The sequence below is a fragment of the Lepidochelys kempii genome, chromosome 7 (assembly GCF_965140285.1).
Source record: "Lepidochelys kempii isolate rLepKem1 chromosome 7, rLepKem1.hap1, whole genome shotgun sequence".
Taxonomy (NCBI): domain Eukaryota; kingdom Metazoa; phylum Chordata; order Testudines; family Cheloniidae; genus Lepidochelys; species Lepidochelys kempii.
In genome coordinates, this window is record NC_136386.1 from 91985345 (window position 1) to 92129523 (window position 144179).

General features: G+C 41.5%; 3 protein-coding genes across 8 annotated transcripts; 1 reads left to right on the forward strand and 2 right to left on the reverse strand.

Moving 5' to 3' along the window:
• Positions 1-18720: 18720 nt before the first annotated feature.
• On the reverse strand, positions 18721-60597 carry HTR7 (5-hydroxytryptamine receptor 7). Of its 3 annotated transcripts, none has more exons than XM_073353815.2 (3): positions 59610-60597; positions 32848-33597; positions 18721-20477 (listed from the first exon to the last, which is right to left on the reverse strand). In XM_073353815.2, the coding sequence occupies exons 1-3, from the start codon at positions 60131-60133 to the stop codon at positions 20435-20437; spliced, it is 1317 nt and encodes a 438-aa protein (XP_073209916.1). In that variant the 5' UTR covers positions 60134-60597; the 3' UTR covers positions 18721-20434. The 3 variants fall into 3 exon arrangements, with proteins under 3 accessions (XP_073209916.1, XP_073209914.1, XP_073209915.1); XM_073353813.1 differs by lacking the exon at positions 18721-20477 and adding an exon at positions 27564-27694; XM_073353814.1 differs by lacking the exon at positions 18721-20477 and adding an exon at positions 31325-31561.
• A 12024-nt stretch (positions 60598-72621) lies between these two features.
• RPP30 (ribonuclease P/MRP subunit p30) lies at positions 72622-103274 on the forward strand. 4 transcript variants are annotated; one of them, XM_073353818.2, is made up of 11 exons: positions 72622-72730; positions 74979-75034; positions 75289-75345; positions 78211-78285; positions 79074-79145; positions 87304-87393; positions 90508-90624; positions 93381-93410; positions 93773-93810; positions 95116-95195; positions 101411-101651. In XM_073353818.2, exons 1-11 carry the CDS (start codon positions 72646-72648, stop codon positions 101515-101517), a joined length of 807 nt encoding a protein of 268 aa, XP_073209919.1. In that variant the 5' UTR covers positions 72622-72645; the 3' UTR covers positions 101518-101651. The 4 variants fall into 4 exon arrangements, with proteins under 4 accessions (XP_073209919.1, XP_073209921.1, XP_073209922.1 ...); XM_073353820.2 differs by lacking the exon at positions 101411-101651 and adding an exon at positions 100098-101404; XM_073353821.2 differs by lacking the exon at positions 101411-101651 and adding an exon at positions 100375-101404.
• Positions 103275-105067: 1793 nt separating this feature from the next.
• On the reverse strand, positions 105068-114095 carry ANKRD1 (ankyrin repeat domain 1). Its single transcript, XM_073354933.1, has 9 exons — positions 114014-114095; positions 111797-111976; positions 109730-109867; positions 109513-109620; positions 108660-108758; positions 107233-107331; positions 106969-107067; positions 106683-106781; positions 105068-105319 (listed from the first exon to the last, which is right to left on the reverse strand). The coding sequence occupies exons 1-9, from the start codon at positions 114038-114040 to the stop codon at positions 105209-105211; spliced, it is 960 nt and encodes a 319-aa protein (XP_073211034.1). The 5' UTR covers positions 114041-114095; the 3' UTR covers positions 105068-105208.
• Between the last annotated feature and the right edge of the window lie 30084 nt (positions 114096-144179).

Sequence of the window (144179 nt, forward strand, 5' to 3'; positions counted from 1 at the left end):
AGAGGTGTCAATGTCTTGAAAGTGGCATGGGTAAACAGTGATTCCATGTGGCCTGGAAGAGAATAGTGGGTAAGAAATTCACCAAGTAGACATAATCTCATGGCTGCAGTAACTGCAGTTACATAGAAAGGTACATTTGCTTTCTCAGTTTTATATATTCAATATGTCTAACGAATTACAACACTTGTGTCCAACAGGTTCTATTCTATATATGTGTATCTAATAGAATTGTGGCATTCCTAGGAAGCTTAGAGATCACAGAATAATTGAAGTATAAGAGATGAACACAGATTTAATGACTTTAAGGCAAATGAATAAAACAAGAATCTGTTATTTACCACCCTAAAGAAGTTTGCTATCTATATGCACATATCCTTAGCTTTGGGAATTTTTGTCCTTAAGTGTATCTCCAAAATATCACAAAAGATTAACCAGCACTCTAATACAAATTTATGCCTTCAAAGATACAAATGGAAAATTTGCAATCTAAGCTTTTGTCTCCTTTCTTTAAATTATATTCACATATATAATAAGAATTAGATGTAAAAATTAGCATTTTTACCTTGTGCTGAGTATACAATGGTACTACAGAAGTATTAATTTGCACATGACTTAGAGCCCTTAGAAATAACACCTACAAAGTTTTAACCAGTTAATTTTAGTAATTTACACATGTGGCAAGATGGCCAATTTAGTCTGGTGTTTCCTGCGATTCTCTTGGCAGGGAGCTAAGATGCCACCCTTTGCCCCTGCTCTTGAGTGCCAAGGGCCCCGCTACTAGGCCCCACCGGGAAGGTGGTAGAGGAGGGAAGCGGAGGAGGGGTCTGGGTTTGCTCCTTGCTCTTAGTCCCAGCCCCTCTCAACTCCTGTGGGTTTCTTACCCTCGTCCCCCTAAGGTGGGGTTGCCCTCGGTCCTTAGATGCTGGGGGGAAGGGAGTCTCCCTGTCCTCCTGGGGCAGGGTCTCCCTTACTTCAATTCTCAGGTCTTCCAAATCTCTCAACACACCTCTAAGTTCCAGTCCTTTTTTTTTTTTTTTTTTCCCTTTCTTTCTTTCTTTTTCTTCCTCTGTCTGCCTGACGCAGGGGGTTTTATTAGGTTCCTAACAGGGCCTTAATTGACTGCAGGTGCTCCAGTTAACCTGCAGGGAACCACGCCTTAATTAGCCTTGAGCTTATATATTTCCCCCCAGCACTCTCCCACTGCTCCCTGGTCCTCCTGTATCACAATATGTAAAGTGACAACCGGTGTGAGAGAGATTATTGCTGTTCCTTATTTTAAGTACAAGTCCTAATTCAACCTGATGGAAGAAACCTATAAAGAGCAACAACTGTGTTTGTAATATCATAAAAAATTGAAATAAATTAGCCAGAGCTTAATATTCTTGATCTTGTTTAAATAATGTTTAATATGTGCCTAGTCCTGTGTGAGTGCATGAGGGACTGAGAGCAGGAGAAGGATGTTCTGATGTGCACAGGCAATTATAGTAGACTCGCCAAAGGAATTGGGGGCTTATAGGGTGAGGTTGGGACTATGTTTCTGTCCCACTTGCTCCAACTATAGCACAGCCAGAGTCTTGCCCTGAGGCTTCAACTAATAACTCTTATGCCAGTCTATGGGAGCTGGATCAGACCCTTAGTGAACGACACACCATTTAAAGTAATACATGGCGATTATGACCCAAATTCATCCTTGGAAGGAGTTCAGTGACTTACTCCTTGTTGGGTCAATCCAGGGACCACACTGAAGAATTAGTGTTCCTTTTAAACTATTTTTTTCTGGTGATATAGCTTAATACAGTGGTTCCCAAACTTGTTCCGCCGCTTGTGCGGGGAAAGCCCCTGGTGGGCCGCGCCAGTTTGTTTACATACCGTGTCCGCAGGTTCAGCCAATCGCAGCTCCCAGAGGCCTCGGTTCGCTGCTCCAGGCCAATGGGAGCTGCTGGAAGTGGCGACTAGTACATCCCTTGGCCTGCACCACTTCGAGCAATTCCCATTGGCCTGGAGCAGCGAATTGCAGCCACTGGGAGCCACGATTGGCCGAACCTGCAGACGCAGCAGGTAAACAAACCATCACGGCCCGCCAGGGACTTTCCCCGCACAAGAGGCAGAACAAGTTTGGGAACCACTGCCTTAATTAATGTAAAGTTACTTGTTCAAAGACTTCTTCCACTGACTTTTCTGTGACCTGATTCCCCTAATGTTTTTGTGTTGCTGTGTCATAAATATAAAGGGAAGGGTAACCATATTTCTGTATACAGTGCTATAAAATCCTCCTGGCCAGAGGCAAAAACCTTTCAACCTGTAAAGGGTTAAGAAGTTAAGGTAACCTCGCTGGCACCTGACCCAAAATGACCAATGAGGGGACAAGATACTTTCAAATCTGGATCGGGGTGGCGGGGACACAGGGTTTTTGTCTGTCTGTGTGATACGTTTTGCCAGGAACAGATCAAGGATGCAAGTTCTCCAATTCCTGTAAAGTTAGTAAGTAATCTCGCTAGAAAATGCATTAGGTTTTCTTTGTTTAATGGCTTGTAAAATTCGCTGTGCTGGAGGGAATGTATATTCCTGTTTTTGTGTCTTTTTGTAACTTAAGGTTTTGCCTAGAGGGATTCTTTATGTTTTGAATCTGATTACCCTGTAAGGTATTTACCATCCTGATTTTACAGAGGTGATTCTTTTACTTTTTCTTTAAATAAAATTCTTCTTTTAAGAACCTGATTGATTTTTCATTGTTCTTAAGATCCAAGGGTTTGGGTCTGTGTTCACCTGTACCAATTGGTGAGGATTCTTATCAAGCCTTCCCCAGGAAAGGGGGTGTAGGGCTTGGGGGAATATTTTGTGGGAAGAGGACTCCAGGTGGTCCTTTCCCTGTTCTTTATCTAAAACACTTGGTGGTGGCAGCATTTTACCTAATCCAAGAGCAAAGACTTTGTGCCTTGGGGAAGTTTTAACCTCAGCTGGTAGAAATAAGCTTAGGGGGTCTTTCATGCAGGTCCCCACATCTGTACCCTAGAGTTCAGAGTTGGGAAGGAACCTTGACATGCTGTCTCTACATTTCTTCTCTCTGGCTGGTAATTGTAAACCTATGAGGGATGCATCTTTGCTCACAAGAATTCTAATGACTCTCCATAGGACTGTTTGTTTTTTAAGAGCAGGTTCAAAATGTTCCTTCATGTATATTACTGTTTCCTGCTGCAATAAGTGACCAAAGACAATACATGTGGCTGTATTGTTTAGAAGTCAAATAGTGGCTAGAACAATAATTTTGCCTCAGCTAAATAACATTTCCACTTATTTCAATGAATACTAAATTTATATATTTGGTACACCCCTAATAAAAGGCTTCAGGTATGTGGTCCACAAATGCAGAGAGGGTATCAGACCAATGAAACACTTATTGCTGTGCCAGGGGAAATAAGAAGAACAAATAATTGATCTGACAAGATTAACACTATAGGAGATCTAATTACTGATCCCTGTGGATATTATAAGATGAACTCAGTATGTGAAGTGGCATATAAATGTGTCCTTTTCTATTTGGTTGTGCCCTAAAAGATCCCTTATACTCTTGTTAGGAATTAAAGGTAGAAATATGTAAAGGCAGCAAGAAAAATAGGAATCTAGAAGAAGAAAAATAAGAGTGGGGCAGTGAGTATAAAAATACTGTCAATTTTTAATTGTGTATTGGAGGCTTTTACTCTAATGAATTCCCCACTTCATCTCTCCTAAAGTCAAGTGACTGACATAAATCAAATGGGCCACCTAAAATAATATACAAATGTGTTTTACCTCATCCAATAGCCAGATTTTGGTGCCAATAACCTAGATGATATAAACAGTTGGAAGAAATAACAAGTTTTGAGTTTCAGGCAGAGGGCTCCTCCTTCCATTCCAGTCCACATACACATGCTTATCGAGGTCACTATCAAATTCTTCTTTGCCATAACCTGGCAAGAAGATTTAAAAAGTTGTATGTCTGGAATTAGATGGGTAAATACTACTGTAGAACTCTTAATCTTTTGTAATATCAGCCGAAAGCTCTTCACTTACAGCCAGTCTTGCTATTCCTGTTGTTCAGATGAAGCACAGAAAAGGGAAGACAGTAGCCTTTCTGTTCTGTAATATTACTAGTTTTCATGGGCAGGCATTTAGCACTGATACCATGTACTTCAGGAGGAATCATTTGCTGGACAGATCTATAGAAATGGTACCACCAAAAGGAAGTCTCAATAATGCCTTCTGTCACTAACTGAGCTTTGGTTGATGTTGCCAAACATCTACAAATGATTGCAGCAGGAAATGTAGGGTTTGCCATGGTCATTAATTTGTCTTTATTTTTATTTCCTTACTTTTTGTTGTTCTTGATTCTCTATTAAACTTAGTGCCTGATTAATAACTAGGCTTACATAGCTATGGGACCAAGAAAGAAAATTGCACCACTGGGGTTCTTCGTTTGTAGTGCTTGGTGCAATACTATAAACCGGTGACCAACATGCATAGAGTATCTAATGTTATAACAAGAAAAATCATGACTTACAAGTGGGTTTATGCACCAAATTGTCAAACAGTTTTCAGAACAATGTGTAAAATTAGGAAGATATACAATACTTTTATATTATGTGGCTGGTGGTGAAGGATGGGTTAGGGTTGGAAAAAATTGCACCAAAATGGAAGCAGGGTGTGAACTGGCAGGAATGTAGCAAGGAAGGGAACTGGTAAGTAGGAGAGGAAAGAATTTCACTTCTTTAATCTTCCTCATTTAAGGCCTGATCATTAGAGGTTTTTAGTACCTGCAACTTTGGAGTGTGAATCATATTGTTAGCACTCTTCATGATCAGCAGTATACTGAGCCCTTGGGTCCTGATTCTGCATTTCTGTGTATGTACCCACACACTGAGTCAGTACTATTTTTATATGCCAAAGGGATTCATTAAAACTTCCTAATTCTTATTCTTTCAGAGTTATTCAACACTATCCAGTCAATTTAAGTAGCTTTCTGTATCTTGGGTTTTATTATAGTGAAAGCTTTAATCAAACAAGTGAAGTTGAATCTGACTTACTTTTCTTTTATTAATCTAAATTAAAATTGCCTCAGACAATGTATTCACTATCTCTATAGTATGTAAGTTCAAAGAGGCCACATGGCATAGAGGTTACCATTCAGTGAGTTTTGTAGTATAATGTATAAAAGTAATTTCCTTTTACATACTCCCTAAATTAACATTTAATCTCTCTCTATATTTGAATATTGTAAGTAAGAACAGAATACAGCTTAGTACCAAGTACATCAGAAATCCATTAACATTTTTGTCACAGGCATCTGAAATCTGAAGTGTTTGGGAATTAATTTCCTTGCATACCTGATTTTCTTTAAGCTATTTTTGATAAATAGGTTCTCTAATTATGTCAACAGTCTAAAGGTTCATTTTGGTCTCATCAAGGAAATTTTTTTGTGAATTTCAAAAATATACAGAGCGCCTGTTGAATTCTATTTGAGTTATTTGCATATTGAACACTCAGTTCACTGAAATGATGAATAAAATATCTCATCATATCTGATTGACTTGTGTTATGTCACATATGGATATGGCTTTTCATGCTTTGACGCAACTATGTTGTGCAATGTGAATCAATGCCTCAGATCTGAAGTAAATCAATCAAAATGTCCTTTGGGTAGATGTTGATATAGTATCTCTGGATATGCTGAGCATGTGGTAGCATGCAGCTCACTGATGTCACTGGTTCTCATTAAAATGAAGTTCCGACATTAGGTCGGGTGGGCAAACTACAGCCCAGGGGACATATCCGGCCCTTCAGACATTTTAATCCGGCCCTTGAGCTTCCGCTGGGGAGTGGGGTCCAGGGCTTACCCTGCTCCATGTGTGCTGTGGCTCCGCATGGCTCCTGGAAGCAGAGGCATGTCTCCACTCCAGCTCCTACAGGTAAGGGTAGCCAGAGGGCTTTGCATGTTGGCCCCACCCCAAGTGCCACCCCCACAGCTCCCATTGGCTGGGAACTGCGGCCAATGGGAGCTGCAGGGACAGCACCTGTGGACAGGGCCGCGCTTCCATGTAGGAGCCAGAGGGGGGACATGCTGCTGCTTCCGAGAGCTGCTTGAGGTAAGTGCCACCCGGAGCCTGCACCCCTGACTCCCTCCCATGCCCTAACCCTGATCCCCCTCTTACCCTCTGAACCCCTCGGTCTCAGCACAGAGCACCCTCCTACACCTGCTCCCCCAGCTGGAGCTCCCACCCTCCCCACATACCCCAGCCCAGAGCCCCCTCCTGTACCCTGAACTCCTCATTTCTGGCCCCGCCCCAGAGCCCGCTCCCCTACTGGAGCCCTCACCCCTCCCATACCCTAACCCCCAATTTCGTGAGCATTTATGGCCCACCATACAATTTCCATACCCAGATGTGGCCCTCAGGCCAAAAAGTTTGCCCACCCCTGCATTAGATGGCTACAATAGGTGCTGTGGTGACTGCTGCGTGAGTTGCTGTGGAATGTGTGAGAGGACCAGCAGTGGTCTCTTACACTTTCTGCAACTTTCTTCACTTTCCTCCCAGCTGGTCTGACTCCTCATGAAATTAGGAGCACAGCAAGATGACATATTGATATTTAGGTTTGAGGAAAGGGAGGTGAAAGAGGCAGAAAGAGGAGGAAAAAAGCCTCCCTTAAGTGAAACTGAGAAAGTGTTTATGGGATAAGTCTCTCTCTGCCTGTGTCCCTCAGCCATCCCCAAATCACACACAACTGTTAGTTCCTGTGGCCTGTGTTTTGGCACACTTTATCAGTTAGACTGGTATTCTGAACAGCATCAGTATGTATCCCCTGTGTTACTCAGGGCTGTTTGCTAAGTCACTCTGTGAGCACTTCTGCCAGTATTCTTCCCATGGGGATGAATCCCATCTCCTCATGTGTTCTGCAGACTGCTGCTTGGCAATAGAAGTGAGGTGATTCTGCTGGGCAAGGGAAAAGAGCTGTGCAGAGGAGCTCCATGCAAGGAGACCTGAGTGGGCCCAGGGGCCGAATGAGGCCCCACCCCCTGTAGGAGGCACCCTGTGGTGGAGATGCCAACCCTGCATTGAACGGTCTCTGAGGCTGCTGCAAGTTATACCAGGGCTGAACTTGTCCCCAACTGCTCTCAGGATTGGGAAGGGCACAAAGGTGACCTTTGCCCTCTTGCCCCAAGCTATGCTGAGTGCAGCTTATGCACTACAGAGAATTCAGCCCTATATATTGTGGACATTTTCCCTTTACACCTGTTCTCTGCCCACTAATTAATCTCTGCTGAGTCTTCTTTAGCATCCCAAACCACTGAGCAACTTTCAAGCAGTCACCATTTAATGATTTATCTTTTAAAACCCTGCCACAAATGTTTCCTTCCAACTATAGTTCCCTCCCCACTACCACCACCTTACCATAATCTATAAAGTCCAGGTGTGAAATTCTGGCTCATTTGAAGTCAGTGGGAATTTTGCCATTGCCTTCAGTGAGGCCAGGATTTCATCCCAGGTCTAACATATTTCAAACTTGGACTATTAATGTTGTAAGGTTTGATATCTGACCAGGGGAATAACTGTGTGGCTGGTAGTACTGCTAAAAAGGATCTGGGGGTTATAGTGGACCACAAACTGAATATGAGCCATCAATGTGATGCAGCTGCAAAAACAAACCAAAAAAACCACTATGATTCTGGGGTGTATTACCAAGACCGTTTAATGTAAAACACAGGAGGTAATTGTCCCACTCTACTCAGCCCTGGTGAGGCCCCAGCTGGAGTATCATGTCCAATTTGATGGGGTGGGATCTGAGTTACTACAGAGAATTCTCTTCCGAGTATCTGGCTGGTGAATCTTGCCCATATGCTCAGGGTTCAGCTGATCGCCATATTTGGGGTTGGGAAGGAATTTTCCTCCAGGGCAGATTGGCAGAGGCTCTGGGGATTTTTCGCCTTCCTCTGAAGCATGGGGCACGGGTCACTTGCTGGAGGATTCTCTGCTCCTTGAAGTCTTTAAGCCACGATTTGAGGACTTCAGTAGCTCACACATAGGTGAGAGGTTTTTCGCAGGAGTGGGTGGGTGAGATTCTGCGGCCTGCGTTGTGCAGGAGGTCAGACTAGATGATCATAATGGTCCCTTCTGACCTTAGTGTCTGTCAATCTATGAATTCTGGGCACCACTCTTTAGGAAGGATATAGACAAATTGGAGAGAGTCCAGAGGAGAGCAACAAAAATGATAAAAGGTTTAGAAAACCTGAGCTATGAGGAAAGGTTGAAAAAAATTGGGCATGTTTAATCTTGTGAAAAGAAGACTGAGGGGCAAGCTGCTAACAGTCTTCCAGTATGTTAAGGGCTGTTATAAAGAGAATGGTGATCAGTTTTTCTCCATGTCCACTGAAGTAATGAGCTTAGTCTGCAGCAAGGGAGATTTACATTAAATATTAAGAAAAACTTTCTAACTATAAGATAAGCTTTGGAATTCTATTCAAGGTCATGGAGACCCCATCATTGGAACTATTCTAAAACAAAGTTGGACAAATACATGTCAGGGATGGTCTAGGTTTATTTGGTCCTGTCTCAGTGCAGGGGGCTGGACTCGATGACTTCTTGAGGTTCCTGCCTGCTCTGTGTTTCCATATAGAAACATCTCAACTAGCAACAGATCCTTTATCCCATTAAAGCATTGGGACGCTCCCCTTCTCAGTGGTATAAAGCATTTGGTTGTAGTTTTAGAGCACTGCAAAATGTGTGACTTTACATTTGTGACTACCTGTTGGATAGAAAAGGTATATTAGAAGTTTTAAAAATAGAATTTATTGTTCTGTCTCCCACAACTTCTACAGTATGATCCATCATACTAAAAGAAGCCAACATTACAGAGGATGAATACAAAAATAATCCCAATAAAAAAAGCCATAAACCTTACTCTATAAAATGGTTTAACAAACATGACAGTGCTTTAATGTTTTCTGGAACAGAGGTTTTATTGGCATAGAGTTTGGGATCGCCTAGATACCTTGAATGTGGCTTTAACTTCTCTGAATAATGAAGCAGTCCCACATTCCCAGGAATCAGGGCCAGCTCCAGGCACCATCGAAGGAAGCAGGTGCCTGGGGCGGCCAATAGAAAGGGACGGCACTCTGTGCATCATCGGGGCAGCACGTCTGGGTCTTTGGTGGCAATTCGGCAGCGGGCCCTGCAGTCCCTCTCTTCCTCTTTGGCGGCAGCTCAGCCAGGCTTCATTTTTTTATTTTTTTTTTCCCTTTGCCGCTTGGGGCAGCAAAAAAGCTAGAGCCGGCCCTGCCAGGAACAAGCCTCTATAGTATCAAGTATGCACATCATTTATTTATATACATACACACACTCAAACATAAAAGCTTAGATTCTGTTCTTTCAGAAAACTGACAAAGTTTAACAGGATCAAACTCCACAGGAGATTTATTCAGAACGTCATTTGATGTTGATAGATTTTTCTAGGGCAGAAGGGATCATTATCATCTAGTCTGATCTCCTGCCATAGACCTTCCCCAACTAATTTCTGCATAAAGCCCATAATGTTCTTTTCAACTTATAAACTCTGAGTGATAAAGAATCCATCATTGCCGGAGGTAAGTTGTTCCCGTGGTTAATTATGCTTACTGTTTTTAAAAAATTGTGACTTAGTTGTAGCCCAAATTTGTTCAGCTTCCAACCATTGCTATGCTGCCTTCTGCAAGATTAAAGATGTGTGTACTGAAAAAAATCCTTTCAGACCATGATCAAGTAATCTCTTAACCTTCTCTTGGATAAACTAAATAGATTGAGTTTTTAAGTGTCTCACTGTAATGCAGATTTTCCAGACCTTAAATCATTTTTATAGCTCTTGTCTGAATCCTTTCCAAATTTTCAAAATCCTTTTAAAAGTGTGTACCCCAGAACTGGACATAGTATTCCAATAATGGTCTCACCAATGCCATATGCAGAGGCAAAACCACCCCTCTCCTCCTACGTAATATTCCCCTGGGTATACATCTAAGGATCACATTCACCCTTTTAGCTACAGCATTACACATGAGGTCATGCTCAGGGGTCTGTGATGGATCATCAGCGAAGTCTTTTTCAATATCACTGCATTTCAGGATACAGTCCCCCCTCTTGTAAATGTGATTGTCACAGGGTGGGCTGGCTCTTTTAGGGAGTTGAGCTCAGCCTTGTCTGTGTCTAGTTATCTGTCCCCAGGTGATGGGCTTGAGCCAACATTTCACTTGAGCAAGAGGACCAATATCACCAGTTATTAACCTGGTGTGAGACTTATAAGAGGGAACCTTCTTCATCAGTGAAGGGAGACCAGCTTGAGCTATAGACTCAAAGACAACTGGGGTGGCAGTTCTCCACCCTATGCAGATGCAAAGGCCAGGCTGGAGCTACCTTCAGGGAAGGGCAGGAGCAGAATCCTTAAGAAAAATTGGCCAGAGGAAACACAGAGCAGCTGCAGCTGGTTTTTTTGGGACTGAACGTTTATAATTATATAAAGTGTATATATAATTCACTACATATATACATTCTCTCACTCACACACACACTCTCTCACTCTCTCTCTCTTATTCTGATTTAAATTGACGTTTGAACTGAGATGCTGTTTTAATAAACCACATCCCAAGAAGGGATATTATTTGACAAATATGAGAACCTGGGTGCAGTGCCCAAGAAAGGGAATATGAGGTTCTTGTGCCAGATCCAGAAATACCCTGCTACAGTGACCTTTGTTCCTAGATATATGACCTTGCATTTGACTGTATTAAAATATAAATTATTCAAATGAGCCCACCTTACCAAGTGATCCAGATAGGTCTATATAACTGACCTGTCACCATTATTTACTTCTCCATCAATTTCTGTATCTGCAAGTTTTACAAGCAATTTTATATTTTCTCCTAGATAATTGATTAAAATATTTAATAGCATTGGGCTGAGAACAGATCCCTGAAAGAACCCACTAAGAACCCACTAACCCTTAAGAGGATGAGGACTTCGAGATCAGTTCATTTTTTAATTAATTTAATATGGGCTACATTGATTTTTTGCATAGTGCTGATTATTTTATCAGAATCTCATGCAGGACTAAGTCATTTGACTTATAGAAGTCTATATTATGTCAACACAATTGTCTTCATCAATCAAACTTGCAATCTCCAAGGTCTTGTCAAACAAACTTGATATATATCTCTATCTTCCATGTCATTACGTTGAATGGCATTACCTTTGGAACCACCCTTTAATTCTTTACTGATTTCATCCTATGATTTTACTTTGGATCTCAATGTCAGACTAACCAACCTAGAGTCAACCAGGCCATCCTGTTTAACCCTTTTAAATATTGGGGGGAATGCTAAGGTTGTGCCAGTCTTCTGGAACTTCCAACTGCCAGAAGCTGGGACTGGATGATAGGGGATGGATCACTCGATAATGGTCCTGTTCAGTTCGTTCTCTCTGACGCTTCTGACAGTGGTTGCTGCCAGATGCAGGGTACTGGACTACATGGACCATTAGTCTAACCCAGGCGGCCATTCTTATGTTTCCCAGTATTCTGAGATTTGTTTAAAAACATGATTTTCCATGGCTGAACATTACATCTTAGTCCTCATCTGATGACTTCCTCTCTAGTATTAAAGCATTGCAAGGATCACTTCTTTCCAATGCTACAATACTGAAAAATGTCTGATTTTGATAACTAATCATGGATTTGACAGCACTAAATTATACTGGTGCATGGCAGCTAGTTTAGTATTATGCAGTTTCAGTTAGTTATGTCATGCAGTGTTGAAGTCTTACTGCTCCTATCAACAGAAAATTTAAAAATTCTTTTCTCCCCTTCTATCCAAACTACCAAGACTGTTGTTGAGACCCTTATCACATGCCTTGACTATTGTAATCTCCTCTCTGGCCTCGATGCCAGGCAACCACATTACCTCCATCAAGTTCACTCAAAATGCTGCTGCTGGAATCATTTTCCTGGTTTGTCACTCCAATCATATAATCCCTCTTTCTTTGAATCTCCCCTCCCCACCTGGCTTCCCCATTCAAATACAAACTCTTTTTGTCTTTACTTTTAAGGCCCTTTATCATTTATCCCTGCCCTACTTTATCGGATCGATGAGCTTATCAAGCCATCAACCCTTGCCAACTCTATCAGGGATGCCAGCCTAAATTGCCTATCTGTCGTCTTCTCCCACAAGCACCTACATACTTATAAATAACCTTTTTTAGAAAAGATATTGTGTTTCAGACATTGCTGTTTTTCTAGTTCAATATACTTTTGCTTTTAAATATTTTTAATTTCATCTTTGGTTTTAACAAATAAAAGTACATTCTCCTGTGAATGTGTTTATAATTAACATAGAGAGGAAGACTAGAACTCAGGATTAGCAAAATTCACAGGAGAAATCCTAGTCCAGGGATCAGCAACCTTTGGTACGCGGCCTGCCAGGGCAAGCCCCCTGGTGGGCCGGGCTGGTTCTCCAGGCCAATGGGGGCTGCAGGAAGCAGCCCGGGCCGAGGGATGTGCTGCCTGCTGCTTCCCGCAGCCCCCATTGGCCTGGAATGGCGAACCATGGCCAGTGGGAGCTGCGATCAGCCAAACCTGCAGTCGCGGCAAATAAACAAACCAGCCTGGCCCACCAGGGGGCTTGCCCTGGCGGGCCATGGGCCAAAGGTTGCCGATCCCTGTCCTAGTCCCACTGCAGTTAAAAAAATCTCTCACTGTTTTCAGTAGGGCTAGGATTTCATCATATATGTCCTTGATCATCAGTTTATCAGCCAATTTACATTCTAGCTGAGCTAAAGTCTCTTTGGACAGGGATAGGTTTTCTTTACCTTTCACGTCTGATCCATTTGAAACTTTTGGACCACTTCAGAGGTGTGTGCCAATATAATTAACTTTGACTTTATCGTAGGCCATAATCTTTGTTCAATTAGATGGTATTGCTGGGCTGACACTGGGAATGAATCATTATTTGAAATGATTGAGATAACCCAGGTCATGTACAAAAACAAGGCCATGAGAGAGGCCTCCTGCAACTAAGAAGCCTGCCAGAATGCCTTATTTTTGCCAAGACAATTTCATATTTTTAGGTTTTCCTCTTGTCCTTTCCATTTTCTCTCATGCAAGAAAGATCATTCTCCTCACCTTGAGAATTCAGTTGTAATAATTCTCTAAATAAAATGTGGCCAGAGTAGTGATAAGCAGGATTTGGTTTCCAAAACTGCCATGTCCTTTTTGCTTATGAGCTTAGTTTCATCCCGAATTTGCTTTCCAATCAATGCTATTCTGTTTCATCTTAAATATTTTCACAACTGTCTTATTACTTTATATCTACTTGATTCTGATCTTCATTTTGACACACGCATCCTGTTTTTCTCCTGTCATTACATTCTAAATTCTGAATTCTCTCTTAGTTTGTGTGTCAATACAACTGGGGTCAATCACTTGAATAACATTTTGTCCTGTTAATCTGTGATATGTCAAGATGTAGAATCAACTCAGTGGAACACCACTTATTTGGCTCAGTGGTGTATAGAATAAATTAGATTTCTAGAACTAGTAACCAGCAAGATGTATTTATCAATTCTAATAGTATTTCCTGTTTATTTCCTTCCTTCTAGTGGTTTTATTGGATGAATGAAAACAAAAATTATATAGAACTTCCTCTCTATTTCTGGAGATCAGAATGTGTCATTACTATTAGTTACTTTTCATTTGGCAAACCACATTGACTTCAGCAGAACTTTAGTGATGTATTAGTATCAGGGTGCTTCTGTGATGGATATTCTTATATTTATAGCTGGTGTCAGCAGCAACATGATCCAGCAAGTAAGCACTATTACCAAAGCAGCCTGCTTGTCCTCCTGAGAACACTTTGGGCCTGATACTGAGTTACACTTAGCCCCCCTGTGGTGGTCTCACCCATCCTTGGAACATGCTTTTGCCTCAGTGTGGGATGTTGCTGCTATCTTTGACTTCAGTGCCTCCTGTTAGCTACCTGCCTCTGGCTCCAGATCTTCTGTGGCTCAGCCCTTCGGCCAAGTCACAACGTTCAAACCACTTCCAGGGTATCCCGAACAAGTCCAAATGAATCTGGATAACTCCCTGCCCCCGGGGCTACTGAAATCCTCTCCTTGAACTGGCACAAACCCTATCTCAGCAATTCCCTCACAGGAGTGTATGCTGCCCCCATAACCCTGGACTTCTCTCAGCCACAGCAGCCTGTCTCCTCTACAGCGTCTCCCTCAACAAAGCTGCTTCAGTCTATTTAGTATGGCCTGGCTCTGCTCGTGTCTCCCTCCACAGCTACTCACGTCTCCAGGTGCAGACATGACTAATTGGGTGTATTCACTAGCCTTGCAGGTGATGGGGTTAAGCCCCATCACACTCCCATATACTCCTCTGATAAGAGTAAAAGGGCCTTAAAATGGATCTTAAAAATCCGATTCAGATAGCTTATTCACAGCTGCTACCCAAATAGAACAGGGGAAAAATGATGCCTTCCACATTTGACTAGCCAGCAGATCATGTCACATCCTGTCAGTTGCAGTCTTGGCCACTGTAATCTAGGCATTTATAACCTTCAAACTAGATTAGATTACTGCAACACTCTGCATTCATTATAGAAACTTAACTAGTGGAGGATGCAGCATCCTGCCGCCTGACACATTCAGGTCAATAACAGTACTGGTGTACTCATTCCAATCACTTAACTGGCTACCCATTGAATGCTGGATCAAGATTAAAGTCCTGGCTTTGATCTTCAGTGCGCTTAATGGGCTGGTTCTGGGGCATCTCAAAGGTTACCTCTCCCTCTGTGATCACCAGACCATCCTGGACAGCAATGATCTTCAGGAACAATGGAACCCACAATCGTACCTAGAAGGCACTTAGTGACAGATAAGTCTTAGTAGCTAGCCAACTTCTGTTAAACTCCCTTCCACCAGTGCCTTCCACAAGAATGACCACAAACCTAACGGTTTTCAAGACAAAATGCAAGATGCTCCTCTTTACCATAGATTTTCCATCCTAATATTAAAAACATGATAATTATATTAATAAATATTAAAAACCTTTTGTTTTTCCTTTTCTTTGACAGAAGGAAAAGAGAGTGAATTCTAGGTCAGTTTGTATGCCACTTGTCTGGATTTATGTAATTTTGAAAAGTGCTTAGATGCAACCGTGAAGAGTGCAATATAATTATCTAGGTAGAAAGATGAAAGAAAATCATACTCTCTTTTCTGAGGGGGAAAAGTAAGTTAAATGTAAAATAGCATGGTGAAAAATATCCTGTAAACTCAAAGACAGGTGTGGGCAGTTCAGGAAGCGTGGTGTTGGTGGGTCTCCATAGACTTATTAAAAAAAACAACAAATGTTTAAAAAACTGGAATTCTTTGCTGCAAAATGGACATGATCCTCATCTAATTTAGCAACCAGAAAAGAAAGTATTGTACAAATTGTAGTTTGAGGAAATATGGGTTCAGTCACTTATTCAAGCAGAATGGAGAAGAGCTATAAGTGTAAAGGTTTTTGGTTTTTTAGGATGGGAAAGAAATTGAAAGAGGCATGAGCCTAACATTGCATCTTCTACTTTTTGTATGTACTTAAACTGGGATTTCTCCCAGGAGTCTAAGGAAACTAGGCACTATAAGCAAATTAATATTTAAGGGCATTTGGTTACCTAACTCCCGTAGGTGCCTTTTGAAATCCCCAACCTTATTTGTTGGTCCATTTGTATTTTTGGCATATCAAAAAGTGACAACTGACCATGAGTCCCTCCCATTTTTGTGTGTGTGCCCAACTTCAGACATCTAAAAGGAACCTAATTTTCATAGTGCAAGTGCGCAGCATTTTTGAAAAGCAGGCCCCATTAAGGCATCTTAAGTTCACCCACACATCCGTGTAACCCACAGAATTAAAATTCAGACCATTACTCCCCAAATCATCCATGACCAGAAAAACTAACACAATAATTATACTCTACACTAAACTTCAGGTATTTTACAAGTTATCTAGAGCTGATGTTAAAAGGTGAAACACTAATATGAGAAAGGAAAAGTAGCAAAGACTCCTTTTTTGTTAAGGCACAGATGTTGGAGCCAGGAACCCTGAGTTCTATTTCTGGCCCTGTTACAGCCTTGGACAGATCACTTAAACCCTTACTCATGTGGCAAATGAGGATAATGCCAGCCCACCTTACATGAGGCTTAATTTAATGCTTGTAAAGCACTTGGAGATCTGCAGACGGAAGGCATCAGAGAAGTGCCAAGTATCATTTTATGCAGCTGTTCAAATTACCCATTGGCATTTTTTGCACACTCCTTTTCTTACCCTGTGGCATGTTGTACACATGATTTGCTTAATGTATTCTGGATGTGTAGGTATTTAAGGGAAGCCTTTATCGCTCATTAGCAAAGTAAGCTTTGCCATCTACTGCTCAGTATCGCAGGAGATGGGATTGCAGGAAGGCCACAGGCAGAATAATGTGTTCTGCATTGCATGACAAAATATCAGTATATTATGATTTCCAGTATTCTTTGTAAGCCAGATGTATTGTTTAGTTCATTGACTGTTGTTGGATGGTGATGATAAAAAGGTGTGAAACTGTAACCTATTATGAAGCAACACTTTCCACCAGCTCTCCCATGCTGGGGATAGGGAAATACCAAACTTGGCTCACGGTACATACTCTATTTGATTCATAGATATTTAGGTCAGAAGGGACCATTATGCTCATCTAGTCTGACCTACTGCACAACACAGGCCACAGAATTTCACCCACCACTCCTGCGAAAAACCTCTCACCTATGTCTGAGCTATTGAAGTCCTCAAATCGTGGTTTAAAGACTTCAAGGAGTAGCGAATCCTCCAGCAAGTGACCCGTGCCCCATGCTACAGAGGAAGATCGAAAAACCTCCAGGGCCTCTTCCAATTTGCCCTGGAGGAAAATTCCTTCCCAACCCCAAATATGGCGATCAGCTAAACCCTGAGCATATGGGCAAGATTCACCAGCCAGATACTACAGAAAATTCTTTCCTGGGTAACTCAGATCCCACCTCATCTAATATCCCATCACAGGCCATTGGGCCTATTTACCATGAATATTTAATTACCAAAACCATGTTATCCCATCATACCATCTCCTCCATAAACTTATCGAGTTTAATCTTAAAGCCAGATAGATCTTTTGCCCCCACTGCTTCCCTTGGAAGGCTATTCCAAAACTTCACTCCTCTGATGGTTAGAAACCTTCGTCTAATTTCAAGTCTAAACTTCCTGGTGGCCAGTTTATATCCATTTGTTCTTGTGTCCACATTGGTACTGAGCTTAAATAATTCCTCTCCCTCTCTGGTATTTATCCCTCTGATATATTTATAGAGAGCAATCATATCTCCCCTCAACCTTCTTTTAGTTAGGCTAAACAAGCCAAGCTCCTTGAGTCTCCTTTCATAAGACAAGTTTTCCATTCCTCGGATCATCCTAGTAGCCCTTCTCTGTACCTGTTCCAGTTTGAATTCATCCTTCTTAAACATGGGAGACCAGAACTGCACACAGTATTCCAGGTGAGGTCTCACCAGTGCCTTGTATAACGGTACTAAAACCTCCTTATCCCTACTGGAAATACCTCTCCTGATGCATCCCAAGACCGCATTAGCTTTTTTCACAGCCATATCACATTGGCAGCTCATAGTCATCCTATGATCAACCAATACTACAAGGTCCTTTTCCTCCTCCATTACTTCTAATTGATGCGTCCCCAGCTTATAACTAAAATTCTTGTTATTAATCCCTAAATGCATGACCTTACACTTCTCACTATTAAATTTCATCCTATTACTATTACTCCAGTTTACAAGGTCATGCAGATCCTCCTGTAGGATATCCCTGTCCTTCTCTAAATTGGCAATACCTCCCAGCTTTGTATCATCCGCAAACTTTATTAGCACACTCCCACTTTTTGTGCCGAGGTCAGTAATAAAAAGATTAGTCCCAAAACCGATCCTTGAGGAACTCCACTGGTAACCTCCCTCCAGCCTGACAGTTCACCTTTCAGTAGGACCCGTTGTAGTCTCCTCTTTAACCAATTCCTTATCCACCTTTCAATTTTCCTATTGATCCCCATCTTATCCAATGTAACTAATAATTCCCCATGTTGCACGGTATCAAATGCCTTACTGAAATCTAGGTAAATTAGATCCACTGCGTTTCTTCTTCTTAGAAAAAATAATGGAGGTCGTGCTACTGGTATTTATTCCCAGGGATTATTGTTCTAATTTAACAAAGAGATGGAAATTCAGGGTGGATTTTTAAAGGCACTAATGGCTGCTAGGCAGGTGCCTGTCATTTCAGCCTCTTAAAATCTGTTAGACAAAATGAAAACAAAATCATTGGCCTAAGCAACACAGTGATGTTATAGATTTGCTACTGCTTGTGTTTTCAAAGGCAATGTTGGTCCAAAAGCATTTAGCACCTATTTCCTCATTGTAGATCCCCATCCACCAGTTTGTTGAAGCATTCCTTGCTTCTTAACCCTCATAACATTTCTCTTACAACATTTACAAATAGAATATATTTTTGATTAAATTTAAAGTCACAATATTTACAGTGAATTTCACAGAAAATTTTAATACTAGTACATATTACAAAAATTCATTTAAATAATGGATCTAATAATGTACAATTAGTCTATTAAATCTGAAGTTAAGGTTTTGGTTATCTAAAAGGAAAGCATGACATTCCACTTTGTTCTGAATACAGGTGCTTCAGTGTCTGTGAAGTAGCTAAGCACGTCAGAGTCAAAAACTAGCTTTAGAATATTAAAAGATGTCCTTTTGCTTTCTGTTATGCATTTACTGAAGAAAAAATAATCTTCAGGCTTTTGCTTTTACTGTCACTCATGAGTACCTCTTCTCCCTTAAATCTTCCATCCTTCGTTTTATATGTTGCACCCTGTTCTGATCTGACTTTGTTCAGAGTAATTCCACTGAAATCGTATACCATTGTAACTGATCAGAACTTGGTCCACTGAGTACTTACAATAAACTTTCTCACATTAAATATTTAAGGATTATCAAAACTTTTATCACTGACATGCTTGAATTTTGTACAGCTCTATTTGTTCTCACTATGTACCTCTTGGAAAATCCAAGTGAATTACCAAAGGCACTTATTTCATTTAAAATGTGGAGTTCACAGTGACTAATCCTATTGATGAGGTACTGAACGGGAGTCCTAATGACTTTTAATACTGTGACAATGGCTACTCTTGTACTTGATTATCATCAGTACAACAGCATACACCCCCATGAAATTCAACTGAACAGATGAGATATGAATCTAGAAAGGGTGCTTTTATATATATATTCTTCAGAAACAGCACACAAGAGACCGTTGAAAACCCCCCACCTTTTATGCAGTTACTTGAACAAAGAGAGATCCTAGTTTCTCTATATATTCTGATACATCAAAAATCACCACTTAGAAAGAACATAAATTAACCTTTTGTTGTGTAAAATATATACATCTTGCTCTTGTCTCTTGGATTTTGTCATAATAAAATCCATGAGACGCATTTTTACTGAAAGGTCAGAGACAACCGACAAATTATGCTCCATTTTTATCTTAAACACCAACCACCACCTGTGTCAAAGATGTATAATTAGACAGGACTTTTGCCATTGAATACCAAAGGGCCACTTTTAACAAAAATCAGCCTTTTATTGTTGTCTTTCTGGATTTTAGCTCGGACATACAGAACATTTTCAACACAAGGCTTGAAAGCATCTACATTGCCACCATTTGCTCGAAAAATATCTTTTTGTAGTAAAACAAAATACATTCTGTATCATGGGTGATCCCTGAATAATAATAGCATTGTTAAAAGAAAAGGAGTACTTGTGGCACCTTAGAGACTAACAAATCTATTAGAGCATTATCTTTCGTGAGCTACAGCTCACTTCATCGGATGCATACAGTGGAAAATATAGTGGGGAGATTGTTGTAAGCCACAAGCATGAGAAACATATATGAATGGTCTCTTCTGTTTACATTGATAAAGGTGCAGATCTGTACAATATCTTGTCTTTCTGGATTTCAGTTGATTTCTTTCCCCTCAAGTGTCAAACTGCTTATTGCTAAAATGATTTGGCTTTCTCAAACAGAAAATTCTTTTCATTTGTACACAATAGCAATTATCCCACAAAGAAATGAGAGGTGTCACCACTTCCATGAGAAATTCATTTAATACAATGCATCAAGCTCATGGATTTTTATTTAATTTTTTAAACATTCCCATTCAAAGAAGATTAAGTGCATTTCATATTCCCCTTTATTTCTTCTCAGGCTAAATCTTCATTACTTTTCCTTCCCAAGTCGTGCCTTGGCATATCTGACTACTTCGCTGTGTATTTGGTCATAAGTCATGACTCTTTTTTCTTGAGTAATCAGAGTTTCTCCTGTTTTAAGAAAAAATACACAACCCACAATGAATTAGATAGGAAAATGTAACAGCATCCCCTACAGGGCCTGATCCAACTCTCATTGAAATCAACGGAAAGCCTCCTGTTGACCTTGATGAGAACTGGATTAGGCTTATAAAGAATTAGAGCTCTTTCCCAGAAGTTCAGCACAAAACTTGAGGCCCAAGGAAGTGGGTGGCTAAGGGTCACCTTTGTGTTTACCCAATTCTGGGCTTCTATGAGGGCTAAAAAGGTCCTAAGCACAATTTGGACAACCCTAAAGTACAGCAGCCCAAAAACTGCTGAAGCAGCATCTGCTAAAGCCCTCCCCCTGGCCTGCCCCTCTACTCTCTGGTCTTACACTAAGCCCCACTGCCTAGCTTAGGGCTTGTGCAGGGGGCCTCATAAGATAACCTGTGGTTGTCCTGTTCAGTTCTTATGAGAGGAGAATTTCCCAGGCACAAAAACTGAGTAAAGGGGCCATAGCAGGATGGAGAATCCATCCCTTGATTTTGCAAAGTGACCTTTATCCACATAACTTCTGCAAAAATAACTTCACACCCAATATTTGTTGACAAAATAATGTCACATTTTATCTTAGCTGCAACATTGTCCCATTAATAATCACTGGGGCCAAATCCTGCTCCTTCCTCTGATGTTGTGGAGAAACTCAACCCAGTGGAACTAGTGCTGTTCTGCTATGGAAAAGGAAGCAGGGAGTCATCAGTCCCTGCCCATGTCAGAGTTCTGTTCCATGGGGGCTTCCTGCACCCCACCCAGCAGGGATTTTGGGGCTTGACCCTGTAACTTGATGAGCTCTCTAGCCCTGATCCAGCAAAGCACTTAATCAGGTGAGTAATTTCCCTGAATTCAAAATCAAGTTCTTTGTGGAGAATGGTAGTGGATCCGTGACTACACAGATCCGCCAGTCATTCTGCCGTACAGAAAGTCTTTCCTCAGCCACTTGGACATTGTGTTGAGATCCAGGATTTGGCACTAATGCAAAAAAAAACCAAAAACCCACGAGGGCAATGGTAAGGCTGAAAATTAAACAGAAAGTAGCTCCAAATTTCTGAGTTTGGTTTGCATGACAGCCTAAACTCAACTCCCTCCACATGCCAGAGGCCTGAGCAGAGCTCTTTTCCATGTGACTACCCCTACTGACATCAATAGGATTATTCACATCAGCCCAGGCTCCAGGAACAGGCCTGTTAACAGTCAATCATTTCATGAACTCAGGCATTTCAGCACATGAACCCACCCTAACAAACAGGAAATAAATTGAACAAAAGGAGGCCCTTCCTAGAGACCAATAAAGGATAACAAGAAAAGCAATTTTACAGTGGGGTACAATGCAGAAATAGATTTCAAACAAGTTTATTTCCATTGTTAATTAAAATGAGAAGACATCAGCAATTAATTGTAAAAACTAACCAGATAATCATATCCAAGGTCAAAACTAGATATGGAGGAATAAAATAATCAAAAATAGGTTGTTTCATTTATTTATATATATAGTTAAATAAAAATAGTAGTCAGGGTCTGCTTTAGCTGAATGCACATGCCTAAGGAAGTGTTCTATTTGATATCTGCTTATATATTGCATAAATCTGAAATGAATACAACTTATAGAACCAAATTTTTGCCCTCAGAGATGCACACTCACTGAAGTCAATAGGAGTGACTTCAGACATTGCTGGTTCTGTTGATCTTTATTTGTGGATGAAGGTGAGAGAGAGAATTTGAAGTAAGTTATAGATACTCTGTGTGGAAAAAGAGAAAATTTGGAATATCAAAGATATTGTAGATGACTCTCTTAATTCTAAATTTGATTTATGTTTGAAAGTTAGAAACCCTTATTGGTACTTTCATAGCGTTTGCTGTATTAAATGCCTGTTTATAGCAGTTTTTAAAAAGATAAATCTAAATCAATGGCTGTGTATGAAACAGTCCTGCAATCTGTGTTGCTGAAAAGGACTCCAATGGTTATTGAATAATGGGATCTGTCAATTCTATGTATACAATCAGTGATCCTTAAGTTCTCTCTCATGCTATTTGATTTCCATGACATGTTTAAAGTCCTATCCTATCAGTGTATATATTACTGTACTGTAATATATACACTGTAGGGGCCTCCCAGGTGCATCCCTTAAGAGGGGCAGCAAAGAGCTTGTGTAGGCCCTAGAGAATCAATCCCAACCATACAAGACAAATCGCTCCTCGGGGTAAATTCATGCTAAGGTAAGATTCTACAGAAAATTCCCAGATACCTTATTAGACTACTAAACCATAGTGACTCTGCCAGGCTTCCATTAAGCATGCTTTAACTAATCAGTCTTCACTAACAAAATCTTGTCTCTAGTGGAGGCAAATCAATCTATTTATCATAGGTAGGTGTGTAGTTATTATCACTGTATTATTTACATGCGTTCTAGGAGAGGATAACTGTTCCCTTGTATGTATCCAGCTCTAAATTTCTATACAGTGTCCAATCACTGTAATACTTAAGAGACTTGGTGGGATAATTCACATGATTGGAACATTGGTATAGAAGGGTACAGCTTGTTCAGGAACAACAGACAGGAAAAAAGGGAGGAAGTGTTGGCTTCTATATCAAAGACATATAAACGTGCACTGAGACAAAAGTGGGAGGCAGACCTGTTGAAAGTGTCTGGGAAAAGATAAAAGGCATAAAAACAAGATTGATGTCATGGTAGGGGTCTACTATAGATCACCTAGCCAGGAAGAAGAGGTGGATAAGGCTTTTTTTAAACAACTAAAACAAAATCATCCAAAGCACAGGACTTGGTGGTGATAGGACACTTCAAATATGCAGACATCTGTTGGGAGTATAATACAGCAGAGAAAAGATTATCCAACAAGTTCTTGGAATGCATTCAAGATAACTTTTTATTGCAGAAGTTGGAGAGAGAACCAAGAGAAGAGGCTTTTCAACATTTGAGTCTGACAGATAAGGAGGACCTGTTTGAGAATTTGAAAGTGGAAGGCAGCTTGCGTGAAAGTGATCATGAAATAAGCATTCATAATTCTAAGGAATGGTAGGAGGGAAAGCAGCAGAAAAAAGACAATGGACTTCAAGAAGGTAAACTTTAGCAAACTCAGAGAACTGGTAGGGAAGATCCTTGGGAAGCAAGTCTAAGGGGAAAAAGAGTTCAGAAGAGTTGGCAGTTTTTTAAACAGACATTAAGGACGCAAGAGCACACTACCCCAGTGCATAGGAAAGAAAACAAGTATGGTTAGTGACCACCATGGCTTACCCAGGAGATTGTCAATGATGTGAAACAAAAAAAAGTCCCACAAAAAGGGGAAACTAGGTCAAATTACGAAGGATGAATAGATTTAAAAAAAAAAAACATAAGCATATAGGGACAAAATTAGAAAGGCCAAGGCACAAAATGAGACTAACTAGAGGCATAAAGGCAAAAAGAAAACATTTTACAAATACATTCGATGCAAGAGGAAGACCAATGACAAGCTAGGCCCATTACTCAATGACGTGGGGAAAACAATAACAGAAAATGCAGCAATGTCTGAAGTTTTAAATGCCTTTTTTGTTTCAGTTTTCGCCAAAAAGGTTAACAGTTATCAGATGACTAACAAAGGGAACATAAGTGTAAATGGGGTAGGATCTGAGGCTAAAATAGGAAAAGAACAAGTTAAGAATTACTTAGACAAGTTAGATGTCTTCAAGTTGGCAGGGCCTGACAAAATATATCCTAGAATACTTAAAGAACTGACTGAAGAACTCTCTGAGCTATTAGCGATTATCTTTGAGAAGTCATGGAGGACATGGGCGATCCCAGAGGACTGGAAAAGGACCTATCTATAAAAAGGTGAACAGGATAACCCAGGGAATTATAGACCAGTATAATTAACATTGGTACCCAGAAAGATAATGGAGCAAATATTCAATCAATCAATTTTTAAGCACCTAGAAGATAATAAGGTTATAAGTAACAGTCAACGTGGATTTGTCAAGAACAAATCATGTCAAACCAAACTAATATCCTTCTTTACGGGGTAACAAGCCTTGTGGATAAGGGGGAAGCAGGTATGATATATCAACTTTAGTAAGGCTTTTTATATTGTCTCATGTGACCTTCTCATAAACAAATTAGGGGAATATAGCCTAGACCAGTGTTTCTCAACCTTTTTGATACCAGGAACTAGCTTGTTGCCTTTCTAAACTGTCATGAAGATCTCAGGGAATGGTTCTGATCCACAGACCAGTCATTGAGAACAACTGGCCTAGACATACCTAAGGTGGGTGCACAACTGGTTGGAAAACTACTTGGAGTAGTTATCAATGGTTCACAGTCAAGTTGGAAGGGCATATTGACTGGGGTCCTGCAAAGATCTGTCCTGGGTCTATTTAATGTCTTTGTAAATGATTAGATAATGGCCTAGAGATTACACTAATAAAGTGTGCAGACAATACAAAGCTGGGAGCAATTGAAGGTCAGAATTAAAATTCAAAATGATTTTGACAAACTGGAGAAATAGTCTGGAGAAATTCTATGAAATAAATAGGATGAAATTCAATAAGGACAAATACAAATTACTGCACTTAGGAAGGAATCATCAATTGCACAAATGGGAAATGACTGCCTAGGAAGTATTGCTGCAGAAAAGGATCTGGGAGTGCTAGTGGATCACAAACTAAATATGAGTCAACAATGTAATACTGTTGCAAAAAAACCAAACCTCATTCTGGAGTGTATTAGAAGTATAGCAAGCAAGACACAATAAGTAATTCTTCCACTCTACTTAGCATTGAAAAGGTCTCCACTGGAGTATTGTGTCCAGTTCTGGGCACTGCACTTCAGGAAAGATGTGGACAAATTGGAGAAAGTCCAGAGGACAGCAACAAAAATGATTAAAGGTCTAGAACACCTGACATAAGAGGAAAGACTGAAAAAATGGGTGTTTTTAGTTTGGAGAAGAGAAGACTGATTGGGGGACATAAAGAGGAGGGTGATAAATTGTTCTTAACCACCAAGGACAGGACAAGTTATAATGGGCTTAAATTGCAACAAAGGAGATTTAGATTAGACATTAGAAAAAACTTCCTAACAACAAGGGAAGTTAAGCAGTGGAATAAATTAGTTAGGGAGGTTGTGGAATCTCCATCATTAGAGATTTTTAGGCAAACACTTGTCAGGAGTGGTCTAGACAATTCTTAGCCCTGGTCTACACTAGGACTTTAGGTCAAATTTAGCAGCGTTAAATCGATGTAAACCTGAACCCATACACACGATGAAGGCCTTTTTTCGACTTAAAGGGCTCTTAAAATCGATTTCCTTACTCCACCCCTGACAAGTGGATTAGTGCTTAAATCGGCCTTGCCGGGTCGAATTTGGGGTACTGTGGACACAATTAGACGGTATTGGCCTCCGGGAGCTATCCCAGAGTGCTCCATTGTGACTGCTCTGGACAGCACTCTCAACTCAGATGCACTGGCCAGGTAGACAGGAAAAGAACCGTGAACTTTTGAATCTCATTTCCTCAAGAAAAAAGGCGCGAAACGATTGTCTGCTGCTGCTTTCTCGGAGGGAGGGAGGGAACGGGGGCCCGATAATATGTACCCAGAACCACCCGCGACAATGTTTTAGCCCCATCAGGCATTGGGATCTCAACCCAGAATTCCAATGGGCAGCAGAGACTGCGGGAACTGTGGGATAGCTACCCACAGTGCAACGCTCTGGAAGTCGACACTTGCCTCGGTACTGTGGAAGCACTCCGCCGAGTTAATGCATTTAATGCACTTAGAGCATTTTCTGTGGGTACACACACACACACGAATATATAAAAACGATTTCTAAAAAACCAACTTCTATAAATTCGACCTAATATCCTAGTGTAGACATACCCTTAGTCCTGCCTCAGTGCAGGACTAGATGATCTGTCGAGGTCCCTTCCATTCCTACCTTTCTATGATCTCTATTTAGTCACCATGTTTTATAAGGCTGAGATATCACAAAATAACTTTTTTCCACTGTATGTGTATCAAGCATCTGTTTGTTCTAATTTTGTATGTATTTTTCTTGTGACTGAATGATTCCTATTATTGTATGTGAGTCCTCTTTAAAAATGCTGCTTGGCTCCGTTATACTACCACTGATACCTAGCTCTTATAGAGCCACTTTTCATCTGCAGATCCCAAAGCTCTTTACAAAGGGGATGAGTACCATTATCCCCATTTACAGACAGGGCTAGATTTTTGTGCGTTTTAAGTTACTGAGTCTAGTCATTTGCATTCTGTTAATTCATGACAGACTTTAACACTTGTATGCTTAGAAATAAGAGAACAAGTTTGTTACAGTGGCTTTCTCTTTTATGTAGAAAGAAAAAGTTAAGCATACTGTAAACACAATTTTCTGGAACTAACAAGACCACACATAAGGAAAGCCCACACATCTGCTGTATTAAAAAGAGAGACTTGCTGATCTTTTATTGATTGAGTAGATCTATAACTAAGAGCAAAATATTTATCCAGTCTGTATGTCAATAGTTTATAACAGTACAATAGGTTTCCTCTCAGTGGACTCTCTCTCTTCTGGAAACTTAGGTATTTTAATATGTATTTTGGATTCTGGCATTATTTATTCAATTAGAACTATATATAAATCGATCATAAATGATAGACAATTATAATACTAATGAAAAAAGGCATAGGTTCATGAAGTCTTAAAATGTTTCCTACATTGCATATATATATATATATATATATATATATAGGCAATCAGCATCCACGAGAAAGCAAATAATCAGACTGCCTTTCATCTACAGTGAAGGCCATCAGTCTGGGGGTTGTGAACATATGCCCTGGAATTGCAAACACTCTGTACTTCCCATACAGTGCGAAAGGGTCCTGGTTATTTGGGAGAAGGGCTGAAGGTTGAGAGCTACTGGTCTACCATTATTAAGATGTATAGAAAATGAACATTTGAAAAAAAATTATAAACCAATTTTCAATACTCATGAGGGGCAATGGCTATTTAGAGAAAAAATAAAGATAACAGCCATAAAGATACTATTAGCATGTACTTATTGTACAAAGACCAAGAGACAAAGAGATTTTCTTTTTAAAGGATGAAAAGAACCTAAGATCTACGGTGAGCTATGATCAGGATCTGCTGATAATTTTTTCCTGTGCTTTCCCTGAGAGAAGTTTATCTCTTGAGCAGTTTTTCCTGAAAGACAAGAAAAATCAAATAGAAAGTTAAGATGGTAGCTATGCACAAAATAAATGGCATCATTTTCAAGGTTCCTTGGTATTCTATGTCCTGCATTTTAGAGTCTTAGTTGAACTATCCCTAAATTTACCTCAACAGTGCTCTAGAGATGCTATGTTGAATAGTAAAAATAGTACAACATTCTTTTATATATACTGAATGCTTGTTATACCACAAAGCTAGAACATGAAAAGGGAGCAAAAGATAAAACTTTGCAGTACAGATTTACTCATAAACACCCTTAACTCAATAACTGTCTGAAGTACATTTATTTCAGATTATTTGGCACATCTATGGCTCTGTGTGGTATTGGATAATAAAATAATATCTGGATAGGAAGAGAAAATGAGAAATTACTTTTATTTTGATCAAATGAGTATAAAATGATTGATTGATACCTCGCTTTAAACTGTTAAAAATAATTTGAAAAAAAAATTATAATTCTTTTATTTCAAAGGCTCAACAACAGATCTCCACTTTCTGCTATTAATTGAATCCATCAGTTAATCAAAAGCATGGCTAAACAAATAGGTCGTATATTGTGCTCTGACACTCACCAAACCCAGGTTCTGGTGCACTGCTGGAGGTGGAAGGAAATCCAAACGAGTGGGATCTTGGCGCTTCCCAGTTGACCCTGACTGAGGTGGGCGTGGTCCTGACTACTTAATGATCCCTAGTTATTGCTAGAGCACTTTAGTAGTTGTCCCAAGTCTTTGGCCATGAGGGACTGTGCCCTAGGCTCAATGTCTGGTTGGGTCTCTGGGGGTAGAGCTACACTACAGTGTAAGCCCAGGTTAGTAGAACTTGAGTTAGCAGAGTCTGGGTTTGTAAACCCAGGGATTGAGTGTCTATGCACATTTGTAACTCTAGGTTAGGAATTGTTGAATCCTGGGTTCCACCCTGGGTCTCCAGTGTCTACACTGCATTATGTAGGCCCGACTCCAACCAGCCATATGCCAGACTTGACTTCCGAGCACCATCCCAAAATGTGGCTGCTGTAGCCTTGTTTGCGGTGCAGTGTGGGAAAACTTGCCTGTCCAGAAGACAAAGAAAGTCAGCCTGTGGGAGTGTGGGACACTTGTGGAGACTCCCAGAGCACGAGTCCAGTGGGGCTGTATCCACAGAGCAAAGCAATAGGGTTTGAACCCTGGGACCTGGCTTGACTGAGGCTTGGACCCTCCACCCCAGGAGATCCTGGGCCTGAGCCAGCACAATTTGTGTGTAGATGGAAGGAGGGTTAGGCTTGAGCCTGAGTTTGAACCCTGGGCTTATATTGCAGTGTAAACATACCCTGTGAGTCCTGAGAAAGTCTAACCATAGAGATCCTGCCCAGAGCAGCCCTAATCATAGAGATACAACCTAGATTGACTCCCCTGCTTTCCAAATCAGGACATACAAGCCCCTGTCCATGAGGCAGGAGCCATGGAGAATGAAGGAGACTGAACAGTTCTGGGAGCAAGCAATTCAGAATTTGTTGCTGGATACAATAACACATTAATTGCCCGTGTGCCTGGGCTCTGGTAATGGGACCTGGAAAACCTGAACCTCAAACAGAATTCTATATAAAGTATCTACATACTCCAGCTTTTGAGCTTAAAATGTAGTTCCTGCACACGTTCTTGCAAGCAAAACTCACTCGCTGGAATGTAATAGAAAGTAAACACAAAAGAGTGGTGTGAGCACAAACAAAGCACTTTCACTTTCAAATTTAAGTAAATATTTGTGGATAACGATTTCCATTATTTACATAACTCGAGTGTTAACTAAACGAAACTATGCTAATATGTTGCCTCAAGTAGATATCTAAGTAGATAATTAAGGATATCCTTTCCTCTGGGATTAGACACCTTTTGGCTTTTTCACAAAGCTAGTTAGTTAAAAGCAGTCAAGATAGTGAGAGAGCATTCTCAGGAGAAGCATAACTTTGTTTTAGCCATGATCTTAGCCAAATTCCAAAGCCAAGGACCACATTCTGCTCTGTTACACCAGATACATCTGGTGTAATAGAGACCTCAACCCTTTTGAGATGGGATGCATGGGCCTGCTTGATAAAGTGGCCACACCTCTCTGTAGAGATACTGATGGAGTGCTTATGTGGGTGAAAGGGCTCCTTCTGTCCTTTTTACTTGGTATTTCAGAAGTCTTTCAGCCTTTGTGATTAACAAGGAGCTTTCTAAACACCTCCTGGATCCAGCATGGGTGTGTAGAGAGAATCCCCACACCTGAGGATCAGATTGCTGAAAAACTTAAGCCATAATTCTCAGATGTGGAAACATAAAGCTGGATATTAAAGGCTCCCATTGACTTCAGAATATTGATTTAGGTACTTACCTTTAGACACTCCCCAGTTAAAAAAAAAATTGGCCTTAAAATGTGTTAATCTTAAAACATATGTCTGGGCAGATGGGTGACCTCTGATGTCAAAATTATTCATTTCATGTTAGATATGAAAATTTATTTATGGCACCACTAGCCCCAGTACCATTCGTATATAACCTGTCGACAACCTCGGCCAAATTCTGCTCTCAGCACCTGTGCAGCTCCATTCATTTCACCTGGGATGCAAATTAGATCAGTTCATGTGTCTGCCCTCAGATTCATGGGGGTCCCCATGTTGCCTCTAACTTTGTGTGTATGTGTGCAGAACAAAAACTACTAGATCTTAAATTTAAAATCCAGGAGTCCAATCTCTTCAGCTCCCATTTTCTCCCCCAGGCTATGCTGTCTCCCTTTCTATCCATCTTATTTGTCATTCACATATTTTTTCATTTTCCTTCCTGTCCATTTACTAGCTGTCTTTCCTCATATATTTCTCTTATAACTTACGTTCCTTGTAAGGTCCTTGCCCCCTTTCATTTCCCTTTTCCTCTATCCATCCTGTATAACCTCCCTTAACTTTCAGTGTGTGTGTGAGTGAGAGATATAATCTGTTTTAGGGTTTTGTACTAATGCTTATCACCACTGTAGAGACATCTCTCTCTCTCTCTCACACACACACACGCCCTCCCCCCGCTATCATACATTACTTTCACTCTTTCCATGGGAGGATGGGGAGCCTTGGGACCCCCTTACCTCAGACAGAAGACAGCAGGTGAAGTGGGAGCCCTTAAGCCCCTTCTTCCAGCAGGAAGCAGATGCCTCCTGGCACATAAAGGTCTCTTGAATGGCTCAAATGTAACTGTGCATGAAACCTGCCAGCAGGGTGCATAGCCATGCACATGAACAAGGTAGTGAGGGAATACAATGTTCCCTCTACGTATCTGATAAACATCAGCTATTGCCTACAAGCTTGTGCACTTCCAGTGACTTTACAAACTCTATTCAAGAAGACTGGGACAAATTCTGCATTGGTGTATGTCTCAAGTAACACCACTGAATTCATTTAAAGTTAGTTTAATGTGGTGAATGTTAGAGCAGAATTTAGGCCAGAATTATCTTTGGCATTATAAGATAATTACCTTATTTCTAACTTGTAGTGATGGAGACTACTTTGTAATGAGTATGCTTTCTCCTCAGCAAATATCCAATTATCCTTTTCTAAAAAAAAATTGGGAGTTATAAAACTGTGAAATAATAGAAAGGGTTTAATTGGCAATGATACAATATTAGCTATTCCTGAGTTTTCTTTTACAAAAGCCCCAAGTTTTCCTTTCTTTAGCTTAAGATTTGCAAAATGTAGGAACACCAATTGGTAAAGTGGTTTCTAATGTTCATTCATATGTGAACACAAAGAGATCAGTGAGAAGAAGGGAATCCTCCAGTGTTAGGTGACTGGATCAGCGGATGGCAAAGGTGACCAGTGTAGACAACTTTAAAATAGTTAACCTGAAAGAAGAGATCAAGATAAGAAATAGGAGCCAAATGGAACAGTCATCCAACACAATGATAAGGAAAGGATCTGGGAGTTATCATGGGTAAAACTCAACATCTATAGCCTAAGTACACAGCTCTAATAAATAGAGCAAACTACATACTAATGTGTTTTAGCAAGGGACAGAAAGCAAAATGAAACATCTGACACCCTGAGACCATTACTGTACTGTAACTTGTTGAGTATTACCTGGAATATTGTGTGCAGTACTGGTCATTATTCCACAGAAAGTATATTATTGATAAAAGGCTTGATCCTGCTCCATGCAAGTCAATTGGAATTTTGCCATTGATTTTGATGAGAGCAGGATCAAGCCCTTAGAGAGGCTGCTGCGCAGGGCAACAAATGGAACAAATGTCTAAGTTTTTAGGCAAGGTTGAATGCATTACTGAAAAAGAGAGATTTTTTTACAAAACTTAATAATTTTGAAAAAATTTAGGTAGTCATATGAGTAGTGACCAAAATATGATTTCTTAGGTATCAAGTTTTATATTTGATACATAAGAGTGGTTCACAAATCAGCAGATGAGCTCTAGAAAGTAGAAAACTGCGATAAACTCAGACAATTTACTACTATTGTTGAGCAAAGAATATCAATAAGGCCAACAGAACCCTAGATTTGAGTCTGGGAAAGTTTAAGTCTAAATTAGACAAGATGGGCTCAGCTGATAAAATCAGGAGAGTTAGATTAAGCAGAGTCAGGTAAGGGCCAGATTGCCTTTTCCTGGTCTTAAAATAGGTTATATACCAGTTTCATATGTTAAATTAGAGATGTGGGGCGAGATCCTCAGCTGGCATAAATCAATTTAGCACCATTGAAGCTTCACCAAATTATACCAGCAGATGATCTGGCCCATATAATCAATGTGTATTTTTTCACAGCCATAAATGCTGTTTCATTGGAAGGTGTACAAAAGTGATAGTAAAGTTCACTAAGGTTCATTCACAGGTAATCAAGTAAATATAATTATTACATATAAATAATAATAATCCCAAATGATACAATTTCCCCAGTCCAATTTTGTCTTATATTGTTTCCTTTTATAATAGTATAAAGTGGAAAGGGTTGGTTTATGCTAAAATCACAAATACTCTAGGGCCCAGTCCTTACTACAGCAAAAAACTGTGGCACTTAGTTAATGATTTCATCGGGGCCGTTTCTCTGATTTTCTTTTAACTCTGAAGAGAAAGCAAATGTGTATAAAACTGAATTATTGTAAGAAGGGATAAGTGACCTTACAGCACAAATTCTGACTTTTCTGCAAGCTTCAGAGCCTCGTGCATCCCTGCAGCTGATAGTTTCCGGTTGATATTCCTATATCTGCACTGTAGTAGATTGCGATAGGTTGTCCTCAGGTCCCGATTGAAGAAGGCATATATAAAGGGGTTAATGAGAGAGTTTGCATAACCCAACCATAGAAATGTTCTTTCAACCCAAAACGGGATGCAGCTGCATGCTGTACCACAGATAAAGGGTCTGGCAGTTGAAAGGATGAAAAATGGCAACCAGCACACAGTAAAGGCCCCAACAATAATTCCCAGGGTAGTGGCAGCTTTTTGTTCTCTCTTGAAGATGGAAATGTTTTTTCTATCATGTTTAAGGAGTCGTGAAAAATTTGTACATTCTTCTGATTCCTTGTGTAGCTTTATAACTCCATTCACAGAAACCATGCCTTCATTTTCTTCTGGCCGTGGGAAACCAGCAAACTTGTGTTTAGCAGCACTCCTCTTAGCAGCCTTGTAAATCTGATAGTACATGAAAAGCATCACTGACATCGGGATATAAAACGCAACTGCAGTGGAGTAAATTGTGTAACCGAAGTCTTGACTGATTAAACAAACTTTTTCATCGTTCACATTTTGGGCCCAACCAAAAAGTGGTGGTATGGTGATAGAGGCAGAGAGGAGCCATACACACAGGATCATTTTAGCCATACATTTTCCATTCTGCCTCACAGGATATGTAAGTGGTCTTGTTATTCCAAGGTACCTAGAACAATAAGGAAGAGTTACTACATGGTTCATTGATTTATGGGTAAAACTATTTCATGTAGTCTGCCATAAAGAGATTGAATAATGTTTTAGATTTTATTTTACATTCTCTATTCCTGTCTCCTGCACTTTTTCAAACTTTAAGTTGACATGAATTAACTGCATCACCTTTAGGATAGGCAGAACCTGCTTTCCTGTAGAGATAGTTAGTTAGTTATTCTCCTAGGGTAAAATCCTGGTGCTACTGAAGTCAATGGCAAAACTCCCATTCACTTCAGTGGGCCAGGATTTCACCCCAGATGTAGAATCTTTCTAATTATGTAAAGACGGAAATCATTTTTTGCTTATAAAAGTTTTTTATAAAAGATTCTGAAAGTTAGGTTTTTACTGAGCTAACTTCTGGAATTTAACCCTTGGTACATTCTATGATCTACAATTCACGCAAAGAAGTGATTACTCTTTCACATTTTGACTTATAACTGTGCTTAGAGCAATATAAGTGATCCTACAAGAGGTATTCTATAAATAAAGTGTATAGATCCATGCCACTAAACTGGATAGGATACATTGTGTTACTCTTACCTTTGTGCTTCCAAGAGAAACAACATAGACTTTGCAATTGTATTCCATGATTTGATCATTTCAGAAGTACATTATAATACATTTTATGATTACATAATTAGAAAGAAATGCCATTTCTTCAACACTCACCTCAAGTGTTTATTAATTAAACAAAATAAAAATACATTACAACTTTCAGTTGAACAATGCTTGGGAACAAAGGCATCTAGCTATAACTGATAAAAATTATTAAATTTAGGATTACAAAAGACTAAGAAAACAAATTATATAAGTGCTATAGCAACAATAGGGTTTGTCACAGCGTTTATGAATAAAATGAAGTCTATTGCCAGGTTTCCATGCTGTAAATCTTTCTTAAATGTTAGTTGTTGAACTTAGAATACAAATATTTTATTCTAAGAAATTTTTATGACTCGAGTTCTATTTAGATGGTGAGACTACTGTAAAGTGCCACACTGGTGCCCTTATTGCAAGGTAGCAAATTATGGCTAATGCTACTTCTTTAAGTAAGAATCCGGTGGCAACAATCACTCCGCAACATCACTGACGATAAGCATCACTGGCATGGCAGGAGTGTGAAAGGTAGATTTTGGTAACTGTGCTATATCCTTCACAGCCTGGACTGGCCAATTACAGTGAGCTTCTAATCAAATCATGCTGTACTTCTGAAGACTGGGCCAGGAATGGGCTGAGAATGGTTATTATGGTTGTTTGGAATTGCACCTCCATGATAAGTGATCGGATATTGTAACATAGATACTAGTAAAAGCTATAGTATTTTTGTTGTTTTCGTTCTCTCACACCTTTTGCATTAGAATATTATCTCCTGCTAAGTCTTGGAGTCCTGGAGACAAGCTGTAGATGTCCTGGAGAATTCTATTCTGTGAAATCACTGGCTGTAGATTGTGCCACTGTGATGAACAGAAAGTTCCCCAAGGCATTCCAAGATATAGAAAATCAGAGTTCATACTGGAAAGGGCTGGAGTTCGACTGTCATGGGACAGAAAGTGCTGACCGGTGCAAGTTAACTTCAAAATGGCTATTTATTAGCTGACACATTTTGAGGTTTGTGTTGGCACTGTAAATGGGTGAGGTACAACAGCTCACGCTCACAATGAAGCCAATGGTATTACTTAACCTGCAAAGAGTTAAATTACTAGCATGACTGAGCATTAATAAAAAGTCACTTGTAATGCACAGGTTTCAGAGTAACAACCATGTTAGTCTGTATTCGCAAAAAGAAAAGGAGTACTTGTGGCACCTTACAGACTAACCAATGTATTTGAGCATAAGCTTTCGTGTAGCTCATGAAAGCTTATGCTCAAATAAGTTGGTTAGTCTCTAAGGTGCCACAAGTACTCCTTTTCTTTTTGTAATGCAGAGTTTCACAGTTCAGGGCAACTGCACCTGTATTTCCCTTCAGTGATCCAGCAGTGGCACCCACACTAAGGATTCCAGCTGTTGCCTTTCTTGGGTGGAGTTCTGATGAGGGTATTTCCAGGCTGGACAGTTCCCCGCCTTCACTGTCTTATTCCCAGAAGAGACAGGCTGCCCAAACATACCTGCTTGCTTTCTCTTCAGAGGTGGTTAACAGAATGATTGTCTACAGTTTTAAGTTCCCTTCAGTTCTTTCTAGGCAGGCCTATTTTATTCTTAAACTAAAAACCATTACAGAGAAAGCATATTAAGAAGCTGTATGCATGTTAATAAGCTTGCCAGAGATTAGCCCAACTCTAGCATGGCCTCTGGAAGGAGCAGTCCTTCAATGCCCCACCCAAGGGGTTTCCTTTGTGATGACAAGCTCATAACAGTTTCAGTTCAGAACAAGCATGGTCAGAATATGTTTTGTCCACCCTTTATACGGTTCAGGGGTCTTTGATCTGGAGTTTCCAGGAGCAGGCCACTAGTAGACAATGGGTTTTTCTTCCCCAGGGTGGGCCTTGCTTCAAAAGTGTGGATTTGAAAAGGGTCATTTGCATTCCCCTTGGCCCCACGCACTTTCCGAGGAAATCGACTTCATGGGTATTGTTTAAAAAAAAAAAAAGCCCTTTGGAGTTCCTAATACCTTCCAGAGAATGTATTAATCTCTTAAAGAAGGTATACACATGCAATTCCACAATAACACACACAACTGCATTTTAAATAAATGGATGCCAAAGGTATTAAAACTACTTCAACAAGGTTTAACTTAATTCAGTAAAGTTCATTCAGGACATTAGAGGATATTATCAGTCAGACATCGCTTTACAAAAATCAACACAGGATACGGAGCTTTGTAACTGAAGGGCATGAGCAATAGCAGCAGACACGTGTTCCTGGGATGCATAATACTATATATGTCCAACTATTTCATAATTTGTTTTCCATGATAATAAGGCTATGATGATGGGGGCCAAGGGTATATAGCTTGAGGGATTAAACTAAGTTTCAGTGAAAGACAAATTTGTGCTTAGACAGATTGGTTTCAGGAATGCCCAGTGCTGCAATTTAATGCATCCAAATGTAACCACAAAAATTAATGTAAGTAAAAATATATCCATATGAATTAAAATGCATTAGTAAAATGTGGTGTCAGTGTAAGGTTGAGTTCCACAAGGTATTCTATTAGAAATTAAAATGAACTAATTTACATAAAAATAAACTGGTTTCCTTTCTACCCTATCTACTTCTGTTAAATGTAATGGGCTGGAAAAACTAAACAGGCATAAATCAAGTAATCTTCACATCTTTTATCTGGGTGCATAAATTCCATTAACTTTGAAAATTTAGATACAACTTTAAAATAACGTGAATCATTGTCACTGTATAATATGCTGGAGATTACAGAATAGTGTAACAAAAACTCATGCCTTTCTGAACTATTGCGTCTACTATTTCTGAATTACTGAGTAGCAGAAAGTAGGTTCTTTAATACAGTCAGTACCTGAATAATTATTACCTTCCAAAAGATACTGAGTAGGAAGCAGTGGCACCATTTAGAGAGGGCAGGGGGCACCAGCCTCCTACCTCCCCCCGAGTTTCGTACCATGGGCTGAGAGCGACCCCTCCCCCTGTTGCTTGCTCCTCTCCCCTCACCAACCAGGAGTTGTGCCTCCCCAATCTGAAATGGTGCTCCTGGTAGAAAGCAATTGTTTTCAGATACTGTTTGAACAAAAGCAGCATCCAAGAAGTCTGTAATCTCTTGATGCCTTGCTGACAAGGGATGAAAGAGGTTGCATTGTCCAACTTCCTGTCTGGTTACTGGTTTCTCAGACTCCTTACTACAAGGAAGAGGAAGGATGATCTTTAAGGTACTGGGCTGGGACTCAGGAGATTGGGGTTCACTTTTTGGCTCTACCAAAGACATCCTATGTGATCTTGGGCAAATCTCTGAGCTTGAAGTTCCAACTGGAAATATGAGGCTAATCATACTTGTCTACTTAGCTCTTCAGGGAAGGGGCTTACAATCTGTCTCTTGCTATGCATACATACAGTGACAAGCACAATGGAGTTTCAACCTAAACTGCAGCCTCTAACTAAGCAATGTTGTAATATATATATAATAATATATATATATAAGAACACAAAATCATAGGTATTGATCTCATACCATTATCTTAGTTACTGGTCCCAGTGGGCCAATTTACATTTGAAATTAACACCCTATGCAAGTCCACTAATCACCGGGTCCCAGCAGGCATAAACCCACATTGAATTTGGCCTATTTACATACTGTGGAATATATTCTCACGACTAGCAATGGAACATATCAAATAAATGGTATTCTCTTTCTTTTCCAAAACCGATAAGGGCTGTTGAGGTACATAAGAAAGTGAGACAGGCTGAAATTGATAGCAGCCCTGCAGGGTGGCTATGAAAACAAATAATCACAGTAATTTATTATGATGTATACAGCCCCCAAAAGTGTGATGGGGACTAGAATCTGTAGTGAACTAGACCCTACAATGTGGCACCAGACTTTAAAAAAGGCAGATACTTTCTCCACAGGCCTGCTGACAGCAATTCCGAGCCCCAGGGCAGAATAGTTAATGAGCTCCCCATACACGCATAAACTCCCCGGGTTTCTACATACCCGCCCAGTAGGGATGCCAACTGTCTAATCGCGCAAACCCAAAGACCCTTGCCCTGCCCCCTGCCATGCCCCTTTCCTGAGACCATGCCCATGTCCTGCCCCTTCTCCAAGGCCCCGCTCCCTGCTCACTCCATCCCCCCTCCCTCCGTTGCTCGCTCTCCCTGACCCTCACTCACTTTCACCAGGCTGGGGCTGGGGGTTAGGGTGCAGAGTACAGGTTCTGGGAGGGAGTTTGGGGTCAGGTTCTAGGCAGAAGTTTGGGTGCTGGGTTCGGGCTCTGGGCTAGGGCAGGGGGTTGGGAGGGGGTGAGGGATTGGGCTCTGGGAGGGAGTTTGGGCCTGGGGTGCAGGCTCTAGGCTGGGCCACGGGTACAGGAGGAGGTCAGGGGGTCAGCATTTACCACGGGTGGCATCCGAGAGTGACCAGCAGACCCCTCTGGCACCGGCTCCTAGGCAGGGGTCCTGGGGGTCTCCGCGTGCTGCTGCCCACAGCCACCACCTCTGCAGCTCCTATTGGCCGCAGTTCCCGGCCAATGGGAGCTGCAGAGTTGGCACTCAGGATGCGGGCAGTGCGCGGAGACCCCCTGCGTCCCTCCCAGGGGCCGCAGAAACATCGGCCACTTCTGGAATCTGGATTCAAGTGGAGTGAGGGTGGGCAGAAAGCGTGCCTTAGCCCCGTTGCATTGCCAACGGCATTGGCCGGGGGCTCCCAGACCCTTTTAAATCACCTGGGGCCCTGGGCAATTGCTCTCTTTGGCCCCGCCCTGTCGGCAGGCCTGCTCCTCCATGAGGAGAAGAGTGATAGTCAGAATTGTAGAAGCTGGCTGCTCTAGATAGTTATTTTCCCTAGACTCTTGGCCTAAAGATTTAAATACTGCATAGTGTCAAGCCACAATACCAGCAGCAGCAGAAGAATGTATGTTCTGACTCTGATTCTAAACAATACTATAAACATTCACTGTTTCTTCCATTTATGGATGTTTTACTTCTACAAATAAATGACAGACTTGGGGCTGACAGTAAAACTGTTTCAAATGTTATTGCTTTCAGCAAATATACTAATGAACTTGAACATTCGGTCACTGCTTTTCACATTTACCCACTAATAAACATCAGGTCTCTACTGCATAACAATAATAGATACGGTACTTACAAAGAAAAGAGACCTTACTCAATACTATTAGTAAAACTCCAGCTCAGTGTGACCTAATATTCTTTCATAATATCTACCGTATTGTGAAGGATATTTATTTTCACTGTGGGTTACAGCTCCTGGGGGACATTCTTTTTTACATTTTGGCTTTTTTGATACACTATTGATGCGCTATAATGACTACAGAAAATGTTTGGTCTATATCCAACAACGCTAATATATTCACTGTACTTTCATATTAACTACAGATCACACAACCACCTCACTTACTACAGTGTGTTAGACTATACAGAAAGCTATAACAAGTGCTTTGGGCTATAACATGCACTGAGAAAGCAGCATGCTCTAGAGGATAGGGCACTGGACAGGCACTCCCAAAAGCAGAGTTCTGGACCTGACCTGGTATGTAAACTTGGGCAAATCAGGTTACTTTTCTGTGTCTCTTTTTCCCCTCCCACCCTTTGTTGGTTTTTGTCTATTTACATTGCAAGTTCTTTGGGCCAAGGACTGTCTCTCTCACTATGTGCTTGTTCAGCAACTAGTGCAAGAGGGCCTAGATCTCAACTGGGCTCTCGAGGTGCTATACTGTAATACAAATAATAAACTAGATAGAGACCGTTGTATGGAGACCTTTGAATCCTTTAAACCATAAAATGGTGCAGAGGCTATTTCATCTACAGCAGTACAGGAGTGAGTGCCTGTAGACACCCATCTGTCACAGATGTGGCAGAACTTTCTCATCACATCTCTCTGAATGTCCCTGCATTTGTGCTTGAAGCATATGACAGTTCCATGTGTGTAACAGAAGCCACTGACTCATCCTCCAACCACAGTTGCCAAGGGTAGGCAAAGTCAGTCTTTGGAGCATTCATGGTAAGCCAACACTAATTTACCGCAGTGTCTATTAAACCCAAGTTTCAGAAACAGTACCTGCTTCCTCCTTTCCTGCGCTTGTTCCCATTTGATTTAGTACTTATCTTTGAGATGCTGGAGAAAAAGGGGAGGGGTCATTGCTATATTTGGAACCTCAAGGTCAGATAATGAAGTTTTGTTAATAAAGATGACACCATGGCCTCTATGCCAGTGATAACCACAAAGGGAAAGATACAACTGAAGTAGAATAATCAGATATCTCCCACTACAAGAAACCTATTCCCACTGTCTCTTCTGGGACATACAGAAGATATGCTGAGGCAAATTCAGACTAGTTGTAAGCAGGCCCAACTCCATTAACAGCTCATATGACCATTTAGCTATGCATGAACATTTGCTACAGTACCTACTGCCAGCTTAAAAAAAAGATAGTATAGCCTGAAGAAAAGTAGGAGGCAGATTTGTTGCTCAATGTTTGTTGTTTAACTAATTTTTCTTTGCCACAGAATAACTGAATACATAACAGATTACTAATATCTGAGAGTTCTCAAGACATTTTCAGGGATCCTGTTCATGGTGTTATTGTCAGCCAGCCACACATATCTCTTTCAAATATACAGGAAAGCATTCCCCCAACACACACGATGTGCCTTAGGATTGGTCTCAACGTATTTCATAAGCACGGGATTCCATTTAATTCATATTTATCTATCATCCTGTATGAAATATTGCACTGGCTTGTCACTCACTGCCACTAATCTGACCTGTTCTCCCAGCATTCTGTCAGAATCAACTTATGTTTTTCATTGCCTCGCTTTGCTTTCATGAGGATGAATGGATGGGTATGGGAAAAAAATTGAAAAACTGCAGAAGACCAATACTACTTGGAATCCACTTATTTTGTTTAGGTTTCAGAGTAGCAGCCATGTTAGTCTGTATTCGCAAAAGGAAAAGGAGTACTTGTGGCACCTTAGAGACTAACCAATTTATTTGAGCATAAGCTTTCGTGAGCTACAGCTCACTTCATCGGATGCATTCACTAGTTGTATCCAAATGAAGTGAGCTGTAGCTCACGAAAGCTTATGCTCAAATAAATTGGTTAGTCTCTAAGGTGCCACAAGTACTCCTTTTCTTTTGTTTAGTTACTGCTTAAATCTTGAATAGGGTTTGGCTTGGCTTGGCTTGCCATTGTGTTTAATTCCAAGACCTAAGCTTTTGTTATATTTTAAAAAATTAATATAAATGTTCGCCTTTATTTATTTTTAATCTTTTCTAAGAATAACCAGACCTGATATGCTCCCTTTTGTAATGTGTCAGGAGTTAGATATCTCTCTCACCATATTTGGGCCTTTCAACCCGGAGCTGTGGAATCTGGTCTAACTGTTCACCAACCAGAATAAAATTATTTTAGAAGAATGAGGCTAATTTAAGGGCTTGGCTGTCTTTAACCTTTTGCTGCGGATCATCCACCCCATCTGTGGAGCTGCCATAATCTCTTAATAATTCATCATTAATTTTATATTGAATTCCATGCAGTATTAAGACAAGAACAGGACTAGGACATAACAAAACATAACAGATTCTTAGAGTCTGTCGAGCATTTACAATCTTTCTCCCTACTACGTGAACGATATTTGATATCTAGAACAACTATTTTTGCCTCTTCATTAATATATTTTATTTAATTGTAATGCTCCACTACTTAAACAACACATAACTAATCATGTAAAAATGACCACGAAATCTATTTAGTATTTCTATTACAGTAGCAACTAAGGGCCACAATTGAAACCGAGGCCTGTTATACTAGATGCTGGTCATGCACATAGTAACAGAGAACTCCATGCCCCAAAGAGCTTATGTTTAGGTAGATGTGAGAGATAAAGGAGGGGAGCAGGGAAGTATTACCCCCATTTTATAGGTGAAGAATTGAGGCAGAAAGAGAGCAAACATGACTTACTCATGTCACACAGGAAATCTGTAGCTGAACCAGGAACTGAACCCACATCTGCTGTATCCTACAAGACTACCCTTTATTTATTAAATGCTGGTGCCTTCAAACTTCTTATTTAAAAAATTATAGTATTGTGTACTTACATTGTGCCTTTCATGCAAAGATCCCAAAAGCTTTACAAAAGGTGGGTGAGCATTATTTTACCCATTATTTTTCAGAAAAGGAAACTGAGGCACAGATGTGTTACTTGCTGAAGCTAACACATGAAGTCAGTGGCAGAACTTGGTAATGAACCTAGATCTTTGAATCTCTGTACCCATGCACAAACCACGGGATCACACTGCATCTTTGATTTGCATTCAATTAGCCACATCGGCTCATTAACAATAATAGCAGTACCATGTACTACACAGGCATTTTACCACATTCAGTGCTGACAAATGTACATAAATCAGAATGAGTTTAAGGGAGAGAGATAGATAGGCTGATGGGGTGTGAAAAGGAATTGGCTTGATTTCTAGTATTACAGTATTGGTTCATAAGTTTCTTTGCAACACTCACTGGCTGAATCTTGAGGCCAGTCTGGCTGTAGCCTAGAAAACCACATAACTACCCTGTCAGCTCATGGTGGAAGAGGAAGAGAATAATGTGGATCCAAAGGAAGTAAAGAATGAAATTCTACTCTCCTTCCTAGAAGGGGGGCCATTTTGCTGGTTAAATTGCAGGTACTGCATGACTTTAAAAACTCAGACTAAATATTGGTAAATTTTTGCAATGCCAGGCTAGTAAAGTTGGTTCTTTAGCCAAAATCAGAGTACTGTACTCATTGGTAAAGATAAAACTTTCTAATTTCATGTTCCCTGTAGTTAAACAATCTTTGTTATGTAGTGAATTAGGTGATAGTCTGTGAAAATCCCGAACTCTACAATGCTGGCCTACTTCCATACCCTAATTACATTACTTCACCTAATCCTTTAATTTTTCTTCCTGCTAAATGTCAGGTGTCATGAAAGTGCTTAGTTTTACTATAAAAAGTGTTATAGCACATTATTCACCATGTATAACAGTTTAGACGTTATATATTGTGCACTTTATGTATAAGTCTTTACTAGTCTCATACTAAAATATTAAGTGATAATTTTTCATTATGAAGCCTGGGGAAAATTAAATATTTGTGAACTGTGATTCCCTGTACCAAGGTGAACATTTTCATTTATTATTCTAGATTGCAAATGGAGCCTAAGCATCTTTCCTTTTGAAAACAAAGGGGAGTTTATTCCCAGAAAAGTAGCTCACTCCCAGTGCCAGAAGTGGGGATTGTTACTAATATGCAAGCACCAAAACTAAGAGAGACTAACAAAATTCCGACTCTTTGTTCCCAGCATCCAATCTAGAGGTTCTGGTTAGTTCTGACTGAATCCAAAGAAATGTAAACCTTTACTGATAGAAACATTTTTTTAAAAAAATAAATCAATACATATAAATATTTTATGTTAATACTAAATAAAATTTCTCTTCACATATTTTGCTTCCATTTCCCAGTTTTTCTGTGTTATTCTTTATTTGTTTGTCTTCTTTTTTCTAGTCCTCCTTCTATTCTTTTCTGAAAGCGGTTACTGCTTTATATTTTTTGCTTTGTATGTTCTGTATATACTTCACTTTAACTCTTTTTCATTCTTCCTTTATCTCTTCCATTCCATTTTCATTTCAGTCTCTTGCTGTTGCTGTATTTCTATTTCTATTTCTTCTTTTTTATCTCTGTATGTTTCCCTCTTCATTTCTGTCTGCAGACCTACCATTCCACTTCCTTTAGAGACATGCATTCTGCTTTCATTCTAAGGCAATTTATAATCATCTGGGAATAAAGGTACTTGCAATGTGTTTCCATTTGATTTTTATTATCTCACACATAATTTCTGAAATCTCATTCATTTTTACTCCAATCTTGGCAGATGTGCTTTTCCACTGCAGCTCACTTTTGCCTTGATTGTCCCTTTACCTGTCAGCCCAATTTGCCTGTCACCCCTCCCTGCTCAATTCTTAGCCTCCAGATACAACACTTCAGCATCCTGGGGGAGTTCATTGCACTGAACCCCCCCCAAAAAATTCTGTCTCCTGCACAGATGACCTTTACCCTGATGGTAGAGTTCCATCATGCCTGAGAAGAACAGTTATCAGCCATGGTCTTCATCCCATAGCTTTAGGTGACCTTTTAGATAGCGATGCCAAGGTTATTGAGTAACTTAAAGATAAGGACAGAGACCCTGACTCGATATTCAATGGAAGCCTGTGTAGGGAGCAGAGGACAAGTCTGATGTGTTCTTGAGATGTGCTGCAGCTGTCTGTACTAGCTGGAATTTCCTAAAGGCTGATGCAGCTGGTTGGAACTGGTTCCTGCTTCTGCCGCTCTGTCCCTGCTGGGAGAAGGAGGGACAGGATGGCTTGAGGAGCAAAGACCTGGCCCCCTTCCAGGGTGCTCAGGGTCCCCTGTCAATTCTGGTGGGGCCGGTGGTATGAAGAGCTGACTGGAGCTGGTTCTTGCTGCTGCTGTGTCCCTGTTGCCTGGAGGAGGGGAAAAATGCCTCACTAAGCTATTAAAAAGATTTGACCATGTCATCAAAACAGCAGATACAGGGAAACCAGCTGACATAACTTACTTGGGCTTGCAAAAAGCCTTTGACAAAGTCCCTCCCAAGAGACTATTCAGAAAACTACGTAGTCATGAAGAAAGAGGCAAAGTTTTGTCATGGATCTGAAACAGAAACAAGGGGCTTGATTCTCCTTTTCACTGCAGCAACTTTATGCCACATGGCAGTCTAAAATGGTCATCTAGGGGACAAAACTGGATCTGGGATGAGCAGAGTATCCTGGGTGGACAAGGTGGGCCTAGCACAGGACTTCTGATGTCATCAAGTAGGTTTCTGTGATACAAACTACATCAGATTCTTCATCACTGAGAGCATCATGTATTGTTTGATGGCAACAGGTCTTTCTTGATCAGCATCTGTTTTAGTTCTGGTAGCTTTGTGCCACCTTTTTTGGGCCCTTACCTTGGTAATAGTCCTGTGTAATGGACAGGTAGTAGATGACTGGTAGTCAGTTTCTTATGTCTACTCTGCTGTCTCCTTGGACAGTTCCTCCCTATTTGAACTGTGATAGGTGAAGTAGTGGGTTGTGTCATGGGATGCTCTGAATAGAGGAAAGGGTGTCTGGTTCGCCAGATTCCATGAGCAAGACATATCTGTTGGACCTCATTTGGCTATATGACCTAGCTGAGTCCCAGGGATGGAAAGAGCTGAAATAGTCTGTTCCTGTAGTCGTGGATGTGCTAGCAGCATTGTGGCATAACAACAGAAATAAATTATAATAGTAACAATAATACTAGGTAGGGTTGAGTACAAGAAAACAGGGATATCAATGGAATCAGGCAGCTGTGTGTGTGTTCCCTTTCTTGCTTTGGGGGAGAGGCAGGCAATAGTATTTACTAATGAGTAGTGTGTGAGAGTTACAGCTGTAAAATGTCCACTTGAACAGAAGATGGCAGTGAAGGCTGGAGGAGCATGGTTGAGGCTCCTCCCCTATAAGAGAGGCAAAGTCTTTGAGAGCCTCATTTCCACTAGTGGTTCCTGTTCAAAGGTTGTCCACTGCAGTACATAGACTCCCCCTCGCCCCCCACACGATCCAGAGAGACACACAGCTCATGCGTACAATTAAACCATGGCCAACCTGAACTTACCAATTCATGAAGACTTCCAGAAGGTTCTAAAGACACATCTGAAATCTCGCAAGTCTCTTTGGGATCAGACTAAGGCTCTTAAATTGTCCTCATTCAATCCTGGGGCATGCTGGAAAGTACTCTGGGATAATGCAAATGTCCCAGACAAACACCTGATCAATGAACTTCCAGGCTTCAACCTACCCAGGAAACACTGGCATACACTGAATCGTTTTAGAACACTGCATGACAGATGCTGTCATCTCTTACACCTTTGGAAGATGAGACAATGGACCTTGTCAATGTGGACATTAGTTGCAAACTGTGGACCACATTATAAATCCATGTCCACTTCAATCATTTGCCAGTGGCATCTCCAAATCACTCCTGAAGCTACCCACTAGCTCACTAATCTGGACTTGGTTCTTCAAACGTTGCTAATCATCTCCCTTGCCACACAAAGGAAGTAGTAGTTTCTGGGCTGCGGAGAGGGGAGCTGGGACATGAGTCACAGCCTCACTTTCAAAATTAGAAAATCTCTCTTCCTTCAAAAGTGAATGATGGCCTCTCCCTGGCTGTGGGAAGGAGGGGGAAATGGCGGCAGTGATAGGGTATAACTGTTTCCATACCTTTGTTTTAAAGGTGTTGTGATTAACTGAATTACAGGAGCAGGTAGAAGCACTGAGGCTGAAGCCCCGCTGTATAGTTGTGGTAGCAGAGGCAGCGGCAAGTGGCAATACAGGCTGGCCGCCCCAAGTATGTATTCATAGGGTCCGGACAGGTATGTACTTGGGGCAGCTATCCTGTGCTGCTGCTCACTGTGTCCATGCTCCTGCAGCCACATTACTATTGTTCGTGTGCTAGCTCAAAGCAAGGTAGTGCGAGTATGTCTGTGCAAGCTGGGAATCACACCCCTCGCTCATAGACACAGCCGGGGTCCCCACCCAAGAAAGTGCACTAGCTCTATAGGTCTCCTGGAGCTGGAAATTACACCTCCACCTTGAAGTGTGGAGGCATACTTTGACCAAAGCCATATTCTGATTGGGTTTGTCAGAGTGCAGAGGACAGAAGCTGTGTTTCATGACGGATTTTCAAAATTTGGCTTTGTTCCAAATATGAGCAAAACCTGAAAATTTCCCATAGGAAGTTCAAACAAACTTTTGCTTCAGGTTGATTTAAATGTTTCATTTCAATTTTGACTTGTTATATTAAAATTTTAAAAATTACACTGTCTTTTCAAAACAAGAAGTTGAAATATTTCATTCTGAAAAAGTCGAAACATGTCCAAGTGAAATGTGGCTCAGCTGAAGTTTCTCCGATTACCTCTACGCCTTTTTGACTGTTACAACTGTGAGTCAGCTCCCAACCCAACCAAGACCAATCACTGAAATACAACAGCAATAACAAATCCCGACATGTTATAATAAACCAATGGAGTGGGGGAATATTAATCTGAGGAAGAAATAACAAAGAGCAATATGGGGGAGGAAGAGAGGCACTGAGGGAGGAAAAGTGACAGTTTTAAGATGGCAGGCTGCCTGTGCAGCAGCAATTTAAGACCTTCCAACCAGTATTTACCTACAGAACTTTCTATTGTAAAATCCTTCACCGGGAACTGATGAGAAGATTATAAACCATTTCCTCCTTCTCTGTAGCTCAGTTAAGCAACTTTTTTTTTCCATTTACAGGATCTTATTTTATTTATTCTCCCACTGATATTTTGATGACGGTAGGGGAGGAGGCAAGGAGATCCTCTTTCATGCTGCAGATGTGGTGCAGAATGCTCCAAAGGTAAGGTCAGACTCAATCAGATAATTTTCAGTCCCAACATAAGCATGTACCTACCACCTCCGTGGCATCTCTGAAGCAAATCTCACTTTATTTCCCTAGCATTTATTACTTTTTCACAGATGTTTACTTGCAATATGCTTACACTTAGTTCTCCCTTCACTTACACCTATATAACCTAAATGACTTCAGTGTGTAGCCCTTTTCTTGGGTACGGTTAATAGTAGGAAGGGCCACATTCAATGTAGTCTAGGGCTATATCTACACTACAGCCAGTCGGCAAAACTGATATGTGTGAATATTCTACCCCCGTGAGCGACAAAAGTTACACTGGAATAAGCATTCGTGTGCACAATGCTATGGTGACAGGAGAGCTTCTCCCACTGATATAGTTTATGCTGCTCCTGGAGGTGATTTTTCATGCCAACAGGAGAGCTCTCTCCCGTCGGCACAGAGCGGCTTCACCACATGAGCTCCAGCCGTGCAGCTGCATCAGTACAGCTGCGCCGCTGCAGCACTGTACATACTGACATACCCTAGGAGTTCTGTTGAAAATAAATGAAATGAGCGGATCAAGTTGTCATATGAAACCTTTTCTGCTCCCAGCTTTTAGGAACTTCACATTTGATCCTGCCTGGTCACCTTTACAGGTGTTTCTTTCCTGCTTGCAAGCACACAGGAATCCTTAGGCAATTCCTTTTAGTTGGAAAAAACAAGATAAACATCTAATGACATAAGCAAACCCCAAGCACTGTGTTTGGGGGTACAGCCAACCCCACAGTTCCAGTTATTAATTGCCCAGATTGTTAGAGCCCAGAATGCTTATTCACAAAACAATCCCCCCACCCATTTACATCTCACTCACAAATCCATTTAGATTCAGCGTGGTCAAGTAAGCACCTTGAGACATCTCTTCTTAGCCCATCTGCTGCAGGCAAGGGAAGTACGCACCGCTAGGCCTGCCACTGCCAGGTCACGTTCTACCAAGTGAGCGCCACACAAGCTGCAAATCTGGGGAGGAAACCCAAAGGAAAAGCAAGACCCTGGTCAGGGTCTCAGCTCTCTTTAGCAGTCTCTGGTCTCTGACAAAGTCTCTGCTTCTCTTGTTGAACTTGGTCTCCTACACAGTTAGAGTCCACTACCTGACAGCTCGGGGTGAACTCCTTTCCCCAGGCCATTTCTCTCCCCTCTCGTATGGGAGCAGAGAGCTGCTTTTGGCTTTAAATCTTCTAGGGGCTTGCACTTGGGAGGATAGGTTTTGGCCCCATGTTGTGACTCCAGTTGTCCAAAATGATAATTTAGACTACTACTGAACTGTATTTAGGCCAGCTCCATAGAACAGAGGTAGCTGGGCTCTAGGCCATCCATGCTCTTTGGCCACAAACACACTGAGTGTAAGCAGGGGTGCTATACAGCCACTGATTTCTTTCCTTAGGCTGCATCTGGGAATCTTCCCTACCCCAGCTGAGGGCCCTGAGGAATGATGTCCGTATGAGAAAAGGTAGGGACAGGTTTCCACTGACTGAGTGATCACCCAGGAAGAGAAGGCGGGATGGGCTGCACAAGTGACACAGCAAGCTGACAGTTCTAAAACTGAGCTGTCATTTGCAAGAGGAAAGGCCTTTTGAGGCCATAATACTTCCAAGATAGTTGTGTGAACAACTGAAGATAGAGACTCTGCCCTAGAATGTCCTCAAAGATAACTGGGATTTTAAGGGCCCAGAATCCCAGTTCTCCTATCTCTTCTTTTACCTGCCTTGTGAGGGTTACTGCTGCAGCAACCTTCATGGGTGCAATAGGGGTAGACAGAGGATTGGCAGAAGGCTGCCCGTCTTCCCCCCACCACAGGTGGTTCCATATCACTGATAAGCAGTGGGTATGGGTCCTCTCTCTTCCTATTCTGGGCTGGCAACCTTCAGGAGCTGTTGGCCCTTGATGGCACTGGCTATGCAGGAGTACAAGGCAACTGTACTTTCAGTTCTCAATAGTTCTCATAGTTCTAGGAGAGAAGTTCAAAACTGGGTATCATACGTTATGCTCCTAAATTCATATTTAGGCCCTCATGTGGCCTGACATTCGTAACAGCTGAGCACCCACAAATCTAATTGCATTCAATGGGAACTGCAGGTGCTCAACATCTTTTGACAACTAAGCCACTTTTATTTAGGTGTCTAACTATGAGCTTGGGAGCCTAGCGTTAAGTACCCAGGCTTGGAAATGTTGGCCCTAGTTCTTATGTTTTCTTGTTTGTAGAAGAATATTCTGATGTCTTCTTAATTTGCTTCGAAAATTTCATAATCTCTGAAGAAATGAAACTTGTTTTGTGCTAGTGACCAAACTAATGTAGCAAATAATAAAGGACAATGTCATTTTGAAATATTGCACTTTAGCACAAGTGGCTTTAGCAACAAGGCTAAAAAATGGGTTTCTCCATTTCTCCAACTGCAAAGACAATTTTTAAAATGAAACCTAATGTACACAAAAAGTGCATCTTTACAACCGCAGGAGCCATATTGTTTGTAATATCAAAACAACACCTTAACAGGTCACTAAAAAAGTGCTGAGCATCAAAATAACACCACCAGCTGTTCCTGGTTCAGGCATATGTATTTTCATTTAATTCCCTGCACAGATGAACATCTGATCGTGGATCTGATCATGGATCATCTATTTTCTCTGCACTGTTCTCCATTTCTCAAAGCATTTAATTGTCTAGTTCCACTACAAACAAACAAGCCATTAAAAATTACTTAGAAACCCACACAAAGGAGGACTGTTGTTTTTGGGGAATCCTGCTGGCACATGTTGCTGCCAGATACACAATATTTAGCAACAGTCACACCATGATCTGAAGGTTTACATTTTTAATATGGTGACAGCATGTTGCAAGTTTCATTATAAATTGAAATATAACAGCATGCACTTCTGTTCATTGTGCAAACTTCCTTTTCAAGCACATGGCATTAGACAATTAATTATATGAATTTCAGCTGTCTTAAAGGAATATACAGTACAGTGTACTTTCAATAGCTTTTAAAATCAGTTGAAAAATGAGGACAAAGATCATTTAGGGGGGAATTTCTTCCATTGATATGTGGATGATTTTCATGCATAACCCAATTGTTGTAATGAAGAAAGCTCAGCGACAGATTTCTTCCATGCCATAGCTCTAGCCACGGTCTTTTCAACACAGTGGACCAAATGGTGGCCTGGCTTACACAATGGAGTAAGTGGGGGAAAGCAGTGCTTAATTTGTAATAAAAGAGAGGCGGAAGCTCAAGCAATATTTTACTTTCATAACAGACACTGCAAGCCCAGAGATGCCGGGGCTGTGAATTGCCAAGCCCTGAGGCACTGGGGTTCAGCTCTGGCAAGTCCTGGCACAAATTAAGCACTGGGTGTAAGTCACCTCCTGACTCCCTTGTGATAACTCTTTGTTCCACAGGTACACAAAGAGGAGAGTCGGCTCTGCAGACCTGGTACATTCCCCTGCTCCCTGAAGATGGGTGGGAGTGGTTTGGGACAGAGCAGAGCCTTGGCTTTGCCTTGCACAATGTGCTAGCTTGCAGAATTACACTAAGGGAAGTAGGCTGCGCTAGGTTTAGGCCTAGGGCTGGGCACTTCCCCCTAGGAGCAGGGGAGACCCGTAGGAAGGCAGAATGTGACTCAAGAACAATCTGCCTCTCAGTCTGCTCCAGAGACAACAGAATGATGCATCACCCCTTGCTTGTGGCTTATAGTTCATTATTCAACCCAAAGGTAGTTATTTGCAATTTTTTCTAAGTCAAATGCTAGTAATTATTATTGAGTACTCATCTCTTCAGTTGTAAAACTGTTTTATTCAGTTAAATTGCAATATATTAGTGCATAACTGTAATAGTTTCATGAATCTTATCCCTCTGCTCCAGGGCAGTTTGATTGTCTACATGCAGCAGTTTCTTGTGATTACATCCACTGATTTATCTTTCCTTAAAATGCTCTTAAGATGTAGTAGTGCTAATATACAGAACTGACAGCTATTAGCACTTTCAGTCTTGCTTGTACACCAGCCAAGGAGCGTGGGTTATTGCTGATGTCATAAATATAAAGGGAAGGGTAACAACCTTCCTGTATACAGTACTATAAAGTCCCTCCTGGCCAGAGGCACAATATCCTTTTACCTGTAAAGGGTTAAGAAGCTTAGGTAACCTGGCTGGCACCTGACCAAAAGGACCAATAAGGGGACAAGATACTTTCAAATCTAGGGTGGGAGGGAAGGCTTTTGTATGTCTGTTCTGTGTGCTTGCCGGAGAGAGAGAGAGAGAGAGAGATCAAGAAAGCAGGCAATCCAACTCCATTAGAATTAGTAAGTACTAGCAAGGAAATGCGTTCGTTTACTTTTGTTTTGGCTTGTGATTTTCTCTGTGCTGAGAGGAAGGTTTACTACGGTTTTCTTTTTGTAACTTTAAAGTTTTTGCCCAGAGGGAATCCTCTGTGTTTTAAATCTGATTGCCCTGTGAGATTAGCTTCCCTTCTAATTTTACAGAGGTGCTTCTTTTACCTTTTTTCTTTCTAACAAAGTTCTGTTTCTTTTAAGAGCCTGACTGATTTCTCTATGGTCCTAAGACACAAGGGTTTGGGTCTGTGATCACTTTGTACCAATTGGCTAGGATATTATTCACATGTCTCCCCAGGAAAGGGGGTGTAAAGGCTTGGGGGAATATTTTGGGGACATAGGAACTCCAAGTGGTCCTTCCCCGATTCTTTGTTAAATCACTCAGTAGTGGCAGCATACCCTCCAAGGGCAAAAAGTTTGTGCTTTGGGCAAGTTTTACCCAAAGCTGGTAGAAATAAGCTTAGGGGCTCTTTCATGCAGGTCCCCACATCTATACCCTAGAGTTCAGAGTGGGGAGGGAACCTTGACAGCTGAGATATCACTCACTTTCTGATTTCTCTTTCTATTTTAATATTTCTGCAACTGCTTATAATTTTATCTCTATGGATTCCTCACAAAGGGAACTTTTTAGTGGTGGAAATGATTAATTATCTTTGCATGTACAGATACAAAGAGTATCAGACAATTGATGCACTGTATGAAATTTTCTGAAAAAACAACCAAAGCATATTTTAAAGTATATTAACTTTAAGAAACCAGACAGAGCCAAATTCTTCCCTCAGATATGTGCCTGCAGCTCCCACTGAAGTCAACAGGAGTTGTGTGTGTTAAGGTGAAATTTGACAATTTAATTGTTAGTGATAATCAGCTGCAAGTGATCTTGTAACTTTACTGCTCTAACTGTTTAATTTTTCACTCAGGGCTTTATGATGATACTAGTTTTATGTACAAAAGGAGACTTTTAATTTTGGCAAAATCGTTTCAAATGGTTGAATAGTTTTCATTTTCTACCATTTCAAAACTCAAACGCTGACTTATTTAGCAGTATGTATCAGCCTACAGACTGCTTTCACAAGAGTCCTCAGAATTATAGAGACAAGTAAAACATAGGTGCCTAATCCCTTCTGCCCATCTCTGGTGACTGAAATTCTCTTTTTACTAAATCTAGCTTTCCCTGCAGCACGCAGAAGGAAAATTAGATGTTCTGTATTATCTCTGTTGTCCTGGAGAGCAAATATTCACATGAGGTTTGTGATCTAGCTCCAAGTCTCAGGGATTGAATTAAGATGGTATAGCCAATATGCCCTATTGCCACTTCTTGCTGACCTATGTTCGAGCTCCATTAGAACTATGTCAGACTTTCCCTTCCCCCTCTGTCTCTGGTCCAACTCTGGCTCCACCCCCTCTCTGCCTCCTTCCAATGAGCACAATTTGTACTTGTGCTGGGCCTAAATGCACATCCAGAAGCCTCCTCTCTATTCAGATCTGCAACATTGCTATAAAGGATTAAGCATTACCATGTGATCACACAGGCCTGGACTGGGACACTGAGAACTTGCCAAATAGGCAGCCATTCTCTTGGATGTGCCAACTGTGGACTGGCAAGTAGAATGATCAGAATTACTATTTATTCTGCTGACTGCTTAGCAGCCCGAGACGTTTATGGAAGAGGAGAGTGAATAAGAATCTTGGTGTAACTCTTTCTCCTCTGGGAAGAAAAGTCCCCATTTTCCCTTCCCTGAGGAGATGCAATGAAATGGACAGTTCCTATGGCCTCGACAGCCAGCTCCAAAATCTTTGTGCAATTTTCTTTTTTTTTTTTTTATTTGGAAAAATATTCCTCTTTTTAACATGAAAGTAATTTCTGGTCACTGAGCAACAGTTGGAATCTTCCCTTCTCTCAGACTGGTAAAAGAACTGGGGAATAAACCATGGGTTTTTTTGGTTGGTTGGTTGGTTTTTTTAAATGCATAAGCTTACATTTAAAAAATGACAAGGTAATTTTGTGTGCTCAGCTTCAGCCACTTTAAAAGGAGCCTGATTGTCAGAAATGCACAAATGCACAGTGCCCAGGTGCTGAACACCAGGCCCTTTTTGAAGTGGGCTCCCAAAAATTGGGCACCTGATATCACTAATCACTTGTTAAAATTTAAGCCACAATATATATCCATGTAGGAGCAAGCATCAGCAGTTAATTTCCGTTGGAAAATGCAACAAGCTGTTTTCAATGAAAAGCAGAGTTGTAAAATGTATGTAGTTGAAAATATCCATTAGCAATTGATCCAATAATCCCACCTACTTTGCAGCATTCAAGCCTTCCCAATAATCTTTTGACTCTAATGCAGGAAAATTTGCAGCTTTTCCTATTCTGAGTAGTCTGTTTTCATAATAGTAACTAATGTACTTAAACGTAGCTACCTAAGCATCCCTAATCCCTAACTTTTTTCTCATCTTCCCCCATGCAATCACAAGACACAGATTATGCTTTAGGGCCCAGTGCTGCTCCCAAAGGAGTCATTGACTAAATTTCTGGGGGCTTCAGTAGGAGTAGGATCTCAACCTCATTTCTGAAGTGTCATTGTAACATATATGACAAACACAGGCATATCTTTGAGAATAAGGTTATCTGCATATTTATGAGGGATTGTATGATGGCTGTCTAGGGATTGTTACTAAGCCCCATTCAGGAACTCAAATCAGTGAGGTGGGAGAATTTATTGCAAACCTGGGAACCAGTAAACAAATCCAGAGAAGTACCACCTGCTGGGGTGAATTGCATATACTGGTGCCATTCTGTGAGGTGGTGCAGTTACCCCAGAAGTATGAAAGGCATCATTCACAAAACTGGAATCTTCATGGGGCTGGTGGTGGAAGAATGATGCTTGACTTCCCCAGTTCCACCCTACACCACCTCTGACTCAGACACCCCATCCTATAGGCAGATACCTATTCCCAAAGAAAGGCTCCCACAAGATATAGGGGGGATGCCACAGAGGTGGCACTGCCCACTTTTGCACTCCCTGATGAGGATCTGTGGGGTTTTCATCCTGTGAAGGTAGAAGAGATGATATGGGCTGCAAAAAGCCTAAAATTCCAATGTTTGATATTGTCACGGATATTACCTTAGATTCTCCATTAAGTTCAGTCCTGTATAGATACTCACCGGAATGTGCCTTTTCTAATTTGGCTGAGTCCCTGTGGAGCCTGTAAAGTGTCAGTGATCACTATACTAACATTTTAATAAGTGCTTTGCACAGTCTTAATGTAGCATTCATTAATACAACAAAGAGCACAAATATTTACCAGCTGTTTTATTCAGATACTTCAGACAACGTCTGGGTTTCACTTTAGATCCTCAGTAACTGCATGTATCTGAATTCTAAAAGCAGCACTTAGGGAAATAAATACCCATTTTATGTGCTCATGTGTCAATTTGAGTAACCAGGGCGAGCATGGACATCCTGTTCAGAAACTTATATTTGAAAAGTGGGCCCAGAGGGTGAAAAAACAAATTGCATACTATATCTTACATTGGATACAGTCCTTGCATATCTTTAGTACGACAAGAAAATTGCCTATCACTGAAGTGCATATAGGTCTATTATTCCATCACCTTTTCAGTTTTAGCCTTCTATTTGGTATGCATCAAAATTCTCCTTCAACAAACTGTCTCTGAATGTCAGTAAAGTATTATGCAAATACATTGAGCTGTTCCGCTCTCTCAGGTACATACAGTACTGCACATATTTTATGTATTATAAAATGCCATCACTTGAAACGCATTGTGGTCCTGTGGAATGAATACTTCGGGATTTTGCAGGGTGCTGCAGAACACCACACACAGAGGATATATCTTGATAGGCAAAAAGGGTGTGTTTTTCAACTGAGTTAGCTTAACAGATTGAAAAGAGGCATTACGATGCAGACTAACCACTTTGAAGCCATGTTAGCTGGCCATGGTGTAGGCTTTGCACTAGGCTACAACAGGACTTTAAAAGTGTTAGACTGCATCTCGCAGGGCTTTTGCTTAACACGATTGAAAATGAGGCCTGAGCACACAAGGGCTTTCAGTGAGATTTAAGTGGTACAGAAGATTGTGCTGGCCCTGTGTGTGGGAGTGAATTTCACACACATACTGCAACCCCTGTCTCCTGGGTCTCACTGAATGCATCCGATGAAGTGAGCTGTAGCTCACGAAAGCTTATGCTCAAATAAATTTGTTAGTCTCTAAGGTGCCACAAGTACTCCTTTTCTTTTGCGAATACAGACTAACACGGCTGCTACTCTGAAAACTGAAAAGGATGGCTTGTTTGAAACTGTGATTTTTAGTTTCATTACATACTTAAGTTCTTTCAAGATTTTCCTTGGACTAATAGTGATTCTCATCTCTGGGAAAGATGACTTGCTGCAGGAAGAGCTATTTCTGCTTAGAGTTCTAACAATGAAAAGCAAAAATGGTATGCCCAACAGGTTAGTTTTGTCTCCAAATCCTGCTTCTTGCTTTTCCCACAAGGGGGAGGCTAATTGGATTACTGTATGTGCTCCCTACACTGTTCCACAGAGTAGGTTTTTGGGGTAGGATGGACTCTCTCCCCTCCCAGAGGCTTTTTTCCTCTAAAGTAAGATCAAATATACAGGCACTTCCATCAAATCCATTGTTCTTTGTGAAATTTTTTGGACTCTCTTAAATAATGCATACCATGTGATTTGCAAGTTACCACCTTACACATAGAGTTTTACTCAGTGATATGCAACTCTCACCCATAAATGAAATGCTTTCTACTTACACAAAAGGGTAATTCTACTGTAAATGAGATAGCATGAGATCAGTGCTATCTGGGTGATAGTTTGTTGCTCAGATTAAATTTTGGTCCTTTCTAGTTGCTGAAAATATTTTATGCATCTTCACATCTCTAAAAAGTCGCTAATATATATCATGGTTACCTTGAAAAACCCTGCACCTGATTCACCACTGGTAATCCACTGCTATGCCAGTATAACCCCATTAAAATAATTACGCTTCTAGCTCATCTCTTTATTCCTCTTTTCTTAGTTGTTACTAAACATTTAGTAAGATTTCACTAAGGATTTATCTGCAGCTGTTCCTTACCTGACATCAGCCTTAATCTGCAGCATCACAACTCATAGTTGTATAATAGATTTGAAGTAAACAGAAGTTAAGGCATCAGGCTTCACAGAGAATTATTATTTTAAGTTGGAAATAAGCAGCAGGAGAGTATGAACTCTTTAAGAATCAAAAGAACCTGCTTTAATACAAGTATTTGTTCAGTAATATACAAAACAAGGAATAAGCAAAGTAAAAAATGAGAGAATATTTTCATTGTTTTTGTCCATTAAAAATCAATCATTTTGTAATTCCAGTTCCAGATTCTGTCTTAAAAGGATATATTATCTCCTTGTTACATGTGTATAACTTCTATCATTGGTTTAATTAGTTTAACACTTATTACTAGGGTTACTATAACAACTCAGGCAAAAGACCGGAGCATCTCAATGAAGACCTCTGCCCAGTGCCCAGCGCTGGCCAAAAATAGCAAACAAAAATGTGTAAGAAACAGAATAATAATACTGAAAATATTACAATGCAATTATGTAAATCAATGGTACAGCCTTACTTGGCATGTCAGGTTCAGAGATGGGCAACAAGAATTATTAGAGTCATGAAAAAACTTAAAAATTGGGACTTTTTGCCACAGAAATGGATAAAAGGGTATACAAACTAATGAATAGTTAAAAAAAAAAAAAGGTGGGGGGGTGAGTCAGTCACTGCTGTTCACCTTTCTCATAACACAAGAATTTAATTTAAAGGTGGCAAATTTAAAAGTGATGAAAGGAAATACTTTTTTGTTCAACATTAAATTAGTATGTGGAACTCATTTCTACAAAATATAATTGAATTCAAGAGCTTATCAGAATTCTACTAAGGATTGGTTAATACAGAGTTAGCAAGAATATACACAATTGTAACAGCAAATATTAATAAACAAGAGTTTTGAAGGGGATATAAACCTTCATGCTTCAGGTCATAAGATAACCTCTGATTGTTAGAGATCAGGAGGAAAACTTTCCTGAGGGAAGGTTATCCAAACATGTCTTTTGCAAGATTCTTGCACTTTCCTCTGAAACAGCTGGTACACTGTCAGACAGGAGTAGGCCTGCCGATAGGAATTCTGAGCCCCAGGGCCAGGACTGTCCTTAGGGGCGCCAGGGCCCAGGGTAGAAGCGATGAATTTGTCACCTCTGAGGATCTGTCACCAAAATGATGACTCTGTCACCAAAGCGCTGGGCCTGGCCCCAGAGCAGTTGCGCATGCCTAGGAGCCCTGTGGCCTGCTCAGGCGATTTTAAAAGGGCCCCCAGGCCCTTTAAATCGCCCGGGCCCCTGGGTAATTGTCCCCTTTGCCCACCCCCTGTCGGTGGGCCTGGACAGGACACAGTAATAAATGGTCCACTTCTCTGTTCCAAAAAGGCAGTTCCTATGGTCCTATCAATGCTAGCAATTATTACTGATATATATTGATTAATAAAATCCACTTGCTGTTTAATTCAAGGTTTCAAATTGCTATGTTTTTGTTGACCATAGAAGCAAAATTCCCAATAGTTTAAATAAAATTATGAAATATCTTTGGCCAGATCCTCTCCTTTTCTCTAACCCCTTTGCACCACTCAGGTAGCACAAGGGCTGTAAATGGCCATTGGCAAAACCACTGGGTGGAGAGGAAATCCCAGCTGGTATAAAGTTGATGGAACCAGCTGCTGCCTCATACAGGCAGCATACTGAGGGAGGGAGTTTGGTGGGGGTGAGGCAGAGCACTGGCCCTATTGTGTCAATCCTCCATAGGCATAAATTACAACAGCCTCTAGCCTGCTGTAACTTATACCCAGTGTGGAATCAGGGAGTCACAGCAGGCTCCCTGAAGCTTCTTCTCCCTCAGCTTTAGGGGGTGAATCAAACCCATAAACTCGATTTAAACATTGGAAACAAATTACTAGTAAGCTGTCCTGCAGTCAGTACACACGCTCCCCCCACTCTGTTTTAGTGTCCACATTTTTCACATGTATTTGCCTGTGTGTAGGTTAGCAACAATAGGCTGCGGGTGTAAAATAGCTTAGTCTATGATTGAACTGATTTTTTCTTTTTAAAAATGCCATCCATTTTTCCTCTGAGAATATCTGTTGTTATTTCCCAAGGAAAAATAAGCAAGCAAAAGAGACCCCTAGTGGAATTGCCATACACCATATTTGCCAGCTGCAGTCAGCATTCAAGATTCTTCTCTGCTAACTTATCAACCTAAATAACTTTGAACCATTTTGCAGTAGTAGGTTGTTTCTACTCTATTTTTTCTCCTAGCCACTGTACTGTTCAAAGGGGGGCAGTCACTCAGTTTGCTTGTCTCGGCTCCAGTCAAAGAGAGACACACAGCTACACACGCAGCACAAGTACACAGGAGATGTTGGTATCTCGGGTTTTGCACTCACCTGTCAATACTTATCACACACAAAGTCATAATGGAAGCAGTGCAACACATCACATCCATAGCAATGAAGACATTACAGAAAACGTGGCCAAAGATCCACTCTCCTCCAATGAGGTCCGTTACGCTGACAAAGGGCATGACGGCCACCGCTACCGAGAGATCAGCCAAAGCCAGGGAGACAATGAGATAGTTGGAGGGCTGCCGGAGTTTCTTCACAAAGCACACGGAGATCACCACCAGGCAATTGCCCGCGATGGTCAGCAGAGTGATGAGGGAGAGGATGGCCCCGATCACAACTTTCTCCATGTTGCCGTAGCTGAGGATCTGCTCCCCGCAGCCGGTGTCATTTTCGGGCGCCAGGCTGAAAGCGGGGCTGGGGCTGGCGGTGACATCCTGGATGATCTTCAGCCAGCGGGGGTTCAGGGAGCCAGCCACCATCCCACTGCCGCTCAGCTCGCGGGGAGCCTCCAGGGCGAAGGCGCGGAGGTGGCCGGACACGTGACTGCTGTTGCTGTCCATAACCATCCCGACGGGTGCTGCCCATGAAGCCGCCGGCTCCCAACACGCTGGGTCCTGGGGAGGGTCCCCGAGCCCGCTCAGCCCCCAGCTGCCCGGGGCTCGCCCCCCCGACCCGGGCCGGGGCTCGGCCGTCCGCGGGAGAAGCGCCTCAGCCCGGTTAGCTGATCATCGCCACCACAGGTGGAGCGGGTGCCTCAACTTCCCCGTGCCCCGCGCCGCTGACCGGGCTCCGCGGGGGCGGGAATCGCGCCATGGCGTCCGCGTGCGCTGAGCGCTGCCCGTCGGGGAGGCCGCGCCCCCCAGCGGCCGCCGCTCTCTCCTGACCCGTGCGGCTGGCGGGAGGCTGCCTGCGCTTCGCCCGCAGCTGCAGCCGCCGCGGCAGCCCTCGCCCAGCCCAGCTACCTGCGGCGGCGAGGGAAGTTTGAGTCGCCCTGGCTGCTCCGCCCCTCGCCCGCCTGCAGCCGGGCTTCAGTAGCCTGCCCCTCTGGAGCGGGGCGTGCGGCGGTGAAGGACAAGGGGAAAGTATTCAGTAGATTAATGCGTAATGGAGTTCAGTGTGGTTTGCTGCAGAACTAAAATAGAACTGCAGATACAGTCCTACCTCTGAGTTTAAGAAAACAGGATATCTCTTAACCCACAAATAAAACTTTTCCTTTGAATAAACAGCTTGCTGTTGGAGACGTGTAAATATTGGTAGGCTAATAGTTCAATTTAATAATTGGGCAACACCATTTGTAGCGCATATACGCAACTTCATCCTTTTCTCCCATTTTGGGGGTCTTTTTAGAGCTTTTTGAATACTTCCTTGTGTTCTGAAATGTTTTCTGGGAGAGATTTTTGTTTTCTTCCCATTTTAGTGTGTCAGATCTCTAAACCGTTATCTGCTAACTGCTTGAAATGTGTAGGTGATGGGTGTGAGATTCATCAGTATGTTCAGATGCGCATGTGCTCCAGAGCTTGCCTGCCTGTTTGTGTGTATCTTCTAGACTAATAGGCTAAGCCTTACATCAACAGGCAGCTTTGCCTATACACGCAGACTAAAGTATTAGCATAATACATTTCTCATGCAATGTATTGTATTTTCCTAATAAAGTAAGTTATTTTTATATATTTAAATGATACAAAAGTAGGGTGAAAATCAGAAAAAAAATGAATAATACTTTTTGTAAAAACCAGGATTTTTTCAGTTAAAAAATGGTTTAAACTGAAAACGAAGGGGCTTATATATAAAGGATGAAGCCTCTCCAATCTGCTGCTGTTCTGCTGCTTAACATTGGATAACTTTGTACACATTTTGGCCTTTTTAACAACAACTGTGGGGACTCTTGTAGATCATGTGAGGGGGAGGGCGGGCAATGTCCCGTTTCCCCCACAGTAGTGCCAGGCCTGATGCAACTATGAGATTATGAAACAGAGATCTGAAGGAATTAAAAAAGTTAAAGACAATAAAATGTGGAGGAAAGAGGAACTCTCTGCCAGTGGAAAGTCACTAGAGGAGATTCCATTGCATCTGCACAAGCTGCCCTGACCCTCAGTGTAAGGAGAAGGAAGGGGTATGTCAGGTGCAGGAGACAGATGGAAAGGGGCGTGGTGGGACAGAGTTCTGCCACAGCTGATCCGCTGCTGGTGTAAGGTCCCTGAGGATCTTACACCAACAACGTATGTTGCTGCCCTGTCTTGTGCTAGGGCTGGGTGTCTATGAATCAGGCTCCCTGTGGCCCCCTACTCTCACTCTATCCAATGAGAATCAAAGCTGTTGTCTTTTCTGCATTTACTTGACAACTAAAGAATACAGAGGAGCCAGCAGGATTCATATGGTTATGATGGAAGATGTTAATGGCTGCCATCAAGAGGCTCTTTAGTCAGTAGACAATCATATACCTAATTAAAGCTGATGGGTGGGCTAACCACCTTTTTTTTCAGGCTAAGTGGAAGAAGCAATTAAACCCCTTTATGGAGTGAGATAACTAGAAACAATAGGAAGCTACCACCCAAGGCACTGGGCTACATGGAAAAACCTGAGCATAGTGAAGCCACATTGGCCAAGAAGTTTCCTGGGAAAGATTGCAATGCAGAGGCTGAGGGAATGACTGATTGCAGCTGCAAGTGACTATGTCTGAGAGGCAGGAAGCTAGAGACATAGGGTGTGAGTGGCCTTGAGAGTGAGCAGAGTTCCTTGGGGAACAAGACTGGCTGAAAAGGCAGGTTTGGAATTTGTGAGAAAGGAAACTGACAGCTGTTCTTTGTAAATAAACAGTTTTGCACCAAATAAATACCTGATGCATATCGTAAATTTCTCCTTCTAATGGAAACAACCCAATAAGGCCTTGAATACTGGCTAACCACTTGAAGCAAAGGAGCAACCAAATTGACAAAAATGCACAAAATAACCACCATCCCTCCCTTTTCCTCCCGAAATTTAAATACAGGATGGTGTCAGAAATGTACAAAATAAAGAAGTATGATTAACAGAAAATTCTTTTGCTTTTTCCCTTCTATTTCTTTATCCCTTTTTTCCTTTCCTTCCATGTCTGATCCATATTGTCCATCTTCATGTCATGTGTTTACCTATTCTTTTCTCTCTTTATTCTTTCCTTTCAACTCTTTCTCCTTTGAAAATCAGCATCTCCTTTCCGTTGGTGCCCATAAAGGCAGTGGTGAGCTGGAGCCGGTTTGCTTGAACCGGTTGTTAAATTTAGAAGCCCTTTTAGAACCGGTTGTTCCACGAGGGACAACCGGTTCTAAAAGGGCTTCTAAATTTAACCGGCCAAAAGTGGCACCTTAGGTGCCAACTCCATGGGTGCTCCAGCCCTGGAGTACCCAAGGGGAAAATTTGGTGGGTGCAGAGCACCCACCGGCAGCTCCCAGCCCCACTCCTGGCCCAACCTCACCTCCGCTCCGCCTCCTCCTCTGAACGCGCCATCCCGCTCTGCTTCTCTGCCCCCCCCCCCCAGGCATCCCGCAAATCAGCTGTTCGCACGGGAAGCTGGGGCAGGCTGAGAAGCAGGCCACGGCTTCCCGCTCAGGCCCAGGGATGCGGAGATGAGCTGGGGTCAGGGAGGCATGAGGAGGGCCGCCCACGCCGCAGCAGATAACCTGGGCCGGGGGGGGGGCGCCACAGGGGAACTACTCCTCACGCCAGCTCACCTCCGCCACCCTTGGCCCGAGTGTGAAGCCACCGCCTGCTTCTCAGCCCTCCCAGGCTTCCCGACAAACAGCTGATTCGTGGGAAGCCGGGGGAGGGGGCAGAGAAGCAGAGCTGGGCAGCATGTTCAGCGGAGGAGGCGGAGCAGAGGTGAGGTGATCTGGGGCCGAGCACGGGGTGGGGAGCCACCGGTGGGTGCTCTGCACCCACCAAATTTTCCATGTGGGTGCTCCAGCCCCAGAGCACCCAGGGAATCGGTGCCTAATGCGCCACTTTTGATGTGATCAGTGGGGGAGCAGCCGCTCCCCCTGTTCCCCCCCTTGCTACGCTCCCCCGCCCCTAGGAGCCAGAGGGACCTGCTGGATGATTCCTGGGAGTTGCCCCAGGTAAGCACCTCCGGGACTCCCCACCTCGCCCCCCGGCAGGTGCCTCTGGCTCTTAGGGGTGGGGTGGGCACCCACTACGGTGGCCCACGAGACCCTCCTGCCCGGTTCTGGGGGCAGTCGGGGACAGGGGTGGATGGGGCAGGGGTCCTGGGTGGGGGTCAAGGAACACGGGGGGGTTGGCTGGGACAGGAGTCCCGGGGGGCGGGGGTTGGCAACGACCCCCTCGTAGGGTGAGGAGGGAACCCGTTGGTAAGATTTTGGCAGCTCATCACTGCATAAAGGTCTGGTAAGTTATTGCTGCTCTGAGCATTAATGTGCTGGAAATAATAAATAAGATATAGGTAAATATCCCTCCAGCCTGCGGAGGATATGTTGTCAACATGTTGAACATATTTTACCACTCTCTGAATTACATTCTGAAACTATTATTTGAACCTTGATTTCTATTCCCAGCATGTAGTATTTAGCAAATCATGTTTCTGTTTGACTTGTAGCAGAGATGGTGCAGCTGCAGTTTTCTTTACTGCCTTTTCTTGGCTTTGTGAAAATAAATCATCATTTTGTGGTAGTAAAACAGAGTGGTAAACATTCATTTCTTTGGTGTTTCTTTTCTTCTTGTCAAAATAAACGTTAGCATCTGCACAACTTAAACAAATGTGAAATTAATTTTTCACTTTTTTGATGCCAACATATACTAACTGCAGCAGGCAGCACAGCTGTGACAGATACCGCATATGCAATATCTTTGGGGGTCATTGTCTTTAATTTATGAATGGTTTATATATGAGTATGATTGTGTTTTTCTCCATGGAAGAGGGTAACCATAGGTCCTCCAGGAACCAAAAATAATGTTTGTGTCAGGGAGGGGGGTTATTAAAGCAAGTCACAAACTAAACAGCTGGTTCAAGCTGGGTTTTCTAGAGACTAAGAGACAAAGAAAGGTCTTTTGGTATAAAAGGATGAGCTTGAATTGTCACAAGATCTTTTCTACTCCAGCAAATAGACAGGACCTTCTGTCCTAGAGGGGCCCCACCCATTGTGGAAGGGTTGGAACATCTTTGGCCTACTAGGGCCCCCTAAGAATGATGGGTGACTCCTGGTATCTTTAATGTATGTTTAAATCTGTTTATTGTTTTCAGATGTTTTCTCTGTTATACTTTTACCTTAAGACTAAATGGGCTTGCTTCAGGGTGGATTTGATTTAAATCAAATTGATTTAAATCACTAGACAGGAAGACTGGATTTAACCATGGATTTCTACATAAAAGTGCATTCTTGTTGGTTGTTATAACCTTAACACATATCCTTCACAACTCAGAAATAGATGTAGGTTTCATTTTTAGAAAGTACACACTATACATTTTTAAAGTGATTTATTTTGAAAACTTTTCAGATTCGTTTTACAGCTATATCAGAAAATGAATGATTTCTTATTTCATTTACCAAAGGTAATTGAAGCAGATAGTTCACCTCCCAGTGACTTCATAAATATCTCCAATTCAACAGGTTAATCATTAATATTTGGAGGATTTTCTTGCCATGCTGTATTAGGAGGAGAACATCACCAGACAGACATTTAAATTGTTTTATTTAACTAAAACAACAACGTTATATATTCTGGATTTTTTTCTTCAACAGCAAACGTAATATTTTAACAAAATAAGCATATAAACTTTTGAATGTAGTTAAACATTCAAGTTTTTTTAAATCAGATTTGTTTTTGTTAAAATTGTTTAACTAAAATAGTTAAATGAAATATTTAAAAAAAATAAAAATTTAATCAACTATGTCAGCCTTAAAGAAGAAACTTAAAATATTGGCTTCTGCAGCTAACTCAGTCATTTTCACCTTCATTTTCCTGTTTGTTCATAATCTGGAAAGAAAAACAAGGTTTCCTGTTTTTTCAGGTCCCAAACAATTTCTCAATTTGGAATGAATTAGTCCAAAGGAAGAAAATATTCTTTCTACACCGGCAGAAGAAGCTACTGCTGTTAAAAGTGAGATTATCACTTCAACAGTCTCTGAATCCAAGTGGTTAAGTGACATCCACCAGTTCACTGGTGTGACTTTCTTTAAAACATAATCAGCAAACATATATTTCTTGAATGGTTCACCCTTAGCTCTGAAGTTTATTATAGTTGGCATTATGGAGGGATGATTGCTGGATGTTTATGTCATAGCCAACTCCTCTTCTCCAGCAGTTAAGGTTTGATCCTGGTACCAAGTATTGAAAATATTTACAAGAAAATGAGCTGGAGATTGTGCTTGTCCCATTCGTTTTTTTTAATGCTTGTAATTTAACTCTGTCGTTGCATATTTCTCTTTTTAAGATCTCACTCAGTTCCTTCCAAATTTCAACAGCTTCAGTAATAAAACAGCTATTTCCCTGCATTTTGTTCAAGGCTACAGAAATAGGTTTCAGGATACTTGGCATGTGTTCAACATTTCTCTTAAGCCCAATGTTGAGAACTTTGGCTGTGACGGTGCCATCTATTTTTTCATGATTTTGTTCACAAACTGTCATCAGATTAGGCCAGTTCTTGCTATAGGGCTCAGAACAGTTCACTACTGAGTTCCATCGCGCATCTTGTGGGAGAGTTAGCTTGGTTCCTCCCACTTTTTTCAGAGCAGCTGCTGCAAAGTGGTTGTTACAGAAGTATTTTGCAATTTCAACAACATTAGCCTTTATTTCTGGAACACTGAAGGAGTTACATCAAATGAGCGCTGCAACTGTATGTTATTAGCTTGGGACTCTCTTCTCATCTTGAATACATTTTTAGCATTGTCTGTGACCAAACTGCATGCTAGGCATTTGAATTTTTTTTCACAGTGTCATAAATATAAAGGGAAGGGTAAACCCCTTTAAAATCCCTCCTGGCCAGAGGAAAAATCCTCTCACCTGTAAAGGGTTAAGAAGCTAAAGGTAACCTTGCTGGCACCTGACCAAAATGACCAATGAGGAGACAAGATACTTTCAAAAGCTGGGAGAAGGGAGAGAAACAAAGGGGTCTCTGTCTGTCTGTATGCTGCTTTTGCCAGGGATAGAACAGGAATGGAGTCTTAGAACTTTTAGTAAGTAATCTAGCCAGGTATGCGTTAGATTATGATTTCTTTAAATGGCTGAGAAAAGAATTGTGCTGAATAGAATGACTATTTCTGTCTGTGTGTCTTTTTTGTAACTTAAGGTTTTGCCTAGAGGGATTCTCTATGTTTTGAATCTAATTACCCTGTAAGGTATCTACCATCCTGATTTTACAGAGGTGATTTCTTTACTTCTATTTACTTCTATTTCTATTAAAAGTCTTCTTGTAAGAAAACTGAATGCTTTTTCATTGTTCTCAGATCCAAGGGTTTGGGTCTGTGGTCACCTATGCAAATTGGTGAGGATTTTTACCAAACCTTCCCTAGGAAGTGGGATGCAAGGGTTGGGAGGATTTTTGGGGGAAAGACGTGTCCAAACTGCGTTTCCCAGTAAACCCAGTTAGAGTTTGGTGGTGGCAGTGGATATTCCAAGGGCAAAGGGTAAAATAATTTGTACCTTGGGGAAGTTTTAACCTAAGCTGGTAAAAGTAAGCTTAGGAGGTTTTCATGCAGGTACCCACATCTGTACCCTAGAGTTCAGAGTGGGGAGGAACCTAGACACACAGTTTGTTACAGATTTTACTGCTACTTCTTGTAAGTATTCTGCTGTGTGTGCATTTCCTGATGTATCAATTGTTTATGTAAGGAAGACATTCCCTTCTTCTGTTGTCACACAGGAACATAGAATCATTCTGGACTTTGCTCCATCAAGCCTCAGGTTAACAATTTCAACCTCTAGACCTTTTGCACACTGGTCAATTTCTCTCTCATACACTTTATCCAGCAATTTGCCTGTGACATCTGCTCTGTTGGGTGGACTGTATCCTGGTCGTAATGACTGAACCATGTTAATGAAATGTGGGCTCTCAATCATACAGAAAAGAGAGTTTGTTGCATAAACAAACTGGGCAATTTTTTCATCAGTTACCTCTTTTTGTAATTTGCTGGTTCTTTTCACAAATTTATCTATGGTTGTTTCTGGATGTTGGAGGGTTTTTTTCTTTCTTTCTTTTTGCTACAGGTGCTATACTGTGGCTATGTGACATACATGATGTGACTGATACACTATCATTGGCAGATAACTCTGAAACTATAGAAAATGATGGTGATCTTGAAGGTGGATAGTCTTCAGAATCCTGTATGTGGAGGATGGATTCTCCTAAACAAAATAAATCAAGGCAGTTATTTAATTATTATTACCATACTGCTCATTTAGTATTACTCATTGCATTCACTAATAGTACTGCTTTAAAGGTGAAATTGTAAAAGGAAGATCTACCTATTTCAGCTATTTATTTTTTATCACAACTGCATCTAAAATGATAGTACCATAAAGTAACAACTATAATTTTTGCTCAAACATGAGAATTCAAAAATAGTCCAGAAGGAAGACAGGCAGTCCTTAAGAAAGAAGTATGAAATAAAAAAGTTTCCCAACCTGAAGATCCTGCATGTTCAGACATGTTCCTTTCATCATCTTCAATGCAGCTTCCTCCTGAGAAGGAAAACTTTTCATGATGTTGTTTCATTTGGGCAGCCAGGCCTTGCATTTCTTTGCACTGTTTGCATTTTGCATGCCTGCCACAGGTAGAGGAACTTCATTAAAATATTCGCAAACTGGGTTTCTTTTACGGCCTGCTTCCATTACAGGTTTTCCCTTCTAGTGAGAGAATGGTATGGTAGATCTCAAATCAATGAAGGCTACACTCAGAAAGACCTCAAGACTTCTGGAATATGCTGCTCAAACAGTTTCACTTTTGTTTCTACTGCCTGTCTCTCCCTTCTCACATTTATCTGCAGACATCTTCTCCTTGTCCAGATCTATTCCGCCCCAACAATCTTCTATTCATTGAACTTTTTGAAACTTTGCACTTTTAGAGAGAGGTAAGGATTGACTATGTGTACACAAATTTGCAGGGGGACAATAGGGTTGACGTCTGTTATTTCTCACCTCTATATATTTATTTATTTTAAAACATTTTTGCTGTTAACAAGCATGTTATCTCTGGTGACACAAATCCACAGTTTGAGAACTGCAAAACTAATCATCTCTGATGGTGTCTTCTAGACTGAGCACTGAGTCCCATTGGGTAGATAGAAGAATTAACCTAAATAATCTATACAGAATCCCCTGGAACCCCATAAAATTGGGTCCCTAATCCATGAACTATTGGAACTAATTTACAAAATTTTTCTTAAACATTACATGAATATATTGTCTCATACTATAGAATTAGAATTTATAATCCCTATTCCATAGTGAGATATCTTTAAGCTATAATGTATCTATCTTAAAAGGGTTTTTTTCCTCAAAAAGCATTTTATCAAAAAAATCCGATTTTAAATAAAAAAAAATCTGATTTTTATCCACCCTGGCTTGCTTAGAAAGAGCTGCATGGTAACTTGTGACTGCTGCAATACACTGGACATCACCCTTGGAGAGAAAGCAAAGCACAGGTGGTAGCCTTTAGGCAGACTGGTTTGCAAGGAATATCACAGTGTAAGGCACAGAGCAGTGCAGCCTTAAAACCGTCTGGTCAGAAGGGAGTGGGACAAGGGTTCCTGCCCAGAGACAGATAAGAGTCGGAGACCTGAGACTTGACTGGGAACCCCTGAAGTAAACTACAGGGTGGGGATGGGAGAACACAGATGCAATTACCTGGAAACTGTTATGGAGGCATCTCACCTGAAAATAAGACATGGCAAAACTTATAGTGAAGATGCTATGTCCCTGGGAGACAAGTTCTACCACCACGAAAAATTCACCCTGCACCAACAAAAACAAGCAAGGGCACTGCTCTGGTGAACAGGAGCATGAAATTAATCTGATGAGGTTCAATAAAGACAAGTGCAGAGTCCTGCCCTTAGGATGGAAGAATCCCATGCACCGCTACAGACTAGGGACTGAATGGCTATGCTGCAGTTCTGCAGAAAAGGACCTAGGGGTTACAGTGGATGAGAAGCTGGATATGAGTGAACAGTGTGCCATTGTTGCCAAGAAGGCCAATGGCATTTGGGGATTTATAAGTAGGGGCATTGCCAGCAGATCGAGGGACGTGATCGTTCCCCTCTATTTGAGATTGGTGAGGCCTCATCTGGAGTACTGTGTCCAGTTTTGGGCCCACACTACAAGAAGGATGTGGAAAAATTGGAAAACGTCCAGTGGAGGGCAACAAAAATTATTATGGGACTGGAACACATGACTTATGAGGAGGAGAGGCTGAGGGAACTGGGATTGTTTAGTCTGCAGAAGAGAAAAATGAGGGGGGACTTGATAGCTGCTTTCAACTACCTGAAAGGGGGTTCCAAAGAGGATGGATCTAGACTGTTCTCAGTGGTAGCTGATGACAGAACAAGGAGTAATGGTCTCAAGTTGCAGTGGGGGAGGTTTAGGTTGGATATTAGGAAAAACTTTTTCACTAGGAGGGTGGTGAAGCACTGGAATGTGATACATAGGGAGGTGGTGGAATCTCCTTCCTTGAGGTTTTTAAGGTCAGGCTTGACAAAGGCCTGGCTGGGATGATTTAGTTGGGGATTGGTTTTGCTTTGAGCAGGGGGTTGGACTAGATGACCTCCTGAGGTCCCTTCCAACCCTGATATTCTATGATTTGTGAATTACTGAGATAGGAGTACTTAATAAGAAATACTCTGCCAGACAGGTTAAACTCAAAGCTATGGCAAAAGAGTCTGACACTAGCTGCCATGAGCTGTGTGTTGAAAGTGCACTAACCTGACTATTCTTATTCCTTTTAGAGTCATAATGGGCAGCAGCTTCCCCTCTCCAACAGTTGTGATGCATGAATTCCTTCTGTTATTGCTGCTTCTATTTAACACCTGTGTATTTCCATTACAGGACATTGTAAAACTGACACAGGCTGTAGTGCAAGAAATATTTCAAATGACATATAACACAGTTTATTTTTCATCCAGTGCAAACAGTGCTATTTATTCCAGTGTATCAAGGAGATTAGCACCTGGAAAAAGAATAGTTGGCTCAACCTGAACCACGGAAAGACCTAAGAGGTGCTAGTTGAGAGAAGGAATTCTTCAAGGGCTGGAGATCACTATCACCTTCTCGTTGACTGAGACCATCATTTTCCCCTAGCAGTTAAGAAACTGCAGCTTTTGGGTCATGCTGGACTGATAACTGACTCTTGACACCCATAAACCAAAAGGGCTTTCTTCCATCCATCTCAAGTCCAGATATAAGTCTGTGGTAGAAGAAAATAAAGCCACCCCTAGGCTCTGGCATTTTCTCATAAAGGAAGTAAAAAAGAGTCCCAGTATTGATGTTTTCCATTCCTGCTGTAAAATGCATATTTTCACCATAGCAGTCCCTAAAGACTCTGAGAAGAAGAAATACTGGCTCACTCTAAGGTAGCTACCTGTGATTAAACCAGGAGCAAGCACGGAATCTCTCCCATTGTTTGTATAATCGATTGTAGAGCGCATAGTTACAACAGCCGTAGCTTGTACTGAATGGATAATAATTGCAACAGATACATTTAGGATAACCCAGGAAGGAGCCAATAAGATTAAGTAATAAAAGAACTGAAGCACTGGTATTGGAAAGAGCAATGTATCTAGGCAGTTATAAGTGGAGATGCATTAACTGGTATGAATAAAATAATTATTTCACCCAAAACTTAAACTAAGTAGAACCCTGACTCTGTTGTGTTGAAAATGTGTAGTTAACTAGTTGCCTATTAATCTAGGTACCTACATGACCATCTAGGCACCGTTTATTTTCTTTAAATGTTCAACCACTAGAACTTTTCTGATATTTTCCCTCAGAGTTTGAATGCTAGTTTGGGGGGTTCACTAACAGTGATTAAAATGCATTAGTAGTGTATGTAAGCCAAATATATAGTTATTTATAAACAACATCGATTATATTTTAAATGTAATCGATCAGAAAATGAGGAGTCTTAAAAACCCATTTTCCCCTTTTCTTGTCATTGTCAATGCTCCATTGGAGCCTCAAATAATTTCATGGGTAATAATTGTTTAATATAACTGCTCCATCTAGTGGCTGCAATGCTGTTCTCTCTAGCAAACAAGGAGCCCCCCACCACGTCTTCTGTTTCAACTTTGTTTCGGTAAAGGATTCCACCTCCACAAAATACGTATATACCGAACTACAGTGTAGCTAAGAGCCAGGTTATCCCGCCCTGGGGAGACATCCATGGAGGGGGCTTGAGGGGTTCAGAAACTCTGACATTCACCCGTCTGAGCTTCTTTGAAATGTGCCTCTGCAGATGAGGCACCGGGGGTTCAGCATCCCGAAGCCAGGGATGGACAAGGGAAGGAATCCACAGGTAGGGGCGGGAAGCAGCATCAACGTAGGTGCTGTGTCCCTTGCCCACAGAAAGCTGCCCCTGGCCTCCGCAGGCTGGTGCCTGGTGCCTGCAGCACAGCGGCGGGCGCTGCCTCCACTTGAGGCATTTTGCCGCAGGTTCTCCCTGTTGCTCTGCTGGCGGGGGCCGTGCCGGGAGGCCGAAGCCGCTGGCCGAGGCTGGCTGCCCCCAGGGTGGTAAGCACCGTACGCAGGAGATGCGCGCCGAGCAGGGCTCGCTGACAGTGCGGCGCTCTGGGGGAGCGGACCGGGCCTTTGCACTGGGGGGAACCTGCCCTGGGTGCAGCCGGGAGAGTCTGGGGGCGCTGGTGGCGGCCGCCGTGGACAGTGCGCGCGATGTGCGCGGGCCCTTGCGCTCAGTGTCGGTGTGACTCGTCACGCGCTGCTGGGGCGGGGGAGGGGGGCGGACGCACCCCCACAGTAGCACCACCGCGCGGGAAGCTAGCAGCGTGCCGCCACCAAACTACAACTCCCAGCATGCCGTGGGCGGAGCCGGGGCCTGAGGCGCACGCGCAGTGCTGCAGCGCTGCCGGCGCCACGTGGTTGCAGCATGGCTGCTGCTTTTGCGGATCTGAACGTCCCGGGCGCGCCGGAGAGGAAGTCGCTGCAGAGTTTGCTGGAGGCCGCCGCGCACCGTGAGTAGCGGCCGCCTTGCCTTTCCCAGGGCGCTGGGCGGGGCCCCGCGCAGCTCTCCCAGCCTGGCAGGGCCTGGGCGGTGCGGGGCTCGGGGTGGGAGCGCCGAGCACCTCTCAACCCACGGGGGCGGTTCCGACTCCCGCTGCGAGAGCCGAGCCGCTGGGCGCTCCCCCGCGGCAGCGTGCGTGCGAGGGATGCCCCCTTCCCTAGGCACGGAGCTGTTGGCCCCGCCCTGCGGGGTGGAGCCGGGGTGCGGGGAGCCCTGTTGTTCCCCCTCTTCCCCCTTGTTGGTGGTGAGCCGTGGCCTTTGTGCTGGTAGCGCCAGCCTCATTGCAGTGCGGGGCGCTTCAGCGCATGGACCAGTCGTTCTCAAACTTGTGTACTGGTGACCCTGTTCACATAGCAAGCCCCTGAGTGCGACCCCCCCCCCGGTAAATTAAAAAACACGTTTTTATATATTTAACCCCATTATAAATGCCGGATGCAAAGCGGGGTTTAGGGTAGAGGCTGACAGCTAGTGACTCCCCCCCGTAATAACGTCACAACCCCCTGAGGGGTCCCGACCCCTCGTTTGAGAACCCCTGGCATAGACTGCCTCGGGAAATGGGTGCGGAATCGTCCTGCCAACTCAGCTTGGTTCCCGAGCCTGGGGTGCTCGTTTGAAACTATGCAGTTCCTCTGCTCTCTGCACTGCAGGCACCTGCTCCAGACTCAGAGAACGTGATTTTCCAGTTTTCCTTTCAAATAGATCCCTAGGCCAAAATTAAATGTGATTTTTGGGGGGTTTAAATCTCCTAATTTGGAAGCCAACCTCATGCTACAGTTTGTGTGTCTTTTTGTGTTTGTCCTAGCACCGTTGGTAATGCTTTGTTTAGCAAACAAACTGTGCATCATGGGGTATTCTTAACAAAATAAGTTTTAGTGGCCAGTTTTAAGTCCCTCTGTTTGCATCACCTCATGCAATACATTTTTAACTTCTCCTGTATGTTGAGGCTGGAAAGATAACATGGCTAACTATTATGATAGGTCCAATGAATAAGCCAACATACGTGTTCCCTTTCTATCCTGGCAGATGTGCACTATTGCCAGTAAAACTTCACTGTTATACTATCCACCCTGGGAGTTGGGACTTGTTGCTATGTAGCTTTCCGAGCTCAGGCTGGAGCCACAGCGAAGGAGAGGGTCTCACTGGGTTTCAGAGCCCGCACCCAGAGCCTGAATGTTTACACTGCTATTTTTTAGCTCTGCAGCAGGAGCCTGAGTCAGTTGCCTTGGGCTCTGATTGTATGTCTACGCCACACAATTAAAAATTTGTGGCTGGCCTGTGCCAGCTGACTCAGACTAACGCTAAGGGGCTCTTCAATTGTGGTGGTGTAGACATTCAGGCTCAGGCTGGATCTTAGGGCCCTGTGAGGTGGGAGGGTCCCAGAGCTCAGGAAGCCTGAGCCCAAAAGTCTACACTGCAATTAAACAGCCTCTTAGCCTGAGCCCCACAAGTCCAAGGTCATGTCCACACTAGCACTTATGTCAGCAAAACTGCTGTCGCCTAGAGGTGTGAAAAAAAATACCCACCTGAGTGACATCAATTTTGCCAGCATAAGCACTCGTGTCCACAGCACTATGTTGGCAGGAGACGCTCTCCAGCTGACATAGGTACGACCACTCATTGACCTGGTTTTATGATGTTGATGGGAGAGCTCTCTCTTGTCAGTATAACACGCCTACGTGGCAATTTTATAGCGGCACAGCTATGTAAGTGTACACATGGCCCAAGTCATCTGGCACGGGCGAGCTGTAGGTGTCTAACTGTAGTGTAGACGTATCCCGAGACACTCTGCAGCAGGGTGTTTTAGTGGAGGGGGGACGGTTTTCTGTGTAGAGACATACCTTCAGGCACTGGTCCTATAAGCAATTGTGGCTTGCTCTAACATTAAGGAGCAAGTAGTCCAAACACTTTATGGGATTACTTGTGTTCTTACAATTCAGTATTTTGCATAATTGTTTGCAGGACAGGGACCATAATTCTTCATGTATTTAAAGGGAAAAAAATGTTTTTAATGTTAAGGCATCATGTTTCCTACTGATTTTCTGTTTTCAGAAATCTCAAATTATTACACAAAGAAACCTTTCAGATTTGTAAATGATGTGTGGAGTTTAATTGCTAATCTTAAATCTCTCTGTTCTGATTAATTTCTATTAAATAGTAAATAGGACAAAAAAAATTTACCATATGTTTACCTTTTCTAGTGGGATATTCAACTGTTGCAATTAACCATGTCATTGATTTCAAAGAAAAGAAACAGGTAGGGCTCTGTTTCAATATTTATTCTTGTTTTCTTTATTTGTACTTAGTAATAACTTCATAACTATGCATACATCTAGGTGAGTGATCTAAGAAGGAAGCAAGGTTAGGGAATTACAGGGTCCTTCAGTACATGACTAAACTACCATTTTATAACCCCCTCTATCTAGAAGCTGTGCTGTTTGGGCCTAAATTTTTTGTCCCTCATGTTTAATACATTGTAAGCATGGTGTTTTTGTTTGTTTTTTGTTTCAGGAGATTGTCAAACCAATATCTCTTTCAGAACTGTTTCCATCTTTGCCTATTGTACAGGTATGTCAGAGTTTAAATTCCACCTGCACATGATAGTTAAGGATACGATTTAGTCACAGAGGTCAGGGAAGTCACAGATTCTGTGACTTTACCGGACCTCCATGACTTCAGGCAGTCAGGGCGGAGTCAGGGCTGTGCTCAACCCTCCTTTCCCTCTGCAGCTTCGGCTGGGGCTAGGGCTAGGGCTGTGCGCGTCCCTCTCTTCCCCTTGCACCAGGACTGCTCCCCCCCCATCCCTCATGGCTTCGTCTGGGGCCGACCCTGCTGATGTGTGCGCCCGCCTCACAGCTTTGGCAGTGTCTGGAGCCAGGACTGTGCCCCTCTGGTGGGGCTGTGACTGTGGCTGTCAGTCCCCCCTAGGGGGATCCAGGTGTCATTCCTTCCCTCAGCCCTCTCTCACCCTGTTATCTTTAGTAAAAGTCATGGACAGGTCAGGGCTCCCATGAATTTTTGTTTATTGCCCATGACCTGCCCGTGACTTCTACTAAAAATAACCGTGACAAAATCTTAACTAGGGCTGTCGATTAATCGCAATTAACTCAAAAAAATTAATCACGATTAACTCGCACGGTTAAACAATAAAATACCAAACGAAATTTATTAAATATTTTTGGATGTTTTTCTACATTTTCAAATATATTGATTTAAATACAACACAGAGCTCAGTTTATATTATTTTTTATTACAAATAATTGCACTGTAAAAATGATAAACAAAAGAAATATTATTTTTCAATTCACCTCATACAAGTACTGTAGTGGAATCTCTTTATCATGAAAGTGCAACTTGCAAATGTAGGGTTTTTTGTTACATAACTGCACTCAAAAACAAAACCAAATAAAATTTTAGAGCCTACAAGTCCACTCAGTCCTACTTTATGTTCAGCCAATCGCTAAGAGAAACAAGTGTTTACGTTTATGGGAGATAATGCTGCCCACTTCATAATTACAGTGTCACCTGAAAGTGAGAACACGCGTTTGCATGGCACTGTTGTAGCTGGCGTGTCAAAATAGTTACATGCTAGATACGCTAAAAATTCATATATCCCTTGATGTTTCAGTCACCATTCCAGAGGATATGTGTCCATGCTGATGACTGGTTCTGCTCAACAATGATCCAAAGCAGTGTGGACCGACGCATGTTCGTTTTCATTATCTGAGTCAGATGCCACCAGCAGAAAATTGATTTTCTTTTTTGGTAGTTTGGGTTCTGTACTTTCCGCATCAGAGTGTTGCTCTTTTAAGACTTCTGAAAGCATGCTCCACACCTCGTCCCGCTCAGATTTTGGAAGGCACTTCAGATTCTTAAATCTTGGGTCGAGTGCTGTAGCTATCTTTAGAAATTTCACATTGGTACCTTCTTTGCATTTTGTCAAATTTGCAGTGAAAGTGTTCTTAAAACAAATAACGTGTGCTGAGTCATCATCTGAGACTGCTAGAACATGAAATGTATGGCAGAATGCGGGTAAAATAGAGCAGGAGACATACAATTCTTCCTCAAGGAGCTCAGTCACAAATTTAATTAACACATTTTTTTAACGAGCATCATCAGCACAGAAGCATGTCCTCTGGAATGACGGCCGAAGCATGAAGAGGCACATGAATCTTTAGCGCATCTGGCGTGTGAATATCTTGCCACGCCAGCTACAACAGTGCCATGCAAACGGCTGTTCTCACTTTCAGGTGACATTGTGAACAAGAAGTGGGCAGCATTATTTTCTGCAAATGTAAACAAATTTGTTTGTCTTAGCAATTGGCAGAACAAGAAGTAGGACTGAGTGGATTTGTAGACTCTAAAGTATTACATGGATTTATTTTTGAATGCAGGTTTTTTTATACATAATTCTGCATTTATAAGGTCAACTTTCAAGATAAAGAGATGGCACTACAGTACTTAGGTGAATTGAAAAATACTATTTCTTTTGTTTTTGACAGTGCAAATATTTGTAATCAAAAATAAATAGAAAGGGAGCACTGTACCCTTCATATGCTGTGTTGTAATTGAAATCAATATATTTGAAAATGTAGAAAAATATCCAAAATATTTAAATAAATGGTATTCTGTTATTGTTTAACAGCACAATTAATAGCGATTAATTTTTTTAATCTCTTGACAGCCCTAATCTTAACCCTAATTATAGTCACTCTAAAAATATATTTTCATGTTGGTGTTTTTATGCGTATAATTCTTGTTTATGTTGTGAATTTAGAAAGTCATTGTCCGACTACTAAAATAAACCCACAGCAAGAGCAGGATTATTTATTCATGTTTAAAAAAGCTTTATTCTGTTCTTTGCTATCCATTTTATACGACATGAGGCAAAAATTGCACTTAGCATGAACTTTGAAACTGCTTATAGTTGAGTGACTACAGTATTGTGAAATTTAAGGGCTTGATTTTTAAGGGCTTGGCAGTTTACCAGATTTACTGTCATAGGATTTGGGAATACAGTCAAACCGTTACAATTATATATAAAAATGGACTTTAATTCTAAAACTGCATTTGTAGCGCCCTTATTGTTTGATTAGAGAACAGTAGTGGTAACCCAATAAAATGTGCTTGTTCCTCTCCTGTGTTGATCTTTTTGTTCGTTTGTTGAAAGCAAAAACAGACTTCAAAGAAATACAAGAAAAGCCACTATTTCTGAAGAGCAGAAATGTACAAAAAAGCACAGAAGCAAAGCATTAAAATTGGAAAGGAAAAACTATGAAGAGTATAGTTAGAAGTAATCAGAAAATTGGTATAGTCAAAAATACAAACAAAGCATCATTCTCTATTTATAGCTCTAGGCATGAAAATCTATCAGCTAGATTTTTGCTTTGTACTTTCTTCTACAGTCTCTTTGATGGTTTATTTTGCTTACAGGGAAAATCCAAACCAATTAAAATTGTAACCAGATTAACACTTGTAGTTTCTGATCCTTCTCACTGCAATGTATTGGTAAGTATTTTAAAATTTATTTATTTTGTAAGTTGTATTTTCTCTTCATAGTAAAATGTTATTTTTGAAATTTTATGGATTTCACAAAAAATACTACACTAATTTGCTGACCTATAATGTCTCCTTGGGATCGCATCACTCTCTGAAGATTTCACTTTATAAAACTGGGATGTGCTCTGCACTGGTGGTTTACTAATGCTGCTATGAGAAATTGGAGTTCTGTTCCCATGCCCAGTCCCTTGATTCCTGGGCCTGAAGGCTTCAAGTAAAGTGCTGTTACCAAGCCCTGTGATAAGGTGGGGAAAGAAGTGTTAAAACATGAAATCATCCCCCCATCTCTAGAACTTGAGTTCAGATTTTAAAATATGACAATAGAGCCGATATTGCATTCGTTCAATTCTGTTTAAACTTGAACTCCAGCATAACTGTCTCCCCCTCCTCCCCCCCGCACGAGGCCCCAGAGAGTTTTGCTGGGTATTCTAATAACTTGGGCAAGGGGAGGACTTAGAAAATGTACGTGATAAAGTAGGACATGTATGGCTGACAAGGCGAACGGTTGCTAGTGCTTTACTTATTGTGTAGAATGAGCGCCAAAATAATGGCCATGTTGAAACACTGTCAGCAGATAGGACTGCTAATAGAGCCTTAATAGGAGTGGTTTGGTTTTACAACTCACAACTGGAGAAGCGTTTCTTCTTCTTCTATTAGTAGTTGTTCTAGCAATTTTCATGGTACATACCTTTAGCATCTTCCATAAATTAGTGTGATTTTTTTTCTTTTTGTGTCAGAGATCAACATCTACAAATATAAGATTGTATGACATCATAGCAGTGTTTCCAAAGACAGAGAAACTGTTTCATGTAAGTATTAAATATATATATATATATCCTCTCTCGAAGCATCTGAGAATCCATTTGTGATCGTAACTGTCAATGCTGGAATAATGTTCAGTGCTTTGGGTTGGATTAGACGAGTGTTCTGCTTGCATTTCATCTCAAACTTGATAGAGTGCAAGGCAGAAAAAGCACACCAAGTTGCAGTGTGAGAAAAGCATCCATTACCCATGGGCTAGCACCAGCAGGAGAGTGAATTTGTGTGGGGGGGTGGAGGGTGAGAAAACCTGGATTTGTGCTGGAAATGGCCCACCTGTTGATCACTTTAGATAAGCTATTACCAGCAGGACAGTGGGGTGGGAGGAGGTATTGTTTCATGATTTCTGTGTGTATATAAAGTCTGCTGCAGTTTCCACGGTAAACATCTGATGAAGTGAGCTGTAGCTCACGAAAGCTCATGCTCAAATAAATTGGTTAGTCTCTAAGGTGCCACAAGTCCTCCTTTTCTTTTTGCGAATACAGACTAACACGGCTGTTCCTCTGAAACCATGTTAAGCTGTTAGTGTTTAGAAAGTTTGTCTCAAACAATTTGCCTTCCCAAATTTGAACACCTTCCTCAGCTCATTAGCTCTTTGGCTTAGTAAGAATTGTTTTGGAACTCTGTTGAAATGATGCTTTGTGACGACCGAAGGAATGTAGGATTTAAATGTTTGAGCAGTGGGGGTTTTGAGGGTGACTCACTGACCTATCTCCCGCAAAAAAAAAGTCTGAGATCTGTTACTGAAAAGCCATATGGAAATAGCAGCCAATCATTTCGGTTTTTTTTTTTAAAAAAAATACGGGTGGAGGAGGGTAGGGCAAGACACAGCTTTTCTTCTATAGTCTCTGCACATGTAGAATGTATTTTCCTAAATCAAATGTTTCCATTTAAAAAAAAAATCACCCTTGGCATTGAGACTGGCTTTTACCAAATGTAGGAGGAGAAAGCTTTGCTCTTGCAAAACCATGGATTTTCTTATAAAGTATTTGTGTGCAGTTTTCCCTCTGGCTGTCAAGGGCAGCACTGAAGCTGCAGGATGTGAAGTAAACCCAGGCAAAAACGTTTAAGAGGAGAAAAATATTTAAGGGAAACTTGTAGTTTTCTTGATCACAAAGGTTAGTGTTGAAAATACTTTCAAAATAGATAGTTGAAAATAAACTTTCAGGTTAACCCTGTTCCCAGGACAATGATGAAGATTCAGTCTCTGAATGTGTTGCTACACAGAAATCTTATTATATTTTAAGTAGATGTTTTGGACACTACAAACTATCACCGTGAAAGGGCTCCAAACCATACTGCTGAGAAAGATTCACCTTTAGTGGTTTAGTCTCTCTGTAGTGTATATTCAGGAACCTTTTAGTGGCAGTTAAATAAGGCTTGCTTCTCCTATTGGTTATCACTCAAAATACAGCTATTTTATACCCTTAAAAATTTGTATTGTTATTCCTGTCAACTTATGAAGGCAGTTTTGTGTGTTTGAATATGACCTAATGTGGTTCAGTTTTTGTACTTGACAGAAGAAATTTGTTCTGCTTTTATCCAGTAAGGTGACATTCACCCTGCCTATCATCTCTCACTGAGTATCAAGAGGTTTTCTGCTGCCTCCGATTGGCTCATAATGCCAGCCTCCATCTCCCTTTTGTTTAACTTTCAGACAAGCACTTTCGTGGGGTTGTTTTCCCCTCATTCTCCTCAGGCTTGAGAAGAGCTCCCTGAGCACATCTGCAAAACCACCCGATTACCCTCCTCAAAATCCCCCCTTAAAACTCACCTGTGCTGTGAAGCCTACAAAAAACTTGGCAATGTTTAGGCCACTGGTGACCTGAAACCACAGCCTATCATGCTGACCAACAGTGCTCATTGTTTCCTTGTTCTGCCCCATCTGTCTGCATGTATCCATCTGTTGTCTCTTGTCTTTCTACTTAGATTGTAAGCTCCCTGAGGCAGGGATTGTGTTTGTTTGTACAGCACCTAACAGGGTCAGGTCCTGGTCCGTGATGAGGGCTCCTAGGCACTACAGTAATACAAATAATTAGTAGTAGAAATTAATTTTTTCCCTCACAGTACCATATCTTTTCAGAGTCATTCTGTCAGACAGGAGAAGTTTCGGCTTCTTAATCAACTGCATTTTCTGGCCATCATGTTTTTAAGCATTTTACAGTTGCTGTGGCAATACACTTAATGTGCAATCAGACTCCGGTGGTTACTGAGCATTACACTGCATACTAAGTTGTACTGTTGTATTTGCTGTATGTAAATATATCTTGAACAAACACCACGGCCAGAAGAATATCGGTTCTAAAGCACTATCAAATGGAGGGTGGTTTCCGGATTAACTAGTCAGGCAGTAGACATTCACTACCTCCCTGTGTCTCATACACAAGGTGTTAAAATGTGCGATATTTGCATAGCTGGTTTGAGTGCCCCAGTCTCGCTGATGGTCTGACACAACCTCGCATTTGTCAATGTTTTGCGCACATAACATTGTCAGGTGGATTCACTGATGAAAACTCATTAGGCTTCTCTGCTAACTGTGGAATTGCAAGCATGAGTAGCAAGTAACCGTCTGCTTTTGCTAATCTGGTTGACAGTGAACTGATCTTTCGTGTGAGAGATGGTGTGCTACCAACTAGCATACTGACTCTCTTGATGGCAATGCCAGTATTCACTTTCAAAGGAAGTCTGCCAACTTGGAATGGAGTCTATTTAAAAAATGACTGAAAACTGTTTTCTGTTACTACAGCTGCCCTTGAATGCTCCTGCCTATTTTTGTAGTTTAACCATCAAACTTCCCTGCTTTAAAAAAAAAAAAAATTGTTTTCCTCTGCCTTGTGAAAGACCCATATGTACAGGAAGCTGACAGAATTTGACTATACAAAGTAAACAGAAAAAAAAATCTTTCATTGTAATATCTTTCAGCCATGGTAATCTTAAATCTTACTTGTAACAACTGTAGTTTAAGAAAACTCCCATTTGACTGATTTTTCTTTTAAATTAATGTTCCTCTCTGAATAGTTTTCTAAGGTGCCTTGGAGTGTCTTCCTCTTTCTGTTTTTAGGTTTTGAAAGATGCAAATGACCTCCAGAAGAAATCTGCAACAAGGGAGATATAGGTTAGGAAAAACTTCCGAACTTTAAGGGTAGTTAAACACTGAAATCAATTACCTACGGAGGTTGTAGAATCTCCATCCATCATTGGAGGTTTTTAAGAACAGGTTAGGCAAATACCTGTGTGGGCTGGTCCAGATCAGTGGTTTTCAAACTATTTAGGCTGCATACCCCTTTCCAAATAATGTAGTCTATCACATGCTCCCATCTGAAATTGGCAGAAGTGATGTGTGTGTGTGTTGTGGGGAGAGGGGTTCTGCCTTCCATTTAGCAACAGCTTCTAAAGGTTTTCAAACTGTATTGCGCCCTCCCCCCCAGGGGGTGCAAAGGAATGCTTGCGGGGGAGGGATTAGCAGTTTTCAAAGTTTTTGAGCTGAAACCCCTCTTTCCCCCCCCTGCCCCCCGAGTTATAATTTTTGGTTGCAAACCCCCACATACTCCCAACCCAGACAGACTGGGTGGCCCCGTGAGGTGAGGTGAAGCTCCCTCCCCAAGCCCTGCCCCCGTGAACATTCCTCCTTGTCCCTCTAGGGGGGCTCGCCCCACAGTTTGAAAACTTCTGATTGTGAGTCGCACAGCAGAAAGGAAATGTACACCAATGCAGCTTCAGTTTTAATTGAATGGCGATTAAACATTGATTAGATTGCCAAGCCTTACTAAATAAAATGCGTTGTCCATTGTTAGAGGATTTTTCTCACTTACCCCCGATGAGAGTTCGCGTACTCCTACAGGTATGTGTACCCCAATTTGAAAACCACTGGTCTAGATAATCCTTAGTCCTGCATCAATGTAGGAGATTGGACTGGATGACCTATCGAGGTCCCTTCCAGTCCCGTGATTCTATTTATTTGATCCTAAGGTGGCTCAAGATCTTTCCAGGAGGCACTGGTAACAATGTAAAACAACTGGAACTGGAATGTTCAGTCTATACAAGAAATTTGTGCAATACATTATTCTTTAGAGACTGAATGTCCTGTTGATTGTTAAATAAGTTAATAGGTAGGTAGTACTTCACTAGCATCTACCTGATCTTCGTTTGAAGCATCTCCTTCAGGCTTCAACATTTAAATCTTATTGGCTTCAGCAGTAAAATATCACTTTGCCAAAGTAAACCCTTCTGTCTTTGGGAATTTCAAGGGATAGATTATTTATTTTACTGCCAACACCAATGTGTCCACCAGATGAGGCTGTTCCCTCCATTTGAGGGTGCATGATTGGAGCTGTAGTGGGTAGGACTCCATGTATTTTTTTCTTTATAAAGTTTGGGCAGCCAGACCCTGTGTGAGTTGTCTGGTTGAGCCAAAGACTGAGCAGTTACTGGAGTAGAGTGGATCTCAGCAAATGTTCCAACTTTCTTGGCAGTTTAGGAATTCTCCCTTTAAACATGCTTCTTTCTTCTCTCTAGTTCTGCTTTTCCTTTTTTGTTCCTTGTGACAGCACCTAAACACTGGAAGTCCAGGCTGGTATTCTTGAATTTAAACAGTTCCCCCTCCAGTTGCGGCAAATGCGTGACATGGAATAGATGTTTTCCTAATCCACTCAGGTGCAGAGAGTCTGGTTCTCTGTCATCCCACAACATGTCTGCTGGAACTTCTGTTTTGTATTTTTGGGTATGTCTACAGTAAAACATGGTGGCTGACCTGTGTCAGCTGACTTGGGCTGCGGGGCTATAAAACTGCAGTATAGATATTCAGGCTGGGTCCCAAAGGCCAGGCACCAGCCAGAGCTTGAATGTCTGCATTGCAGTTTTATAGCCTCATAGCCTGAGCTCTGCAATCCCATGTCAGCTGACACAGGCGAGCCACGAGTGTTTTATTGCAGTGTGGACTGATCCTTTGTTTTCATTCACTTGTTTGTGTCTTTCCATCCCCAGTTCTGTGCCCTTGCTGTTGTCCCACGAAGGGGATGATTCAAAGCCCAATGAGGGCGTTGTTCATGCTCACTGTCAACATTTGCACACTAAATTCACTAACCCCTTGGCTTTTTGTCACTGTCTTGATAACAGGAATGGCCGGGATGACTTTTTAATATAAAAAAAAATTTAAGAGGATCCAAGATGATGATTGTAATTTCCTGTAGATGTTCCATGAGTTGCCTGTCTTTCCAGTTGATAGCATTACACTATAGATAAGGAAGGGGTATAAAAATAGGTTAAGGCTCTGTCCATACTCAGATCAAGGAATCATACTTAAACTCAGTTTAAACAGCATTCCAGCTAAATGGGTGTCTGATAGTATAGCCAGCTGGTTGGATATCTGTTAAGCTAGAACTGCAGCTGATTTTGAACATTATTTATCAAACTTGATTTGAAAGGGAGGGTAAATGGGGCCTAAATTTTGGAATGTCAATATTCCTTGAAGCCCTCCTGAGTATATCTAGGAATCATTTGTACATGGTGTAAAACAGCCATGCTTTGGAGGCTTGCATTACAGCAATGTGGGGGTGTGTGACAGGGTTGGGGTAACCCCGTCCAGTGTGCACGTGAATGTACCCCCCTCTCCCTTAGGGTGTAGGGGCAGGGTGTAAGTAGCCCATGTTTATGTCTCTGTGGCCAAAGCCAATATACTCACCCCTATTAGCAGGGCAGTAAGGCCTAATGGCAAAGTTCACAGATTCACCCCTGTCAGCAGGGCAGTAAGGCCCAGTGGCTGAGGTCAATAGCTTTGTCTCTGTTTGCTGGGCAGTGGGGCCTAGTGATCACAGTCAACAGGTTTGCCCCAGTCAGCTGGGCAGTAAGGTTTGCTGGCCAAAACCAATGGCATCGCCCTTGTTAGCAGGGCAGTAAGGCCTACTGGCCAAAGTCAATGGATTCATCCCCAGTTGGAAGGGCAGTAAGGCTGAGCAGCCAAAGTCAATAGATTTGCCCCTGTTAGCAGGGCAGTAAGGCCAAGTGGCCTCAGTTGGGGAAGGGGGCCGCCACGCACAAAAAAGTGGGGTAGTAGCTGCCCGGGTTGGGGGCCCAGGGCCCTTCCTCTCCACCGGGCCCCATCTCAGGGCCCTGGTAGTGGCAAGAGTGTGTGCCACTGAGTCAGCAGGGGGGTCCAACCAAAACATGCTGATTCAAGGTTCCGGTTCACTAACCAAGCCACTATATAATTCCCCTGGGCTGCCTCCTGCCGTAGTTCCCGCTGCTGCGACCAGGGCCTCTCCGCTGTCTCCAGGTTCCCCGATCTGCTCTGTCCCCGGTGACTCCAGACTCTGTAAGGCCTCCCTGGGTACCCTGGCGTCTGCCTGGGTTGCAGCATCTCCAGCTCCCACAGCCTTGGGCTTTGGCTGGAGCCTACGGCGTGCGTCCTTCTCCAGCGGTCCGCTCAACTGAGCTGAGCTTCTCCCTTTTATACTAGTTCATTTGGAGCATGCCCAGTAGAGTTGAGGCATGGCTTCCTCACCCCACAATGTAGGGTTAATGCTTCCCCATCCAGTGCAGGGCGAGTGTGCCCCGAGACAAGCTGATTAACAGAGATCTCTTCTTCAAGGGACCAGGAAGCAAAACCAGAAGTGTTTACTCTTCTCCTTTATAATGTATAAAGACAGCCTGCTGAAGCATTTTAGAAATTAGTGTTTCTAATCTCTCTTCCCTGGAGGACCTTGATAAGCCCCTTGCAGGATTGGAATAATGATGATACACAACACTAGTAGGTAGGGATGTGGGAGAGCTACACCTCTGCTATTGGTCTTATGAGACATGGCTCAGCACCTCCAAAGAATTTACCAGGATGTTCAGTGAAGAGCGCAAAGGGAGGACCCTACACTGCTAATTTTAGAACAAAAAAACAAAAGTGACTTTTGAACTGTGAGACTATCTTTATACTTCATTGAGAAACGGAAAATGGGGGGGAAGTTGGGTTCTGCTTTGCAGCACACCTGGTGATAACGTGTGGGCTAGATTCTCCATTCCAGCCAAGCTGTGCTCAGACAGAGTGGAGAAGTGATGCTGCAGGGAACCACATGCAGTTCCCTCATTAGGAACTGCTGAGCTCTGTGTTGTCCTGGAAAAGCCCAACACGCTTACTTGCCTTACAGTGGTGGGGAGAAGGGGTGGGGCGGGGCTCTTTGGCTGGTTCAGGTTCTGCTAAAACTATTTCTGCCAGTGGGGAATTCCCCCCCCCCCCCCCACACACACACACACAATTCTGCACTGACCATCTCCAGCTAATTTATGGCTTCCAGCCTTTAAATGGTCTTGATGGACCAGAAAATCTGGTCCCCTATAATCATCTTTACTGTTGTATGCACATATAGTGTGAACAAGACAGTGTATGCAATTAATGTCTTGTGGGAGAAACTATATAAATCACGTGGTCCCCTCATGAGGAGTTAATTGTCTCTAGACAGTTCATTGGCCACATTTAGCTCTTTTCTTGCCTTTTTAAAGAGAATGTAAATTGTGGGGATGTGCCCTAGTAGCCTGTAGCCAAGATTTTAAAAGTGAGTCATGATTTTGGGCACCCCATTTGAGATCTTAAGAAGGTGGTACTGAGCACTTTCTGAAAATCAGGCTCCTTTAATGGGTCCCAAGTTGGGCACCCAAAACCATAGCCACTTAGCAGTGTCTGAAGTGCTGCTGTCCTCGGCCAAATCCTTTTTCCTAAAAGCAAACAAGAATCATCCCTCTGGGATTTGAGAAGTAACTTTGGGGAGGGAGGGGGAATTACTCTGCAGTTTGTTTGATGAAAGGAGGCTCTGCTGTATTAGCAATGTGTCTGGTAGAGCTACTTTGCTAAACCCACTTTAAGGGGGTGCCTGACAGCCAACTGAGAGCAAAGCGATGATGCCCACTGCTAAGCTGTCTGTTTATTTCAATGGAAAAAGTGCTGTCCTAAACATGGCTAAGTGCTTTAAAAATAAATAAACCCAACACACCCACATGGCACTGTTGCAGTGTCTTGCTGGTATCCCCATGGAACAGCTCTTGGATTTAAAACATAGACTACACTGGAAATGCCTTTGACATATCTGTGATATAGCAAATGTCTGCATGTCTAATGCTGGTAACCCACTTAAAGGTGCCTTATCGGTTTGTGTTTTTGTGATGTAGGTCGCTTGCACAAATCTAGATGTGGATCTGATATGCATAAATGTAACAGAAAAGCTGCCATTCTACTTCCGAAGACCCCCTGTTAACATGGTAAATTTGCAACTAAATTATTTGCTGCTACTAAACTCAGTATTTAATATTAACACAACTGAGGTTTTTCACTGGAGTGGTTCTTTTCCTGCTTTTGTACTACAGGGTGGTTTTTCTTTGAAAATGTGTTCCCTCCTTACCTTTCTACACTATGACTATACTGAGGTCTCATCTGTGTAACGCAGTGCTTCACTAAATGAAATCAGTGCCAGCCGATGGAATTGCTGAATATTTGATACTGGGTAGAAGTTAGAGTAAAAACAAAGCGTCAGCCATTTATAAACTATCTTTTATAAATAAAATCCTGCCCACACAACTTAGTCTGGATTCTTAGGTCAGATTCTTTCCTTGAGTATGGACCAGTGTCAGCTCCTTGTCAGTGGCATGGGTGGGCATCCATGGGTAGATTTTAGTCCTTGTTGTTGAAAAATTTACAGCTAGAGCTGTCTGGAAACTTGAATTCCTGTTCCATGGGAATAACAAAAAAAATTGTTCTGATATGGAACAAAAAATGAAATTTCTAAATTTCTCACCGAACAGAAATTTCAGCATCTTGTTTGGGGGAAAAAAATCTGAAACAACATTTTTGTTTTGACCTCTCAAAATGTTTCTGAGGCTCCCAGAGCCCCAGCAGTTCTCCATGTGGGGAGCTGGACAGCTCAGGGACCCTGAGGGTATGTCTACACACCAATATAAACCTGGGCCCAAGCCTAACCTCCCCTTACGTCCACACATCAATTGTGTTAACCTAGGACTCAAACCTAGCACCCCAGGACCCTGCAGGACTGGAGGGTCCAAGCAGGGCCGGCTCTAGGCACCAGCAAAACAAGCAGGTGCTTGGGGCGGCATTCCGGCGCTGCCCACGCCGCCCCTAGAAATGGGCCCGCGCCGCCCCAGCTCCCCTCCACTCTGCCTCCGCCTGCTCCCCTGAGCACGCCGCCGCCGCTCCGCTTCTCCCCGCTCCCTCCCAGGCTTGCCACGTGCGAAACAGCTGTTTGGCGTAGCAAGCCTGGGAGGGAGGGAGGAGAAGCCAAGCAGCTGCGCGCTTGCGGGAGGCAGCGGTGGTGGAGCAGAGGCGAGCTGGAGCGGGGAGCGGTTCCTCTATCTCCTCTCCCCCCTGTTACTTCCTGTGCTCCTCCCCCACCCCCCGCTCACCTCCACTCCGCCTGCTCCCGTGAAAGTGCTGCCTCTCCCACGCCTGGGGGGGGGGGGAGAAGCGGAGCAGCGGCGTGTTCAGAGGATCAGGCAGAGCAGAGGTGAGCTGGGGGGGGTGGGGGGAGAGAGCCGCAGGAAGCAACATGGGGGGGGAAAAGTGGCACGCCAGGGGGAGGAGGCAGGGCCAGGGATTTGGGGAAGGGGTTGGGAAGGGATGGAGTTGGGGCGGGAGAGGCACAAAAAAAAAGCGGGGGCGGCCAAACATTTTTTTGCTTGGGGTGGCAAAAATCCTAAGAGCCAGCCCTGGGTCCAAGCCCAGGTTAAGCTGGGACCTAGGGTCAGAGCCCTATTGCTTTCCTGTATGCACGCAACTCCAGCTTGACTCAGATCCCAGAAGGCCTCTGAATGTATCCCAGAGTTCCCTGGGGCAGCTTCCTTAGTTCTCTCTATGCCAACAGTCTGTGTTGCACTCTGTTGCAAATGGAGCACACTGCACCAAGCCCTAGGGATGCACTTCACCACTCTGCAGACAGCAGCAGCCAGGCTGGTGGGAGTGTTTTTCCTCTGAAACCTACATTTTATGTCAAACTTCAAAACAGACAAAAAATAAATTAAAAAAACCAACCAAACAAAAATACCTTTGCTGTACATCCCATTTTAAAAATTCAGAATCACAATGTTTCCTTTCAATAGTTTGAAAGCCCTGAACGCTGATGTCGTAATTATCCTGAGAACAGGTGCCCATGGGCATTTTCCCACCAATGTGACTCAGCCTAGAGGTAGAGAGCCCAATTCTCAGATTAGAGGGTAGTCCAGTATAAAGCTTCCTCAAACTGCAGTCATTGTCCTGAGACAGCCACCAAAGGAGCTAGTTATGAAGTTTATGTACTTGTGGGCACCTGAGTTGCATCAATGGCACCACCCCAGTATGGAAACAGGGTGAGCAGTAGCGTTTTTCCACGGTGCATCACATTCGAAGGGCGAGAGCAGTGGTTCCCAAATTTTAACAACCTGTGAACCCCTTTCACTAAAATGTCAAGTCTCGCAAACCCCCTTCTAAAAATGAATATTTCCAGGGATTTTCTCCTTTACCTGAGTATAAATTATAAAAGCGGTGATCTTGGAACTATAAAATTTGTTTTTATGACATGCTCATTACACACTATTTATTATTAATTATTATTTATCATTATAGTATAGCACCTAGCATAATGAAGTCCTGGTCCATGGCTGGGGCTCCTAGGTACTACCACAATAGAAATAATAAATAACAAACTGTACTACAACCTACTGTCCTTCAAAAATTGTCAAATGGGGTGGGGAAGATTTAATTAACTTCGCTCTTCTCCCGGAATAACTTCTCTGTTAGTGAGTACTTGAGTACTGTGGTGATGGGTGCTAGGGAGAACCCTCAACTTTGGAAAGTGATACTCTTCAAAGCCAGCTATGAAGCTGCAGAAGGAGTGTTCTGACAATTTTTACAGTGCCTGTCTGTCCATGAAATGCTCTAATGATTAGCCAGGTCTTCAGACTTTCGAGCCATGATTGGCCTTCTGAAGAGAAGAAACTTCCCACTGTTCTCTTTCTTTCACGCTTTGAGACTTCCACACTTGCAGCTGATCAACTCTGATGTCTCTTATCTGAGCAGTCTTGGAAAGCCTATTACAGTCTGGCAAGTAGAGAGGAAGAGGCTTTTTCTTTTTTTTTTTTTTTTTTAAAATAAGCCTCAGTTACCTGACAGTCTTAAGTTCAAATGCATTTACATGGCGTACAGACACAATGTCTTTATTTTAACCCTTCAGACTACAGTGTGTTTCTATCAGAACAATTGCCGCATGTTAGTTTTGTATATAAAGCGGTAGAACTGAGAGAAGAAGTCATCAATAATAGGCACTAGTTGTAAGATTGTTATGTGACTCTGCTTTTGGTTTTTGATTATTTTCTTTCTTTCATGTGAAGGCAATAGATCGCGGCATTTACTTTGAACTTCTTTACACCCCTGCCATCAAAGACTCCACAATGAGAAGATACACAATTTCAAATGCTCTTAGTCTGATGCAGATCTGCAAAGGAAAGGTGAGTTCTCAAACCGAAATAAAATTAACTCAGTCAGTTGTTCAAATTCTTCTGGAGTTGCATCGGCTGAGCAGTTTCAAGGAAGTTTGATGCTGGAATTTCTGAACACGTGACTGAGCCTTTGCCTGCCAAAGAAAAGAAAAGAAAAAAGAGCATCATAATTACACTCATTCCATCTACACTGGAATAAAAAAAACCCATGGCACAGCTGTGTCTGGCTCAGGTCAGCTGACTCAGGCTCATGGGGCTTGGGCTGCAAGGCTGTGAAATTGCTGTGTAGATGTTCAGGCTCAGGCTAGAGCCCAGGCTCTCAGACCCTCCCTACCCATGGGGTCCCAGACCTCAGGCTCCAGCTTGAGCCTGAACGTCTACACAGCAATTTCACAGCCTCGTAGCCCGATCCCAAGTCAGTTGACCCAGGCCAGTTGCAGGTGTGTAATTGCTGTGTGGACGTACTCTTAGTTACAACCCTTTACCCACAGATGTGAAAAAAGCCAGAGTTACATCAGCTATGGGATGAGCTAAATAGTCTGTCTCTGTGTTTTGGAGTTGAACACACAAAACAAAACCCCTAACTCTTCCAAGGGCTGGATTTTTAAAAATTTTTTGACGGGGGTCGAAAAACACACCCCAATACTAATAGTACTAATTCAGCAATGGGCAGATCAAATCTTCAGTACATTTTGACCCCTATTAACAAGTATACTGGCTAAAAGCACTAGCTTGACGTCAGCCAGTGAAAACCCATTAATATAATCCACTGACTTACCACTGATAATACTGATTGCCCTCAATATCAGCATCTATGCATTCATAAGAAAGTGGTGGGGGGAGGAAGAATACCACACTCCTCTCCCATCTCCCTGGCTGGCTAACTCCCCTCTTTCCTTCACTAGGCTTCTATGGGACCCCTAGGCCATGGCAGAGGGTGAGTGTTTCGGGGGCTCACACATCCCAGTTCTTTGCATAGCTGCCACAGTTCCTTTAATGGTGAACCCCAAAGGACTCTTGCCTGTAATGACTTTAGATAAGGTGCTCATGGAAACCTACCTCTAAAGCATTAGCCTTAAAGATCTCTCATACCATTTTAAAGATGAAAATAGGGCTGTGGGATTCCTTCTCAAAGCCTGAGCTGTGAGGCCTCAGCACTCTTCCCACTCTGACATCATTGACACTTAAATACCACACGACTCCTGTTAGGGGGATATGGCCCATTTGCTGCTCTTCTACATGGCTTCACTTGCCCCTCCACTTTCCCAACACAAGGAGTGGAGCATGGATTTGAGGAGAGCAACTGCGTGTACAAGTAGGAGCTCCGATTACCTCAGAGGTATCTGTATTTCCATAGAACGACCTCACTGTCTCCATTATGCACAAGACTTCTTCAGGTGCTGAGCAGGAAAGGACGTGCAGACCCTTATGGCTCAGAGAGCACTGGAAGCCAGAAGCAGAAGTAACCCACAGAGGAACTTCCCCTCGCACATCAGGAGAGATCCCAGGAGATTTTTTTTTGCTTTGCAGGTCAGCTTTAAACCTGCTTAGTATGGATCTCAAGGGTGCTTTTGAGTTTCAGCGATGCTGACTGCGTCAGCTGGAAAAATTAAGCCTGCTGCTTTGAGCTGCAGCAGCCAATGCCTGTCTTCCAGGCTCTATGCAGGAGAACAGACAGCAGAGTCCAGGAGGTGGCAACATCATAACTCCCCTTAGCTGGAGGGAGGCCAGAGGAGAGTCCCTGCCCAGTGCTGAGGCATGCGGGCACAGGAGGCTGAGAAGAAAGATTCAGGAGGTGGTGCTACCTATCACATCTTCATGGAGAAAGGGAAGAAAGCAAGCTGCGATTCCTCCTCCTCTCTACTGAGGACTGGTGGGTAGGAGTCTGATACACTGCTATGCATGAAATGTGAGGCTCCACCAGGATTGACAGGCTACCCTGGTGGAATGCAACATATCAATAGGAGGGACATGGGGATATAAGACTTCAGATATAAGACTTTCTGCCCTGCTTCTGAAACTGAGGAATGAAGAATGTAGGATAGAGCTATTTCAGCCAGAAATCTGCCCTGTGGCAGCCAGCAGCATGGGCTCGTTCTATGTAATAGGAGTTTAGTGATGTTTTCACTTAATTGTTTTTACATACATGTAAGATTCTGTATTTAAAGTATTTTGTAAGATATGATACGGTATGATACGATAGTTTAACATATGTACAGGTGCCTAGATCTATAAGATGTGCTTTTTGTCATTTAGAAATTCACTACATACCTTTAACAATATGCATAAACATCTGTTTTTGTGCAAACCTTAAGTCACCAGGACTGTTTTTTGTGAATGCCCTGCATTGCCCCAGTATTACATCTGCAGTAACTGACCGGTTGCTCTGAAAAAAATCGACCATTTTAAAAGCATCGGCTTTAGAAAAGATTAGATGTTCCATAATTAAGGGTATTGGTAGCTGGAATTTTCTTTTCTTTTCTTTTCTTTTCTTTTTTTTTTTTTGGTATAGACTCTTGGCCCAGTAAGCTCTGCAACTTGCAAAGCTGGTAGATGGTTTTAGTTTATTATTTCTAAGGAGCCATGATCTATAATCTTCATGGATTTGCCTGTTCCAGAAAGCAGCAGATACTTTAGCTAGATAACAGAATTAACTCTTAACTTTAAATGATATTCATAGGAGTATTAGTGTTGGGTTTATGTTAATCTTCAATTTATTAATAACATTTATCTAAGATTAATGCTTGTTCTCCTTTATTCTCTAGAACATAATTATATCCAGTGCAGCTGAAAGGGTAAGTCAGTATTTTTTTAATGTAAATAAGTTTAATGTAAATAAATTTCTGCTAGAAATATAAGCATCAATATAATTACTCTTTTGAATTTTTATTTTGGTTTCTTGTGTATCATTTTATTGCATTTTCTTAATTCTGCTAGTGGAAGTGGGCACTTCCTGTTTTCCCTTGGTGATAGCAATTGTCTTGCTCTCATGTTAGCATCTTCAACAACTCGGGAAATTATTAAATTAATTATATGAAATTTAAATTAACAGTTAATGGCTGATAGTTTCTGTAAATAATCTTATTTTGCAAACTGTGACTCTCTAAAATAAATAGAGGGGGTGTGTAGATATTCTCACTTGTGTCTTCTGTTTTAGCCATTAGAACTTCGAGGTCCTTATGATGTGGCTAATCTGTATCCTTTCCCAAGTAAAATCTGATCTTTAAGAATAATGTAGGAAACTTGCAGTTGACTTTCAAATATTTTGGTATTGCAATAAAAATATTTCTATGCCTTTATCTCCCCCACCCTCCAGACCTTTTTAAAATTTGTGACTTACATAATTGTGACTTACATAGTGATTGTAACAGAACTCATGGCAGCAGGAAGGTTGTTTGAATTATTAATTTCAGAACCAAATTCATAGACTAAAATCTCTTCTGTATTTCTAAAGTATGTCTCCAGCTGCAGTGTTGAATAAAACAAAGTTTAAAAATAAAATAAAATAAAAATACCTTTCTGTGAAAAGATAGGGTGCAATCTATCTGTACTAGAACTCTTTCAACATAAGCATTGCAACTATAAAAAGACTGTTAAATAACTCTAATTTGCTTTGTCCTCAGTAGGAGTGTTTGGGTTCTTTTGTGATTAGGTAAACTATAATGCTTTTATAATACAGTGTCAGATCTGAGAAACAGATTTTGGCTTCACGCTTTAATACTAGAGAATGACAATACTGCAACTGGCAATAACAAAACAAAACAAAAAAAAGTAAAGTCTCCGCATTCTAGTTTGTCACTCTTGGAGAATATGGGTATGTGTACACCTGCTATATTTCATACCATGAGGCCAGTTGACGATTTCCTTCCTGAATCAGGATTCTGAATGGGTATGGGAGAGTGCCAAACTTGTTTTGTCTGATTAGAAAGTAGATCCAAGTTTCCTTTTCTTCCCAAATTAGGAGGATTCTCCCCCTCCTGCAAGACTTCAGAATCCTCTGTAGGATGGAAATTCCATTTTCTGGCCAACTCCTAGTCCCCTTCACAGTGCCCTACCAAACCACGTTTCAAACCAGGTTCGATGGAACAGCATATAAACATGGTTTCCTAACTTCATTGAAAGGCTAGTTTGGACAGGGACAAGTCTGGAGAAGAATACTCAACTGGACTGAAGATTCTGTCCTCAAAAGGGAATGGGTTCTTCAGCTTAGGGCCTGATTCAGCCTTGCTTAGGGCCTGATCCAACAGTAGAATCAATAGAATGTTGACAATGTAAGTACTTCCATTGGCTTCAGTAGGCATTGAATCAGATCCTCTATACTTTAAGTGCCATCCATATAATAGTACCACTCTTTGAGTAACTTTATGCAAGATGTCATTCTGACTTGCAGCTTTGATAGTTCCCAGTTACTTGTCAAGTGACCAAATCTACCCCAGGGGAAAGAACCTCTTAATCTGTTCACTCCTTTTTGTACACTAAGCTCCTTAACAAAGGTGACAGAGGTTTGTTGTTTGGCCTGTCTGAAAGTGACGCCAAGGCAGCTATTTCTACCAACTGCAGAGCAGTCCTCCTTCATGGAGGTGAGTAAATAGCACAACTATCTTCTGTTTCACATTAATTTACATAATTTTTTTTAGTAATGCAGCTCTGACACCTTATTTTCCAAATGGTGCTGGGCCCTCTCTTAAAGGAAGAGTCTTCTTGGAATTCTTCTTTCTCTAGGTGATGATCCACAGGTGCCTCTTCTCCATTCCATGTACTTTTCTCTCCCTCAGTGCAGTGGCCTTCCCCAAGGAGTAAGAGGAAATGAATGGGTCTTGCCAGTGGTGGTGATTGCCTTGGAATACTTATAATAGTACTTATGGGGCTCCTCTGGGAAAGCACAGATCATAGAATCAAACCGCACATCAGTCTATTACATTATGTAGCAAAATAGCATTTTGATTCATAAGGGCCAAATCCTGGACTGGCTGAGATCAGTGGGAACTTTGCCAATGACTTCAATAGGATCAAGATTTGGCCTTAAATGACAGCAGATTCTGTTGCATTCACACTCTTTATGCATGTCTGTAGATGCCCCTGTCTTCCCTTTGTGACTTTTCATTTTACATTGACTTTATTCATTGCTGCAGTATGCTGTGAGAGCACTTCATGAATGATGTGAAATCAAACTCAGTGTTCTCTCGTTGGTAAGAAATGATACTAGCAGAGGTGCAATGTTCTGAGGTATTAGAAGATTAGAACTTGTATCACTGTGCTTTCAGCATAGAAATCTATACAACTACTATAATTCTTATATGCTCATATATGTCATCATTGAACAACAGGCAGAAGGCAATTTGGCTCTTACCTACTACGGTGGAAATCAACAATCTTCCAGTTGTATTATGTGCTGCATTCACTGGCACATAGAGATGAATAAGACAACATGCCATATATCAATTTAAACATCCTAGTTTCCCAGTTAGCCACTTTACAGCGTGCCACTAATTCCTCTCCCCACTCCCTCCCTCCTCCCCCAATAAAAACTCTTATCACCTCTTAGCAACTCCTTGTTTTAATTTGTTTACTCTGGCTTGAATCTCTTTCACTGTAAGAGAGGTCTGCCATGTGTACCATAATAAGTGGTGTGAATGACTGGTCAGTTTTGACCATAGAAATAATTTAATACCAGAATTGAGTTGCTCTATGTAGAGAAGACACACTGGGTCTGGACCTGGAACTCTAACTACAAAACAGGTGGGACCTGAAACTGTTGTCAATGGCATGTTTGACTTCATGTAGAAGTCTGAGCCTATTCACTGTGAGCCTCTATCCTCTTGCCAATCTGCAGTGACAGTAGTAAATTGAAACTGCATTGCCCTGACACACAGTGTACTTGCTCACCCTTTACCGTGATGTTGAAAAAAGCTGATATTTTCTTTACCTGTCCAAAAAAAGTGCTTGCCCAGGATGAGTGAGCAGTTCTTTTGCAAGGTTATCTTAAGGTAGGTTTCCTGTCTGCTAGCAATACATGTATTGTACATGGAGTTTTTTTTTCTTCCCAACAACTAGACGAGTATCTTTCCAGTTAATGTTGGTGAAAATTGCATGTATGGCTTGGGGATACTAGAATACTTGACAAGTGGTGGTGTTAGGTGCCATTATAACTTCCCGTATCAGTTTTCATCCTTCTGTAAAGTAAAGTGTTTTTGAATAGATTGAAATGCTTTAGGTGCAGGTAGATAGAATGAAAATGCTGAAGAGGGTAACACTCAAGTCTGTGTTATGCCGTTGCTTTTTAATACTTCAAAAGTAAGATGCCCCCAAATCAGATTTAAAAAAAAAATGTTACTTATTGTGAAGGCCTGAACTGATCCTGATTTGAAGTTTGACAATGCATTACGATTTTTAAATGTCCACTTTTAAAATCTTGGGATGCAAAGGAATTTTAAAGAACAAGAAATTTTGTTCAGAAGTGCTGAGCTTTTTCAAATACTCTGGAGAAAAATGTTACATCTTCCAAAAGACAACATGTGTATCCATTCAGACACACTGCGGTTGGCCTTTCTGCAAGGCCTTTTCACATGGAATACAAATAAGATTTCAGGAGTGGAAAATAAAGCCTAAACTTTTATCTAGTTGCTTTTTATAGCTTGGTGAGTTTAAAACACTGTGGCTGTGTTGTGACTATTATTCTGCCTTCGACCTTAAGGGCTTGTAAATGAAACCACATTTCAAAACCCTCACAGCTAAATAAATGCTTTGTGCAGCACTTGGGTGGTAGCCTTGTTCTAAACCAATTAAACTACCCTAGACTCATAGATTCCAAGGCCAGAACATGCCATTGTGATCATTTAGTCTGACCTCTTTTATAATACAAAATAACTCCTAGAGGATATCTTGTAGAAAAATATCCAATCTTGATTTGAAAATTGTCAGTGACAGAGAATCCACCATGACCTTTAGTAAATTGTTTCAATGGTTATTTACTCTGTGTGAAAATTTTATGCCATATTTCCAGTCTAAAATTGGTCTAGCTTTATCTTCAAGCTATTGGATCATGTTATAACTTTCTTTGCTAGACCAAAGATCCCATTTTTTGGTCTGCTTGTAGGTACTTGCAGACTGTAATCAAGTCACCTCTGAACCTTCACTTTGTGAAGCTAAATAGATTGAGCTCCTGGAGTCTATCACCATAAGGCATGTTTTCTAATCCTTTAGTCATTCTCGTGGCTCTCCTCTGAATGTCTCCAATTTTTCAACATCCTTCTTAAATTGTGGGCATCAGAATACTAGAGAGAGTATTCCAGTGCCAAATACAGAGGTAAAATAATCTCTTTACTCCTACCCAAGGTTCCCCTGTTTAGAATTGAATTAGCCCCTTTGGCAACAAGGTCACACAGGGAGCTCATGTTCAGTTCATTACCAAACATGACCCCCAGATCTTTTTCAGCATTATTGCTTCCCGCAACAGTGTTCCCCGTTCTGTAAGAATGGCCTACATTTTGTTCCTAGATGTATACAGTTATGTTTTAGCTGTATTAAAACACACATTGTTTACTTGCACCCTGTTTAACAGGCGATCCGGATAGCTCTGTATTAGTGACCTGACCTCTTAATTATTTACCACTCCCCCAATTTGTGTGTCATCAGCAAACTTCATCAGTGGTGATTTAATGTTTTATTCATTGAATAAAATGTTGAATAGTATAGAGCCAAAAACATATCCCTGTGCGAACACACTAGGAACACACCCCTTTAGCTATGATTCCCCATTTACAGCTATATTTTGAAGCCTGTCAGTTAGCCAGTTTTTAATCCATTTAATGTGCGCCATGTTAATTTGATATTTTTCTAGCTTTTTAAATCAAAATGTTGTGCAGTACCAAATCAAATGACTTACAGAAGTCTAAGTATATTACATCAACACTGTTACCTTTATCAACCAAACTTGTAATCTTTTAAAATATCATCCTAAAAAAAGGTATCGTGTTAGTTTGACAGGACCTATTTTGCATAAAACTGTGATGATTTGCATTAATTACATTATCCTCTTTTAGTTGTTTATGAATTGAGTACTGTATCAGCTGCTCCATTATCAATTATCAATGTCAGTCTGACAGACCTATAATTACCCAGGTTACCCTGTTCACCCTTTTTACATGTTGGGGCAACATTAGCTTTCTTCCAGTCTTCTGGAACTTCTTCAGTGTTCCATGACTATTGAAAACCAACATTAAGAGGACAGTGAGCTCCTCAGCCAGCTTTTCTAAAATTTTGGATGCAAGTTATCTGGACCTGCTGATTTAAAAATGGTTAACTTTAGTAGATGCTGTTTAACATCCTCCTGAGATACTAGAGGAATGGAAAGTATGTTATCATATGATGACATTGTATCATCTGTTTATTTCGCCAAATACAGAACAGAAATATTTATTTAACACTTCTGCATTATTATTGATAATTCTACCACTTCCATCTACTAATGGATCAATACCATTGACAGAATTCTTTTTGTTCCTAATATATCTAACTTCCTTATTGTCCTTAACGCTGCTGGCCATGGCTTTTTCCTTGTGTCCCTTTGCTCCCTTATCAATTTTCTACAATTTCTAACTTCTATATATTCGTTACGGTCAACTTCAGTGTTCTTCCATTTATGTATTAGGTTTTTTTTGTAGCTGCCTTTGCTTTCCTTCAAAACCGTTTTTTAACCAATATGGCCTTCTTCCTTGATTGTGGATTTTTGGGCATCTAGTAAAATTAGCAGAATTAGCATAAGGATTATTTATGCCCTACTGCTGTAACTAGGTGCTAATTGATTAATGCAAAGCCACACTGCCACTACTTAAAAGTATTACAAGTCGGTGCAAAACTGTTTTTCTCTCTGTGGTATTAAGCTGAAACAAATCCACTTGATTTTGTATTTTAACTAATTGTCCAATTTATAAGATATTTTTAAGTGGGTTTGGCAGTTTTAGCTGCTTCTGTTATATCAAGAAGTCCTAAAGGCCTTTTTAGTCTTTCAGGATAATCTTTATTTTTCCTTGTTTGTTTTTTTAACTTCAGAAATATTGGGTATATCAAATTTGATGTTCCCTGGTTTTGCTGAGGCATCACTTGGGGACTGTTTGGGACGGGGGAAGAGGAAGGGGAGAGTCATGCAAGTGACTACTGTGAGATTGCACGCCTTAGCTGAAGGGAAGCAGGGTGTCAAATGTTTAACAGAAGCATCTTTTCTCTAAAATGTTCATTAGTCCATTGATTGTAGCCAAAGGAAAACAGAGTTTTAAACAGTCTGAACAAGTCCTTGTTCTGTTATAATTCAGCTTTGTCTCCTGACTCTTGTGAAGTCATAATATAATTAGTTCTCCCATTGCTGTAGTCTCCAGGCAAAACAAAGACCTGAATTTCTATCTTTTAATTTCTGCTTTAAAAAAGCACAAACCCTTTCCAGCCTTCTTCAGGGCACAAGCCCACTTTTCTCTCTCCCTTTTCAGGTCACCTTCAGGAGCTACTTCCTACCCTCAGTTACTATCTGTAGCCTCCTAAATCATGGGCTTACAAGGATCTGAAAGCCATATTTGCCCCTTGTCTATCTTATGGCAAGTATTCCTGTGTTCTCTACGTTCAGAATCTCAGGAATTGAGACTATAGAAAATACAATGTATAGATATTATCCTGCCTAATATTGGTGACCCGTTTTGGGTCTTATCTACGCAGATAACTATGTACCTTGTAACTGACCAGTGCAAGTCATTGCTTATTCCTATGCAGCACATCTGCACTTGGGGTTTGCACTGGAACAGCTGCACCAATAACCAACTTTAAACCATCCCCACCCTCCTGGTACACAAGACCTTCAGCTCTTTCCCTACTGATGGTGCCGGAAAGTTCAGTGTGCATGCTTTCTATGTCAAGTGAGTGAAGTGTGGAAACTGTGCTCTCCACAATAGTAGTTCCAGAACAAGTCCACTGAACTCCTCTGAGACATCACAGGAGGATCCCCAAGAAATAGAGGAATGGTAGGTAGTAAACTCACTTGCATGTATCAGGATGAGCAGATGAGCAGGCGTGGGGATTGAATTAGTGATCCCGCTTCCTTTTCCATTCCCTATGGCCTGTGGGGTCTTGTGATGCCAAAAGTCAAGATAATTATGCCTGAAGAAGAGGAGCTGGGTGTCTGGGGGACTCAGTGAATGTGAGTGGAATGCAATTTGCAATGGCCCTTGTGTGAAACATACAGGAATCTGTTCTCCAAAATCTGAGAATTTGGGGTTTTCCTTTGGGAAGGAGGAATCCAGCAGTCTCTGCAAAGCTGGATGAAATGACCTTGTTAGCATCTTGTTACCCAGTTCTGTGGTATAATTTAGGAGACTGAAATAATTAATCTTTTGAATATGCACTTGTTGTTCTTGGGTTTGAGCATCTTTGTGTCTGCTGCCTTTTTTAATGTGTTTGAGTGCTCTCATTTTAATGCTTCATCACTGTATGAAATGTACAGGCTGCTACTATGGAGAGCAAAGGGGACGCAATGCCACATGAAAAGAGGGAATTTGGGATTGGCAGAATGAGGCAATCTGGAGTTACCTCCCATATGAAATAGGCAACAGAATGCAAATTTGAGAAGTACTGCATTAGTAACATACAATTCAGATCCATTGCATTGTGCTGGCATTATCTGTGGGGGGGAGATGGAGAAGTACTTGTTAGGCACAAGTATGGAAACAGACTGAAATGAGCAGTTAACATATTCATATCACTTTTACTTGATCTGTTTTAAACTTTGGTTTTTTTCATTTTTAAATTCCAGAAACCAGAAAGACTGCGTTTGGGGTGGTGTACACGAAGAAAACCCCCCGAACATCAGAGGAGGAAGGTGTTCTCCCAGTCCGCAAGAAAGCCAAGACTGAAGTATGAGGATCAAACCCAACTTCTCAGCTTCCACAAAGTCCTTTCCTCCCATGCTACCCACCCACAATTCTTTGATGCATTATTTTAATTTGTTCCGCTAAGAATATTTTATTAAAAAAAAAATGTTTGTGCAAGAATAAGGTTATTGAAATCTGTAACATTTCACCCCAGCAGAATGATCTTACTGCTGATGGCAAAAGGATAATGTAGGACTGGTTTGCCGCTGCAGGCCAATGGGGGCTGTGGGAAGCAGCGTGGGCCAAGGGATGTGCTGGCTGTTACAGCGTGAATTTTACAGCTACATACATCTTTCTATACGTTGACATGATTTTACAATTAGCCCTTCTAAAACGTGATCACCACTTCTTCTCTTCATCAAAGTTTAGAAAGCTTCCAGATATTTTACCTTGCCATTGCAAGCCAGTACCCACAATCCCCCCACTGGCATAAGAAAAATAGTTGCGTGGTGCAGAATAGCATTGTCTAATTTTGTTTCATTATGATAGTCTGCTGAAAGGGAGATTCTGGCATCTTTGAATTACAAAGAAATCCCTTGTCAGTTACTTGTATTACAATAGCTCCTACTGGCTTGAGCCCATTATATTAGACATGATACAAAGATATAACTAAAAGACAGTCCCTGCCCAGAAGATCTTAAAATCGAAATATAATACGAGACAACGGCTAATTATAGCAGACACACAAGAAGAGCCTAAGGTAACAGTGAGATGAGTGTGATCAATGCGATAAGCAGAGGTCACAACATGCCAGCTGCTTAACCTCTGTCGCAGTAACCTTAGAGAAATAAAACTTGCATTAGGGTCTATGTTCTCCAGCAAGAGCATCTATTCTGTTACCAGTTCCTACCTCAATGTGTGTAATCCAGCTGCCTGCAGATTATAATCAACTCCCTCCTGGAAAATGTTTTTAGGGCTCTTCCAAGTCTTGATTAAGGCTTTTCTTTTGATGGTGAACTATATGAAAGAGGGGTAAGAGACTGCAATGGACCGGCTGTGTGTCAAACTATGACTATTTCAGCCCTTTGGCCACCGCTGGAAGCAAGCTGAGAAATGCTAATTATAGCTTGTAACATGCTGCAGGGGTCCTTTTGCAGTAGATTTACAGAAGGTAAAACTCAACAATTGGACTAAGCACCATGGATGGATTTTTGCTTTAAAATACACGAACACTTTTAGAAATGGAGTGTGTTAGTCACAAGAAGCTTTTGAGTTTACAATGCAATTTTTGCCCTTGATGCCGTTGACTTTCTTTGACTTTGTGCTTGACCTGTGTCCTGTTGTTGTCAGTCACTGGGTATCATTACATTAGTTTGTCCTTTAATGAATCATAAACAAGATCCTGATATACTGGCTGAAACAAAAGAGGAAACTAAATCCAGCTGACTACTAACTATGAGAGTGGCACTGCCTTCTCTTGCCATGGCCAGAGAGGTACTTGCTTTGAGCAAGAGAGTAATTGCTTGTTGAATGATGCATAGAGAGAGGTTTGTGAACATGGAACAAGCAGCATGGTAATCTGGTTTACTATTTGTTTAACATCAGTTCCATGCTGGAGATAACCTTGCTAACAGCCTATACTATTTGTTCTTTATCTCCTCCCTCCCAAGCACTGTTAAAATAGTAGGGGAGACAACATTTAATTTAAATTTAATTTTGTTTTTCTGTCACACTAGCCTCTGAGGCCTGGACTGTATAAATATTTCTCAAGTATAAATGTGGACAAAATAAAAAGAGCCTATTTCATGTCCTTTTTCCAGCAAGTTCCATTCTCGGCTCTCATGGACACTGAGCTGGTCTAGTGCACAGAAAAGCAGCATAGCTGCAGTATGTGGGTGGTGGGCAGTGACAGGGATCTACTATGACTCAACAAAGAGGAGCCTATTAGTGAGTCCCAGCATTTACAAAGATTTTTGTAAGTACTTGCATATAGTGGGCTGGATTAATTAGGGGGCACTTTGGAAAACACTTGTCCGAGAAGAGGATGATCTGTTTCATTCATCATCAAGATAGGTGGCTGCTAATAGAATTCTCTAGGTATTGATGCTTTGTGGGTAGATCACAGCTGTGTTCTTTTGTTGTCATATTTGGTTATAATCGCACTCCTATGCAAAGCCACACTTTTGTAATACAGTATTCACACATACTGCCAAAGTCTAAATATAATTAACTGTTTTTAAATGACTGTCCTACCCCATCATTTGCAGCAATGTATCACAAGGACTTGATTCAGTTTCTTTCTAATGTTTGCGGACTCAAGTGTGACTGAACTGGGGGAGGGAGGAATACACAATGGGGCAGTAGTAGTTCTCTCATTTGGGTGGCTGCGGCACTGGTGTGGTTTTAATTAAATGCAGTGTAAAAGTCCACTGTAACATTAAAAGATCTAGAACTCCCACCTGGTGCATCCACAGGGATTAGATTAAGGGAGTGCGGGGGAGAATATAGTTTTGCTTTCTCTACTAAAAGCAAAGAGAGAGCTGCTCTTCCTCTCCCAACATGGGCAAGTACAGCTCCCCCACTTCCTTGGCTGGTGCTGTTCAAGCTTCCCATCCTGTCTGGCTCTGCTTTAGCTACTGCTTAGCTGAGGAGCTGATGCCTATTCAAACTCAAATCAAAACTGAATTTTTAACTTTGGTATTGACCACTATCTGTCTAACCTTAAAAAAAAAAAAAAAAACCACATACAAATGAAGCTAAAAAGGCATTTAATAATGAAAACACAGTACTTCAGAGCTGGTAGCTCCAGGTAGCTGAGTAATTTTTGAAAGAAACTACACCTAATCATTTAGCTAACAAAGGGAAAGCAGTGGACTGTCTGGCAGCATCATGGTGCTCCCTCCACACAATTTCACCTGGCAAAATACACTCGGAAATAAAAAGAGCCACCCAGTTTATTTTAAATAAAGATAAATACAAAATGTACATAAAAAGCAGTACACATTTACAAATATACATCTGTCTTTCCTTAAATCAGCATTTACCAGCTTGTCAGAGGTGCATGCTCCTTCACGATTGTCCTCTTACCTTCAGAACATTGTTTGACCCAGCAACCGAACAATTACTTAATGTTTGACTTGGCCTTCTTTATTAATGGCTAAACAACACAAGTCCAATTACTGACCTGTTCCTTTAATTCCACTTGGCATCTTAGTAAACCTTCCATGGCTTTCTACTGTCTTCCACATATTGCCACTCATTTTTACCAGCTTACTCTAATACTGAGAGTTAACAGAGACAGGGCAACAATGACATGTTAGCTAATTAGGTCTATAGAAAGGCTTGACAGGAGTACACTTGGACTGCTGACTAAGATAAGGGTGGGAGGGGTGTTAATATTGCCGACTGATTCAGGTTACCACAGTAGTAACTCTAGCTTTCTGTATAAAAACAACGGTAACATGACTTGTTGACAAAGATCAACAATGATAATCATTTGAACTAACAAAATAAATAGAGCAACTTTTAATCAATGGAATTTTAACACACATGGTTTTTAAATATTTCTGAATCTTTGTTCTAGAGTATTCCAACAAAGGCAGCTACAAATAATCTGCTAGGCTACACTTTTTTCTTCAGTAAAAATAGCATGTTCAGTGCAATTTTTCTTGAGGTTGGTTGGTGCCTTTAAACTGTTGAAGAGAAGACTACTTTTCTCCAGGCAAGTAATTTTTCTCTCTTCAGAATGTGTTTATATGGGAGTTCTTGTGGGAGTTCTTTTTAAGGCTGTTGAATATCTCTTTGGTGCCATTCTGCCACTGAAGAACAAGATCCATAGGGGTTTTCTTTTCCTATTCAAAAAAGAGTGAGGGGAACCAGGTTTAATTTCAATTGGTAAACTTACGTAAATTAATGTCCCTGTTCTCTTCTAGTTCTGTGTGTCAGACACATATGTCTAATGTATGGTCTTTCTATATTTGATGACACCTAAGTTCTGACAAACTCATCACCATGGTATTCACTGCCCTGCTCTATAGAAGTATTCCTGCTCCTTTCAAAGTTAGCGGCTAACAAATATCCACTAATTTCAGTGGTTGCAGGAGCAGACGCTGTTAGTAAACGTCCTGATCAATAATAAAGCACACTTTAAATTTAATCTGTTAAAATATCTAACTTTTCAGTTACACAAAGTTTATTTTGTTTTAGCTTAAATTAATCAGGAATTTGGTTAGCTAAACCATAAATCACTCAAACTGAAATAAGTGGGGGTTGCAACAGTTTAACTAAACAGCTTTTAAAAAAAAAAAATCACACTTTAAGCTAAACAGGTACAACTTGTTGTAGACAAGGCCTAAGCGAGCAGATTTTTGGCTTTCAGCACTTATTGTCCATTCATCATTCTTCATACATATGCTGATGAATATGGTCATTAGTGACTGTGTTACAGAGGGACTAAATAGAGTGGACTGAGGAAGTTGCCTGGCAGTCTTAGCAAAGTGCAGTCCCTGGGCAGCAAGGCAGATAACAATTTGGGAAAAATCCAAGTGCAAAAATTGGTGATTGATGGCAATAGAGGTCACTTTCCAGCCTGCCATGGCTTTGGGAAAAACATTTCCTGATTTTGTGAGCAGGGATGAGTATTTTAACAACTGGTTACAGACATTTTCCTGTTACTCCATAGCTGCTACTGTCAGAATTACCAAATGCAAAAGGTCAGTTTTTGGGCTTCCGAAATTAATCTTTAAAAGTTCTGCTTAGCCAGAGTTCTCCCTGATTGATTTATAGGTCCAGCTGGTCAGGTTACTAATGAACTATTCATCCAGACACAGCCAAGACCAGCCATCAGCTGACTTTCTTTTTAAGGGGTTAAGAGTTAACTTCAGTTTGTGATGTTTAAAATATTACGAACATACAGTGAAAGTGCAACAGGTTGTAAGAAAGAATCGCTACAAAATAATAATAATTCTGCATTTTTTTTTAAGATAGGTCACTTGGGTAGATTTAAGGTGGGGTACAATTTTAAATCAGAGTTGGATAAAAAAATTGATTTTTTTAAAAAATGTACTGAAAATTTTTCATAAAACAGACCATTTTTCAATACGTTCTACTTTAATCTTAAATAAGAGGTCAGACTAGATCATCCTAATGGTTCTTTCTAGCCTGCAGATCTATTAAACTATTCTGATGGGAAGATTCTGTACTAATCTTACTTACACAGTTCCTTATATGTAGATTTGCTCCATACGTAATCAGGAGTCTAATCATTTTATAACGATTCAGCCTCACTGCATCATGAAGTGGTGTATCTCCTTCCTAAAACAAACAAAACAAGATTGATTGCTGGCTTAGATTCTGCTGTGCTCACCCATCTTTCAAGACTGAACAAAGGACACAGTCATTTTACAATCAGGTGGAATTATAAAGGCATATTGTCAGCTCAGTGCTAGATTGTAATTGAGAGTTAGCCTCTATGTTAAGTAAATTTATATATTTTACTTACTCTGTCTTTGGCATTGAGCTCTGCTTCACAGGCAATGAGGTGCTCAGCACATTCATACTGACCCGTCCTCACAGCTACGTGCAAAGGTGTACTGAGCAACTAGTCAACGGGAGGGAGAAAACAATCAGAGGGAGCAGGAAAATCATCAACAAAAAATAATCAAATCTGATTTAGAGCCAGTACATGATGAACAGCTGCCAAAATAATGAACTGAGGATCGATCCATTTTTCACATCCAGCTTAAAAAGCCATATAAGAACATACCTTGTCTCTGGCGTTTCTGTTTATTCCTTTGTTGAGCAGGAATTTCAGAACTTCCAGGCTTCCCCCACGACATGCCCAGTGAAGAGCAGTAGATTCAAGCTACAACCATAAAATAATTGAACCAAAACCCAACAAATTAAACAATTGTGATAAAACCAATATTTATTCATTTAAAAATTTTTAATTCAGTCTGACCTAAATCAAATTACTGCAAGTCAGCGACCACTGAGCTGTAGCTATTAGCAGCTTTTTCTTATTTGGCCCGACTGTCTCAAGCCCTGCTGATTTGTCATCCTTCACAATCATTGCATGTTGTACTTAAAGGCAGTAGGATCTGGCAACACTGCAATAGTAGAGGGTGTCTGGGCCCGGCTATGGGTTACCTGATGATTATAACATGCCTTAAATTAAACCTGTACTAAGTGCAGATTTATTTTTCTACACAGTAATTTAAAACAAGAGGTCCAAAATTTTCAAACCTGGCTGCCTATATGGAGGCCCTCCCTAATTTTGAATGATCTGCCCTTTCAAAAGTGTCCAGCACCCACAAATCTCAGTGAACTCAACGGGAGCAGTGAGTGATCAGCACTTTTAAAAATCAGGCTACTTATATTTGGGTGCCTGCTATGGGTTTAGAAACCTAACTCTGGGCAGCCAAGTCTGGTGTTCAGTTTTTGATGTCTAGCATTTTTTTTTTTTTTACTCTGTTTTGTTGCCTTTTGGACTCCAAAACATAAGAAAAACAAAGCTCAGTGTAAAGAACCATTATCTTTTCCAAGCTCTTCTGCAGATGGGGAGGGGTCCCTCTCACCATCTACTCCCCAGGTTTCCTCCTGCCTCTTGGGAATCCTTCTTGTTCCTTCATCCCTTCTACAACTCCCACCTCCAGTCACTGGAAGGTTAAGTGAGGCTTCTCTGTTCCCTGCAAATAGTCGGGAGGGGAGAAGCAGCAGCAAATGCTGTTGCTACTCAACCTCACTTAGGGACAGCATTCCAGAAGAGCAGTGTCCTCTCTTCTGCTCCGGGCTAAAATCCCAGCCCAGGCATTGGGGTTGTATTGCAGTGCACCTGCGATCAGTTGATGAGGCTGTTTCATCTCTACCACTTTGTAGAGGTGACAGGCCTTGAGTAGTGTCCTGATCCCAGGTTTGCTACTCTTTTGGGCTTTTGTCAGGCTCTGTTGTGAATAAGCAACAGAAGATATGCTGGGCAGTCTGTTTCTCATCCTCACATCTTTCAGCAGCCGATTTGGGGAGGGTGCAGGAGGAGGGGCAGACACCCTTCCCTTATATTTCCTTCTCAATAGTCCTGTTTTTGGGGTACACTCTGAAAAGCTGCTCTAATTGCTTTGTGACGGACCCTGTAATTCTGACGTCTCTTGTATGGGTCAGTGGGTTTTGCAAAGAAACTTAAACAGATGTATATACCATGTCTTGGAACTCAAGTTGGGCTCCAGCTTCCACTAACTTTTCCACCACTGTCAGATGTCCTTCTGAGCATGCCCTGTGCAATGCAGTGCGTTGGTACTGTCAATTAAAACAGGGATAAGTCAAATACTGTACATGGCACAGGGATTTGTGAAATCCTTTTCCTTCTCGTACCCTGGGATGATAGCAAACACACATTTTATGCTGATTCATTTCTGAGTGCGTATGCTTTTGAGACCTTAAATCTACTAAATTTTAATAGCAACCTCCTAGATGACAGCTGCCTACCCAGCACATTTTAGAGGGCATGAGTAATGTCTGCAATGTGGCATTCAAATTAAAAACCTTCTGAACCTCTTGAATTCCCACATCCATATCATACTATGTTACAAATGCACTTTAAAGCAGGGTATAGTGTAAGGAATCAGACAGTTCCTTCCTAGCTTGGAATGTGTTAGAGTCAGATATCCAAACAAAGCTGTGCTTTTTAAGAATGAAAGAATCCTGTTTTGGTAACTGTGCAGAAAGCCTTCTGTATTATAGCTCATTGTCGTGGAATCCTGCAGCATTGAAAGGCCTTTTGCCAAAGGAAATCAGGGTTTCCTGATTGCCAGCACGTTTCCAATAAATATACAGACTTTCCTAGGTAAAATACACTTGTTCGTTCCCAGGGGTGCCTTTAAAGCAAGAAAACGTAGTAAGTTGTAGTTTCCTGTAGTTAACTCTCTTTCCTTTATGCTGCAAAAGGATAAGAGAAGCTACAAAATGTAACGGAAATTGGAATTTTGCCTAACTACACCCCGTGATCTCTTTTGCTGCTATCTTTCTGAAGTAATAAGAATAAAAGTTGTACCTTATCACAAGCATCTGGATCCCCTTTGTCTGACAGGTATCTTTCAATTACTGGCAATTTATTCTCCAGTGCAGCTTTTAAAAATGTAGGTACGTCCACTGGTTCTGACTGATGGAGACAAATTTACAGAATATAAGCGTGTGTTACAGCTGTACACTGCTCCAGAAATTCCATAAGTCTTTCATAAAAGAATGCACTTTCTAACAATGGAACTTACAGTAACTTCTGGTTCAGGTTCCTTTAAAACAGGCACCTTCAATTTTGTGCATTTTTTCCTTTTCTTCAGCTGAATAATTTTTTCAAGATCTTGCAAGTTTTCAAGTTTTGGTCTCTCCTCTAGCTTTTTCTTCTTGAGCTGAATGAAACAAGCAAATGATAAGACTGAGTCCAGAGGGAATGCAAAACTCCTTTCCTTTCAGCACGGCAATGCAGTTTACACTGTCAATCAAATAAATTCAAATGGAAATAAGATGCCGCTGTTTAACTACATGGGATAATTAACCACTGGAATAGTAACTAAAGGATGTGGTTAATACCCCATCACTTGTAGCCTTTAAGTTAATTTGAATCTCTTTCTAAAAGTTATGCCCTTTCAATAGAGCCCTGCGCAAATACAAAATTTCTATCCACATCCAATCCAGGAGTACAGTCCTCAAATATAAAGTGGATACCCTCTGATTTGCAGGGCTCTAGATATATAATTTGGATCCATATCCATCCACGATTTGCGGATATACACAGATTTGCAGGGCTCTACCTTTCAACCACAACTTGTGGTAGATGCAGTAATCACTGGGTGACATACTACAGCTTGTGAAATATAAGTCAGACAGATGATCATAATGGTCCCTTCTGACCGTAAATGTATGAAACCTGTGAATTGTGATGATTGTACTGATACTATGGATAGCAAAAGGAAAATACACCTTTAAATAAATGCAGGGTTCATACTGACCTGTAGTTTCATTCAGTATTGTTACACCGCAGTAATCTACTAAAAAGCTCACTGCTGTCCTCAAAAAGAGGCACCAGTAAATGCTTAAGGCCTAATTCAGATCTGGTGTAAAAAGGTGCAGCAGAAGTCACTATAGTTATACCTGCTTACAAGTATGAAATTGGCCCCTACTGACTAAAAAACTAACTGATAAAGAGCCAGATTCTACCATTCTTACCCATATTGTGTAGTCCTCTGGACTTCAGTAGGATTACTCAACAGGGCTGCAAGCTAGCAGGTGAGCCAGCCCTCTGATCATTTAGGCATCAGCCAGCTGCCTTAAGAAGTCTGATTGGGGAGGTATAAGCTAATTATCTGATCAGGTTGGAGGCTGGATAATCCAATTATATCCCTCTGTTGATAGAGTAAGGTTGCAGGAAGGTAGTACAGGGGCTACAGAAGGAGTAAGCAGGACTATCTGAATGTAGTGCTCTCAAGAAAGGGTGATCTCTATACTTCCCAGGCCCTGCAGGAAAGGGTAAAGGAGGGATGCACTGTATGTAATTTTGTTGTATGGGAATGTAAATCAATCATGCGAAGTTGCTACTTGGTGGAGAGTCTGAGCGGTTTCTGGGGCATCTGAGGGTGGGACCAGAGCATGCCCTGTTACAGTGCAATGTGAGGAGAGTAAAGGGGCTAGAATCTGGCCCTAAATAACTAAAAATGTAAAATGACTTGGTGCACAGACACTTCATGTCTATTTTAAGGGGAATTTTAATCAAGTAGCTTCACCTTCTCCTGTTTTGGATGTGCTCTGCAATGAGGGCCTCATCCAAAGCCACTGGCTTTCTGGCTAGTAAGCACATCGCAGGGTGTCCTGGAAAGGAAGGCCCTTAGTAACAGGAGATTAAAGTACAGAACTTTGCTATTAACACTTGGCAAGGGAATGGTATAAGTGAGCCAGTTTGGGGAATAAGGGCTGTCTAGCTGATGGTGACAATGGTTATGTTTATGAATGGGAGAGCTTTTCCCATATATGCTACTCCTTAACATACTCTACAGCTGGCAGCAGGTACCTTCTGGACAGAAAAGATTCCTAGTTCTTCAGTTAGAAATTACAAATGAAGAGAGCTTTAGAAACAGCTTGACAGCATTACTGGCCTGATGCAAAGTCAACTGAAGACCATGGGATCCTTTCCTTTCTCACTGGGAAGTGAGCTGCAAAGGTTTTTACTTCTTATGCTCATCATAAAATTATTTTAGTTAGAACAAAATCATGTGGCATTTTAGGGCTACACCAGTACAGCAGCCACATGATGATAAAAATGAACACAAAATCAAAGCGCTTACCTCTGCCTGTTGCTTTTTCTCCTTTTCATAGGTCAGGTTTCCTCGGGTCAGGGAGTGCTTAGGGAGTGTTTTAAGGTCCTCTTGTTTCTCTAATCTTACAGCAGTTTCGTACTCTCCATTTTTGAAGTCCTCTGGGAGGAAATCTACAGTCTCTTTACTGTCACTCTTCTTCCCTGTCACCTGTAAAAGGGAACACAATGTTTTGTGATTGCAGCACCATGTCTTAAGCACCCACCTACTGGGAACACTTAGTAGCTAGGAGCCAATTGCAGTGGTTAAAAAAAACCTATGTGTAAGTGTTCTATCTGTCCCTAGACTGTGTGTGTGTGACAGTCGGAACCCAGTGCTTACTCACACTCTGCAACAGGATTGGCTTTATGACAATGGTTGCTGCAATTTCATTAATGGCTTGATCCAACATCTATAGAAGTCAATGAAGAAACTCCCATTGATGTCAGTGGATGTTGGATCAGGCCCTGTAGCAGTTAGCATGGATTATGAAGTTCTGAATCCCCTTTCTGACTGGCTGGGCCTTGGTTGCTGCTCTGAGAACAGTAGTACTACTGCAGCAAGTGTCCGACGACAAAGCCAACATCTCTTTCTGTTTTCCCATTAATTTCTATCCTGTGTAACGTTCATCAGAGTCATAGAAGCTCAAGGTGGAAAGACACATTAAAGCAACCTGATCAACTTCCTATCAATGCAAAATCATTCCTTATTACTTATAAGCACAGTCTGCATGCTGCAGACATAGCTGAAGATATGCTAGTGTCCAGGAGCTTGCCATCTAATTCAGACACATACAATAGAGTTAAAACAGGTGTGATACATAGGCTAAGAGCCTGCTCCTCACCCAGTGAAGTTAATGGTAAAGTTCCCATTGACTTCAATGTTGCTGGATAATGGTAGCTTTAGGTAGTCTATACACACCAGGTGTTGTTGCTATGTCACAATACAAATGAGAACAGTCCTTGAAATTGTTTCCTATGATTGATAAAGTACTTTCAAAGTGTGTATGTTAACCTTTCTGTTTGGGATTTATTTTGCTAAAAGCATATGATCTGGAATGGTTTTGCAATCAAAAACTGTCACACAATTTGGTTTGTTGGAGAATTTAGCAGTGCAGAAATTGGAGGGACTTTGCCAAAGAATTTAACTCCAGTATTTACTAACTATGCTGTACAGCAATTCTATGTTAAAGTATTCTTCTGGGAGGAAAAGGAGTTTCCTAACAACATTCCAGTGTTCCTCTACATTTGTCCTGTTTGCTCAGTTTATTGGTCAAATCAAGTTTATGTTAGGCTGAACACTACAAATTATCTTTCAAAAAGCTCCTTAAACCATGAAAAACAGTTTATAGGAATTTTTGTTAGTGATTCTCAATATTACATTAAAAGTACAAAGGAAACAGTCTTGCTTATATAATCTACACCAGTGACTCTCAACCTTTCCAGACTACTGTACCCCATTCGTGAGTCTGATTTGTCTTGCATGCAAGTTACACCTCACTTAAAAACTACTTGCTTACAAAATCAGACATAAAAATATAAGTGTCACAGCACACTTACTGAAAAATTGCTTATTTTCTCATTTTTACCAAATAATTATCAAATAAATCAATTGGAATATAAATATTGTCCTTACACTTCAGTGTATAGTATATTGAGTACTATAAACAGGTCATTGTCTGTATGAAATTTTAGTTTGTACTGATTTCGCTAGTGCTTTTTATGTAGCTTGTTGTAAAACTAGGCAAATATCTAGATGAGTTGATGTACCCCTGGAAGACCTCAGCCTACCCCAAGCGGTACATGTACCCCTGGTTGAGAACTAACTAACATCTAGACCTTTTTCTCCTTTTACTGAGTGCACCTTTTAAATGTTTGTGATTTGCATACAAATGCAGCAACTAAGCTTAAAAACAAAGTAAAAAGTATACAACAAATGCCAGGCTACACCATTTCTTCTGGTGAGTCATCTTCCAATACAAAACCCAGTCAACTACTTTGTTACATTACATGGTGAACTCAACACTCAAGGAATAATTAAAACAAGCTCCTCCAAGCATAATGTGATATAATAGGTATAATTATGTACCAGAATATCACAGTGATAGTTGTCCTTTAAGTACCTGTAATAATAAAGACTCCCACTGATTAGTTACAAGAAAAATCCTGAAATAACAATAATTGTGAATGAAAAGTAGCTTATACCTACCAGCTCCTCTACTTTCAGCATCATCATGTTTGCCAATGGTTGTAGGTTGTATTCCTTTATGATTGAAATCCGCTAGTGCTCAGGTCAGCTCTGCTGAGACTCACCACGATAGCTTAGCTTATATATCTTTGGGAGAACTTAGACTGAGTGAGATAATCTTCCAACCTGGGAATCTAAGTACATGCCTAATGCTGCCAGCTCAGAGGTAGGTACAGTCTCATTCCACATGTGTTAACTAGCCAGACCTAGTGTCGGGGTCAGGATAGGGTGGGGGTGTTCTGTGGCAGAGGGTTAGGCTTACAGTCTAACCACACTGAATATGTGACTCATTATGCAACATGAGCTCATCATTCCATTGGCAATGACTAAATAGCTCAGCAATGCTAATCATTCTGTCTATCCAGTGCCCACTAGGACAGCTGTCTGTTGATATTGCTTTTTTCCCCCACCCCCCTGACTTTCAGACCACTAGGAGATACCGGAAAGGGTAAGTGACCCATGTGCAGCACTTGTAATAATATTTTTCTGATAAGTGGACTGACAGCCCCTTAGGTTTTTGGGAAGCCATTCTTTTCATTGTGGTCTATTCCTGGACCGTAAACAATTTTAGAGGAAAAGATTTTTCTTAACATGAGGCCACCCTTCTATATATGTTGGAAGGAATTCTCTGAAGGGATTACTAAGACGGAAAGATGTCTCTGGTGCTAAAAAGACCTATGACATGTTAAGTTATAGTCAGTGTAAGACATCAAAAACAGCCAGCTTTGCATTTTCCCTGGAAGCTGTCACCGATTATAAAGAGAATAATAACTTACAACCTGTTACTCTACAAAAAAGTAAAATAATTGCTGCTTTCTCAAGCAATATTCTCCTTTAGAATCTCAGGGAATATGGGTGCAAAAATGATCCACTTAGCAAGTGGACTTGGCTGATGCATATTAAATGGGGAGCAAGTTATGGGCAGAAGCAACTTTTCAGATTATTACAAAAAAGTGGACAAGCTCCTCGGCTGTTGAAAGCCAGCATAGATGCACTGAGTACAGTGGGGCTATACTAATTAACATCAGCAGAGGATTTGACCCTGCATCTTTAGGAAAGGAAGATCTGTTAACCTTCAACTTTCAAATGCAAGGAGAAACCTGGTTTGGCACTTTCAGAAGCCTAGGTCCTCAGTCCAGCAAAGCCTGTGCTTAACTTTAAGCATGTAAGTCACAAGTTGGACTACTCAGGTGCTTAAAGTTGAGCATGGGCTTAAGTGCTTTGCTGGATCAGGGCCTGAGTGGCTAGGCGGTTGAGTAAAATTGCATTCATAATACTGACCTTTCAAGGTCCCTGTCCTCCCCATATCTATCCATCAGTAACTTTGAGTTACATTTTTAAACATGTCTACTAGCCCCCATCATACCTGCCCTCCCTTTCCCTGAAATGAATCTGGACATCAGGTGGTTCCTTTACTACTCAAACAATGTGAGACATGGGAAGGTGAGCCCCAGAACTAAAATAGTGTTTGACTTGCTAGAGAGCCTTTCTGCATCTCCCTTCCCAAACACTAATACCTCCTAGTACATCACTCCAAAATAGTTGTGTTCTATATTGCATTTTAACCAGAAAATACTTTTGTGTTGCTGCTGTACATTATCTAGAACAGCAACTAACTCTGGCTTGGCTTTGCCTTGTTTGTAAAGGGGCCATAACAGGGGCTCTCCAACTGTTTCATAGGTCTGGACTACACTTTAAAATTTAGATTGACATAGCTACATCACTCAGGGATACGAAAAACGAAACCTAAGCACTATAGCAGTGGTTGGCAACCTTTGAGAAGTGGCGTGCCCAAGTCCTCATTAATTTAAGGTTTCCCATGCCAGTAATAAATTTTACATTTACAGGGGCCCCACAATGGAACCCCAGACTGGCAGCGGGCTAAGTGGGGCCGGCGGCCAGGACCTGGGCTTGCAGGGGGCCTGGCGGTTGGAACCCCAGACCAGCAGCGAGGTGAGCGGGGCCGGCGGCTCGTATCCCAGGCTGGCAGCAGGCTGAGCAGGGCTGATGGCTGGGACCCCGGCTGGCAAGGGGCCGGAGGCCAGAACCCCAGACCGGCAGCGGGCTGGGCTGGGTGGGTGGACAGAACCCCGGGCTGGCAGACAGAACCCCAGACCGGCGGCGGGCTGAGTGTGCAGAGCCCCCTGGCTGCCCCTATGCATAGGAGCTGAATGGGGGATATGCCAGTGCTTCTGGGAGCCGCACGGAACCATGGCACACACGGAGAGGGGCAAGCCCCCGGCTGGAGCACTGGAGCAGTCTCCCTGGTGAGAGCTCAAGGGCCAAATTAAAATGTCTGAAGGGTGGATGTGGTCCCTGGGCCGTAGTTTGCCCATCCCTGGTCTAGATAATACTTAGTCCAGCCTTGAGTGCAGAGGACTGGACTAGATGACCTCTGGAGGTCCCTTCCAGTCCTATGAGTCTATGATTCTAATGTTGAAGGTGCTCCGATAGTAGTAAAGGGTGACATGTAGAAATTTAGGTTGACTGAGAGTAAAATCTTAATTGAATTAAAAGAGTAAGGCTAGATCCTTACCTGATGTAAATTAGTGTAGGGCTGTTGATTTCAACAGCCCTACACTAATTTACACCAGCTGAGAATCTAGCCCAAATTCTCAGCACAATCACCTGATAGTGGAAGAAGAGGGAGTAGCATAACTACCCATTAGCTTGTTCTCTGCTGCTAGAATAGTAACTGAGTACTAACCTTTCAACAACTGTATTTGTCATATCTCTGTTAAGGTAATAATAGCAGATAGTCAGTCAGTGGTAGACATGTGTCATGGAATTCTAAAGTATACATGGCAACCTGCTAAAGGTTAAGGGCAAAGCAAAGGTCTGCAAAATGTAAGATTGTGATTAAAAAGGGTAAAGGGTAATAAGCTGTACATGATATAGAAGTGTCTGTATTACATACCTAAGTCCCTACTACCACTCAAGAAGTTGGTTGCCTATTGTAAAGGATTTATTTGGTGGGGGAGGTTGTTTTTGTTCAAAAGGACTAAACAGACTGTATGGAAAACTTTTGCATAGAATGTAGAAGGTATTTCCACATCCTATGAAGTTTACCATCATGTTTTTGATGCTGTCATCTCTCCACTTAACTATCTTACATTCTAAATACCTTTGCTCTGCCCTTGACTTCTAAGAGGTTGCCATGTGCACTTCAGAATGCCATTGTGCATGGCTGTCACTGTCAATCTGCTACTACTAAATAAGTATAGGTATGAAAAATCAGTTACTGAAAACTGATTACTTACTTAACAGGGCACTAATCCAGCATAAGTGAACAAATCATGATTTAATGTTCCTAATTGCGTGCATGATTACATACACACATACAACTAGGAACAGTAAACCATAAGTGGTTCATTCATGCTGGATTAGTGACCTATCAAGTAGATAGGTTTGTTTATTTCTTTGTGTGTGTGAATGTGTAATACATATACACATGAAAAAAATAAACCTTAACTACAATATATTATGCTTAACTTGCTTTTGGGACTTCTTTTTCTCATCAACTACTTCTTTCCCCAAAAAGGAGAGGAATCAATTATTTCTTTGGCATTTCATGCCCATGAAGGAGACATGCTGCTATGTAGTTTCCCCTTGGTATGTGTATGTATCCCCATTAATATCCATGGGATTGCATATATTTGTGTACGTACATTAGTGTACATATGAACAACCCCTTACAGTGTAGATCTGGTTTTATTTTACTGAACACATTCACAAATCAGTGTGCTCATTCTTTACTTAGGAACTTTTCAGTTTTGCATATTAATGGAGCCTTCAGAATGGGGGGAGACATGTTTCTCTGGATTGTCCATTAATAATGGCAGGAGGACACATGCTGTGAATATATGCTAGCAGAATTCTTAGCCAACACCCTAAGACATGTTCTATATATTTTCTTAATAGCTGTTAAAACACATTTAGTGCTGCATGTATATAGTTGTGTAAAAGACTGCTATTGGGAATCGTATTTACACTCGTATTTACACTAAGAGTAAAAGCTTGTGCCATTCAAAATTACGAATGGACAGATATTTTAAACTAAAAAATTTACAAATAGCAAATTATTAAACTAATGATGAAGACGTCTGTAAATCCCATTTGTTGTGACCAATTGTTATAAAAGAGATGCTGATGTCTCATAGTCTGACAGGTGTTTGCTCTGAAGAACACCATCCTTTGTTGTCAGAACCTAAAATAGAAATGAGTCAGTGGTTGCATCACTTACTATGGGATTTTAAAGAGTGCTCTCTAGGGACTGGAAGGTTGGCTTGGGAGTGGCTTTTTTTTAATCATGATGGTAAAAATATTGTGTATTATGTCTGAAACTCAGGATTTAAATTCATTTCAGCTCTTGAGTTTTCTTATGTACCATTCTTGCAACACAATGAAACTGGCTAATTCACATGGAGCAATCAAAGTTACCAAACTGATATAGTGAAGCAAACAGCAAAAGTTATGTTGTCCGTGGAGAGTAGGAAGAAATTTTTGCCTACTGTTACACTTGTCAATCCTTAGCACAAGCCAACAATACTGTTTTCCTGTACTCTTGCTGTATGGTCTGCAGAGCACCTCTTCAGCTGAACTTTCTCATTAGCTGCCCTAAATGTGTAATGGAGCTATACCAATTTCCAGCAGCTGAGGTTCTGGCATCTGACATCTGCAGACCTATAATCAATATTTCTACCTCAGTTAGATTCATATAACTGTTATACAGCCTATACGTCAGGAAACTAAGGTAAGGGGGATTAGAGGGATATTGTGTTTGGAAAGAGCAATGAATTTAACTCTTAGCAAAACATCAGAGTGTACCAGCCTCTCTCTTAGTGAAACCAGGAATATTATATTTCTTTTATATTCTTAGATACACAAGTTGTTAGGGGTTGGTTTTTTTTAGACACAAATATCTAAACTCTTGTTTCTTTTAATTTATTGATGTCAACATTTAAATGCACAAATCTACTTCCTAGTAAACTTTCTGAATAGCTATTTTTTTTCTCTGAGATGAGATTTCATTGGCAGTGAGATGGTATTGGGTTTTCATCCAAGCTATTTTTAAAAGGTATCTCTTGTGATTGTCATAGCAACACTGGGGGGAGGGGAATAGCAAAGGAAGCCTTGATGTAACTTTGGAATTACCTCACATCCAATTATGTATGACATCCACTTTGGATAGGAGAAATATTTCTGTGACTACAAACACAGAGAAAAATAACTATCTTTTTATTCAACTTGTTAGAGGCAGAGAAGATATTTTAAAAATGCAATTTTAGTTTAATTTTAGAAAAGTTTCTAAAAGAGCCTTCATTTTTTGTTTGCAATTTCATAATGGAGGCAAAACTGGTGCTGGATTAACCTCAGGGGTGAAAGTAAGTCTAGGGACTTACCGGGTACGGGGCTGGGCTGGGGCCGGCTCAGGCGGAAGGGGCGGGGCTGGGGGAGGTCAGAGCCAGCACCGGCCCACCCTGTACCGGCAAGTGCCTCCTTCCCGGTCCCCGGGGTAACAGCGGCAGCCGGGGGCTCTGGCAATGGTTTAAAAGGCCCTGGGAGGTAGTGGCGGCCAGAGCCCTGGGCCCTTTAAATCATCCACAGAGCCCTGCCGCCGCCGCTTCCCCAGGGCTCTGGCTGCAGGGCTCCGGGGACGGGGCTCCGGCCGCCACTTCCGCCCCGGGCCCTTTAAATCATCCCCGGAGCCTGCTGGAGCCCTGGGGAAGTGGCTTCATTCTTTTGTAATGCATTAAAGCTTGAAAAGGATTGTCTTTTGGTATGTTGGCGTGTGCATTCTGTATTTAATTTTATTTCGGCAATGGTGTGGGGAATGTCTAAGCGATGGGTGGAGGGAGATGAATGGCAAGTGACCTGATTTCTCCAGGCCTGCAAGCTGCCTGACTTGATCTGGGAGCAACTCTGAGCTGCTACTTCAGGGGTAGCAAAGACACAAGATAGGTTCAGACACAATTATTTTGTCTCTGCAGACATACCTTCAGGCCAGAGGAAGCTGGATTGGGGAAGAGCAGTTCAGGCCCCTACTGAAGGCACCTGGTACACTACAAGAAGCTGGAAAAGTCACAAGGAGGTTCTATGCTGCCTCTCTTAGATTAGATCCTGCTACAGCACTGCCCATATCTAGCAAAGGTACATCTGGGCCCTGAATGGCTTCTTCTATAGCCTTCCACATCTTTTCAATCAAACCGGCTTGCTCCTGCCACCACGGCACAAAGCCACAGAAGAAGTATGTTCTCTCCATTCTATATGAGAGAAATCACATGGGAGGCCTCCCTGCAATATGACAATGTAGGGGAGACTACAGGACAGCACTGGCCCCACCCCATACCACTCCCTTCCTTAACTAGAAGGAAGTGTGGAATTCCAGCACTGAGGAATGTGAAAACATTCCCTGTGTCTCAGTTCTGAGGGTAGGACAGACGCAGGATTTGAATTTAGAAAGGGAAAGCGCTGAAGCACAAGCCTCTACTTGGGCTGTGACCACCAGCATCCTCTCTGAGCACAAAATGGCCTGTGTATAGTGGAAGCAGCACAGTTCTGCTGAGCAGAGGGCCCTGGGGGACAGACCACTCAAGGCGGCTCATTGACACACTGGAACTTTGCTCCACAGTGCATCTCTCTGTCAGTGCAGTTGGGAGTTTGAGACATGGCAGGACAGAGCAGGACAGAAAGCAGATCCACCTCTAGGCAGAATCACAGACCCAAACTCCCTTCATAGGGAGGCTCACATGAGCCCCAGGTACTGTTACTCTCCCAGACCAGGGACAGTTTTTTAAAATTGGAATTGTATTAAACTTAATATTTAAAAGCCGCATTGTTACTCAGTCCTTTCAGAGTGTGCACAACTTTGCTGCTGAACCAGAGCTGATCCCTTCGACCTCCTCAGCAGACCTTCAATCCATAAAGGGACAGAGAACAAGTGAATTTAACCCTGAGCTTCCCTTATGGGTGCTACACTACTACTGCTGGTCATGATCTATAGAAGTGTCTGCACAAACACTCATTGTTAAACTGCTGGATGGAGTGGGGAGAGTCCCCTGACATCTACGTTACAAATCCTACTTATTCTAGCTTTGCATGGTTGGGATAGAGCAGGGGTGGGCAAACTATGGCCCAGGGGCCACATCTGGCCCTTCAGACATTTTAATCCAGTCTTGGAACTCCTGTTGGCTGGGGAGCGGGGTCCAAGGCTTGCCCCGCTCCAGCACTGCAGCCAGGGGCTTGCCCGGCTCCGCACATCCTGTGGCTCCACATGGCTCCCAGAAGCAGTGATATGTCCCTCCTCTGGCGCATAGCATCATTCAGGGGTCTCCACACATTGCCCACCCCAAGCACTGCCCCAGCAGCTCCCATTGGCTGAGAACCATGGCCAATGGGAGCTGCAGGGGCGGCACCTGCAGACGGGGCAGTGCACCAAGCCACCTGGCTGCGCCTCCATGTAGGAGCTGGAGGGGAGACATGCTGCTGCTTCCGGGAGCTGCTTGAGGTAAGCACCACCTGGAGCCTGCAACCCTGACCCCCTCCCGCACCCCAACCCCGTGCCCCAGCCCTGATCCCCCTCCCACCCTCTGAACACTTTGGTCCCAGCCCAGAGCACCCTCCTGCACCCCTAATCCCCAGCCCCACCCCACAGCCCATACCCCCAGCCGGAACCCTCACCCTCTCTTGTACACCAACCCTCTGCCCCAACCCGGAGCCCCCTCCTGCACCCTGAACTCCTCATTTCTGGCCCCATCCCAGAGTCTGCTCCCCCAGCCAGAGCCCTCACCCCCTCTGACACCCCAACCCCCAATTTTATGAGCATTCATGGCTCATTTCCAATTTCCATACCCAGATGTGGCCCTAGGGCCAAAACGTTTGCCCACCCCTGGACTAGAGGGATAGTGTTTGGCCCACAACTCGGTGAGCCATAAGCCAATATAGTAAACTGAGGTCTTCCTGCTTTGTTGCTTGAACTAATAAGAACAACACAAGTGAACTAGAGAAGGAGGAAGAATTCTGGCTATCAGGGTACTTAGAGGATGGAGAAAACACTAGGTGGCCAACGAGCAGAAGAGGTTGTGCCACAAAGCCAGAGCAGAAAAATGAAAGCAACTGTGAATTTTACTTTATCTATATTTAGCAATTTTGTCCACAAAACATAAGGCTAAAGGGACAGGAATGTAGGATATGACGTGCTGACTCAGACCATTGGTGTTCTTTGTTTAAAGACTCTTAGTTTCTTTGTGTCCTCTCTTGCTTTCATATTGTGCAGCATGGTAAGAAGGAAGAAGTGTTTCGACTCTCTCAATACCATTAATAGTAAGGATAGGGGAACTGGCTTGAATAACCTAAGAAATTATCCAAACCATTGCCAAAAATTGATCCTGAAAGTCTAGAGAATGGAAAGTCTTTGGCTTCATTATTTTATTCTACATACAGCTCTGTATTTCCTGGATTTGGCAGGGACGGGAAGCAAAATGCAGCTGAAGTCAGAAAGTACTAGAAATCTTCTGAGACTGCTGAACAGTGAAAATGTGGTACTGCTTCTAATATAAGCAGACCATCTGCAGAGGAGAAATGTAGTCCAAGAACTTCTATCCATGCTTTACTCCTCTCCAGAGCTGCCCAGCTCAGATTTCACTGTAGGATTTATAGCGCAAACCAGCTCTGAAGTTGGAATTGATGCTGTCTTCATTCAAGAGTTTGAGGGAGGAAGAGTACGATTTTCTCTATTTGCCAAAAATTGTTTGGGAGAATGAAAGCAGCCTCTCATTCAAAATAAATGTTTGGAAACAAAATGAGCTCTACATCCTAATGTAGTCTTTCTGAAATTTTCTAAAATTGAAAGATTAATATTCTATGAGAGAACTATTAATGCTTGCATAAAAATATCAATGTTTGTTTGTTTGTTTGTGGGCTATGATAGAATCAAGATGTTGACAATACTTTCATTATCCCCTCGTGCCAGCAGTCATTTATGGATCATCCCCCTATCAACAATGAGACAGGATCAGAAATCCAACTTCTGATATTAAGGGGTTAAACTATTATGTATTTTTAATTGTAGCTGTATGTATGCTAATCCCACATGTTAATCTCTTATCAAAGTGTCTTATTTTTCTTTGATCTCACTAGTTTATTGAGAGCAGTTGTCACAGACATCCTTAATCCCTTTTATTAAATTACTGTAGGCATTCCACCCTGAACTATCCTGCTTTGCCACGTTCAGCAAAATGACTTGTAGAGGAGGTATTTTCCCCGTGGTATGTATATGTATCCCCAGTAGTATCCATGGGATTGCGTATATTTGTGAACGTACATTAGAGTACATATGAACAACCCCTTAAATTGTAGGTCTGGTTTCATTTTACTGAACACATTCACAAATCAGTGTGCTCATTCTTTACTTAGGAACTTTTCAGTTTTGCATATTAATGGAGCCTTTAGAACGGGGAGAGGCATGTTTCTCTGGATTGTCTATTCATAATAGCAGGAGGACATGTGCTGGCAACTTTGTCAGCAATAATGGCATTTCTTTGGTACCAGCAGGTTTTTGTATACAGTATTTATATGTATAATTGTATGCTGTATTACATCTAAAAAAATGGTTAACTTTGCTACTTTAATGTTCTTAAGTGCTGAACAGTTAGGAAATGCCATACTTGAGATTGCACATGCAAACTTAATTCAGTCCTGTTGTGTGCATACAACTACTGAGAAATCAAAGAAAAATAGGACACTAATATATGCTGGCTAAAATGTATACATTTTACATGTATACATGTATACATCACTCTCACAGATCCTGGGAAATGGGCCAGTCCTTGCTTGCAGATAGCCCCCCCTCCCCCCCACTGTTCTTCACACATTCTTGTCAACTGCTGGAAATGGCCCACCTTGATTATCACTACAAAAGGGTTTTTTTCTCTCCTGCTGGTAACAGCTCACCTTACCTGATCACTCTCCTTACAGTGTGTATGGTAACACCCATTATTTCATGTTCTCTGTATATATAAAATCTCCCCACTGTATTTTTCACTGCATCCATCCGATGAAGTGAGCTGTAGCTCACGAAAGCTTATGCTCAAATAAATTGGTTAGTCTCTAAGGTGCCACAAGTACTCCTTTTCTTTTTGCGGATACAGACTAACACGGCTGCTACTCTGAAACCTGCCACTTACACTAAGTATCCCATAACCACTTGCATTTACGGAGGTAAGTTTTGGCTTGAGCAAATAGGGAAGCTGGCAAGATCAGGACAGATGAGTACTTTACCATAGCAACAGAGTTATTCTCACAGGCCTGTCCTGGAATGTCCCAAAGGAAGAGGACAAGAATATGATTGTTCTAGGGTAGAACTGACCTAGGATGTGCCTTCACACCCTGTTCTACCTGAAATGCATGTGCTCAGAACAGAGAGAGAAAGGGTACACACCATGGTACCAGAAAAACAAGGTAGAAAGCTGATTGGTTAAATCTCGTTTCAGATGACATGCACAGTACCTTTTAAACAGTAGGGGTATAAAAAGATGCCTTAGGGGTGTAACTTTGAGAGCATACCTTCTGCATAAGGTGAGTGTACTATCACTGCAAGAGATGGCTTCCTGGAGACTGGTATCTTATAGAACCTTTTTCCTGTACTATATTATTATTGGATTATAGCAGTAAACCTTACTGGCCTTGGTTATTTGGTCACTTGAGTATATTTCATAACGAACCAACATGTGGTCAAGCAACTGAATTTACAGTTTATCATCAAGTATGATATAATTTCTATTTATATTCTATTTTTTCTATAGGCCCCCTGCCTCATTCCATCAAACTGTCCCCTTTTTTCTCTTTTTCCATCTCCAGTCTTGATCAACTTCCTTTACCCCATTTACCTCGCCAACGTTCACCCACTTCTTCCTCCAGTTTTGCTTCGTGCACCAAGCTCTCTATTCTGGCAGCCTCCACTTTCTCTCCTTTAATTTTCTCACGTATCCCCTACACTCTAACTTCCATTCCCTTCACTGAAATGGCTCTAAGGTGACCAGTGACTTCCTGGCCATGTCTGAAGGCCTCCCATCTTTTCTCATCCTGCTGCTTTTGACATAATTAGTCCCCCTCCCTTCTGGGCCTTCTTGACTCTGTTCTCTTGGTCTTTCTCCTCCCTGTCGAACTGCTCAGCATTTCCCTCCATTTCTCAAGCAATAGTCTAAACTGTGCAGATCTTGCCTACGTAAATGCATGTTCTTATTACTGTTTTGTTTGTCTTCTATCTCTTGTTGCTTCAAAATGTCTGCTGCACCCACTTGTTGTATATTGCATTGATTACATTGTTAACCCTTTAGGGCAGAGACCATGTCAAGGTTCCTCCCCCACTCTGAACTCTAGGGTACAGATGTGGGGACCTGCATGAAAAACCTCCTAAGCTTATCTTTACCAGCTTAGGTCAAAACTTCCCCAAGGTACAAAATATTACCCCCGTTATCCTTGGAATGGCCGCTACCACCACCAAACTAATGCTGGTTACTGGGGAAGAGCTGTTTGGACGCGTCCTTCCCCCCAAAATACTTCCCAAAACCTTGCACCCTACTTCCTGGACAAGGTTTGGTAAAAAGCCTCACCAATTCGCCTAGGTGACTACAGACCCAGACCCTTGGATCTTAAGAACAATGAACAATCCTCCCAACACTTGCACTCCCCCTTTCCTGGGAAATGTTGGATAAAAAGCCTCACCAATTTGCATAGGTGACCACAGACCCAAACCCTTGGATCTGAGAACAATGAAAAAGCATTCAGTGTTTTACAAGAAGACTTTTAATAAAAAATAGAAGTAAATAGAAATAAAGAAATCCCCCCTGTAAAATCAGGATGGTAGATATCTTACAGGGTAATTAGATTCAAAAACATAGAGAACCCCTCTAGGCAAAACCTTAAGTTACAAAAAAGATACACAGACAGAAATAGTTATTCTATTCAGCACAATTCTTTTCTCAGCCATTTAAAGAAATCATAATCTAACACATACCTAGCTAGATTACTTACTAAAAGTTCTAAGGCTCCATTCCTGTTCTGTCCCTGGCCAAGACGACTACAGACAGACACACAAACCCTTTGTTTCTCTCCCTCCTCCCAGCTTTTGAAAGTATCTTGTCTCCTCATTGGTCATTTTGGTCAGGTGCCAGCGAGGTTACCTTTAGCTTCTTAACCCTTTACAGGTGAGAGGAGCTTTCCCCTGGCCAGGAGGGATTTCAAAGGGGTTTACCCTTCCCTTTATATTTATGACAGACCATATTTTGGTCTATTTGTAGAGTGCTTAACCTGACCCTGGGATGAGGCCTTGAGGGCCTACCAAAGTGCAACTAGATGATGATGAGGATAGAGAAGGACTAGTTACAGTAATTTTCTAATGACTTTTGTTCTGATCTTGCTTGAAGCAAACACATCGTTGATACACCGCAGATAGATATCTATCAGTAGCATGCCCTGCATATCATTTTTTAAATTCCTGTCGAATTTTCTACAGGACTCCCACCAGCTGAGCTGTATTAAATTGCAATTTATTCATTTAGCTGGAATGTAAATAAAATGCATTTTCTGAGCATCAGCAATGAGCTACTGTGCAGTGCTGCAGAGTGAAAATACCACAAAATAAATGGCGTGGCAATTGTGTAGTCATCTGACAGCTTTTAAGAATAAAGGCTGTCTTCTTTTTGGAACCTGCTCAGCTCATTCTTCTATCAGCTGATAGTTTCCAATACCAGTGGGGTTCTCTGTATACACTTGCTCTCTTCCCAAGGTGCACTCACCCTAAGCAATTACAGACAAAGCAGCTCTGAACAGGAAACACTGCTCTGTTTTTATTCTATGGAATATGGTCTCTGTAGGAGGAGGTTTGCAGAGGTATACTCCTCGTGAAAATTTACTTCCTAACCTGCTGAGGGATTAAGGGCTATCTGTCTGTCATATGAACCAGCAGGGGATTTAAGGGAAGGGTGTGTCCTCCCTCCCTTGGCTGAGAGAAGTAAGGGAAAGGGGACTAAAGCCCATTTGGAGCAGGGGAATTGCTTCATTCTAGTGTTTCTAATGAGTTTAACCAATTGTACCCTTAGGCAAGGGCCTGAAACAGGCTCAGGCATAGTGTTGGTTCCTTCTTGGGCAGATGAGTTAGGTTACCCGATAATCGGCACCCGTCTCCTAAGTTAAAATATACAGTGCAAAAATATAACATAAAGGTGTTGTGATCCCATCTTGGTACACATAAATACCCACTAGCTAATACAAGAATATTAGAAATAATCCAATTCCCTCCAGCCCTCAGCCTCCTTGTCATCCCCAAAAGGTTAACAGAGGGATGTGTGACGTACATCTCAAATTAAGTCACAACAATAGACCTTGAAATGATATGGAGTTAATTTTTGACTGAGGTTGATGATGATGAGTTGTTACTGATGTAAATTATTGACATCAGTAACTGGGGAGATGAGACATCTTCATTAAGTAATTTTAATTAATTACTTGTACAATGTTTGACATGAATTAATTGAATTTTAGATAATTTAGTTAAAGTACAGACTTGGGAATGCCTAAAAATTTAAAAGTTTTATTAATCTAAATGAAATTCAATCCCTGAGAAATCTCCATTTAACAAGAGGGGTTAGTGGAAATGTATCATCCTAACTCACTCTTTTCTACACAGGCTCACTGAACATTGAGTCCAATTCAGAGCTGCTTTCCTGATTTCCAAGCCCACCATGGAATTTCTCCTGCTTAACTGTAAGTCCATCTCGCTCTCAGTCTCTGACCACAGGCATTCACAACAGGTACGTTCCACTGACCGTAAACTGTCAACTGAGGGCTCCTAGCCACAGCAAACAGAATTTTCACAGTAAATAGACCAAGAATAGAGAACTTTCTGCCAGATGCACTAAAAATAACCACTAAACTCACCACACACAGAACTAAATACAAACTCTATCTCTTTGACCAGGCTCTCCTGCAACAGGATCCTCACTTTCATAATAATATATTTGTACCAAACCAACTAAGCAAAAAAACTACATCTCTTTTCTGCCAGGGAAGGAAGAGAGAGTGCAACATTATTTTTAGCTGTGGGAGGCAGATATCTCTGTGATGGATAATGTATTATCTGAAAACTCTCGAAGGGCTTGTCTTTGCTACCGCGCTACATCGGCGCTGTTCCATTGATGCAGCTGCATTGATGTAGTGCATCTGGTGAAGACACGCTATGTCAATGGCAGAGCACTCTCCCAAAGATGTAATGACTCCACCTCAATGAGAGGTGGAAGCTATATCGGCGGGAGAGCATCTCTCACCAATGTAGCACAGTGTAGACACTGCTTTAAGTCACTGTAAGTTACGTCACTCGGAGGGGTTTTTTTTTTCACACCCCAAAGCAATGTAACTTGCATTGATTTAAACGGTAGTGTAGACAAGCCTTAAGTGTTGTTTGCTCTAAGCCTGGATGTTCTCAGCAATCTTGGCATGTAAACACCATTACCTGTTAAGTACTGAATTAGTGATGGAATTTCAGGCATTGGCACAATCCTTGTACCACTGAGATGGTACGAGCACCGGGAGGGAAGAGATATCTAACACATATAGGGTTACCAGGTGTCCTGATAATTGGGACTGTCCTGTTATTAGGACTTTGACTTATATAGGACCCTATTACTGCTCTTCCCCCCCTTTTTTGCACTTGCGATCTGGTCACCCTAAAGATATGAAAATGTAATGAGACATTTGTTATCTATAAAATTTCACTGGAGAAAAAAAGAGTCAAATAATGATAGGAACCTCCAATAAGAAGTAAGCATATGAACCTACTAACAGTAATAGCATTTACCTATCCACATCTAACTCCATCAGAGCAAGTACAACACAAACTATGCAGCCTCTGCAGCTGTACGTTCATGGAGCCAGTAAGTCCAGGAAAGATATATGGGGTCTGAAGAATACAGAACCTTGGCTGATGACTAATAAACTTGACCTAAGCAGCTGCCGACTCTCCCATGTAATCTGTATATGCAGAGAATGCAAGCACTGCACTTGAAACTATTCCCAGCTGCAGCTGTTGGGTATTCATAATAAGTGTCTAATTGCTAAAGCTGTGTGTTGGGTACAATGTCAGCTTTCACATAGGGGGACGATTGTGAATTCTCCACATTGGCTGAGATACTGGACTGTCAGAATAACACTCTAAAGCAGACCTCTGTATTCTAAGAACATCCATTACTGAGCAGCAGGTGCTGAATTATGTCCTTATGGCTATTTGTTACTCATAGGTATACAATACTAAGATACTACAAATAGCTGCCATTGGTTTCTGGCTGAAGTGCACTATACAAAATGCTACAAGATGATGGGATCTAAATTAGCTGTTACCACTCAAGAAAGAGATCTTGGAGTCATTGTGGATAGTTCTCTGAAAACATCCAATCAATGTACAGTGGCTGTCAAAAGAAGCTAACAAAAGGCTAGGAACCATTAGGAAAGGGATAGATAAGACAGAAATATCATAATGTTGTGATATAAATCTATGGAATGCCCACACCTTGAATGCAGCATGCAGTTCTCGTCACCCCAGCTCAATAAAGTTATATTAGAATTGGAAAAGGTACAGAGAAGGGCAACAAAAATGATTGAGTGTATGGAATAGCTTCCATAGGAGGAGAGATTAAAAGGACTGGGACTTCTAAGCTTGGAAAAGAGATTACTAAGAGGGCATATGACAGAGATTTATGAAATCGTAACTGGTATGGAGAAAGTGAAGTGTTATTTACTCCTTCATATAACACAGGAACCAGGGGTCACCCACTGAAATTAATAGCCAGCAGGTTTAAAACAAACAAAAGGAAGTACTTATTCACACAACAGTCAACCTTGGAACTCATTGCTGTGAAAGCCAAAACTATAACAGCGTTCAAAAAAGAATTAGATAAGTTCATGGAAGATAGATCCACCAATGGCTACTAGCTAAGATCATCAGGGATGTAACCTCTGTGCTCTGGGTGTCCTTAGCCTCTGATTGCCAGAAGCTGGGAATGGGCGACAGGGGATGGATCACTTGATAATTGCCTGTTCTGTTCATTTCCTCCAAAGCACTGGGCATTGGCCTCTGTCGGAAGACAGGATACTAGGTTAGATGCACCATTGGTCGGACCCAGTATGGCTTTGCTTATGTTCTTACTGTCATCATTTTTTGTTTTCATTTCTAACTCTGATTCTGACATATTGTAAAGAAACTTCATTGAAACCTAAAACTGCTGAAAACAGTCATGAGCTGCATACATACTTTATCCCTGCATAGTTGAAAGGCCATAGGGCCTGTGTATAGCTGTGGAACTGACTTGTTAAGACATTTCAATATGAAAAAGTTTTTGGTATTGATGTTGAGTATCATTAGGAAAATCAAAGCTCTGTGAGGTATTTTGTTTAGCAAATATATGAATAAGAATAATGGGGTAGTTGTGACAAAGAGGAAATAACCGCTGGACTTTGCCAGAACACCATTCTCTGAATCAGTCTAGTTGGGGCAACCGTCATTTTCCATTTAGTATCATTCCACAACCTCATCTGAAAAAATGTTTTCACGTGTCAATCTCCATCTTCCAGCACAGGAAACGTCCTTCACAGAAGTATTGCTTTGGATTAAAACTAGATCTTATAGAAATTTAGCCCAAGAGTATCCCGTTCATCTTCAGAAATAAACCAGTATTTGTTTGGGCACATTTTGTTTGAAGTCATGTCTTTAGCTGGAATTAAAAAAAAAAACCCTGTTAATTAAATAGTGTAGAACTGATTGCAGTTGATTTTAATATTTCTCATGTTTAAAGGCACAGATTATCTTTCCCATGGATAGACTTTGAAGGAATTTGGATAGAATTTGAAAATCTTACTTGAAACTGATCTTTGCCCATAAAACTACTATCTACAGGGTGCATCTCCATTTCATAACAATGTGATGTATAGCATTCTAAAGAGGGCATACAAAGTAACTACTGGACAATATTGGGAGAATGATAGGACATTTAAAAACAGCAAAATTGTCATTCTTCAGCTCTGAGTTTGTTGGACCAATTTTATGACAGTGCTAAAAGTCTTATAGAGCAAGATGAAATCTCACTTGCTTCATTCACTTGGTAGTACAAAATAAAACTAAGGGTCCAATTCTGCATGTGCTGGGGCAGGGGTCCTTGGCATCTTCCAGGATCAGCCCCTAAAGGTATTTGTTTGAAATGAAGAAAATGGCCATGTGATTTATTTTTTATTTACAAGACTCATGTTATTGCCACAAAAATAAACCCAACCACAAAGGAGATTAGCAGGGGAAGAGCTGAATAGTATTCATAAAATGGTTTAATGAACAATGCAGTAGGAGAAAAGCTTCCATTCCACATCAGAATTTGTGTACTTGTTCTGCTTGTTTCAGAGTAACAGCCGTGTTAGTCTGTATTCGCAAAAAGAAAAGGAGTACTTGTGGCACCTTAGAGACTAACCAATTTATTAGAGCATAAGCTTTCGTGAGCTACAGCTCACTTCCTCAGATGCATATCGTGGAAACTGCAGCAGGCTTTATATATACACAGAGAATATGAAACAATACCTACTCCCACCCCACTGTCCTGCTGGTAATAGCTTATCTAAAGTGATCATCAGGTGGGCCATTTCCAGCACAAATCCAGGTTTTCTCACCCTCCACCCCCCCCACACAAATTCACTCTCCTGCTGGTGATAGCCCATCCAAAGTGACAACTCTTTACACAATGTGCATGACAATCAAGTTGGGCTATTTCCTGCACAAATCCAGGTTTTCTCACATCCCCCCCACCCCCATACACACACAAACTCAATCTCCTGCTGGTAATAGCTCATCCAAACTGACCACTCTTCAAGTTTAAATCCAAGTTAAACCAGAACATCTGGGGGGGGGGGTAGGAAAAAACAAGAGGAAACAGGCTACCTTGCATAATGACTTAGCCACTCCCAGTCTCTATTTAAGCCTAAATTAATAGTATCCAATTTGCAAATGAATTCCAATTCAGCAGTTTCTCGCTGGAGTCTGGATTTGAAGTTTTTTTGTTTTAAGATAGCGACCTTCATGTCTGTGATTGCGTGACCAGAGAGATTGAAGTGTTCTCCGACTGGTTTATGAATGTTATAATTCTTGACATCTGATTTGTGTCCATTTATTCTTTTACGTAGAGACTGTCCAGTTTGACCAATGTACATGGCATTTGGATGAGCTATTACCAGCAGGAGAGTGAGTTTGTGTGTGTATGGGGGTGAGGGGGATGTGAGAAAACCTGGATTTGTGCTGGAAATGGCCCAACCTGATGATCACTTTAGATAAGCTATTACCAGCAGGACAGTGGGGTGGGAGTAGGTATTGTTTCATATTCTCTGTGTATATATAAAGCCTGCTGCAGTTTCCACGATATGCATCTGAGGAAGTGAGCTGTACCTCACAAAAGCTTATGCTCTAATAAATTGGTTAGTCTCTAAGGTGCCACAAGTACTCCTTTTCTTTGTTCTGCTTGTGTGCTTGTTCTTGTGTGCTACTACTCCAGTGCCGCCAGGCTGGCTCAATACCAGTGAAAACGGTGACAATTTTTGTCAGATCTTTTGATGATTACATTTTCTGGCGTGTATTTGTGCACGCAAATCTGTATATCAGCATGCATTTGAAGAATCACTTTGCAAGCACCTTTCAATAGCAGTTGATAAGATCAGGAAGTGGCCTAGTCCTGCAATGTACTTGAGCCACTCCTGGCAGATGCTGAGCAACCTCCCATCCGTATTTAAGTTAGTGAGAGGTGAGGGCAGTTAATGTTTTTATAGGATGATCCTCAGTACTTATTTAATTGTGTAACTGGGTTGATTTACTGAGTCCTGTTTCTGAAATGTTGACAAGCATCATTCTCTTCCTTATAGTTATAGTCTAGAATTTGGTATAAGGCAAACACATTTACCTTTCTCCTGACATTCAGCCACATAAACCCTTGGACAAATCTTACAGAGGGATGGTAGTAGTTGTTAATCTTTCCTGTGGAAGTTAATATCTGAGCAACCTCTTATGATAAGAGCAGAATACCACCAGCTGTGTAAGTGAATGTTTAAATTACTTATTGATTTGAGCCAGCCCTTTTCTCTTCTTAAACATGTACAAGTCCTTCATAGAATATCAGATTTGGAAGGGACCTCAGGAGGTCATCTAGTCCAATCCCTTGCTCAAAGCAGGACCAATCCCCAATTTTTGCCCCAGATCCCTAAATGGCCCCCTCAAGGATTGAACTCACAACCCTGGGTTTAGCAGGCCAATGCTCAAACCACTGAGCTCTCTCTCCCTGCCCCCCAACATAGGTTCATGTGTTTACCTAATGTCTCATTTCATAGTGAAACAATCCTAACAGAATGTGAGGCCAAGTTGCATCTATAAGAACATTAACTAGGAGGTTTAACTTGTTTTATTGCAGAAACGATTTTGAGAATTAATGAAACCAATTTATTACCTGACAACTATTTATACTTGCGGGGTATCAAATGTTTTAGAAATTACTCTTTCATACCAAACTGAACAACATTGGCCATCTGAACTCGATACTAAAAACATTTAGGAGAGTATTTGCAGATATTTGAATGAGACAGTTTGGGAGATACAAACTGAATCTAAAAGGCTAATGAGTTCAACAGCATGTTGTTAAGCATCTAAACTTTTGTTTGATCTGCCTATTTAAAGATGCATGAGAGCAAGTGGAGCACAGATAATCTCTCCCAGGCCCTCTAATAAAGGTGTAGTATATGCATGATATGAATTTCATACATGGATTGGATGCATACTAAATTAGAATGAAATCCCTTTTCAGTGACAGTTTTCAATTCTGCCACCCACAGTGTTCTTAGCCTTAATACTGCTACAATAAATGTAAAAGGAATTTTGATTTTCACATTGTTGGGACTTACTGTATAAAACATTCTTTATAAGCAACATCTTTTCCTCTAGCTATACTCCCCCTGTATTTCACTTACTTCCACTCTAACCAGAGAGCCAAAGCGAACATAACCTCTAATCCATGACATTGTAGTCCAGTTTGCAAAGTACTGAGTCACCCCTGGAATAAAACCCTCCTTAGGTTCTTATTACGCTTGTATTCTCCAACCCCCCACTCTCACGTTAGAAAGTACTTGATGCATTTATTTTTTCTAAATTGTACTCCTTCAAAGACATTTATCCACTGGGCTGCAGAATTATGTGGTATCATCTTGCAAATGGTACTTATGAACCACAAGATACTTTTTATATGAAAGCTGTGTTTAATTCATATTTCATTCCATGTCTGCTCACAGTAGTTAAAAATGGAGCGATTTGCATAGTCTCTTACTCCCATTAAATGGTGAAATAATTCATTAGAATACTAGGATGCTATTTATCAAACTTGGATGCAGCTGTTTTTTAAATAACATAATATAAAAATGCCCATCTGAACTCATTGAGATTTAGAACGGCAGAAAGCTTCTCCATTAGCTCTGAAATACAACCTTTACAGAGTAGAGTTTAATGTATTCTTATTTTAAATCTAACAATAAAAGCAAACCAGCATTTCTAAATAAAAGAACTAGCCTTTATTGCATCTGCTCACCTTATTCTTGGCTGATAAAACTGTCTTTTAAACAGAGCTCTCTGCAATCAGTTCCTTTTAAGTACTCTTCCAGTGCACCGACTAAATGATGTTGAAGATGACTGAGCAATGACAGTCAGGCAATTTTTCAAATGAAAGAAAACTCTGGGCAGATCATGACCATTTCAATGATCATTCTGAAATGTCACATCCCTCCCAGTTACCCCAAGATAAGAGAGATTATATCAGGAGATTTTTAAATTTCAAATAATTTTAACAAAAATACTTCATTTTTAAAAAACCTACACACACAACTTCATATGTGTGCATACAGAAATACATTGTATTCACACACAGAGATGTATTCACATACACGTGCTGTGCATTTGTTTTGTTTCTATTCTTATAGCCTATAATACCACCCTCATCTCTGTAGTGGCTAAGTGTCCTCCAGTATTGCATTAAGCAACATGACTGACATCTCTCACATGTAGTTCATTCTCTCTCACTCATCCTCTCTCCCAGGGCAGAATCATAGAATCACTGAATCATAGAATATCAGGGTTGGAAGGGACCTCAGGAGGTCATCTAGTCCAACCCCCTGCTCAAAGCAGGGCCGATCCCTAATTAAATCATCCCAGCCAGGGCTTTGTCAAGCCTGACCTTAAAAACTTCTAAGGAAGGAGATTCCACCACCTCCCTAGGTAACGCATTCCAGTGTTTCACCACCCTCCTAGTGAAAAAGTTTTTCCTAATATCTAACCTAAATCTCCCCCACTGCAACTTGAGACCATTACTCCTTGTTCTGTCATCTGCTGCCACTGAGAACAGTCTAGATCCATCCTCTTTGGAACCCCCTTTCAGGTAGTTGAAAGCAGCTATCAAATCCCCCCTCATTCTTCTCTTCCGTAGACTAAACATCCCCAGTTCCATCAGCCTCTCCTCATAACTCATGTGTTCCAGTCCCCTAATCATTTTTGGCACCTTAGAGACTAACCAATTTATTTGAGTATTCTACCAGCAGGAGAGTGGGGTGGGAGGAGGTATTGTTTCATGGTCTCTGTGTATATAATGTCTTCTGCAGTTTCCATGTGTCAAGGTTCCTCCCCCACTCTGAACTCTAGGGTACAGATGTGGGGACCTGCATGAAAAACCTCCTAAGTTTATCTTTACCAGCTTAGGTCAAAACTTCCCCAAGGTACAAAATATTCCACCCGTCGTCCTTGGATTGGCCGCTACGACCACCAAACTAATACTGGTTACTGGGGAAGAGCTGTTTGGACGCGTCTTTCCCCCCAAAATACTTCCCAAAACCTTGCACCCCACTTCCTGGACAAGGTTTGGTAAAAAGCCTCACCAATTTGCCTAGGTGACTACAGACCCAGACCCTTGGACCTTAAGAACAATGAACGATCCTCCCAACACTTGCACCCCCCCTTTCCTGGGAAATGTTGGATAAAAAGCCTCACCAATTTGCATAGGTGACCACAGACCCAAACCCTTGGATCTGAGAACAATGAAAAAGCATTCAGTTTTCTTACAAGAAGACTTTTAATAAAAATAGAAGTAAATAGAAATAAAGAAATCCCCCCTGTAAAATCAGGATGGTAGATATCTTACAGGGTAATTAGATTCAAAAACATAGAGAACCCCTCTAGGCAAAACCTTAAGTTACAAAAAAGATACACAGACAGAAATAGTTATTCTATTCAGCACAATTCTTTTCTCAGCCATTTAAAGAAATCATAATCTAACACATACCTAGCTAGATTACTTACTAAAAGTTCTAAGACTCCATTGCTGGTCTATCCCCGACAAAGACAGACTATAGACAGACACACAGACCCTTTGTTTCTCTCCCTCCTCCCAGCTTTTGAAAGTATCTTGTCTCCTCATTGGTCATTTTGGTCAGGTGCCAGCGAGGTTACCTTTAGCTTCTTAACCTTTTACAGGTGAGAGGAGCTTTCCCCTGGCCAGGAGGGATTTCAAAGGGGTTTACCCTTCCCTTTATATTTATGACACCATGGTATGCATCCGATGAAGTGAGCTGTAGCTCACGAAAGCTCATGCTCAAATAAATTGGTTAGTCTCTAAGGTGCCACAAGTACTCCTTTTCTTTTTGTGAATACAGACTAACACGGCTGTTACTCTGAAACTAATCATTTTTGTTGCCCTCCGCTGGTCTCTTTCCAATTTTTCCACATCCTTCTTGTAGTGTGGGGCCCAAAACTGGACACAGTACTCCAGGTGAGGCCTCACCAATGTCGACTAGAGGGGAACGATCACATCCCTCGATCTGCTGGCAATGCCCCTACTTATACATCCCAAAATGCCATTGGCCTTCTTGGCAACAAGGGCACACTGTTGACTCATATCTAGCTTCTCGTCCAATGTAACCCCTTGGTTCTTTTCTGCAGAACTGCTGCCTAGCCATTCGGTCCCTAGTCTGTAGCGGTGCATTGGATTCTTCCATCCTAAGTGCAGGACTCTGCACTTGTCCTTGTTGAACCTCATCAGATTTCTTTTGGCCCAATCCTCCAATTTGTCTAGGTCCCTCTGTATCCTATCCCTACCCTCCAGCGTATCTACCTCTCTTCCCAGTTTAGTGTCATCTGCAAACTTGCTGAGGGTGCAATCCACACCATCCTCCAGATCATTAATGAAGATATTGAACAAAACCAGCCCCAGGACCGACCCTTGGGGCACTCCACTTGATACTGGCTGCCAACTAGACATGGAGCCATTGATCACTACCCGTTGAGCCTGACAATCTAGCCAGCTTTCTATCCACCTTATAGTCCATTCATCCAGCCCATACTTCTTTAACTTGCTGGCAAGAATACTGTGGGAGACCGTGTCAAAAGCTTTGCTAAAGTCAAGGAACAACACGTTCACTGCTTTCCCTTCATCCACAGAACCAGTTATCTCGTCATAGAAGGCAATTAGACTAGTCATGCCTGACTAGTCTGGCATGACTTGCCCTTGGTGAATCCATGCTGACTGTTCCTGGTCACTTTCCTCTCCTCTAAGTGCTTCAGAATTGATTCCTTGAGGACATGCTCCATGATTTTTCCCAGGGACTGAAGTGAGGCTGACTGGCCTGTAGTTCCCAGGATCCTCCTCCTTCCCTTTTTTAAAGATGGGCACTACATTAGTCTTTTTCCAGTCATCCAGGACTTCCCCCAATCGCCATGAGTTTTCAAAGATAATGGCCAATGGCTCTGCAATCACATCCGCCAAATCCTTTAGCACTCTCAGATGCAACACATCCGGCCCCATGGATTTGTGCACGTCCAGCTTTTCTAAATAGTCCCAAACCACTTCTTTCTCCACAGAGGGCTGGTCACCTCCTCCCCATGCTGTGCTGCCCAGTGCAGTAGTCTGGGAGCTGACCTTGTTCGTGAAGACAGAGGCAAAAAAAGCACTGAGTACATTAGCTTTGAATTGTGTATGCAATCTGTAATATTTTTGTTTTGGTAGGGTTTTGGGTTTGGATTTTTTTTTTAAAGTACACACTCCATTGGTTTGTTAGAGACTGAAAGATTGAAGACATGCACCTTGCACTTAGAGTGGAAGGTGGTCAGGTTTATACACACGTACACAAATCATATTTGAACAATCTAAAATATTTTATTAATGCATTTGAAGAAAAACATGGGATAATAAAATTATTAATCTAACTTTTTTATGACGATATGAGTTAGTCTGTTATAGCAATTCACCCTTTTTGCATTTTATTTATATGGATTAATCATTCTCTACTACCAAAAATAGACAGTGAATGGTAATAGAAGAAATCCTTTAATTCATATGTTTTTGTACATCTGAAAATGTAAATATCTGAAGTCATTTGATTTCTTATCAAACAGATAGTTAACTAATGACACATAAGCGAGAAATACAGCAAAGATATTTTGCAATACTATTATGAATTAATGTTTTCAAAAACATAAGGGGAAAACAAACAAATGTACCCATATGTTTAATCTGTCCCCAGTCTGATTATCACACACAAATGTCACAATGATGTTTAAAATGGGCAGACTGTTAGTTGCAATAATTTATTATAATGACACAATATTGCCTAGTTCTCTGAGCCCAGGACTACAAATCAGGGTTAACTAAGATAATCTTGGCTTTCTAATTTCTTATTTCTTGTACAGCCTTGGAGAAGTCACTTAGGGTGAAATCCTGACTCCATTGAAGTCAGTGCCAAAACTGTGTGTTTTCAGTGAGGTTTAAGGATTTCAATTGTGAGCTCCCTGTCCCTCTTTGTTCCCATCTAAAAAGTGTTGCTAATTATAATTACTCACCTTTAGTTGTTCTGAGATCAACAGATTAAAAATTCTATATAAATATTAAGTATTGCCATTGTTCTAAAAGTACAGGGTCTTAGAATACGTAATGAAAACGTCAACTGTAAATTTAAAAAGGCAATTTCCAGCATTTTTCATATAATTTGAATCAAATGTCATTTAACTCCCTTACTTGCTGTATTTTTTCATAGCTGTGCCTTTTTTACAATTATTTCAATATCCAAAGAGGGATTTAAAATTGTCTTTAATTTGTATTTTTCTGAATACTTGGTTGCTATTATTGTGAAATTATGCATGTATAGTGTCAAAGTTTGACTCAGACTCACAATTTATCAGACCACTCTGTTTTATTAGCAAAGCTGCTCTGCTAATACATTTAGAAGTGAGCCCCCCGAGTGGGGCTTGTGTCTCTTAATTTATACAGTTTTTGGAGAACAAGTTACAGAGAAGTTACAGACAAAAGAAGAAAAAAGATATTAGTCACCACCCTTCGAGATCCCTGAGACCAGTCACATATCTTCAATTAGCTGCCACCCTTAACAATCTCCTTTAACAGCTTCCAGTTAACTTAACTAATTGCCCTTCACACCTTCCATTCTGATGCCTGCTTCTTAGACGTGCTGGCTCTATCTTAATTGCTTCTCCTTTCAAAAGCTAACTGTCTCTACATGTGCTCCCTCAGATACTTTGTAACATGTTTTGGCATGCCCTTTCATATACAATGTATCCAGCATGTCCCCTTATACAACGCTATACTTATACAATGTTATACTTCCACAATAGATAGACCTGAAAATATACTAAAAGTCTGATTCTGATTTGACACTTGGACCACACCACTGTATGTGAATAGGGCTGGTATGGGTGAAGAGTCTGCACACAGACTGTGGGAGAGTGGGGTTAGAATATCTCCCCAAATAGCCAGTCATCCCTGCACTCTGTTGTTAAGCATGGCTAGATTAACAGGTGTTCCTGTCAAGAGTGCTGATGAGATTCTTTATCAGTAGGCAGCTGATGAGAGGGGTGTATAGATCCACTTGGGGAAAGCGGCAGGAGCGAGGGGGGTGAAGTTGAGGATGGCTGTGGTAGCAGTCTCTGTGGGACTTGGCTGAAGTAAGCTGTATCTTTATTTTGAGCTGTGGCTGAGGGAAGCCCTGTTTTATTTAAGTTTATATTTAATATTTATGCTTAGGTGTTTAAGGGGTGGCAGTTTGGGACATTTATGTTTCACAGTCAAATTGCTGTACAAGTATTCAGATATCACTCGGGTATGCAGAATTCTTCCTTTAACTAGCTTTTCCCCCCAACCTGGGTTTCACAAGGGCCTTCTCTTTCAGTCACTTCTTCAGCAAAGTTATCTATTGACTTCCGTGAGTCTACAGTTTGCAGGTGGCTCCGTGTTTCTGGCTGCATTGTACTTAAAGAGTGTGTCCCGCTTTAAGTATAAGTTGGCCATTGTCTCTAATTGGCAAACATGAAACACCACGTTTCATTTTACTTGGTGTCACCTGATTAGCCAACTTGTTGTCTAATATAAAATCAAGGTTGTGAGAAGGCTGTGCTTAAAATATTTGCTAAACATGGCTGATGCTAGGAAGCTTGTCAGGATGTAAGTATTGTGTTCTCTTCTGTCCTCTGTTGAATGCACAGTGAAGTTGAGATGCCTGTCTAGACAGATGTGTAGTGTTTTAGGGCGTATCTACACAGAGTTATTCTGGAAAATAAGAGCATCCACATGGGGAGTTAATCAGGAGTAGCTATTCTGCTTTAAATCATACCCTACCTTAATCCAAATTAACTTCAGTGTAGACAAGCCTTTACTCTCTTAGTAAGGCCCACTGCAGATGCATGTGAGAGGCACAGTTCTCCTTCTTAGCTAACCTGGCAGCCACAGGTCTCTCTCACCATCACTTTCAGCTGCCTACAGTCAAGGCTGATTGTAGATCTGCTGCCAGAGTTTTAATGCTAAACCTGACCTTCCCCCAATACTATCGTATTCATGACTTTGTCAAATGTCACACACTTGAAATCACTCTGAGCAAAACTGCTGCTATGTACATTTTATTTCTCAGCCTGATGACTTTAACTAGTCATAGAACTAATCTCCTATGGATGAAGCAGAAAATGCATTCTGCTGCTTGTTCTTAGCCAGAGCTTTTCTGACTCATTGATATCTAGCTATCTCCCTCTAGCTCCTTATTATAAGCATTCTCATTATAGGCACTAATTCCCTCTCCACCCCCCATGGCACTGAGGTCATGAGAGAATAATACACAACAAATAGTTTGACTCATGCACACCTTTCACCTCTATACACAGTAATAAGACCAGCATTTGCACACAGACTCAAAAAGGAGAGATTTCCATAGCAACAGCAAGAATACATTAAATAGTCTGGATGCTGCCTCAGAGACAGTGTACAGAGCACCTTCTTTAGAAATACATAACAACATGGGATCTGAACTGCATTTGCTGTGTTTATATATGGAAAAGATTTGCATAACATTATTTTCAGGTCAAAAACGGGTCTTTATTTCTAAATAAACTCAAAAAGAAACAAGAATTGTACATGGATATAAAAATACCACTAAAGTAATCAAATCTATATAATTATTGATGATACTTGCTCAGAACCTGTTGCAGGATTCGCCTACCACTTTTTCAGCATGTTTCATACAGCAGCTCAGTGGACTAATGTTAATAAAGGATCTAGTGGTAAGGGAAAAAGCCACCTGAAGCAAGCAGCAAGAAAATGGTAGCAAAATGGATGTAGAAAACCAGGATCAACTGGGGCTTCATTACAAAAACAGCCGGCGCTTCCTGCTGTTGGAAGATGGGGAGGCAATGTAGCTAGTGTTTGACAATACAAGGAGGATCAGTTTTGAAGAATTGGAAACCTTAACTCCACCCCCTAAGATGGGTGTGTGCCCTTCTGCTCCTTGTCACTTCCTGTTCCATTTCCTCTGTGCTCACCAATGTGTGCACACACATAGCACCAGAGCTTTCAGGCTCCCTACTTGTGCCTTCCCAGAAAGGCTAACACATTAGTGAGACTCCAGAGAAGGCTGTAATGTTTATTAAATGGTTAGAGGGGCTGATCACTGAGGAAAGGCTAAAAATAAATAGGCCCTGACTTTATAGTGAGAGCTGTATGAGTGGCCTAGGTTTCTATGTGACAACTGAAGGCTAATGTCACCATCTGCATTTATTTGCAGGGCATCAAACTGGGAAGTATTGGTTTGATTAGATAAAGGAGGAACTAAGTTATTGAAAGTAATTTATGAAATTGAATGTGAAAATGTAGGTTGAGTATCATGAAAAAAGAAAAATTCTCAACAAGGACTGTTATGCTGCCAGGCAATAGGGAAAGTGGACTGTGGAATAGTCTTAGGGAAATGGTGGGATCAGTACTGTTGAAGTTACTCAGATTTAGGGTTTAGTTTAAAAAAAAAAATCAGCAATCTTGCTTCAGGGTGAGTGCGGTGAACTGGATGCTCTAATAGAAACCAAGCACGCTGGTCGATCCATGAAATACCACGTACCTCTCGCCTCCAAAAATATGACCAAGGCTGCTCAACATATCTGACAGTTTTATTTCTTTGTTACTTTTGACATGAATCCTGTTTCTTTGTTCTAACCAAGTGGGCACTTAACACAGTTGTGCAGTGTTTTGGTTTGTTTCTTTTAAAGTATCAGGTCCTTTCATTAGGTGTGATAGAACCTGGTAGCTAGAGAACAGAGAAGTGATGTTTCTAATTAGCACAAAAGAAGCAACTAAGAGCATTTTCTTATGTGTGTGCAGCCAATAACACAGTGTTAGATTATATTGTGCAGAGTATAAAATACGGTCGGATTTGGACACGTAGGTCTGAGGTCTCCAAAGTATAGAAGACTAATGGGCCAGCCTCTTTGCAGGGAAAAAGTCTTCTATTCTCTTTCAAGATACTGTGTGAAAATACAGCCTCCTTGTTAGTCCTGAGGCTAAAGTCTGCACTTAGTGACTGCTGTAAATCCAAAGCAACTCCACTGACCCCTGGCCAGATTGGCCCAGTAAATACTAAGAATGGGAGTAAGGTGAAGAGGCATCACCTTTCTCCACAAGCCTATGCATATCCTTTCTTCTGAACGTCGCATGGCTGCAGCATTATGGTTTCCTGAGGAGGCTGACCAGAGGATGAAACTGAATGGCCTGTGATATACAGGAAGTCAGACTAGATGATCTAATGGTCCTTTCTGGCCTTAAACTGTATGAATCATTATATCCTGATGCCACAAGACTTGTGTATCATATTACTTCAAGGATGGTGATTGAGGAAATGTTCAAAATACAAGTCCTGTGATGATTTTACTGTTGATGGTGATTTATTATTTCAGGTCTTTGGCTGAGGTGGTTAGTTTAATGACAACAGAATGAATGTTATTGACTTCAAAAAAATGAACACAGATTTTAACCCTAGCTGGTCCCTGATCTAATTAATTGTAACGGCTATGCAAAGGTAAGGATGCAAAATTTAGTTGGGGTTGGACCTGCTTTGAGCAGGGGGTTGGACTAGATGATCTCCTGAGGTCTCTTCCAACCCTAATCTTCTATGACTCTGTGAAAAGCCACAGAGCAATTGAAAAACAATATTTTCCAGCATATTGATCTCTTCCAGATTTATGGGGCACTGATAACCCTCTTGCTTCTGTTTTTTTCATTTCATCTTTTCCATTATTAGCTTTACCTGTTCAGAAGTGATGTGGGTTAGGTCTGGATGCCATGGTGAAAACAGCGAGGCAGCTTGGCTAACAAATATATTAATACAACTTGTATCTTTTCTTTTGCTGTTGTTGGCTGTACTTACCCTTTAGAACTGGCCTTACTGTTCATTAGCTAAATCAATAAACATAATGTATCTTACACATTTATTCTTTTTCTTGGAAAAGATAGGGCCTGAGCTATGGGTCCTCTCTCTCCTTCTATTTTCCCTCATATTCTTCTCTGCTGCAGCTATTTGCACTCAAGTGAACAGTGCTGGCTGGGGACCGTCTTGTTGCGTATTTCTGCAGTGGTTAAATGAGCACACTAGTGGTCATTTCAGCTGAAAAACAGAAGACTACACAATAAAATTGTTACTGTGCCACCAAAGACACCTTTATCAAAGACAGAAGTAGTGCCAGTGGTACTATTCACACCATTAGAAA

Bases quoted from the DNA above. Each gene is read 5' to 3' on its own strand.
- ANKRD1 (XM_073354933.1), bottom strand. From the start codon at position 114,040: ATGATGATGCTGAAAGTAGAGGAGCTG. The intron at 111,977-114,013 runs GTAGGTATAAGC...TCCCTTTTACAG, and splicing joins TGCTGAAAGTAGAGGAGCTG to GTGACAGGGAAGAAGAGTGA. The intron at 109,621-109,729 runs GTAAGTTCCATT...TGTCTCCATCAG, and splicing joins AACCTGAACCAGAAGTTACT to TCAGAACCAGTGGACGTACC.
- HTR7 (XM_073353813.1), bottom strand. From the start codon at position 60,133: ATGGTTATGGACAGCAACAGCAGTCACGTGTCCGGCCACCTCCGCGCC. The intron at 33,598-59,609 runs GTGAGTGCAAAA...TTATTGTTCTAG, and splicing joins TGTGTGATAAGTATTGACAG to GTACCTTGGAATAACAAGAC. The intron at 27,695-32,847 runs GTAAGGTCACTT...CTTGTCTTTCAG, and splicing joins GAAAAGTCAGAATTTGTGCT to GAAAAACTGCTCAAGAGATA.
- RPP30 (XM_073353818.2), top strand. From the start codon at position 72,646: ATGGCTGCTGCTTTTGCGGATCTGAACGTCCCGGGCGCGCCGGAGAGG. The intron at 90,625-93,380 runs GTGAGTTCTCAA...TTTATTCTCTAG, and splicing joins TGCAGATCTGCAAAGGAAAG to AACATAATTATATCCAGTGC. The intron at 95,196-101,410 runs GTGAGTAAATAG...TTTAAATTCCAG, and splicing joins AGCAGTCCTCCTTCATGGAG to AAACCAGAAAGACTGCGTTT.